Source organism: Mirounga leonina, unplaced genomic scaffold (genome assembly GCF_011800145.1).
Source record: "Mirounga leonina isolate KUSES-001 unplaced genomic scaffold, KU_Mleo_1.0 Mir_174, whole genome shotgun sequence".
NCBI lineage: Eukaryota > Metazoa > Chordata > Mammalia > Carnivora > Phocidae > Mirounga > Mirounga leonina.
In genome coordinates this window covers 62,383,317-62,499,172 of record NW_023270451.1, presented here as the reverse complement: position 1 = coordinate 62,499,172, position 115,856 = coordinate 62,383,317, and the positions used below count along the sequence as shown (strand labels likewise).

General features: G+C 38.9%; 2 protein-coding genes across 4 annotated transcripts in view; one reads left to right on the top strand and one right to left on the bottom strand.

Moving 5' to 3' along the window:
- The first annotated feature begins 12,317 nt into the window (after nt 1-12,317).
- On the top strand, nt 12,318-83,082 carry AASS (aminoadipate-semialdehyde synthase). Of its 3 annotated transcripts, none has more exons than XM_035021006.1 (24): nt 12,319-12,413; nt 32,414-32,638; nt 38,196-38,372; nt 41,051-41,135; nt 44,101-44,168; nt 44,264-44,410; nt 45,336-45,414; nt 45,543-45,670; nt 47,060-47,208; nt 48,877-48,999; nt 49,335-49,446; nt 59,356-59,415; nt 59,562-59,629; nt 62,006-62,127; nt 62,309-62,435; nt 66,278-66,388; nt 66,481-66,589; nt 68,413-68,553; nt 74,075-74,242; nt 77,696-77,791; nt 79,553-79,668; nt 80,346-80,434; nt 81,163-81,339; nt 82,504-83,082. In XM_035021006.1, exons 1-24 carry the CDS (start codon nt 12,390-12,392, stop codon nt 82,620-82,622), a joined length of 2,820 nt encoding a protein of 939 aa, XP_034876897.1. In that variant the 5' UTR covers nt 12,319-12,389; the 3' UTR covers nt 82,623-83,082. The 3 variants fall into 3 exon arrangements, with proteins under 3 accessions (XP_034876899.1, XP_034876897.1, XP_034876898.1); XM_035021007.1 differs by lacking the exon at nt 12,319-12,413 and adding an exon at nt 25,593-25,875; XM_035021008.1 differs by lacking the exons at nt 80,346-80,434; nt 81,163-81,339; nt 82,504-83,082 and adding an exon at nt 79,833-80,334 and having other exon boundaries at nt 12,318-12,413.
- Nucleotides 83,083-92,996: 9,914 nt separating this feature from the next.
- PTPRZ1 (protein tyrosine phosphatase receptor type Z1) overlaps nt 92,997-115,856 on the bottom strand; it is a 168,117-nt gene continuing 145,257 nt past the window's right edge. Inside the window, exons 18-30 of the mRNA XM_035021005.1 lie at nt 114,852-114,934; nt 113,395-113,529; nt 112,267-112,401; nt 110,786-110,949; nt 108,987-109,122; nt 107,308-107,454; nt 100,974-101,067; nt 100,576-100,649; nt 99,113-99,241; nt 98,187-98,333; nt 96,729-96,871; nt 95,827-95,962; nt 92,997-94,152 (exon numbers count right to left, since the gene is read on the bottom strand). Coding sequence (XP_034876896.1) covers nt 94,012-94,152; nt 95,827-95,962; nt 96,729-96,871; nt 98,187-98,333; nt 99,113-99,241; nt 100,576-100,649; nt 100,974-101,067; nt 107,308-107,454; nt 108,987-109,122; nt 110,786-110,949; nt 112,267-112,401; nt 113,395-113,529; nt 114,852-114,934 — 1,664 coding nt within the window. The 3' untranslated portion in view covers nt 92,997-94,011. The remainder of the gene's footprint in view (nt 94,153-95,826; nt 95,963-96,728; nt 96,872-98,186; nt 98,334-99,112; nt 99,242-100,575; nt 100,650-100,973; nt 101,068-107,307; nt 107,455-108,986; nt 109,123-110,785; nt 110,950-112,266; nt 112,402-113,394; nt 113,530-114,851; nt 114,935-115,856) is intronic.

Here is a 115,856-nt window from a genome sequence, read left to right as displayed (position 1 = left end):
TCCCTCTTAACAATAGCTCTCTTCTTTCTTGATCATTCTGTTGTCACCAAACTCCAAAATATTCTGAATAGTCCTGTTACTTTTCTATTCAACAAAACCCTGACTTTGTCTGATGAAACTACATTTATGTCTTACAGTATCTTGAGTACTTTATCAGGTATTTTAGCCCTTCATATCACAGGATGAAGATAAAAGAGCATGAGGTTACTTTTATTATTCCTCTTAACCATTTCCAGCACCAGTTTGTAACCCTTCATTCTAAAATAGCAGTTCTAGTCATCAGTGATTTTCAGAACTGGACAACAGGAAGGGACAGAAAATCATGCATGCAATAAATGGTTAAAAAGATGATATTCTGGTGGTGCCTGGGTGGCTCAGTTAGTTAAGTATCCAACTCATGATTTCGGCTCAGGTCATGATCTCAGGGTTGTGAGATGGAGCTCTACATTGGGCTTCACACTCAGTGTGGAGTCTGCTTGAGATTCCCTCTCCTCTCCCTCTGCCCCTCCCCACCCCTTGCTCTTGCTCTCTCCCAAATAAATAAATAAATATCTTTTTTTAAAAAGGTGATATTCTGTAATGATATGCTAAGCTGGGACAAAAGAGGGACAAGGACTCACAAGTATAAACTGCACCATGTTTAGAGTGAAATTGGTCCATGAACACAAGATGTCATTTCCATTTATGTGTGTCTTTTAAAATTTCTTTCATCAATGCTTTGTAGTTTTTAGTGTACAAATCTTTCACTTCCTTGGTTAAGTTTTTTTCCTAAGTATTTTAGTCTTTTTGGTGCTACTGTAAATGGTATAGTTTTTTTAATTTCCTTTTTGGATTGTTCAATGTTAGTGTATAGAGATGTTAGTGTATACATATTTGTGGTTGATGTTGTATCCTGCAACTTTGCTAAATTTATATATTAGTTCTAGCAATTTTTAAGATGAAATCTTGTTGGTTTTTCTACATATAAGATCATGTCATCTGTGAACAGAGATCATTTTATTTCTTCCTTTTTGATTTGGATGCCTTTTATTTCTTTTTCTTGCCTAACTGCTCTGGCTAGGACTTCCAGTCTATGCTGAATAGAAATGCCAAGACTGGACATCTTTATCTTATTCCTGATCTTAGAGGAAAATCTTTCAATTTTTCACCCTTGAGAATGATGTTAGCTGTGCACTTCTCATATTTGGCCTTTATTGTGTTGAGGTAATTTCCTTCTATTCCCAGTTTTCTGAGTATTTTTATCATGAAAGGGTGTTCAATTCTGTCAACTGCCTTTTCTACATCTATCGAGATGATTGTGTAATTTTTATCCTTTGTTCTATTAATGTGATGTATCAGATTGATTTCCATATGTTAAACCATCTTTGCATTCACCATTTGATCATGGTGTATGTTCCTTTTATTTTTTTAAAGATTTCTTTATTTATTTTAGAAGGGGGAGGGGCAGAGGGAGAGAGAGAAAGTGTCTTAAGCAGACTCTGTGCTGAGCATGGAGCCTGACATGGAGCTTGATCTTACAACCCTGAGATCATGACCTGAGCCATAACCAAGGTGCCCTGGTGTATGTTCCTATTAATGTGCTGTTGGATTCATCTTGCTCCTATTTTGTTGAGAATATTTGCATCTATATTCATAAGAGCTTTGACCTGTAATGTTCTTATAGTATCTGCCTAGCTTTAATATCAAGGTAACGCTGGCCTCACAAAATGAGTTCAGAAGTGTTCTAAGACAAAATATTGTTAAAATTTCCATACTACCCTAAGCAATTTACAGACTCAGTACAATTTGTATCAAAATCCTAATGACATTTTTTATAGAAATAGAAAAAAAATCATAAAATTCATATGGAGTAACAAAAGACTCCAAATAGCCAAAATAATCTTGAGAAAGAAGAATAAAACTAGAGGCCTCACATTTCCTAACTTTTAAACATATTACAAAGCTACAGTAATCAAAAAAGTATGGTACTGGCATAAAGACAGACATATATATCAATGGAACATAATAGAGAGCACAGAAATAAACCCACACTTATGTGGTCAAATGATCTTTGACAGGGGTGCCAAGACTACATAATGGGGAAAGGAAAGTTTCTTCAAATAGTGTTGGGAAAACTGGATACACACATGCAAAAAAATGAAACTGGACCCTTATCTTACACCAAACACAAAAGTCAACTCTAAATTGCTTGAGGACTTAAATGTAAGACCTGAAACTTAAACTTCTAGAAGAAAATACAGAAAAAAAGCTTTATAACACTGGGTTTAGTAGTATTTCTTGGATATGATGTCAAAATCACAGACAACAAAAGAAAAAATAGACATATTGGACTACATCAAACTAAAAAGCTTCTGCACAACAAAGGAAACGGAGTGAAAAGAGAACTATGGAAAGGGAGAAAATATTTCCAAACCATATGTCTGATAAGAGATTGGTATCCAAAATGTAAAGAATTCCTACAACTCAAGAACAAATAAGCAAATAACCCAATTTAAAAATGGTCAAAGTACTTGAAGAGGCATTTCTCCAAAGAAGATATACAGTGGTTAACAGGTATATGGAAAGATCTTCAACATCACTAATCATCAGAGAAATGCAAATAAAAACCATAATGAGATACCACCTCACCTGACCTGTTAGAATGACCATTATTAAAAAAAAAAAACCCTCAAAATAGAAAATAATGTGTTTGAGAGGATGTGAAGAAATTGGAACCCTTGTGCACTGTTGATGGGAATGTAAAATAGTGGATCTTCTATGGAAAACAGTGTGGAGGTTCCTCAAAAAATAATAAGCAGTACTACCATATGATCCAGCAATTCCATTTCTGGGTATTTATCCAAAAAAAACTGAAAAGAGAATCTCAAAGAGATACTCGCAGTGTTGTGTTCATTACAACATTATTCATAATAGCCAACCAGTGGAAATAACCTAAATCTCTATCAATAAATGAATGGATAAAGAAAATGTCACACACACACACGCACCCAAAAATAAGAATATTATTCAGCCTTAAAAGAAGAAGGAAATTCTATCATAAACTATAACATGGATGGACTTTGTAGACATTATGCTAAATGAAATAAGCCAGTCACAGAGTCTACTTACATGAGGTGTCTAGAATAGTCAAACATTCTCAGATAAAGGAACACTAAGAGACTTTGTTGCCAATAGAGCTGCTCTAAAATAATTGCTAAGGTACATTTTTCAGACAGAAAGAAAATGATACAAGAAGGAAACATGGCATATCAGGAATGATGGAACAGCAATAGAAATGGTAAATATCTGGAGGCACGTGGGTGGCTCAGTCAGTTAAGCATCTGCCTTTGGCTCAGGTCGTGATCTTGGGGTCCTGGGATTTAGCCCTGCATCGGGCTCAATAAATAAATTCTTAAAAATAAATAAATAAATAAATAAATAAATAAATTCTTAAAAAAAACTGGTAAATAGCTGAATTAACATAATAGGATGTTCACCTCTTTGAGTTCTGTAAAGTAAGTTTGATGGTTGAAAACTGGATATAAGACCAACAAAAATATTGATTATATTCCACATATTAACAATAATAGTTGAAATTACACTTTATTTATTTTTTAAAAGATTTCATTTATTTATTTGACAGAGAGCACATGCAGGGGAGCAGCAGAAGGAGAGGGAGAAGCAGGCTCCCCACTGAACAGGGAGCCCCATGTGGGTCTCTATCCCAGGACCCAGAGACCATGACCTGAGCTGAAGGCAGACATCCAACCGACTGAGCCACCCAGGCACCCCTGAAGCTGACATTTTAAAAATGCCTTTTAATAACTCCAAAACTTGAAGTACTTTGGTATGAAGTTAACGAAAAAATATACAGGATCTCTATGCTAAAAACTAGAAATTTTGAGGAAGGAACGCAAAGAAGTCCAAATAAATGCTCATGGATTAAAGGACTTAAAAATGAGGATATCAATTCTTCCAAATTGATCTACAGATTTAATGTAATTCAGATGAAAATCACAACAGGATTTTTTTTTTTTATATATAAACATTTGTATGTGAAGGCCAAAGAATTAGGATTGCCAAAACACTTTAAAAAGGAGGAATTAAATCAGAGGAACTATAATACTTGATTTTAAGATTTACTATAAAGCTAGAACAATTAAGGTTGTGTGGTATTGGCAAAGAGACACATACATCGATGGAACAGAATATATAGTCCAGAAATAGAGCTATACAAATGTTGTTGATTCATTTTTGACACAGATGCAAAGGCAATTCAATAGAGAAAGGGTAGTTGTTTAAACAAATCATGCTGGAACAATTAGACAACCACTAGCAAAAAAAAAAAAAAAAGAACCTTGACATAACCTCACATCTTATGCAATAATTAATTTTAAAATGGGTCATAAGTCTAAATGTAAAACTTAAAACCATGATAGAGCCATTCTGGGAAACAGATTGGCAGTTATTTATAAATTTTAGAAGTAAACCTAGGAAAAATCTTTATGGGGTCAAACAAAAAGTTCTTGGATAAGGCAGCAAAAGCACATCCATAAAAGAAAAAAATATTAATAAATTAGACTTAATCAAAATTAAAACTTTTCTTTCTGTGGAAAGCACTGTCCAGGGAGTAAAAAAGAGAAGTTACAGATTGAAAGAAATATTTGCAATTCAGATAGTCTATAAAGATTTTATCTCCATAATATATAAGATCTCTCAAAACTGAAGAGAAAGAAAACAAAGACTCCAATTAAGAACGTACAAAATACTTGAAAAGTCAGATCACCAAAGGGTTATATGGAAGTTCAACAAGCAAATAAGCACATGAAAAGATATTCAACATCAGTAGCCATTAGGAAAACACAAATGAAAAGCACAATTTTGGGGCACCTGGGTGGCTCAGTTGGTAAAGTGGCTGATTCTTGATTTCACCTCAGGTCATGATCTCAGAGTCCTGGGATGGAGCCCCGCATCAACCCCCGTATCTGAGCTTAGCGGGGAGTCTGCTGTAGGATTCTCTCTCTCTCTCTCTCTCTGCCCCTCCTGCTTGCTCTCTCTTTCTCTCTCAAGTAAATAAATAAATCTTAAAAAAAAACCACCACAATTTTAATGCCATCATAATACATGTATTAGACTTTCTAAAATTACGATGACTAAACATACTGAGTACTGGTGAGGATGCAGAATACCTGTAACTCTTCCAGACTCCTGGTGGTAATAAAACATGATAGAGCCATTCTGGAAAACAGATTGGCAGTTATTTATAAAGTTAAGCTTCCCATAAACCTCATAATCCCCCTCCTGAGTAGCAAAATGAAAACACAACATATCAGGAAGAAGGATCTCACCAGGAACCAAATTTGCTTGTGCATTGGTCTTGGACTTCTAGCCTCCAGAGCTATGAGAAATTTCTATTGTTTAGATCACCCAGTCTATGGTATTTTGCTGTAGCACATTTAGCTAAGACAACTGCTATCTCAGGGATATGTTAATACACCAGGAATAATAGATCTTCTAGTCATAGAAGCTTGGGTAATGTGTCATAAATTATTCTCTCAGAGCTTCACAATAAACAATAAGATATTAAAGACTCTAGGAAACACTTTGTCATAATAAAAAAGAAAAGAAACCTGTTTGACTGAGTTGAGAAAGTCTCCCCTCTCCCCCCATTAAAGCTATTAATTTCTCTTGAACCATTTTCCTGAGTAAACCAGTTTGGGAAGTTCTAGTGTTCAATAGTCTTGAGAAGTTTGTCAGCAAGTGAAAGATCAATGGGTCTTTCACCTGATAGGGAAGAAAAAAATCAAAATAAAAACTTGTATAACTGTTAACTTTATTTTAAAAATAAACATACATGGGGCTCCTGGGTGGCTCAGTCAGTTAAGCGTTTGACTCTTGGTTTCAGCTCAGGTCATGATCTCAGGGTCGTGAGATCAAGCCCAGTGTTGGGCTCCCCACTGGTCATGAAGCCTGCTTAAGATTCTCTCTTTCCCTCTCCCTCTGCCCCTCCCCCACTGCACACATGTGCGCACACACTCTCAAAAAATAAAAAAAATAAACATACAGTAAAATTTACTCTTTTTTTGAGAACAAATTTACGAATTTTAGCATATGTATAAATTCTTAAACTCTAACCACCACCACCACCACAGTCAAGATACAGAACAGTTATATCATCCACAAAACTCCCTCCTGTTTTATATCCTGTTTAGTAATATCCTGTTTAGTAGCATCCCGTTCCCATCCTTAACCCCTGGCAACCAATGATTTATCCTCTGTTGCTATAATTTTGTCTTTTCAAGAATGACATATAATTGGAATCATAGTCCAGTCCAGAAGGGTTCCAGAAGAGTTTGGTCCTCAACTCTCTTCTTTTTCTTTGCTTTCAGTATCCTCACCAACTCCTGGTTTGTGTTGTCTGTGCATACACACACCAAATCCTTATCTACAGCCTTAAGTTTTCTAATTCTAGTCTTGAATTTCCCTGTATATGGTCAGGTAGGTATCTTGCTGCAACATTATATTTGGATTTTCTTTTTTTTTTTTAAGATTGATTTATTTATTTTTTTTTGAGAGAGAAAGAGCACGAGTGGGGAGTAGGGCAGAGGGAGAGTAAGAGAATCCTCAAGCAGACTCCTCACTGGGCACAGAGCCTGATGCAGGGCTCCATCCTATGACTCAGATCATGACCTGACCCAAAATCAAGAGTCAGACACTTAACCAACTGAGCCACCCAGGAGCCCCTGCATTTGGATTTTCTAATACAACTTCTCAACTCTGTCTACTGTAGTAGGCATTATCCTCCTACTCAATTGTTTTCAGTTCTGCTGTTTCTTTCCCTGTCTCCCCCTGGTTTCCAGGCATCTTCAAAGTTCTATAGATTCTACCACTGTACTATTTTTCTCATCAATATGAGCCTTGCTTTTCATGCCTATACATTCTTCTGCTTTTGAAGTGCTCCAGGCACACCAATGCTGACAGTCATGAAAATTGAAAAGTCTCTTCAACTGCTTATGTTTTGGTTTGGAAACTTCTTCAGATGCTCGCTTACTCTTCTTACATTAAACTTCCCCTTGTTTGGCCCCTTTTGGTTTCACATCATACTTTCTTAGTACCCTTTTTCTTCTTCACTACTCCAGCATGTGCTCCCCAGGGTTCTCTACTATCTACACAGACTCTAGCCCCATGCCAATATTTTTATAACTAAGTGATTCCTGATAGGTATCAATATATCTCAAGAGACTTCCAAAAAAATTATTACCTGTCACTAGGCTACTTCATCATGTGCTTTCACAATAGGAACCACATGCCAGTCAATGCAAGGGGGAAAAAAAGGAGGTAAACATTAGCCTGGTGTTGACAGAGAAGCAGGAATATGGCTTGTATGCAATGCAAGGCTGATGTTGCAGTATAAACACATCATCCATTATGGGTTGAATTGTGTGTCCCTCAAAATTCATATGTTGAAGCCCTAACATCCAGTACCTCAGACGTGACTGTATTTAGAGACAGAAACCTTTAAGAGGTGATTAAGTTAAAATGAGGCTGTTAAGTTAAAATGAGGGACTTTAACTGGCAGCCTTATAAAAAGAGGAGATTAGTACCTACAACCAGGGATGTACCTGCACGGAAGAAAGGCCATGTGAGGATACAGTGAGCAGCTGGCCGTCTACAAGTTAAGGAGTGAGGCCTCAGAAGAAATCAGATCTGCTGACATTTTGGCCTTGAACTTGTGGCCTCTAGAAATGTAAGAAATAAATTTCTGTTTAAGCCATCCAGTCTATGGTATTTTGTTATGGAAATGCTAGCAAGCAAGCTAACATTATCAATAAAATAACATTACCAATAAAAACAGTAAAATGTATTCATGGCACAAGACGTAAACTGGTGTAAGTATTAATGATCAAGCTTCAGTGAAACAAACACTGGACAAATTTGGCGATCATAATGAGGTAGGGAAAAAAGGAAATTGCATTTCTCCAGTTTCATCCCCTTTCTTCATTTATTGAGATAATAATATACATAATAGTCATTAGGTCATGCTAATGTCATTTTAAATATACATATGTTGAAATAAATTTATCTTTGCAATAACAGCAGCAACCTGAACACAAGCCACCTCTTTCCTGCTTCCTCTCCTTCACCCAAAATGGGAAGTTTATGGGGAGCAATAATAGTAGGTGTTTCTGGTGAGACTCTGAGAGGAGGACATGCAGGAAATGAAGCTTTTGCGTACTCTTCCTCAAATTTGTTTTTGGCTCTGTGAAATGGATATGACTGGGTAGGAATAAAACCATCCTGGCCAGGTGATGAGAAATTTTAAAAAAGGCCACATTTGCTTTGGTAATTTTGTTTGCTCTAAATAGCATTGACAAACATGTACAATATTATTGAAGGAATATTTCTAGTTGTAATTATATCAAATATAATTTGTAATAAAATTATATTCTAAAACTGATAAATTCCATTTTAATGAAATTGCACCAACAAATTACTCAAACTCATTAAACCTCAAAAGGAAAATATAATCAAAGTAAAATAATTATAAGTCATGTTGGCATTTGCCAAGTAATCTTCCCATTAAGAAATGGATTTATTTTTTAAATTTTTTATTTAAATTCAATTTTGTTAACATATAGTGTATTATTAGTTTCAGGGGAAGAATTACGTGATTCATCAGTTGCATAAAACACCCAGTGCTCATTACATCAAGTGCCCTCCTTAATGCCCATCACCCAATTACCTCATTCCCCTGCCAACCTCCCGTCTAGCAACCCTCAGTTTCTTTCCTATAATTAAAGAGTCTCTTATGGTTTGCCAAGAAATAGATTTAGATAGTGGGGTCCCAGGCCTCTAAAACAGAGAGAGTCTTCCATACATATATAGTCTTTTATATTAATTGATTTAAAGAAACAGATATTGATATTTTTATCCAGTAAGGAAGATTTAAAAGTCTCCTGAAGCTTAAATTTTATAATTCAGGAATTATAACCTAAAAAACAACTTACTTTTTCAAAAAATGTCTCATTATTATCTGACTACTCCATCTCACCCATTCTCCAGGTTTCTCTGACTTGTTCTGTGACCTTTATGGATTGCATCCCCAGACTGTGCCCTCAATTTTCTTGTTGAGTTGGGTTGATGAGATACTCTGGCCAAAGTTTGGAGTAGGGAAGAAAAAAATGCCAAGGGACTCTCTGAGTGTACTATCATGTTTCTATGAGACCCTGGCTGATATTGTTCTGAGAAGTGTCCCCAGGAGGCAGATCCTCAAAGTGGCATTCTGGGATTACAATGCTCACATATTTGAGTGTATGGATAACTTCCTTTAGGGGGCAAAATGGGATATAACATATCACGTGATGATATCACATTACTCAAATTATTGTTGAAGGTAGCATGTGATGGAATACAGGGAGAGGACTAAAGAGAGATCAAATAGTTGTGGCATTTAGTTGCCACGGCAACCATGAGATAAATTGTGAAATGGATTGGACACTTCTTGCTGCTCTGGAGAGTGTAAAAAAGGGATAGACGTAAAACCCACAATTCCCAGCTCAAAGCACTAGTCAATGAGAAATTGCAATAGCTTAAAAAAGTCAGAAATACCAAGGACTCAGATTTTGCAGGAAAAAAGGTTTTGTTAATTTAGTAGATAAAGAATTCTGTTCATTCCCATCAGCAGTGTTTGAGGGTTCCTTTTTTTTCCACATCCTCTCCAACACTTGTTATTTCTTGTGTCTTTTATTTCAGTCATTATGACAGGTATGTGTACACACACACACACACACACACACAGACACACACAGGTACACTGGAAGATTACACAGACTTAAAAAAAAGGATGAGATTAGCCATTTGCCACAATGTGGATGGACCTAGAGGGTATTATGCTAAGTGAAATAAGTCAGACAAAGACAAGTACCCTATGATTTCACTCATGTGTAGAATCTAAAAAACCAAATGACAAAACAAACAAAAAGCAGAATCAGACCTATCAATATAGAGAACAAACTGACGGTTGCCAGAGGGGAGGGGCTTGGGGTAATGGGCAAAATGGGGGAAGGGGAGTGGGAGATACAGGCTTCCAGTTAAGGAGTGAATAAGTCATGGGTATAAAAGGCACAGCATAGGGAATATAGTCAATGATATTGTAATAGCTTTGTATGGTAACAGATGGTACCTACACTTGTGGTGAACAATAAGATAACATACAGAGAAGTTGAATCACTATGTTGTACACCTGAAACTAATGTAATATTGTGTGTCAATACAATGAAATTAAAAAAAAAAAAAGAATTCTGTACTGCCAAGTATTGGTAGTGGGTAAGGGAATGAGTGATGAAACAGGGAAGCTATTATCAATTTAAGTCTTGTGACCAGCTTCAGAGCACTGTAGAAGCTAGTTTTAAGTTCATTAACTGTTTTCTTCTTTTTCGTCTTACATTTTAAGAAGAGTGCTAATAGTGGCTAACATTACAGTTTAGTTTCAGTAGCAGGTATGGCAGAACTGACATCACTCAACAATGATACTGTGGCTGATGAGACTGTTTCCCCATGATGGGATCAGAAGTTCTTCAACCAGTTAAAGGTCAAGAGTGGAAACTGAGTAGCAAAAGGGAGATGGACTGTATTGGTTATTCTCAGTTTGCTTCCCCCCACCCACATCTTGATCCATACCATGCCCTTCACCTTGTGTGCCCTAGAACACTGACCTCTATGGATTCCATTACCAGTGTTCCTTTGCCCTTTGGCTTCTAGATCAGTTTGGTCAAAGGAAGACAGCCATGGAGTATTGGAAAGTGTGAAGAGACAGAGGTTAGAGTATTTATTCCCCCTCTCCAACCTTTGCTTGGCCACAGTGTTGGCAGAGGCTGTATTTTATGGTTATATCAGCAGTTCTTCTGTGGCTCCAAACTTTTTCCAGTTTCTGGAAGCAACATTCACCATTCTTGCCTCTTCAGTTCGGATTGACAGTGATTTCCCACTATTGTTCCCTGGTGCTTCTCCAGACCTTTTGCTCTCCCTAGCCTTGTCTCTCTCTCTCTCTCTTTTTATTTAAATTCAATTAGCCAACATATGTAGCATTCAGTAATTCATCAGTTGTGTATAACACCCAGTGCTCATCACATCATGTGCCCTCCTTAATGCCCATCACCCAATTACCCCATCCCCCCAGCCACCTCCCCTCCAGCAACCCTCAGTTTGTTTCCTATAGTTAAGAGTCTCTCATGGTTTTTCTCCCTCTCTGATGACTTCCCATTCAGTTCTCCCTTCCTTCCCCTATGATCCTCTGTGCTGTTTTTTCTATTCCATATATGAGTGAAACCATATGATAATTGTCTTTCTCGTATTGACTTACTTCACTTAGCATAATACCCTCCAGTTCCATCCATGTCGATGTAAATGGTAAGTATTCATCCTTTCTGATGGCTGCATAATATTCCATTGTATATATAGACCACATCTTCTTTATCCATTCTTCTGTCGATGGACATCTTGGCTCTTTCCATAGTTTGGCTATTGTGGACATTGCTGCTAGGAACATTGGGGTGCAGATGCCCCTTTGGATCACTACATTTGTATCTTTCGGGTAAATATCTAGTAGTGCAATTGTTGGATTGTAGGGTAGCTCTATTTTTAACTTCTTGAGGAACCTCCATACTGTTTTCCAGAGTGGCTATACCAGCTTGCATTCCCACCAACAGTGTAAAAGGGTTCCCCTTTCTCCACATCCTTGCCAACATTTGTTATTTCCTGTCTTGTTAATTTAACCACTCTGGTCCATATCTCTTTGAGTAATACTTTCATCAAACCCTTTCAGGTCCAGCCTTTGTGCTTATCATTTCTTTCCTGCTAGTACATGAACTGATACACTATGGAAAGAAGGACAAAGTGGGAGGCATCAGGTGAGGACAGCCATTGGCATTGGGATGCAGTTACAAGTGGTAGGAGACACGCAACTTGGAAAGTAGAACACAGAATATAGAGAATATGGGCAGATAACCAGTTAGTATTCTAGATAAGCAATTGGCATTACAGAGTAATAGCAAGGAGTAGTGGTATGAATTGATGGGCATGTGGAGTAAGGGAGTGAAGAATCTAAGAGAAGGTAGTCTTTGGGAGAATCTGGTGACCAGGTAGACAGAATGAGAGAATCAGGGTTTCCAGACATCGAGACTTCAGGTGCCAGAGTTCTTGTCTCTGTCTGGGGCTTGGCAAGTACATGGAAAAGCTTCAGTCTAGATGATTCAGTCCCTAAACAGATTATCAAACACTGGCTAATTTACTCCATATGTCTGTTTATTTGTTCATCTGTTCATAAAATATTTATTGAGCTCCTTCTGTATTGTAGGCTCTGAGATGGACACCAAGACTGTAAAGGTGAATAAGATACATTATCTGACTTCATGGGGCTCACAATCTACCAGAAGGTAAAGACATGCATGAATGTTCTTGCAGTACACAGTGACTAGATATCTGTATACATATTCTGCAGTATTGCAAATGAAATACACATGAAACTTAACTCTTCTTCTTCTAAAAACTCATCCCCTCCTCTACCACTCCATTTCATAAATAGCACTACTGTGACCTTGTACCAGGGAAACAAGATGTGATTCTTTTTAACGAAGGCACTGGTTTATCCGTTGTTCCAATGGCAATTGATCATTCCTCTTTTTTAAAAATCTATTTTGTATATTGTTATCAGAACATTTTTCTTATTTGTGATTCTGCTGCACAGCCAAGGGCAAGAATCACTGTATTAGATATAAATTCATCCTAAACTGAGATCGTAGTTGGTCTTTAGGGAATGGAGTGAGCTGTATCTTGTGAGGGTGTGTGTGTGTGTGTGTGTGTGTGTGTGTGTGTGTCTGGGAAGGGGAAGAGTCAAGTATTTCTTGCTAAGTGGATATATGGTCTTGGAACTAGGTGGTACTGGTGAAGATGTCAAAAATACAGTGTGGCTGGCTGGTCAACTATGATTCTCAGTATGATGTTCTTTGCTAGGGACCCCAACATTTAACCTCCCTCATTGTTGTCAGCACTTTTTGTTCTTAGGGACTGACTCATGCAAATTGAACTCAAAAGAGATTGAAAGCCAAAATGTCTGTTTATTATTAATTTGCAATTAGAAGTACATGTCACTGCTTGACAGTGCATTCTCTCCTGCTCAGGGAAGTCTGTGTTACAATGCAGTCTGGATGCAACCTTCTCTGCAGAGGTAGATGTAACATAAAGTAAAAAAGCCTTCAGCTTTGGCGCCTCCCGTACTTGAGCCCTGTGAGTGCTGGGAACGGCTGGGAGCTGTAGTGTGTTCTACATAGAGAGGGGAAGTCAGAATTGCAACCAGGAAGACTTTCTATAGACACATTTTTGGAAACTTGCTTAAAGAGATTTCAGAAGAATGGGACTTGAATTTGCAAGCCTCTGATAATTCATTGTGAATTCTTGTCTTTGTATACATAATTATTTACTTTTGTATTTCATTTTGAATTCACAATTTTGCCTTTTATATTAAAAAGGTCCCCCAGGGGTGGCCTGGCCAGCTCAGCGTGTAGAGCATGTGACTCTTGATCTCAGGGTTGTGAGTTCAAGCCCCATGTTGGGTGTAGAGCTCACTTAAAAAAAAAAGAGAGAGAAAGAAAAGAAAAGAAATAAAGAAAGAAAAAGAAGGTCCTTCAGATAGTATTTCCTCAAAGTCTGGATCTACCCCTGTGTCTCTAGTGTAGGGATATAGACACTCTCCTGGCTTGGGTACAGGGCACTCTTTCATTGCACAAGACCCTGTTTACCTTTTTTTAGATTCCATGCATCTCATTACTCTTCTGTTACCATATCATTCCTTTAGGCAGAAAACAAGCAATTAAGTTACAGTTCGTTTATATTATTGTATCTCATAGAGATCTTCATGAGAAGACAACAGGGTCTCCTGAAGAAGAGCTGGGAAATTTCTTAGTCTTTCAGCAATTCATTTAGAAACAATTTCTAAATTTGGCCACTTCCCTCCTTTTTGCTGTTGTTCATCTGTTTCATTTGAGGGTCATACTTTTCTGACTTTTTTTCTCACATTCTGGGGGTTATTGTGCCCAGTGTACCATGTATAATAATAATAATGATGCTGTTTTCAAGATAGTATTCACCATTTCTGTGATAAACTTTTTTTCAGCCTACATAATGAGGGAGCATAAGTTACAGACAACTTGTCAAGAATGAAATGATAAAAACAAGTTTGTTTCCACCACTTTTCTTTTCACAATTTTTTTGTAAGTGAGATACTCTTGCTATATGGGTCTGTAGAAATTGTAGGTATAAGGCTGCTTCTCCAAAATCCCTAGGCAAAGGTCTTTTAAAAATAGGATCAAAGAGCTGCAGTGTACCTGTATTTCAAATTGATTTTAGAGCTCACAGTGAGGCTCTAAGTCAGCTTCAGTTTTTCTAGACATTTAGAGCAAATAATCTTTCAAAGATCAATCTAACAAAGTGATCTTGACTTTACATTCCTGCTTGTGAGGTTATTGTACATTTTAACTTTTTTTGTTCATTGTATGATTTTTTTTTTAATAATGGAATTCCCGTCCATTTTTTAAAAAAAATTTTATTATGTTATGTTAATTACCATACATTACATCATTAGTTTTTTTAAATTTTTTATTGTTATGTTAATCACCATATATTATATCATTAGTTTTTGGTGTAGTGTTCCATGATTCATTGTTTGCGTATAACACCCAGTGCTCGATTCAATATGTGCCCTCTTTAATACCCATCACCAGGCTAACCCATCCTCCCACCCCCTCCCCTCTAGAACCCTCAGTTTGTTTCTCAGAGTCCATCGTCTCTCATGGATCGTCTCCCCCTCCAGTTTCTCCCCCTTCATTTTACCCTTCCTACTATCTTCTTCTCTTTTTTAACATATAATATATTATTTGTTTCAGAGGCACAGGTCTGTGATTCAACAGTCTTACACAATTCACAGTGCTCGCCATAGCACATACCCTCCCCAGTGTCTATCACCCAGCCACCCCATCTCTCCCAACCCCCACCACTCCAGCAACACTCAGTTTCTTTCCTGAGAATAAGAATTCCTCATATCAATTGTGCAAGACTGTTGAATCTCAGATCTGTACCTCTGAAACAAAGAATGCAATATATGTTAAGAAAAAAAAAAAAAGAAGAAGAAGATAGCAGGAGGGGAAGAATGAGGGGGGGAAATCAGAGGGGTAGACAAACCATGAGAGACGATGGACTCTGAAAAACAAACTGAGGGTTCTAGAGGGGAGGGGGGTGGGAGGATGGGTTAGCCTGGTGATGGGTATTAAAGAGGGCACGTTCTGCATGGAGCACTGGGTGTTATGCCCAAACAATGAATCATGGAACACTACATCAAAAACTAATGATGTAATGTATGGTGATTAACATAACAATAAAAAATTAAAAAAAAAAGAATTCCTCATATCAGTGAGATCATATGATACATGTCTTTCTCTGATTGACTTATTTCGCTTAGCATAATACCCTCCAGTTCCATCCACGTCGTTGCGAATGGCAAGATTTCATTCCTTTTGATGGCTGCATAATATTCCATTGTATATATACAACACATCTTCTTTATCCATTCATCTGTCGATGGACATCTTGGCTCTTTCCATAGTTTGGCTATTGTGGACATTGCTGCTATAAACATCGGGGTGCACGTACCCCTTCGGATCACTACATTTGTATCTTTGGGGTAAATACCCAGTAGTGCAATTGCTGGGTCATACTGTTTTCCATACTGTTTTCCAGAGTGGCTGCACCAGCTTGCATTCCCACCAACAGTGTAGGAGGGTTCTCCTTTCTCCACATCCCCACCAACATCTGTTGTTTCCTGACTTGTTAATTTTAACCATTCTGAATGGTATGAGATGGTATCTCATTGAGGTTTTGATTTGGATTTCCCCGATGCCGAGTGATGTTGAGCACTTTTTCATGTGTCTGTTGGCCATTTGGATGTCTTCTTTGGAAAAATGTCTGTTCATGTCTTCTGCCCATTTCTTGATTGGATTCTTTGTTCTTTGGGTGTTGAGTTTGATAAGTTCTTTATAGATTTTGGATACTAGCCCTTTGTCTGATATGTCATTTGCAAATATCTTCTCCCATTCTGTCGGTTATCTTTTGGTTTTGTTGACTGTTTCTTTTGCTGTGCAAAAGCTTTTTATCTTGATGAAGTCCCAATAGTTCATTTTTGCCCTTGCTTCCCTTGCCTTTGGCGATGTTTCTAGGAAGAGGTTGCTGCGGCTGAGGTCAAAGAGGTTGCTGCCTGTGTTCTCCCTTAGGATTTTTTTTTTTTTTTTTTGAGAGAGAGAATGACAGAGAGAGAGAGAAGGAGAAGGGTGAGGGTCAGAGGGAGAAGCAGACTCCCTGCCGAGCAGGGAGCCTGATGCAGGACTCGATCCCGGGACTCCAGGATCATGACCTGAGCCGAAGGCAGTCGCTTAACCAACTGAGCTACCCAGGCGCCCTCCTTTAGGATTTTGATGGACTCCTGTCTCACCTTTAGGTCTTTCAACCATTTTGAATCTATTTTTGTGTGTGGTGTAAGGAAATGGCCCAGTTTCATTCTTCTGCATGTGGCTGTCCAATTTTCCCAACATTGTCTTTGTTGTTGAAGAGACTGTCTTTTTTTCCATTGGACATTCTTTCCTGCTTTGTTGAAGATTAGTTGGCCATAGAGTTGAGGGTCCATTTCTGGGCTCTCTGTTCTGTTCCATTGATCTATGTGTCTGTTTTTGTGCCAGTACCATACTGTCTTGATGACTACAGCTTTGTAATAGAGCTTGAAGTCCAGAATTGTGACGCCACCAGCTTTGCTTTTCTTTTTCAACATTCCTCTGGCAAAGAAACACATCAACAACAATACAATAATAGTAGGGGACTTTAACACCCCCCTCACTGAAATGGACAGATCATCTAAGCAAAAGATCAACAAGGAAATAAAGACTTTAAATGACACACTGGACCAAATGGACTTCACAGATATATTCAGAACATTCCATCCCAAAGCAACAGAATACACATTCTTCTCTAGTGCCCATGGAACATTCTCCAGAATAGATCACATCCTAGGTCACAAATCAGTTCTCAACTGGTACCAGAAGATTGGGATCATTCCCTGCATATATTCGGACGACAATGCTTTGAAACTAGAACTCAATCACAAGAGGAAAGTCAGAAAGAACTCAAATACATGGAGGCTAAAGAGCATCCTACTAAAGAATGAATGGGTCAACCAGGAAATTAAAGAAGAATTAAAAAAATTCATGGAAACAAATGAAAATGAAAACACAACTGTTCAAAATCTTTGAGATGCAGCAGAGGCAGTCCTAAGAGAAAAGCATATAGCAATATAAGACTTTCTCAAGAAACAAGAAAGGTCTCAAGTACACAACCTAACCCTCCACCTAAAGGAGCTGGAGAAAGAACAGCAAATAAAGCCTAAACCCAACAGGGGAAGAGAAATAATAAAGATCAGAGCAGAAATCAATGAAATAGAAACCAAAAGAACAGTAGAAGAGATCAACGAAACTAGGAGCTGGTTCTTTGAAAGAATTAACAAGATTGATAAACCCCTGGCCAGACCTATCAAAAAGAAAAGAGAAATGACCCAAATAAATAAAATCATGAATGAAAGAGGAGAGATCACAACCAACACCAAAGAAATACAGACAATTATAAGAACATATTATGAGCAACTCTATGCCAGCAAATTAGATAATCTGGAAGAAATGGGTGCATTCCTAGAGATGTATCAACTACCAAAACTGAACCAGGAAGAAATAGAAAACCTGAACAGACCTATAACCACTAAGGAAATTGAAGCAGTCATCAAAAATCTCCCAAAAAACAAGAGCCCAGGGCCAGATGGCTTCCCAGGGGAATTCTACCAAACATTTCAAGAAGAATTAATACCTATTCTTCTGAAACTGTTCCAAAAAATAGAAATGGAAGGAAAACTTCCAAACTTGTTTTATGAGGCCACCATTACCTTGATCCCCAAACCAGACAAAGATCCCATCAAAAAGAAGAATTACAGACCAATATCCTTGATGAACATGGATGCAAAAATTCTCACCAAAATACTAGCCAATAGGATCCAACAGTACATTAAAAGGATTATTCTCCACGACCAAGTGGGATTTATTCCTGGGCTGCAAGGTTGGTTCAACATCCGCAAATCAATCAATGTGATACAATACATTAATAAAAGAAAGAACAAGAACCATATGATCCTCTCAATAGATGCAGAAAAAGCATCTGACAAAGTATGGCATCTTTCTTGATCAAAACTCTTCAAAGTATAGGGATAGAGGGTACATACCTCAATATCATAAAAGCCATCTATGAAAAACACAGCGAATATCATTCTCAATGGGGAAAAACTGAGAGCTTTCTCCCTAAGGTCAGGAACACGGCAAGGATGTCCACTATCACCACTGCTATTCAACATAGTACTAGAAGTCCTAGCCACAGCAATCAGACAACAAAAAGAAATAAAAGGCATCCACATTGGCAAAGAAGAAGTCAAACTCTTACTCTTTGCAGATGATATGATCCTTTATGTGGAAAACCCAAAAGACTCCACCCCAAAACTGCTAGAACTCATACAGGAATTCAGTAAAGTCGCAGGATATAAAATCAATGCACAGAAATCAGTGGCATTCCTATACACCAACAAGACAGAAGAAAGAGAAATTAAGGAGTTGATCCCATTTACAATTGCACCCCAAACCATAAGATACTTAGGAATAAATCTTACCAAAGAGGCCAAGGATCTGTACTCAGAAAACTATAAAATACTCATGAAAGAAATTGAGGAAGACACAAAGAAATGGAAAAACGTTCCATGCTCATGGATTGGAAGAACAAATATTTTGAAGATGTCAATGCTACCTAGAGCAATCCACACATTCAGTGCAATCCCTAGCAAAATACCATCCACTTTTTTCAAAGAAATGGAACAAATAATCCTAAAATTTGTATGGAACCAGAAAAGACCCCGAATAGTCATTGTATGATTTTATTTTGTTTTGTGTCTTCAGATAGTGGTACATGAATGATCACCCAAACATTGGATGACAACCTGGCTCTTTGGTGATTTGCAAGTCTATTAGTTTCCTGCTGCTGTAACAAAGTGCCACAAACTGGGTGGGTTAGAACCACAGGCATTTATTGTTTTACAGTTCCGGAGACCAGAGTCTGATATCAAGGTGTCGGCACCATCATGCTCCCTCTGTAGCCTCTAGGGGGAGAAGGAGAGAATTCTTTCTTGCTTCTAGTTCCTGGTGCTTTTGGGGTTCCTTGGCTGTGGCAGCGTAACTCCAATCTTTCCTTCTGTCTTCACATGGCCTTCTTCCTTGTGCCTTTGTGTGTTCTTTTCTGTCTCATATAGTGGCATTTTCACCTGAATCCAGTATGATCATATCTTGATTCTTACCTTAATTTTATCTGCCAAGACTGTATTTCCAAACAAGGTCACATTCTGAGGTTCTGGGTGGACATGAATTTGGGGGAGACATTATTCAACTCAGTACAAAGGCCATGGAACTCCCTTAGGTGCTTAGGGACACAGTACCCTTCCTTTCAGGTGAGAAGGTATTTCAGTGTTGTGGCTCAGCGGGTAGCACAGCCATGCTTCCACAAGTCAAGCCATGGAGCTTTCACGGCCACCAGGAAGAGGCTGAGACTGAGAGAAGAGGCCAAGGATGTCAGCAGGCAAGGGCAGCCTGTGCCTAAGAAAGGGATTAAGGAGCAGAAGGTATTGCTAGCTATGAAAGGTTTCTTGAACTAATTTGCTTCCTTTTTTTTCTTTTTCTTTTTTTAGAGAGAGCGAGCCTATGTGTGAGCAAGTGGCAGGGCAGAGGGAGAGGGAGAGAGAGAACATTAAGCAGGCTCCAGGCTCAGCAGGGAGCCCAATGCGGGGCTCGATCTCACCACCCATGTCCTGAACGGAAACCAAGAGTTGGACGCTTAACTGACTAAGCCGTCCAGGCACCCCGAACTAGTTCCCTTCTTAAAATTAGACAGAGGAATTCTAAGATTTGGGTGTTTTCACAAAATCTTTGACTCTTTTTCCCTTTCTGAAAGGGCAGCTCATTCTTGTTTCCCTTGTACTGGACTTGCACACAGTGAATACATTTTGCTTTAATTCTCCTGTTATAGGCCTGGCCCCCTCCGCTCACTTCATTCTTTCTCCTTGTTTTTTCCACTCTCCCTCATTTTGTTCTTTTCATTTCCCTGTTTTATCCGTGGTTCAAATCTATTTTTCCCACGTTACAGCATGGATCCCTCAGGACTCAGTGTGTGTAGGGTGAACAATAGATTTCAAAAACAGAGTACAGAGTCTCTGACTCCTAGGAGTTTATACATTGGTGTGGTGTTTGTCTTGGCATATCTTTGGCATTGTGGGCATTTGGCTTCTTAGGGTAGGGGAAGTGTTTATTTAAACTATGTTTATAAAATAGCAAACAAACATTTGGAGTTCGCCTATGTATATTGGTCCAGACAGCACTCTGGCAATTTTGTGAATTCTTGTCTTTTGACTTTGTTTTGTTTTAGACGGTGGGGTCCTTCAGTAATAGTTAAGTGATAGTGACACAAAGGCCTGTGCCTGTCATGGGCAATGTCAACATTATACCATCCAACAGGAACTTCCTCCTTTGGTGTTCTTTTTCTGTTCTTTTCAAATTCTGTTATATTTTTCTGAGGAACTATACAAATGGCAATTATCATGAGAGTCAGTTCAATGTCAGGGATACTTTCTCCACCTGATTTTCTGCTTCCTGCTGTGACCTTGCCAATGCTGAGATTATTTCTCTTAGCTGCTACTTCTTATATTGCAAAAACCCCAAATTTTATGTGTTTTTTTTCCCCCTCATTCCTAGCTCTGTAGTGAGATGACAACAGTAAAAGATTGGTTTCATTCAGTACCTGACCCAGACTGGGACTAGAATGAGAAGGTCCTGACTCTCCTACCTCCTAAACCTGATCTGCTAGTTGTTTCTGGCTCAATTACACTTACAGATACGCCAGAAAAATTATACTTGTGTTTTATTTTTACTTTGATAACTTATCCCCTCCTTTCTCCAATCTTTTCTCAGTCCCTCAAGTCACGTTCTCTCTTGAGACTTTCATTCAAACAAGACTGAGAGGAAAAGCACTGGGTTTTCTTCCTTGATTTGAATTTATTAGATCCATCATTAGTCAGGGAGATATACTCCAAAATTTGCATTCCTCAAATTTGCTTATATTATTATAACTTATAATTCTCAACCAATTTATAAAATACAATGATATGTAACTGAAAACGTGCAAGTCCTAGTAGACTTCGAATAACAGTTACTAAGCAGGTGATGATGGGCAGCAAACTCACCCATTGAGGTATACCTACACACACTTAACTCTCACGGGATGCCAAGACCCTTGAGGACTTTGTGAAACATTAGAAACCAGTAAAGGTTGACGCTGGAACTGCAAAGGAGCTTTGAAATTTTCTTGAATTTTATTTTCTTCAGGAATGCTTGTTAAGGACTGCTAATGGTAGAGGAGGTAAACTAGGAATTAGATTTCTCTGCTTTTTTATAAAAGGGTGAGTGGGGAACAGTCCCCCAGGACATCACTATCTCCATTCAGAAACTGTTTGCAGGAATTACGATTTATCTGTGGGTGGTTCCTGCTTTTGCCTTACCAGATCAGTTTAAATTGCTTGAAGATAGGTAGGTATGTTTCATTCCTAAGATAACTGGGGAGGCAACAATAGTAATTGTCATTTAGAAACTTTGCCTTCCTAAACTATTTTTTTTAATTTTGTACATTTGATTTTGCACTTTCTGTCTACAAGAAGCTTGTGTTTATAATAGAATAATTTATTACGGTGGGCAGATTATAGCTGATACAATAAAAATTGCTGTTCATGTAAGAATATAAGGTCTTGAGAAATAAGTAGAACAAACTTAGTAGCATGCTGGATTGCTTCTACCTCCTCCCTCCAAATGTCCATCTCTTTTCTCTTTATGGCAAAATTAACTTAAGATTGAGAGTGGGGGGCGCCTGGGTGGCTCAGTCGTTGAGCGTCTGCCTTTGGCTCAGGTCATGATCCCAAGGTCCTGGGATCGAGTCCCACATCGGGCTCCCTGCTCTGTGGGAAGCCTGCTTCTCCCTCTCCCACTCCCTCTGCTTGTGTTCTGCTCTCGCTATGTCTCTCTGTGTCAAAAAAATAAATAAAATCTTTAAAAAAAAAAAAAAAGATTGAGAGTGGGTTCTGAACACACAAAAAAAAATGGGGGGGGAGGAGAAGATAAGACAGAATAAAATAGTGAGCACCAATAATAGCTCACATATATTGAGAACATGCTTCACTTAATCTTCTTGAGAACTCTATGATTTTTCCCATTGTCCTGACAAGGAAACGAAGAAACAAAATGGCTTGTTAGTGAGTGGAAAAGGAGGATTAAGTCTAGGTCCAGCTCACTGCAGTGTTCAGATGCCTAACTACTACCCTCAGGGTCTTTCAGGAAGGACAGAACCAAAGTGAGGAACAATTAGGGAAGAAAGAAAGCCAAAGAAGGTGGGAGAAAGGTAGCTTGAATGGCCCCAAATCAACTTTCTAATTTAGGAGTGTTAACCTAGCACCCCACATGGGCAGAAGGGGTCTTCCATATTGAGGGTGTCTGAGGGGTTGACTGTGGGAGCTGACTTGGGGTATATCCAAGTCCTGTTTTTAATCTCATCTGTTGCCCCTTTTCATTGTGAAGAAATTTCTGAGAACTGTCACATTTATTAAAACAAATATCACTATGATGAAAAACATTTGAATTCCCCATTTTGAGGAACAGTATTTCTCATTCACATATTTTGCAAAATTCCTGAATACCATAAGCATTTGAGCAGTAGTTTGGAATTTACACAGGAGGAATTTGGGGACAGGTTAGTATTTCTTCAAGGTGAGGGCAGGTCAGAAGTGGATGGGGTTTCAAAGTAAAGCAGGAGAGAAGCTGACTGAGCCTCATGGGCCCTTTGTGGGGTCACCATGGTCCAGGGCCCTTTTCCAAATTTGTCTATTCAGGGAAGTAATTTTGATAGTTTTCCCATGAATGTTCAACCATTTGCAGAGTAATTCACAGTAACCAGTCATATGATTCATTAATTTTGACAAGCATTTGCTGAAAACCTTTTGTGCTGAATATTCTCCTTTGAATCTTCTAGAATTTCTGCCCCCTTCTCTACCTGCTCTGTCCCTGAGGGACTAACATTTATGGACTACACCTACCCTCTGGCTTTTCTTGTGTTCAATTTGTAGATAGCACCAGCAGGAGATGGGAGGGTAGGAGAATGAAGGGAGGTTATTCATTCCTTAGGCCAGAGGTCTATAAACTATGACCCCTGGTCCGTATCTGCCCTGCAATGTTCTTATGAATAAAGTTTTATTGGCACACAGCCACACCTATCCATTTAAGTATTGTCTATGGCTGCTTTTACACTCCAAATGGCAGAGTTGGGTGTTGTGACAGAGACCTTTCTGGCCCTTTACAGAAAGAAGTTTATTGACTTCTGCCTTAGGTAGCTCCCTCTGGGTGGAGTTTTTTGTTCCTTAGGCAGCTCCCTGCCTGCTAAAAGCCACCACTATCAAGTGGCACTCCCCATAGGTTTAGCTACACCACAGCTAGAGCTCTTTCTGAGTTCTGGTAACCATCTCTTACCTGGCCGCATGAAGGCCTGCAGGTACTTCTCACTGTTGCTAGTCCCTGGGGGGTTGGGGGGGAAGGCAGCATCTTTTTGTTGCCTTCCTCTATTGCTGCACATACTTACTCCTTTCACGTCTCCTAACTTACTCAGTTGGATTGTGCCATCTGTTTCCTTCTGAGACTCTGATCTATCACATGCATAGTATTGTGTTAGAAGCAATGGGGAAAAAGTGAGTAAGGATATATATACACACACATAAATACTTGCTTTTATTAAAGGTTTTATGAGCTGATAGTGAGGACAGGTGAAAGATGGAGATAAGCTAGATACAAATGGCTATTGTATAAGGAAGACTGTGGTGAGTACAACAAGAGAGGCAGACGGAGAGAGAAGGGAGAGAGCGGATCTGCTTGGTATTCAGGGACAGCTTCATTGATGAAGTGGCATTTGAGCTGAACCCTAAAGGATGGATTAGTTTTGGAGAGGTGGACGTTTTTGTAAATGAGAATTACAGAAAAGTGGACAGCATGAGATACTGGGGGAGAAATAATAATTGTCAGTTTCTTTAGACACTTGGCAGAACACTTTGGACATCAGCTTATTTTGTTATTGTAATGACCCCGTGAAGTAGTTCCTAGTATTATTCTATCGACAGATAAGGGAACCTAGGCTTTTTTGAAAATGAAGTAACTTCCCCATGATTTACAGCTTGAGGGGGAAAAGTAAGGATTCTGATTCAGGCTCCTAATCCTTAGGGATATAGAAAAGCACAGATTGTGTTTCAGTGTCAGTTTAAGGCTGGTTCTACTATAGAAATAAAGCTGAGATGGCTGATTTGGGCCATATCTTGAAGCAACTCATATGTTGCGTGAAGGACTTGGGGCAATGGTCTACAGATAGTGGATAGTCTCAGGGGATTTTGCTCAGGCTAATGATATGATCAGAGTTGTGTGCTTAAGGGAATATGATCTAGGTAGTGCATAAAAGGGGTTTGGGTGAGAGTGATAGGAGAGGGATTTTAAAGGACAGAGTCAACACCAGGGTTAAGGTTGACAGATGGAAGAAGAACTGAAGCAAATTTGGTGTTTCAGGCCTGGCTCAGTGGTGATTAGGAAGCCGGTGATACCAAGAATGGAGCTGGGAAACCCAGCACAAAAGGAAGACTTTAAGAGAGGAGTGATTAGAGAGGAGTGATTAGGAGTATGATTTTGGGTATGTGAAGCTAGAGATACAGAGGACAGTCTCAGCTTCCAGAAAAGATTTTAATTTTCTCTGCACTTGGAGTACAAGTGGAGTTTATAAGAATGTTCTAGGCTCTGGATTATTGACACAAGAGTTTCATGGTTAAACACATCTGTGGTAGGTATGAGAAAAGTCTGTGTTGGAGAAAGTTACAAGAATAGGAAGGACAGTTACCTTTTGGCCATTGACTCCCTAAAGGACCACAGATGGGCGTCTGGCATTTCTTCAGCCTCTAGTGCTGAGGCTAGTCTTCATGAAGTGCATTTCCCCCTGTCCCTCTAGGGCCACTTAAAGCTTTTTAAGAATATAGACTTTGCCATATACACATAGATTCTTAATATTCATTGGATGTGGATACACTACATTTAATTTCCTAGTCTCAGTTTGTTGGACTCCAAAACTGTTCTAAGAACCGTCATCTGGCTTCACAGGCTTATTATGAAGCTGTGAAACGCTTTGAAAAGTGTGTATCGCTAAACAAACAGACATGCGTTCGCAACTTCTTTCCAGGAGATACACACATCTATCTAGGTATAATGCCCGTACTATTTTCGTCCTCTGCGTCTCCGCCTGTCCTCTGCTACGGACAGTTACAGACTTGGTCAGTAACTGTCCTGGGAGGACGTGATGCCCCCAGCTAAGGACGCACGCAGGTCAGAGATCTAAAGGCAGAAGGATTTTCGGGGAGGAGCAGAGGCAGGGCATGACTTAGCACCTGGCAGCGCCGCCAATTGGCGGAGGAGAAGGTTGTTCCCTCAGGGCGGCCGCTGATTGGCTGCGGGAGGAAGAGGCCTGACGTCCTCAGAAGTTGAGCAAACACCTCCTCCTCCCGGCCCCCATCCCAATTTCTGCTGGGAATTCGGGGCCTTCCATATCCGGACCCAGGAGCTCGGAGGCGGCAGGACCGGTCGGAACCTCAGAGGGGACGAGGTGAGGAGGGCTGCCCGGAGGGGGCTGAGCCGACGGGCGGAGGGCCCAGCCGGCGAGAGGCGCTTGGAGATCGCCGGCGAGGCTCCGACTGTCCTCCGAGAGCGGCGGGCGAGCTCTGCCTCCGACGCCCTGCGTCGCGGGCCACCCGGCGACTCGGCGCAACCCAGCGGTTGCTCGGACGGGCAAGGGAGAGGGTGGCGAGCTTTTGGGCCTCCCTTGCGAGCGTTTCCCTTGGAGCGAGGGAGGGCTGTCGGCGCAGTTCTGGAATTTCTGAATAGCAAAGGAAGGGATGGCAATCAATTTCTTTTTTCTTTTTTCTTTTCTCTTTTTTTTGGCGGGGAAGCGGGAGCGGTTGCTGGGGAGTAAAGGTTAGGTGTGGAAGCTGCAGAACGAACACCCTGTTAATTTTCGGACTGCACGCTTATTTAGGTCGGCTGGCTGCGGGGTGTGGTTGATGGAGATTTTGAGGGGCAGTCCTTTCCCTTAACCCCAACTTTCTCTGTGCGCGGTTGCCGGTCGACCTTTCCCGCTCTGGCCTGCTTAGCCAAACTCTGATCACAAACGCCTAGCCCTGACCATCTCGGGCTGGCCATTCTCTTTGAGATGGGGACAGCCCCCCCCCCCCCCCCCGCAAACTGCTGCTCCTTGGCTACACTGTAACAGACCAAGAAGGTGTAAGAAATTTGGGCACCCTGAATATCAGCGACTCCTGAACTCCTGAGACCCTGCAGGGGCTGCGAGGCCAGTGTGAGCACTTATGCGGGAAAGGGACGCAAGCAGACGCAGTTCGTTGCTACTCTGCCCGATTGAGTTGGGCTAAATGCCCTGACAACTTAGAGAAGTGATGTCCTTTTCAGACACTGATTTTAGGGGAGTGGGAGTGGAGTGGGGCCTGGGGAGAGGAAGGAAGGGACGAAGGGAGAGAGAGCGATCAGTAACCTGAACAAAGGTGAACATTTTTTGATATTGTGGGTCATCAGTTATCAAAACGTGAGGAAGGTGTGCCTGTGATTATGCGGATGTAGCTTTTCATGGGACTGAAGGATCAGTTACTCAGGTGGTAGCTTTCATATACTTTATGGTAAAAACAAAAGTTGCACTTTGCATGGATGTCTATATGTCTCTGCGTGTATATTTTGTCATTTGCACTCCCCCCCACCCCCTTTTCCACATAGATGAGTGAATCTAGGGGTATATGACCTTCTGGCAGTGTAAACTTGTGCCATTCTGCAAAGTGAGTTAGGAGGACAGAGATTTAGGCCAACAACTTTCCCTAGTGACTTTCCCACTCTCCAGAAAATCGTATTTGTTTTCAATCTCATTTGCTACTGGTGACAGCATTATCAGAACTATATTTTGATTTATTTGCAATGGAATCCTCCTACCCACCTCCCTCTCCCCATCCCAAGCTTTTAAGCCTTAACAGACCTTAACAGCTCAGGATTTTGGAAGTGATCTTTGGTATGTATGCAGTGCCCCTTTAACAGAAAAGTTGTCATTTTTCCAAATATTCTTTTATTAATTATCTCATAGAAATAACATTGCAAACTGTGGCAGGTGTTCTTGGTGAGATCACAAAAAAATTCTATGGAATTAAGAAACTATACATTTGGCATGGGGAATAACATTATTACTGTTTTCATTGAATCTAAGATGCCATCGATCGTAAAATACATCCCTGTTTCAGGGATGCTAAAATGTGAAAAAATGTGTCATAAATTTAATGAAATACAGTATTAAAATGGTAAGTTATTTATCTTGAACACCTAGGCCGGAAGGGTGAAGTTGAGGAGAGGGCTTACTGGGCTCCATTTTGTTTTCCTTGACAAATGGAAAGAGGAAGGGGTGGTCAATGTGGAGCCACTGTGGGGCCTTACTACTGTGTAACAAAGAGAAGGAGAAAGTAGTGTTTTCTGTTAGTGGTGTGGTTGTGCTCACCCTTGAGGAGTAGGCAGGCTTGGGGCCTTCTTTGGTTCTTGACATTTATTGAGCATTAATGGCATGCAAGATAGTACTCAGTACTTTATGCATATTAGCTCAGGTAAACTTCACAGTAGCCCTGAGAGGTAGATATTAATATGAATCCATTTTGCAGATGAGGCACAAAAAGGTCAAGTGATGTACCAAGGTCATAGAGTAAGCATTTATAGTTTAGCAAAAGGACAGATAAGCAGATAAACATTTTGGATTAGACTCCAATTTAAAATTAACTTTGCATTCCATCTCAATGATACTAAATTTGTGGGCTAAAGACCAGAAGAGTCATGGGTCTTAGATCTTCGGATGACTTTGAGTAGCTGCTTGAAAACATGAATATTCTTAGACCAGATTAATTAATATTAGTAGATTCCCCCTGCCCCAAGTTTACTGTTTTTGTTTGTTTTTTAACATATGGTTAACTGTTTTATAAGGAGTTTAATGTGGAAGCATTAAAAGAATGTACCTATGCAACAGGAAGTGAAAGTCTGGAGGACGGTGTTGCTGCTTGCCCAAGCCTTGTTCTAGCCAGCCTTGGGGTTGAGAGGCATTTGGATCAGTTCTAGGCTATCACGAGGTGTTCTATTAATTTGGAACCCTTTTGGGCCTCTCCAGGATTATTATGGTCTGGAAACCAAGTATGTAGTGTGGGCCAAGACTCAATGCCATGGAGCTATGGTCCTCTGCTCTTGAAGGTAGCTTTTCCTTAGATGTAATCTTTTATAAATACATCTCACAAAATCTTCTCTGGTTCCTTTATGTGATTTAGGATGGTGATATACTCAGTGATCATGGTTTATTTCATAGTAACTGAAAGAAAATGGGGGATATGTATGGAATTCTAGGCTTGCTTTATCATCTTTATCTCTAATGACCATTTTCCTGTTCACTTCTTTGAAAAGGTTAGAAAATACCAAGAACATTTAAGGGTGTCCTCCCTCTGCCCCATTCTCATGTATACATTGCAAAGATAGGTAATTTGTAAATTAAAAGAAGTTCTTAAGTCTTTTTCCCATTGAAAGATGGAAAGAGAGGTACGGTGGTTATTGTAGAGTATGTTCTATTGCTAAGTCCATCCACTCATTGTCCTCCTATCTCAGTACATGTCTGTGCAATTCACTATAATACTCCTGTGACTTTTTAGAGTTATTTCAAATTCCTGATTAAAAATGTATACGTTAGTGCTGTTCTTGGTTTACAAAAATAGAGAAGAATCTTTTAAATTTCATTTTTATGATACTAGGAACATTGGCATTTTATATGTTGAAGGAAAAAGACTGTTTAGAAATTGTCAGGGGAAGGGTCTTATTTCCCTCCACTGACTATGTTACACTTCTCTTCCTACCCTTTCTCTTCTCCTGTTCCTCCTCCTTATTTTCCCTAATTCTTTCTTTGTCTCTTCATGTCCTTTTCTTGGTTTCCCACCTCCTCCTTGCTCATCCTACAGGCTGTCATTAGCACTGTCAAGTGGTCTCACTAGAGCCAGTAGGTAAGCCAGGGGTCTTCCTGCTTTGTTTCACTGAAAGCGTTGTCAGAAATATACCTCACGTTTACTTCCTGATATTCTTGGAAAAGCCCACAAAATTCAGGACAGGGAAATCCAAAACAGCCCACCTGGGCTTTTCCATGAAATACCAGACACCTGCCATGCCCTATCTAAGAGCAATTAAGAAATTCTCACTACTGCAGATTTCTTGATGACCTTAGAATGGAATGAATTGTGGCCCTGGAAAGTTCCATGTTGAGGCCAGATTATTTTGAAGTTCAAACAATTACTAGCACAGTAATACCTGCTACAATTAAATCTCTTGTTCTAAGCACCCAGAAACCTAGAATTTACCTTGGCAGTGACTCAGGAAGGATTTTCAGTGACACATAGGAAAGGGATTGATAGAAGCACTCCATGCTGGGGAGATAACTGATCACTTACTCTATTAAAGTTGATGCCATATGAATCTAATTTATTTCTAAAATGAGCTGGCAGCAGTAAGATACATCAGATCTACATGGTGTGGATCTGTAGGCTTCGGCAAAGAGAAAAATCCTGAGTGTTAAATATTAACTTAGGAATCCTGCTTCTGCTTAGAAGCAACAGCTCTAGGCAGATTCCAGTTCAGTTTTTTCACCTGTAAAATGAAGATAATAACAGTATCTACTTACTAAGATTTTTGCAAGGAGGAAATGAAATAATGTCTGGAAAGTGTTCAGCATAGTGTTTGGCATATAAGGTTAAATCAATGGTAATTATTGTTATATTTATTTAAAAACAAAGTCAGAATTATGATTTGAGAATTCCCTACAAAAAGTGAAAGTGAAAGCAGCTTCCCAAAGAAACTTCAGAGGATCACTCCCTGTATGCTTCTTTTCTAGTCTACAGGAAGTCTGCCTTTGCAAATACATATGTGTGTATTATATGTGTGTATGTGTCTGTGTCTCCTCCCACACCATATCCCCTACCCCAGACAAGGGAGGTAAGGAAGAAGTGGAGGGATGGTCACTGAATAAGGTGAGGCTGTGATTATAAATCAAGTTTGGGCTGAGGAGAGACACTAAATTATCTGAACGTCTTCCCTCATATTGGCTCCAAGAATTGCTACTAAGAATAGAGGATGCAGGGTCACTTCGTCACCTATGGTATGTGAAATAGGCCCTGTGGGGAAGATGGGGCCCTTTCTAGGCTCATTTGTGTGTTCAAAAAAACTCACTTGTCTTTGGAATTGGTTTTATTTGAGAACCGTAGGGATTTAAGTCCTATGGGATTGTTGCAGTTTTTCCTTTGGTTTGGGGGAGAATAAGTGCTATGGACTTGGGCTTGAGTTTGGGCCTAATATAATCTCTTTTAAAAACAAAACTGTATAGGGGCGCGTGGGTGGCTCGTGTCTAACTCTTGATTTCTGCTTAGGTCATGATCTCAGGGTAGTGAGATAAAGCGCTGTGTTGAGCTCTGTGCTGAGTATGGAGCCTGCTTGGCATTCTCTTTCTCCCTCTGCTCCTCCCCACTGCTCACACATGCTCTTTCTCTTTTTTTCTCTGTCTCTCAAAAAAGAATTTTAAAAACAAAACTGTATAAATAAACCAAAAATTAGATAGAGTATATAGCAGTCTTTTACTAAAATATTGCTCATCAGTATTTTGGCCAAGTGAAAAAGCCTGAGTTGCTTTCATCAGCGTGTTCGCTTGCTGTGTGCATTATTTTTCTTACGTCCCTCTTTCTAAAGGCTTCTTAGCTGATCTCCTTGCTGTTAGCTTTGTTCTTTTAGTCTGTTGTGTTGTGAGTTGACCTATACATTTTCTATTTCAAGTGTTAAGTAGTTGCTCCCTGGAAATGTACTTTTATGTGCCACTGTTGAGACAAAACTTCCCCATCTGTAAAGTGGGTCTGATTTAGAAGATTGCAGTCTGATGTAACAGAAATGTGTTCATAAGAATTTTGATGTATGTTAGCAGTGATTGATAGGAAATTTCTAGAAAGTGTGAAATTCAGTCCCTATATTTTGATGCCAGCCTTAAACATAAAAACTAAGGCTTAGCATTGAAATGATCCATAAATTATCATCTGAAATTGCCAAGTGTATGTAACTATTTGAAGAGGGACAGAGTATTGTTTGATATTTATGCTTTAAAAATCTATATAAAATTTACTCTGTGCTGGCACATAGTAAGCCTCTTGTAAACATTTCTTGATTGAATAAATTAGTGGAATTATGCAATCTGGAATAGCAGCTAGAAAACCGGTTGAGACAGGTCTGGGTTTAATATCATAGCAGGAGGAAGTGGTATGGAGAGGAAACCCTGAAAAGGGGAACAGCATGTTTATATCAACAAAAGGTTCAGGAAGGGTTAGGACAGTGCTTCTTAACCTTTTAACACCTGTCATGGAGAAGCATGTTTGTTTTGTTTTCTTAAATTTCCCATCTGCCAGGACCAATACTTTCATAAAATTCAGTGACAATGAATTACAGAAAAATGGTCATGTGATATAAAGGTTTCCAGGCGCTTACCTTCTATTTCTGTGCATAGCTCATCCAGGACCAGTAAAAAGCAAGTCACCGACTACCAACAGGCTGCCAAACATACTTTGAGTAGCACTAGTTTAGGGAATGGTCAGAGATGAAACTCCAAAGAGATTGGAGCTGGATTGTCAAAAATCTTGCACACGATTAAAGGATTCCAACCTTTATGCCATCAAAATTGGCATAAATTATCTTCCTGTATTTGCATTGTAGGTTAACATGCTTAAAACTTTTGTGCCGAATACGTTTGATGAAACATATATTTAAAAAACTCTTTCGGCTTGGCAAATACTGGCTAGTGTCCTATAATTTGCTCAGTACTTTTTTTTAATTATTATTTTGGAAATAAATAACCTCACTAGTGGAAATTTGGGTTTGTTGGGTAAAGAAGCACCTGATGTCACCCAAGGTTTCCCTCCTCTTTTCTCTATCTTGTATCTGTTACATCTGAGTTGGTTGGATTTTACAGCCGATTTCTCAGGAGACCAGAACTGATCTGTGAGCCCTCCTGCCTTTTGTTGTCCTGTTCTCTTATGATGTCTTTACAGTCACCAGGTTTTAAGATGCTGCGAGTACAAGGGACCAAACTGGGCAGGCTGGGGCTCAGCTTCTCCAAAGGGCTTCATCACAAAGCGGTGGTGGCCCTGAGGCGGGAGGATGTGAATGCCTGGGAGAGAAGAGCACCTCTGGCTCCCCGGCACATCAAAGGCATCGCCAACCTGGGATACAAAGTCCTAATACAGCCTTCCAATCGGCGGGCCATTCACGACAAGGTAAATAGTTCTAATTTTTTTAAATATGTGGGAATAAAATGAAAATGAAGGAGCATCTGAGTAAAAATAAAATGATTGCCAGTGTCATTTAAACGCCACATGAGAATATTCCTTTCTCTTGATTATAACAAGATGTCTAGTTAGAATTTGTACTTGGGTCCAGAATTTAATCAATTAAGTATTATTGTCACTCCATTCCATGCTTTCTGCAGCTGAGGGATGGAGAGATTGCCTTTAGAATGAGGTAATGTCCTTTTGTCATTGTCTCCATGTGCAACCCTGGTTCTGGGACTGGGGAGACTAAGGCCACTAAGACATTATTGCATTTCCTAGGAATAAATCATTCTCCTGCATAACCATCATCCTGAAAAATTAGTAATTCCATAATACCATCTCACATAGCCCGTTTTAAATTCCCCATTCTCTCAAATATCTTTATGGTCTTTTATTTTAATTGAGGCTTACTTAAGGTTTGCTGCATTTATTGTTATGTCTCTAGTTCTTTTAATCTAGAACAGCACACCCTTTTGATTTGTTTGTTCCTAGGACATTGACTCCTTTTTAAGAGTCCAGACTAGTTGACTTGTAGAATGGTCTGCTTCTGGGTGTTATTAGTCTGAGTTTTATCCTGGTGATTAGATTCAGGTTAAAACACTTTTGATATAAATATTATGAATGCTGTATTTTCTTCCCACTCTATCACATCAGAGACACAAAATACCAGGTTGTCCCAAGGTTAGGAATTCGTGGTCACTTGGCTCAGGTAGTTGCCACCAGATCTCTCCATTGTCTAAGTACCTTTTTCCCTTTGTAATTACTGAGTCATCTGTCGGGTGATGTTTTGAGACCTGTGAATCTTCTGTTTGTTTCTCAACTACCTTTTGTTAAAGATATTAGCATATGTTGATAATCTTTGCCTGAATCATTTTTTATACATTTTTATCTTTGCCTGAAGTGATGATTTTTCTGATTTTATCGCTCTTCTAAGTTTACTTGCTGATTTTCTTCTATAGAAAAGAGATTTCCCTTAGTTTCTCTTTTCTCTCTTGCTCTTTTGAGTATCATTAAGGATGCATGGGCCTTTTTCATTTAATGTATGATAATCTATTAACCTTTTTTTTTTTTAAATGTCTCAGTTATCCCAGATTTGAGATAGAGGGTTCCTTTAAGGGTGCTCCTATGTCCTTTGGAGTACTTTTACCTTTCAGCTTTCTTGTTTTCCAAAGCAACAAATGGTCTTAGTCTTACTTGTGCTTTTCTTGCCCCACACCTGGAATTAGCCATCTGTCTCATCAGGGAGCCCTGATTTCTTTCAGTATATAGAAACCAAGATCTGATATCTGGTGTTAGGTGTGCTTATTTTTACTGGGATATTGTGGCTTTTAGCACTTTTAGTGAACAGAGCTAAGAAACACACAGATTACACACACATATATATACGTATATATTATTTAATATTATTCAATCATGAATCAATACTGATATTTCCAATTAAAATTTTTGACATTGCAGGTTTTTCTTACCTCTAAAATTTTATGTTTGCCTCTGTTTTTTACAGCAGTGAAAATTTTAATTCTTTATAATATTAATGCATGTTTTTTGGTTTATCCTATATTATACATAAAATAGCTTTGGAATCATACTATTATTATAACTAATAGTAAACCTATGAATGCTAACTGAGTAGATCTTACAAGTTCTTATGTAACTATCCATGGTGACAGATGTTAACTAGATTTATTGTGGTGATCATTTTGCAGTACAGACAAATGTCAATTATTATGTTGTATACGTGAAACTATATAATGTATGTCAGTTATACCTCAATAAAAAAATAAACCTATTAAATGGAGTTTAAGATTTTTTGAGTAAAAAAAGTCTTTTTGGTTTTAGAATATATCTTAAAGAATATTCAGATTGCTGTATTCAAGTTATTTGAATTATTCTTTCTGTGTAGTTACATTGTCAGTGTGATATACAGTTGGATTTATCTATGTTTTTTCTATACATTTAAAATTTTTAAATCCTTTTTGATTTAATTATATTTTTAAAATAAGTGAAACATAAGTTTCAAAGATTAAAACTATGTAAAATGATACAGTGCAGAGAAGTCTTCCTCTTAGCTTAATCCCTTACATCCTATTCCCACCCACTCCATAGGTTACTATCGTCATTAGTTTCTTTTTTTTAAATTTAATTTTATTATGTTATGTTAGTCACCATACAATACATCATTAGTTTTTGATGTAGTGATCCACGATTCATTGTTTTCATATAACACCAGTGCTCCGTGCAGTACATGCCCTCCTTGATACCCATCACCGGGCTAACCCATCCCCCCACCCCCCCTCCTCTAAAACCCTCAGTTTGTTTCTTGGAGTCCATAGTCTCTCATGGTTCGTCTCCCCCTCCGATTTCCCCCCCTTCATTTTCCCCTTCCTTCTCCTAATGTCCTCCATGCTCTTCCTTATGTTCCACAAATAAGTGAAACCATATGATAATTGACTTTCTCTGCTTGACTTATTTCACTTAGCATAATCTCCTCCAGTCCCATCCATGTTGATGTAAAAGTTGGGTATTCATCCTTTCTGATGGCTGAGTAATATTCCATTGTATATATGGACCACATCTTCTTTATCCATTCATCTGTTGAAGGGCATCTCGGCTCTTTCCACAGTTTGGCTATTGCGGACATTGCTGCTATGAACATTGGGGTGCATATGGCCCTTCTTTTCACTACATCTGTGTCTTTGGGGTAAATACCCAGGAGTGCAATTGCTGGGTCATAAGGTAGCTCTATTTTTAATTTTCTGAGGCACCTCCACACTGTTTTCCAAAGTGGCTGTACCAACTTGCATTCCCACCAACAGTGTAGGAAGGTTCCCCTTTCTCCACAACCCCTCCAACATTTGTTGTTCCTTGCTTTGTCAATTTTTGCCATTCTAACTGGTGTAAGGTGGTATCTCAGTGTGGTTTTGATTTGAATTTCTCTGATGGCTAATGATGAACATTTTTTCATGTGTCTGTTAGCCATTTTTGTATGTCTTCTTTGGAGAAGTGTCTGTTCATGTCTTCTGCCTATTTTTTGACTTGATTATTTGTTTTTTGGGTGTTGAGTTTGAGAAGTTCTTTATAGATCTTGGATACCAGCCCTTTATCTGTAGTGTCATTTGCAAATATCTTCTCCCATTCTGTTGGTTGCCTCTTTGTTTTTTTGACTTTTTCCTTTGCTGTGCAGAAGCTTTTTATCTTGATGAAGTCCCAAAAGTGTCTTTGCTACCCAGAGCGATCTATACCTTCAATGCCATCCCGATCAAAATTCCAATGACATTTTTCAAAGTGCTGGAACAAGCAATCCTAAAATTTGTATGGAATCAGAAAAGACCCCGAATTGCCAAGGAAATGTTGAAAAAGAAAAACAAAGCTGGGGGCATCATGTTGCCTGATTTCAAGCTATATTACAAAGCTGTAATCATCAAAACAGTATGGTACTGCCACAAAAACGGACATACAGACCAATGGAACAGAATAGAGAGCCCAGATATGGACCCTCAACTCTATCATCAAATAATCTTCGACAAAGCAGGAAAAAATATGCAATGGAAGAAAGTGTCTTCAATAAATGGTGCTGGGAAAATTGGACAGCCACATGCAGAAGAATGAATATGTGACCATTCTCTAACACCATACACAAAGATAAGCTCAAAATGGATGAAAGACCTCAATGTGAGACAGGAATCCATCAAAATCCTAGAGGAGAACATAGGCAGTAACCTCTTTGACATCGGCCACACAACTTCTTTCAAGATACATCTTGTCATTAGTTTCTGATCGATTATTCCTATGTTTCTTTATGTAAAAATGAGTGTGTGTGTGTGTGTGTGTGTGTATCCTTAGTTCCCCCTTAGTCTTACATAAAAGGTTGTAAACTATACATACTCTATTGTACCTTGTTTGTTTAGTCAACAACATACCCTGGAACTCACTCCTTGTCTGTTCATGGAGATCTGCTTCATTCTATTTAATGGCTGTGTTTTAATTACTCTGTCATCATTACTCCATCATTTGTGATTTATTTAACTAGTCTACTATAAATGGACAAATAGATTACTTTCAAAGAAACCAGGTATGAATCACATTTTCATCCTTGTAGTGTCTATCCATCTATAGTTTCCTTTAAAGTAGATTCCTAACTGGATTCGTCTTATTTTATTCAACTGCTACTTTTGATGCTCCTTTAATTCTGCCTGGATCATGCTAACCCTTTATTTAGAAATCTGAAATGACTTTCTATTGCCTCCATGTACTAGGTATTCAATCTCAGTTAAATGTGTAAACCTCAGGTTTCCCATTGATAAAATGGCCATAATAATAATACCTACTTCATGGGAGTTTTAAGAAAATTAAATGAGATAATTCCTGAAAAGAGCTCAGTAAAGCAAGTACTAATTTATTAATAAATGTTGATTTTTATTTTTTATCCAATAAAGATCATATTCACCATGATAATATTTAGTCTACTTTTCCAAATTGATTTATCCATTATGCCCTAAACATCTTCTTACTTTCCTGCCTCCATATTTGTATATATTTCTTCAGTACTTTCTACTGATATTACCACCTTGCATTTCACATCTCCATCTCTTCAAATCCTACCTAGCACTCTGAGAAACGAACTGAGGGTTTTAGAGGAGAGGGGGGTGGGGGGAATGGGTTAGCCCAGTGATGGGTATTAAGGAGAGCACGTATTGAATGGAGCACTGGGTGTTATATGCAAACAATGAATCATGGAACACTACATCAAAAACTAATAATGTAATGAATGGTGACTAACATAACATAATAAAATAAAATTTAAAAAAATCCTACCTAGCCTATTAGATTACTTTAAAGTTTCATATTTCCTTGATAATCTCACCCAGGAATTATCTCAATATCCATTAAACTAATGTATCACTTAGCTTCTGCTGTTCATAATTCTTTTGAATTCAGCCTCACTTACTATGTTCCTGACTTCTTTTTACTGTATCTTGTGAGCTTCTTTATAGGAGGGATGTTGTCTGCCTTTTTAGTGTCTTATCATTTCATCTCTAGCACAGTCCACTGGACAGAATGGGGCAGTAATAAATACTAATTGAACCAAAAAAAAAAAAAAAGCAAAGTAAATATTGCAGATATATGCCTTTTTTTTAAAAATACACGTGAGTAATAAATTACTATTTTGCATTTAGCATTTCAGTACATTGTTGATACAAAATACACATTTCACAAATATTTTTAAATCATATGTGCTAGTGGTTATGATCAAACTATTAACTGCTCTTAAATAGGAGTAGGTGGTGAATTTTCTAACTTTTTTTTTTTGCTATAAAGTCAAACTTGTTAAATTGATCTTTAGCCAGAAAGTAAAAATATTAGAAGTAATTATTATTTGTTCTAATCCATACAGATTTTATGCCGCTGAAAGATTATGCCTTTAATTGCTATACTTACTTATTAAAGAAAATAAGAATCAACAAATTAGGGAAATAACTTTTAACCCCAATTGCATTCCCAGGAATATGTCAAAGCTGGTGGCATTCTTCAGGAGGATATTTCTGAAGCTTGTCTAATTTTGGGAGTTAAAAGACCCCCAGAGGAAAAATTAATGTCTAAGAAGACTTACGCATTCTTCTCCCACACAATAAAGGCTCAGGAGGCCAATATGGGTTTGCTGGATGAGATTCTGAGACAGGTAATTAGTGACCAGTAATCATAAATGTTAACATAGAAACAATTTTTCTTTCAACTTTTAAATGTCAAGCGGAGTTTTAGTTTTCTTTCAGCGTCTAGGAAATACATCATGTTATTCACCTCAATAGGAAAGATGATCTGTGAGTTAGTGCTTGAATAGTTCTGCAGCTCTTCGGGCTCCTCTGCTGTGCTAGTTTGGAATTTGTAATGAGAAGCCAAACATTTCATTCCTTTTGTACTGAAATGGACAAAAATGGTAGAAGTATTTCTCCCCAAACGATTAGCACTTTATGAGGCCAATTGCTCAGATATTCCCAAGTAGAATTGAGAGCTAAAAAGAGCCTCAGGGATCATATAATCCACTTCCCTCATTTTTCAGATGGAGCCCAGAGAGGTGAAGTGACTCGACCAAGGTTGCCCAGCTCTGTAGTGCCAGAACTGGACTGGAGATTATTTTTACATTTATTAACATTCATGAGGGAAGAAATCATTTTTTGAGTTATAAATACTATACAAAAACTATCAGCTGTTTAAAATACAGAGTATTCATTCAACAAATATTTACTGAGTGTCTGCAATGTGTCTGACCCTCTTCACTGCAATGGCAATAAAGTAACTGTCTTCACAGAGCTTACATTCTAGTGGGAGGAGACAGATGATAAATATATAAATAAGATATCTGTCACTTAGAGATATGTGTGATGGACATAAATATGATACAGAAGGGAAAAAAGGGGTTCTGGGCACTGTGGGAGGTGACAGTAGTTTAAATAGGATGATCAGGGAGAGCCTCATTGCAGATTGGGCATTGAGCAAAAATTTGAAGTAATGTGAAGGATCAAGTCATATCCATCGAGGAGGAGTCTTCCAAGCAGAGAGCATAGTAGCACAAAGTCCCGTGGGTCTGGCTGAGTGGAGGGTTAGTGTCAGTCATGTTCTGAAGTGCTTCTTCAGCCTGCTGTGTGGATAATATTGGAGATGGGAGGAGAAAATTGGTAAGATTGTTGGTTTAGACTAGTATGGACCCCAGGTTCCAAATGACAGTGGCTCGCACGAGGCCGGTGGAAGCAGAGGTGGTGATGCATAGACCCAATATTGGGTGGATTTTAGAGGTCTAATCCTGCAGAAGTTACTCGTGAGACGAATGTGGAATATGAGAGAAAGAGTGGAATGAGAGGAATCCAAGGTTTTGGCCTGAGCAATTTGAAGGAGTTGCCGCAAACTGAGATGATGGTACTGCAAGAGGGAGCAGGCTTGGATGGGAGGATCAGGAGTTGAGTTTGGGGCCTGTTGAGTTTAACTTGTCAATTAGACATTTAAGCAGATTGCAGACTTTAGACATTAGATTTTAAGGAGGGAGCCATTGACAATGAGTTCAAGGCTCAGGGCGGCTCCTCCTGATACGTATTTGTAGTTGTTAGAGACTTGATGGCATCTACGACCATGAAACTGGATGAGGGTAGGCAGTGAGTATAGATAGAGAAGTCCAAGGTCCAAGCCCTGGGGTACGGATGCTAGATAAGAGCATTAGGAACTAGACTAGAATCTGAGAATAGGCAGAGAACCGGAGACTTCACAAACAGTAAAAGCACTGGAAGAAAATGTGTTCTGTACAGGCCTATAGAATACATTCCTACTCATTTCAAATATGCTAGACCTGGCCTAGTGAATTCCCAGTGGTTTTGAAAAGCAAATTCAAAAAGTAACTAATGGAAATAATGTAAGAAAAAGATTGCACCTTAAGCAGATAAATTCCTTTAAAAGTACTTTAGAAGCATTTTCTTTGTTACGGATTTTTGTTCATTACAAGAGAATTAACAAAAACAGAATGGGCATGGCTGCTTTTTGGCAGTATTTTGTAACCAGTTAGAGTTGGATGACTATTAAACATTCTTAAATTCAGGCACATGGTAAAAACCATGATCTTTGAGGAAATAAAATGACTTTAAAACATTCTATAATTACAGTGTATCAATAGCTTTTAAGCATGAGTTAATAAGACTTATTCCTGAGAGGGAAGATTCCCAAAGATAGAGGAAGAATGTGGTTTCAGTGAAGGTGAGAAAGTGAAAAGCAGGCAGCATGTGTTACTTTGTAAATGAAGCTTACTTGTAAAGGGATGGAGAGAAAAAGGAAAGGAGGAAGGGAGAGAGAGAAAATGAGATAGATTTGTGTGTATGGACTTGAGAGGGGGTGTTGTCATTTTTAAGGTAGGAAGGAGCAGTGTACAAAGGGATAATGCAGGAAAGAAAAAGTTCAAGAGTGGTCTTGGAAGACATGGGAAAAAGCTGGGATCCAGCTCACAGGGATTAGCCTTGGCAGGGACTTGTTTTCTTTGAGACTAGAAGGAAGGATGTGGGGGTGAGTGGGACTATAGATATGTATGTAGGTGGTGCTGGCCTAAAAGTTAAAGGAGATCATGTCTTTGCTATTTTATTGACTACCATCAAGGGGCATTTGTCACCCTGCTAGGACCATCTCTAATCAAAACCTATCATTGGTTTGTGACCCAACATTTTCTAAATATTTCATGGTGCACCTGATGGTAACTTACAAAGTCAGGTCAAGATATATTTTATAAGAGGAAGAAATGTGAAATATTTATTTGCTCATATATGTGGTCTACTCATTGAAATTAAGCTTAATGGGTCTGGGTGGAAATTTTTATCCTTTCTTCAGGAAATCCGACTTATTGATTACGAGAAAATGGTGGATCATAGAGGAACACGGGTAGTGGCGTTTGGACAGTGGGCAGGTGTGGCAGGTAGGTATGCCAGGGTTTTTACATCACCCACTTTCTAAATTTGCCTGGGAAGTAACTGTGTTTTCTTTTTTTCTGTGGCAAGGGCATGGAAGTGTTCATTTCCACTAAAAAAATAAACATGGGGGTACAGCTAAGGGTGATGAATATTAGGGGAATAAAATAAGGTAAATCATTACACATCTTTATTACAAAAGTTAAAAAGAAAAAGAAAGCAGGAAAAAGGAGAACAACTATGAGTAGGTTCTGACTTTTTAGGGAGTTCTGTCTGGAAGACTAGGAGAGGTCAGTTTGGTGATGAGAAATTGTGGAGAAGAATAAAGGGGGAAAGAGAGGGAAAAGATACAGGGTTGGGAACCAAGAGAGGAGCAGTCTAGAAAGGATAAGAGCTGGAATTGGGGGAAAACTCCACTTGATTTTTGTCCCAGTTAGTACTTTGAAAACTTCTTTGGTTGAAGAAGCACCACTTTTATATTAGAGCTCTGCATCAGATTAGAGTACTTAAAGGTCTGTAATTGTTGGGACAAGTAGAAAATTTGTGGGGATATAGAACAGTAAGACACCATCGGCCACCCTGATGCAATTGATGGTTATTGAGCACTCGCCCAGATGGCCCACAAGAACAAAACAGTTCTTAATAAACATAAAATGTTTGAAATCATAGAGTATGTGCTCTAACTATAATAAAGTTGATGTTGAAATAATAATAGAAAGATATCTAGAAAATGTCCAGATATTTGGAAGATAATGTATTTTTGAAAAACCCATGAGTCAAGAGGGAATCACAGGAAAAATTAGTAAATACTTCGAATTGAATGAAAATTTAAAACAGCATACCAGAATTTATGGGGTGCAGATAAGGTGGTTACTTAGAAGGAAATTTATAGCATTTAATGCTTTTATGAGAAAAGAAGAAAGTCTAAATTAGTGATCTAAACTTCTATCTTACAAAGCAAGAAAATGAAGAAGTAATTAAATGCAAAGCAAATACAAGGAAAAGAGTAATAAAGAGGGAAAATCAATGAACTCAGAAGCTAGTTTTTAAGCAAATCAATAAAATCGATAGGCCTCCAGTTAGACTGATTAGAAAAAGAGAGAAGCCACAATTTACCAGTATTAGGAATACATGAGGGGTCATGACTGTATTTCATATAGACATTAAAAGGGAAAGAAAGTATTATGAATAGGCCAATAAATTTGACAATGTTGATCAAATAGACAAATCCTTAAAAGACAAAAATTACCACAACCAACTCAAGAAATAAAAAACTTGAATATCAATGTACATAAGAAATTCTACTCATGGGGCACCTGGGTGGCTTAGTCGTTAAGCGTCTGCCTTCGGCTCAGGTCATGATCCCAGGGTCCTGGGATCGAGCCCCGCATAGGGCTCCCTGCTCTGCGGGAGGCCTGCTTCTCCGTCTCCCACTCCCCCTGCTTGCGTTCCCTCTCTCGCTGTCTCTCTCTCTGTGTCAAATAAAAAAATAAAATCTTAAAAAAAAAAAAAAAGAAATTCCACTCATAGGCATTTATCAAGAGAAATGAATTATTTTTTATAAAGACTTATTTCTAGTAGCTTCATTCATAATAGCGTAGAAACAGTCCAAATGTCCATTAGCCGAAGAATGGATAAATAAGTTGCGATATACCCATAAAATGGAAACTCCTTGTCAATAAAAAGAAGTAAACTACTGAAACTACACTGAATTATGTATGAATCTCAAAAACATGCTGAGTGAAAGCAGACACACAAGAGAGTATATACTTACAATTTCATTTATATGAAACTGTAGAATTAACTACTCTATACAGAGAAAAATAAGACCAGTAGTTAGTTCTGGGGCAAAGGAGTGGGGAGGATTGACTGGGGTGATGGAAATACTCTGTATCTCGATTATGTTGGTGGTAATATGGGTGCATACATATGTTCAGTTATCAAACGGTACACTTTAAATTGGTGCATTTTATTGAATATAAATTACACTTTTAAAAGTTGACTTCAGAAAAAAGATCAAAGAATGTTTGGAAGGGATACAGAGAAGGAAAAAGGAAGAGGAGAATGGATGCTGAGGTCTTTGCTATGGGTATGCTGAGTTTTCGCTATTTGAGTCCAAATTGGGAAATCCATAAGGTAGTTGGTCAGGTCTTGAAATAAAATATCTGTGTTAGAGATACAGACTTAGGGGCATCAGCATATACAGAATACTTGAAATTTAGGACTGGATAAAATTAGCTAAGGAAAAAAAAATGTAGAGATCAAAGAGACTAGGGCCCTGGACAGAATCCTGATGCTAATTAATTTAAAAGAAGACCTTAAGGGAAGGGGAGAGGACACTAATTTAAAAGAAATGGGCATGGGAAGAGGCACCTAGAGAAATGTGGGATGAAAATTTTTAAGTCAGGGATGCTGAGGGAAGAGGGTTCCAGTAGAGAGAGAGTCCATGTTGCCAAATACCTCTGACAGGTAAGATCTGACAGTTGTTCACTGAGTTCAGCTATTTAGGTCACTAAAATTGCTGATGGCACTCATAAGGTCAATGCTGACCTTGTATTTGTTTGTTCATTAGTTTTGGTTTGAGAGGAATGTAAGTGTCTTTAAATGTTGGTAAGAGTGAGCCAATAGGGAGGGATAGTGAAAGGAATAATTTCAAAAGTGAATTCCTTAGAGAAGGAATGGGAAGGGATGGGATTTGGAGCAAAGATAGAATAACCTCAGAAAAGAAGAGGGACACTCTTTTCATTTTGGCAGGATTGAAAGTGGAAGGGAATAGGTAGGGATGCCAGCTGGGTTAGTGCTTTTGATGGCAGAAAATTGAGGGGATGGATAAGGCGACCCCTGGGGCCCCTTCCAAATCTGAGATGCTGTGATCTGTGCTTCGTCAGAGCACGGAGCCGGTTGGAGAATGGTCAGAGAGAACAGCTTCAACTCCTGACTAATGGCTTTTCTGTTGGTCTGATTCTGCAATAGGGATGATCAACATTTTGCATGGAATGGGGTTAAGGCTCCTTGCTTTGGGACATCACACACCTTTTATGGTGAGATGTGTATTTTGTTTATTTTTTTGAAAATACGTATCAGGAAAGTGTCTCAGGTGGTCAACTAACTTGAATTCCTGTATGCTTGCTTTCAGCACATTGGCATGGCTCATAACTACAGGAACAGTGGCCAGGCTGTGCAAGCTGTCCGCGATGCTGGCTATGAAGTATCTCTGGGATTGATGCCAAAGTCGATAGGGCCTTTAACATTTGTGTTCACAGGGACTGGTAATGTATCTAAGGTAACTTCTTAGATACTTCCAAGAAAGTCCACTTTCTGTAAAGCAATCAAAACCCTGAAACTAACCCAAGGAATGCGAACATTTTGTGGTCATTTCTGAGCCTTGCTTCTGGATGAGTGGGCGTTCAAAACTTTTGGTACTTTTCTTACCTATGTAACTTGCCCCACAGTATAGAGCAGTAATGATCCAGACTTATTTTCTTTGCTTTCAGTTGACTCCAAGCTGTCAGAGTCTTTGAACACTTTTTCTTTTTAAAGGGATAAATCATTGTTAATGGTATAAAGGTCTGTTCTTAGGGTGATCTGTTTTACCTTCATCACTGAGATGTCCAAAAGTTTGGAATTGAGCACAGGATGTAAATTTTTTAAAATGATTTGAAGTTTTGCCAATAAGATTTTAGGAAGCTTAATTCAGGACTGGAATTCTTACTTTCTTTCTTCTGGGATGGTTTTGAGAAGGCATTTGTGATCCCCCAGAGAAATTTATAATTGTAAAATAGATCTTCACTCAATGAAAATACTTTACAAACAGGACCTCACTATTTGTATTATACTGTGAGATAGGCATCTAATTTTTTTTCATGGGAAATACAATTTCCCCACTTGAAATAATTCTGCAACGGAGCAAAAAGTAAATAGAAATATTTTATTGTGCTCTCATTTTTAAACACCCTTGTGTCTACTCTGAGTAATTTAAGTAAAAAAAATTAAAGCTCCTTCCAACGAATGCTGTTCATACAAGAATAAAAGCTGATTTGTAGACTGTGTGCAAGAAGTGTATCTATACTTCTGTGTTGCAGGCCTCGTCGCTGGGCCGGATAAGTGGAGCTAATAATTGTGGGGAAAGTGAATTGGAATTGTTGCAGAAAACCTTGTTGGCTTTTTTCCTATTGATTTTTAGATTTTTACTCATGCATTATTTACAGGGAGCCCAAGAAATCTTCAATGAGTTACCTTGTGAATATGTGGAACCACATGAATTAAAAGAAGTTTCCCAAAATGGAGGTAAGGGGGAGGGGGATGACTGTATGTATCCTTTAACTATTTTTAACAGTTTCTGTGTTATAATATTTTATCACCATAAATCTTTATCATTTGTCACCTACTTTACTAATTTCTTTCTCCTCTGCAAGACCTGAGAAAAGTGTATGGGACGGTGTTAAGTCGCCATCATCATCTTGTCAGGAAAACAGATGGTGTGTATGATCCTGTAGAGTATGACAAATATCCTGAGCGCTACATAAGTCGTTTTAATACTGATGTGAGTATCACACTCAGCTTCTGAGCTGGTTGCTCCTAATACCCTATAGTTAGGCTGTTTTCAAGGAGAGAGGTTATAAATGTATACATTGGTTTTCAGTTCCCCATATTGACTTGTGAATCCTTTGGGTTGGCCTTAGGAGTTGTTGGCTTTTACTGATGTTTGGAGTGGCCTTTGCTTAGTGGTTTTGGTGGATATGCCCTTTGCTTCATTGCCTCTGTTTCTGCTTCGGGTCTGCATGTGCCCAATAACTCTAAACAATGTCCTGTGGAGTACTTTTTTCTGTATTTATCCTGGACCAATTAGTACTATTAGCAAAGCCCAGTGTCTATGAGGTTTCATCTCAACCTAGGGTTCTATGGCCACAAATTGCAGTCATAACCTCAGCCAGCTGTCTTGGAATGCATGACATTGATGATGGGGGACTAGGGTGAAACACACAACTATGTAAGCACAGACCCATCCCCACTGTACAGAAAGTTACCTATAATTCAGAACCTTCTGATGGGGACACACTGGCCTTACCTTTTAAGAAGAACAATGTATTTATGTGTTCTGTAGGAGTCACTGCAAAGTTCTCCTCAAAATACACCAACAAACCAAAAAATAAACACAAAGTGCATGCATTTATTATGAAAAGGAATGTTTTAAATTTTAAATATGTTTGAACAATAAGATTGAAATATAGCTGGTATGAAATATAGCTGTTATGGCATGTAGAGCATGTTGTAGAGAAGGACTTTTACCTGTAGCTTGAGAATGCTTGAGTTGCTTGTGAAACAAAAATTATGAAACTAGTTTCAGACTGAAAAAAATCTAGTAAATTTCCATCCCTTCTCTTTCCCCCAATCACAGAAATATTGGTGATTGGATGCATCCTAAAATTTATAATGACCTAGTTACCACGTGTGCATGTATGTAGCGCATTTGTCCGTGGAGCTTACAGATGTTATCTGATTTAATCTTCACAGCATTCCTTTGAGGAATGGGGTACATATTATCCCCATCTGGCAGGTAAGGAAAATAGAGCCCAGAGAAGTTGAGGTAGCATGATGTAGATCACCCTACTGGCGGTTGAGCTGGAAATAGAGTGGTAGGTCACTTGATTCTGTCCTTTCCCTTTTCTTGGCCATGCAGTACATTAGAAAACAGAAATATTAATGTATTTATGTTCATATACTTCTCTATCATGGAGCAATTCTGCACTGAAATCTGGGTGAGTATTTATTGTCTTCACCTCACAAAATGACCACTGACATGGCAAATAATAAAGTCCATTCGAAGTAACATTAAATTATTTCTTACGAACTTTACTGATAGCTCTCTTTCAGCCTACTGCATTGAAATTTGCTATTGCCTATCTTGTTGAACTGGGCACTTGCTTTACAGATTGCACCCTATACAACTTGTTTAATTAATGGAATCTACTGGGAACAAAACACCCCTCGTCTACTAACTCGCCAAGATGTCCAGAGTCTCTTGGTCCCAGGCAGGTCCTCTGTTGCTGGTGTGGAAGGCTGCCCTGCATTACCACACAAGTAAGGACTTTACTTCAGTAATGATGGCAGTTTTCAGCAACAGGGCCCACTCTTAGGGTATCAGCTATAGGGGATTCACATATCATGGGACTTGACTGCTAATGACTGGTGGTCTGCTTTATCTCACTTGATCTTTTGGCAGCATTTGACAGTTAACCTTCCTTCCTTCTTGAAACTCTTCTATTAACTCTACATGAAGCTCAAAGGTGACCTCCTCAGAAAGATCTTCTGTGTTCCCATCCCCATCTCTCTCTAGTCTGTTAACTTTTTTTTCCTCCTGAAATTCATGATCATTTATTTTCCTGTGTTTATGATTTTTCTCCCTCCCATTAAAATTTAATCTCCTTAAGGATAGGGGTCCTATTTGTCTTGGCGACAAGTACCCAGTACATTGCCTGACCTACAATTTGTATTAAATAATTATTAAATGTTGAATTACATAATCAATAAATATTTGTTAACACCTCCTCTGCCTGGCACTCTGCTAAGCTGAAGCATAGAGAAAAAATATGATTGCTACCCTCAGGCATGTAGCTGGCATGAAGTAAATGCCAAAGGAATGCTAGGAGCAATAAATAGCACAAGAATTTAAAAGAAAGCAGGAACATTGGGCTCAGCAACGCCTTGAAAAGGAAGACTGAGGAGAAAGAGAATTTCAAGTGGTGGGACTGGTACTTGATAAATATGGAGCCACCAAGACACGATTTAACAACGCAGCGAGTGAGTAGTCTAGCTCTAGTGCAGGGTTGACAAAGTCAAATGGTAGTTGGAGGTTGGGCAGGAAAGTTTTGGTCAACCCCTAGAGGATTTCAAAAGCTGGGCTGAGATTTCTGTTCATAATTCTAGAGATTTCCCTGTATTCCTAAGATCCCTCCCCAGTTCTATTTAAAGCCACAGATTTATTGTGGATGCTACCGGTCAGCTTACCATTTCTTCAACATAAGGGTAAAGCATGTCTCCAAAGTATTCTGTAGCTTCAATTGGAAGCTGTGCTGGCAAATTGTCAATGGAACACATCAGAATCCCAGAGCCTCAACACTAGGAGAAGCAATATGCTTTATTCAGCTGTATAAAATGCTATTCGTAAGCTCTAACTTTCCCAGGCATCTACTCCATGTGAAATTATGTAGTGGCTAGGTAAGCACAGACCTGTCCCCACTGGACAACAAGCTACCTACAATTCCAAACCTCCTGATGGGACACACTGGCCTCACTTTGTATGAAGAATGATGTCTTTGTGTGTTCTGTAGTCATCAGTCATACAGAGTCCCTCTCAGAATAAACCTGGTGCCACTCAGCAGGGTGGAGGTAGTGCAGTCAAATCTTCGTAAGTTATTGAGAGTTGGCTAAATAGGTTAACTTTAACTAGGCTGTTTCTTATGATTTCTCTAGGGAAGGGGTTCTCCACTTTGATTTCCTTTTCTCTCCTCCTCCTCTTCTTTTTCTTCTTACTTTTGTGTGTGGAGACTAAAGCTTGTAGTGGGAAGATTGTCTATGTCCTAGAAGAACACAGTGTCCTGAACAGTGAACTGTAGGAAAAAGAGCTGAAGAGCCCAGGAGATAATTGGCACCCACACTGAAAGTTGTTCAAGTACCTTTCATTTTTATTCATTTTTAATCTTGTTTGGAAGTTCCATGCTCTCATCTGAGTATCGATGTTATTTTCAGGCTTGTGGCAATATGTGACATTTCAGCTGACACAGGAGGATCAATAGAGTTTATGACCGAGTGTACGACAATAGAACATCCCTTTTGTATGTATGATGCAGACCAGCATATTATTCATGACAGGTGAGTTTGCTTGATATACTAGTGTAAAATATTCACTGTTTCACATTTTTATGAAGGATATGCAAAGATCCAGAGATATGCTCAACCATATTTAAAAATTTGGTAGAAAAACGACATGCAAATTCAAACACTTAAATACATGATTATTATATTTAAATGGGAGATGGGTTGCTAAAGAAGGGAAGTTTTGTTTGAAGTCTTGTTTATTTTCTTTTATACTTTGGTACACAATTATAAATTATTTTGGAACAGGTATAATGGAGTAGATGCCTGGGAAAGTTAGAGCTTACAAATAGCATTTTATACAGCTGAATAAAGCATATTGCTTCTCCTAGTGTTGAAGGCTCTGGGATTCTGATGTGTTCCATTGACAATTTGCCAGCACAGCTTCCAATTGAAGCTACAGAATACTTTGGAGACATGCTTTACCCTTATGTTGAAGAAATGGTAAGCTGACCGGTAGCATCCACAATAAATCTGTGGCTTTAAATAGAACTGTGGAGGGATCTTAGGAATGTTCTGGTCTTCTATACCTAAGAAATCGGTTGTAAAATGAAATGCCAGCCCTCCCTCAAAAGTATTTATAGATGCTCTTTTATATATTCTGCTTACTTGTCTTATGGGGAATATAATTATATAACTGCCTTCATGATTAACTACAATTAGATTTATCTCTCATTATGCATATTTTATTAAGAATGTTCATGACATGTGAAGTAAGATTTCCTTTTTTTTACTCTTCCTGCTGTCTAGGTCAATTCATGTTAGAACATTCTTACTGTGCTGTGATGAACAGATTTGAAAAATGAGAAATGCAGAAAATTTTATTGGCTGCTTGTCACTAATGCTTAGTGAAGTGACAGCTTTTGTTGTGGTCATGTATTTTTCATTGTAATCAGTGATTGACTACTGAAATACTGTGTTATCTAAATTCCATTCATTTGCCAAAGATAAGCATTCTTACTTCAGTGTTTATCTTAAGCATACTCTTCTGTTTCTGTGCTGAGAATTTCTGTCTTTTCATACATTATGAGTATACTGTTTTTTATCATATAGACAGAGTTAGAAAAGCTACTTATAGTCTTTGCATCATATTTCCAAAATTCTATGTCAGCTTGTGGTTGAACTTTATTGTCTTTTCCCTTGAAAATGGGTCAGGTCATAGTTTTCTGGTTTTCCAGTTGAGTAATTTGGGGTTGTATCCTGGATGATGTGAATAGTTATGCTGTGGAGATTCTGGATTGTTACATTTTCCTGAAAAGTACTGATTTTTTGTTTGTTTGTTTGTTTGTTTAGCAGAGAATTCATTGGTTAGACTTAAATTGAAAACTTTGTCTCACCTGAGGTGGGGGTCGCTCAAATAAAAGTTCAGCTCTTTCATCTTTACCTGGGTTGCTTACCTACACACACTCAGTTTGGGGCTTATCCAGAGACTTGAACAGAGTTCACATGAAAGTTGGGCTTCACTTTTTCTGAATCTGCCATTTCTGGCATTTTCCACTCATATTTTGGAGGCTGTGGTTACTCTGGGTTCTATTCCTGCTACACCCACGAAAAGTCATGCCAAATGCCAGACTCATCTCTTTGGGCTTTCTTCCCCAGAATTATGGTGCAGCAAGTCTTATCTGCCTTAAAAAATTTTTTTTAAATTTTAATTCCAGTATAGTTAACATATGATGTTATAGTAGTTTCAGGTATACAATATCACTATATTGTATATATTGTTCAACAGTCCTATACATTTGCAAAGTGTACCCTTAATCCCCATCACCTATTTCACACATCCCCCACTTCCCCTCTGGTAACCATCTGTTTTTCTCTATAGTTAAGAGTCTGTTTTTTGGTTTGTCTCTTTTTTTCCTTTGTTCCTTTGTTTTGTTTCTTTAATTCCACATAGGAAAATCATATGGTATTTGTCTTTCTCTGACTTATTTTGCTTAGCAGTATATACTCGGTAGCTCCATTCATGTTGTTGCAAATGACAAGATTCCATTCTTTTTTATGGCTGAGTAATATTCCATAGTGTGTGTGGGTGTATGTGTGTGTATGTATGTATTACACCACATCCTTATCCACTCATCTATTGCTGAACACTTGGGCTGCTTCCATGATTTGGCTACTGTAAATAATGCTGCAATAAACATTTTGTTGAGGATTTTTGCATCTATTGTCATTAGAGATATTGGCCTGTAGTTCTCTCTCTCTCTCTCTCTTTTTTTTTTTTGTAGTGTCTTTATCTGGTTTTGTTATCAGTGTAATGCTGGCCTCACAGGATCAATTTAGAAGCTATCCTTCCTCTTTTATTTTTTGGAATAATTTGAGAGAAGTAGGTATTAACTCTTCTTTAAATGTTTGGTAGAATTCACCTGTGAAGCTATCTTGTCCTGGACTTTAGTTTGTTGGGAGTTTTTTGATTACTTACTTAATTTCATTGCTGGCAATTGGTCTGTTCAAATTTTCTGTTGCTTCCTGATTCAGTATTGAGAGGTTACATGTTCCTAGGAATTCATCCATTTCTTCTAGGTTGTCCAATTTGTTGGCATATAATTTTTCATTATATTCTTTTACAATTATTTGTATTTTTGTGGTGTTGGTTGTTATTTCTCCTCTTTCTTTTCTGATTTTGTTTGAGTCCTCTCTGTTTCTCTCTCTCTCTCTTTCTGGATAAGTCTGGTTAAAGGTTTATCAATTTTGTTGATGTTTTCAAAGAACCAGCTCCTAGTTTCATTGCTCTGTTTTATTGTTTTGTTTTATTTCTATTTTGTTTATATCTGCTCTAATATTTATTATTTCCTTCCTTCTACTGGTTTTGGGTCTTATTTATTTTTCTTTTTCTATGTTTGAGATTTTTTTTTTAATATTTTATTTATTTATTTGACAGAGAGAGAGAGATAGCGAGAGCAGGAGCACAAGCAGGGGGAGTGGGAGAGGGAGAAGCAGGCTTCTCGCCGAGCAGGGAGCCCGATGCGGGGCTCGATCCCAGGACCCTGGGATCATGACCTGAGCCGAAGGCAGACACTTAATGACTGAGCCACCCAGGCGCCCCTATGTTTGAGATTTTTTTTGATTCTCGAAGTAGGCCTGTATTGCTATATACTCCCCTCTTAAAACAGCTTTTGTTGCATCCCAAAGATTTTGGACCATTGTGTTGCATTTTCATTTGTCTCCATGTATTTTTTGATTTTCTCTTTGATTTCTTGATTGCACCATTCATCATTTAGTAGCTCATTATTTAATCTCCATGTATTTGTGGTCTTTCTAGATGTTTTCTTGTGGTTGATTTCTAGTTTCATGGTGTTGTGCTCAGAAAAGATACATAGTATGACTTCAGTCTTTTTGAATTTATTGAGACTTGTTTTGTGGCCTAATATGTGATCTGTTCTGGAGAATGTTCCATGTGCACTTGAAAAGAATGTGTATTCTGTCTTTTAAGGATGGAATGTTCTGAATATATCTGTTAGATCCGTCTGGTCCAATGTGTCATTCAAAGACAACTGTTTCCTTGTTGATTTTCTGTTTGGATGATCTACCCATTGATGTAATTGGGGTATTGAAGTCCCCTATTATTACTGTATTACTATCAATTACTTCCTTTATGTTTGTTATTAACTGCTCTATGTATTTAGGTATTCCCATGTTGGGTGCATGAATATTTACAATTGTTATATTTTCTAGTATATAATATATATATATTATTCTTTATATTAATATATATATTCTAATATTAGGGTGTATATATATTTCTTTGTCTCTTGTTAACAGTCTTTGTTTTAATGTCTATGTTGTCTGATACAAGTATTGCTACCCTGGCTTTATTTTCACATCTATTTGCATGATAAATTCTCCATTTCTTCACTTTGAATCTGCATGTGTCTTTAGGTCTAAAATGGGTTTCTTGTAGGTGGTATATAGATGGGTCTTGCTTTTTTATCCATTCTGTCACCCTATGTCTTTTGATTGGAGCATGTAGTTCATTTACATTCAAAGTATTATTGATAGGTATGCAACTATTGCCATTTTGTTACTTGTTTTATGGCTGTTTTTGTGGATCTTCTCTTTTTCCTTTCTTCTCTTGCTCTTGTCTTTCACGGTTAGTTGACTTTCTTTGGTGATGATCTTGGATCCTTTCTCTTTTATTTTTTTGCATATATATTACTGATTTTTGATTTGTGGTTCCTATTCAGTTTGTATATAACATCTGCATATAGCAGTCTATATATAAAGATGAGGGCCATTTAAGTTTGAACCCATTCTTTACTCCTTTCCCTCCCACATTTTAGGTATATGGTGTCATTTTTTTTTTTTTTAAGATTTTATTTATTTATTTGACAGAGAGAGAGACAGCGAGAGCAGGAACACAAGCAGGGGGAGTGGGAGAGGGGGAAGCAGGCTTCCCGCAGAGCAGAGAGCCCGATGTGGGGCTCGATCCCAGGACACTGGGACCAGGACCTGAGACGAAGGCAGACGCTTAACGACTGAGCCACCCAGGTGCCCCTATGGTGTCATACTTTACATCCTTTTATTTTGAGTCCCTTGACTGATTTTTATAGGTATACTTAATTTCACTGCTTTTGTGCTTCCTACTTTTCTTGCTCCTACTTATGGTTGTTCCTACCCACTCAGAGTCTCCTTTAACATTTCCTGTAGGGCTGGTTTAGTGGTCATGAATTCCTTTACCTTTAGTTTTTCTGGAAAACTTTATTTCTCTTTCTATTCTGAATTATAGCCTTGCTGGATAGAGAATTCTTGGCTGCAGGTTTTTTCTTTCAGCACTCTGAATAGATCATGCCACTCTCTTCCGTCCTGCTAAAAGTTTCTGATGAAAAATCCACTGATAGCTTTATGGGGTTACCCTAGTATGTAACTGTTCTCTTTTCTCTTGCTGCTTCTAAAATTTTCTCTTTATCACTAGTTTTTGCCATTTATTTATTATGTGGTTTTGTAGGGATCTCCTTGGGTCAATTTTGTTGGGGGCTCTCTGTGCCTCTTGGATCTGGATTTCTGTTTCCTTGTCCAGTCTGAAGAAGTTTTCAGCTCTTCTTCAAATACATTTTCTGCCCCCTTTTCTCTTTCTTCCCCTGGGATCCCTATAATAATGTAAATGTATTATACTTGGTTGTGTAGATGAGTTCCCTAAGTCTGTTTTCATTTTGTATTATTATTTTTTCTCTCACATGTTCAGATTGATTTTTTCCATTACTCTGTTCTCCAGGTCCCTGATCTTTTTTTCTGCTTTCTCTAGCCAACTATTTATTCCATCTAGTGTATTTTTAATTTCATTTATTGAATTCTTCATTTCTGGTTGGTTCTTTTTTATGTTTTCTATCTCTTTGTTAAGGTTCTTACCGAGCCCTCCACTCTTACCTCAAGAGCATTTTACTTATCTCCATTTCACTTAGGTATCTTGCTGTGATTTTGTCCTGTTCTTTCATCTGGGACATATTCCTCTGTCTCATTTTGTCTAACTCTTTGTGTCTGTTTCCATGTGTAAGGAAAGTCAGCTACATCTCCTGCTCTTGAAAGTAGTGGCCTTATGAAGAAGAGGTCCTATAGTGCCCTGTAGTGCAATGTTCCTTATTCACCAGAACTGGATGTCTCCTATGTGTGCTGTGTGCACTCTGTTGTTGTGGCTGAGCCACTTTTTTCTTCCGTTGTCATCTGCAATGGCCCTCTTAGCCTATTATGGGTAGGGTTTGGTCCCTGTGATGTTAGTAGGTTGGTCTGGGGCTGCCTTGGGCTTGAGTTGTGTCAGACCTGGCATTTGCCGTGGATGCAGTAGCACTGAGGTGCAGGTTGCTTTCCCTGTTTTGTCTTCTGAAAAGCTTTTGTGGGTGGGTGGGACCTGCCGTCAGATCAGCTATCTGTCCCCAGCCCACTGCTGGGGTTCAGTCTGACTGGTGTGTGTGGTTCTCTTTCCCTCTCCCTGGAGCAGGCATCGCTTTGGAGTGGTGCTGGTCCATCAGGGCTGCCTGCATACTGTCAGCCTTGTGGCACACTTTGGATGGGCTCAGACCAAGAGTATATTGGAGGGGCTTGATCTGCAGAAGCCTGTGGTGTCAGATGTGGGGTGTTAGCAAGGCTTGCACGGTTCTTCAGTGGGAGGAGACATTGAGCTGAGGCCTGGCTTGAGGGGGTGTGTCTACAGGGGAACACACAGGTAGGGCACACTGTTATCAAGTTAGGTAGAAGTGTAGGTGGTATGCTGCTTTCAGCTGGTGGCATGTGTTTACGCTGGGGGGTGGGGCAGGGAAATAGTGTAGGCCAGCTCCTTGATTCCTAGACAAGTCTCTCATGGATTCTTGCCCCCAATCCCCGGCACATGCTCTGAGATTAGTAAACAAATCTTCCTCCCATATACCCCAGGCATTTTTCAAACTGCTACTTCTATGCTGTATCTCAGTGGAGCTTTTTCTTGTGCTGTCTCTTTAAGGGTAGAAACTCAGTTTCATCTTGCCCTCCTGGGTCTCCCAGAGCCAAGCCCGCAGATTTTTAAAGTTACGTGTTTTAAGTACCGGTGCCTGTAAAAACCTGTGAAATTCAGCCCTTCTGGTTTTCAAAACCAAATATTATGGGGATTCATCTTTCCTGTGTGGGTTCCCCAGTGTGAGAGTCTGGTTCTCTCCCCTCCCTGTGCCAGTATTGTCTCTCCTCCTGTGGGAAGTCCTGAGGATCCCTGCATCTCAGCCCTTCCTACCCTCTTCATTGTGGCCTCTTCTCTTCATTTAGCTGTGGAGTGTTTGTTCTGCCAGTCTTCAAGTCATTTTCTGGCTTATATAAACTGATGTGGTTGTTATATAGTTGTGTCTGTGGGAAGAGGTGAGCTTAGGGTCCTCCTATTCCACTGTTTTCCCCAGACAAAAAAAAAGTTTTATGTACTTTTTTGAAGCTAAGAACTGAGGCTTTTCATGTTTTACGTGGTTTTACTCAGTGGGAAGATTGGTCTGAAAAGATCTAATTCACCATTGCTGGAAAGAAAATGTATATTTAAATAGGCGATATGTTTTTGCTTACATAAACCGGCAGTTAATAGACTCACATAGGCAATGTGACAAGGTTAAAATTACCTGACAGTGAGGTGTTGGAGATTTTTGGTCAGACTGAGGCAGATGATATTGCACAGATGTCTGACTAAGCTGGCTTCTCTAAATTGTCACACCTTTTTCCTTTTATGTATCATGATAGTCCTCCAAACAGTGTGGTAGGATTGTCTTGGGGACATCTATCTCAGCACTGTCTTTAAGCACTGGACATTTGTGAAAATTTATGGCTTTATATTGTAGTCTTGATATGTGTGTATCTGCTTACCACTAAAAAAATTAAGTATGTTGTTTGTGTTCTCTTCTGATAACTGTATGGGAACTGTATTTAAAGTATATGCACTGTCAGGGTGCCTGGGTAGCTCATCGCGGTTAAGCATCTGACTCTTGGTTTTGGCTCAAGTCATGATCTCAGGGTCGTGAGATAGAGTCCTTCATGGGGCTCTGCTTGTCTCCCTCTCCCTCTGCCCCTCCCCCTGCTCTCTCTCTCAAATAAATAAAATCTTTTAAAAAAAAGTATATGCGGGGCGCCTGGGTGGCTCAGATGGTTAAGCGCCTGCCTTTGGCTCAGGTCATGGTCCCAGGGTCCTGGGATTGAGCCCCGCATCGGGCTCCCTGCTCCTTGGGAGCCTGCTTCTCCCTCTGCCTCTCTCTCTCTGTGTGTCTCATGAATAAATAAATAAAATCTTTAAAAAAAAAATATATGCATTCTCTTTTACCCCTAGATTTTCCTTTTGAACATAAGGTTCAGACCTTGTGGCATTAAAGGTTATCATTCTGAACCAATAGAGAAGTTTGTTTCACTCGAATTAATTACATATTTATTGTCTGCTGGAACAAGGCACATATATGGATGAAGAAAATTAAAATACACCTTCTGACCTATAGAAGCATGAGGTCCAGGAAGTGGATGGAGACAAGTGACAGCCATTAGGAAAATGCTAATGAAGTTGTGGAGGGTGAGGCTCTGTCTTGTTGGGTAAAGTCAGAAAGGTTTTTTGAAAGAGGTGACATTTGAGGCAGCTCTTGATAGATGTATAGGATCTGTTCATTTGCATGGGAATGGGAGGCACACTATCTGATGGAGAGAGGAGAGCAAAGGTGGGAGTTAACAGGGTTTCTGTGAGCTGTCAAATCCAATACAGTAAAGGGAAGTATGTTGGTTCCATATTGGAAATGGTCTTGATACCAGAATAATAGCTTGAAATTAATTTAGGAAAGAGTGATGAGCTCTCAAAGGTGGTATATGTGAAAGTGACATGGCATGCCATATACTTTAGGACCCTTGTGCTTATACTTTTGTCATGGTTGAATTCCAGCAAGGAAGACAGTTAAATGCAATCATTCAGCAGCCTTTTGTTGTCTTTCATGTTTGCCTTTCTTTAGGTGGACTCAAGATAGTTACTTCATTTTCCTTGGAAAAATCCATATGATTATTGCATATATCCATTTATCTATTTATTGAGTATTTACCATTTTATTGCACAGGCAAGATGCCAAGTGCAGTTCTTAGCTTCAGTCTGCTTGGGGGCAGATTTTGAGAAAGGCTTCACAGAGGAGGCAGTTCTTCAGCTGTATCTTGGAGGATGAAGAGTGGGAATTCCATGTAGAGGAATAATAGCATGTGAGGCATCCACATGGTATAGCACAGAGGCATAGGAACGCTAATGCAGATGAGCATCTTCACAGTGTTGATAGGACTAGAGTTTTGGGTATGAGATGAAGGGAGAATTGAGGTTGGAGGGGCAGAGACAGACTATAGAGAGTCTTGGGGACCACATAAGGAACTAGAGACTTTTATCTTGAGGGTTTTGGAAAGCTACTGGATTATTTTAAATAGACACAGAAGAAACAGTCAGGTTTGTGTTTTAGATTGAAGATAAATGGAAGGAGAGAGGTGGGAGGTAGTTCCCCTGGTCTCAGAAAGGCCTGAGTAAGGCTGCAGAATTAGGTATAACAGTCGAGAAAATGGAAGGATACACGAGTTTGGTGGCTTAGGCATATGCCAAGTGAAATTCGAATCCCATGTTGTTATTCACCTACGGCTTCTGGCAGGAGACAGGGTTGGTAGGTGGAGGAGTCAGCTTGAGGAAGGAATAGTCACAGGTGCCTGGGTAAAAGAAGCAATGGAGGACACCAGGTGTGCCAATTCCATGAGTTTCCCCAAAGATGCCCTACCTGCCTTATAGATAAATATCTTTTTTTTAAATGTCCATATCCCAGGAATAGATAGCATAAGTGTTGTATAATTTAGACACATGAAAGTAGTTTTGATATTTATTTTATTTTTTTAAAGATTTATTTATTTATTTTAGAGAGAGAGCACAAGTGGGAGGGGCAGAGGGAGAGGGAGAGAATCTCAAGCAGACTACACACTGAGCACAGAACCCAACATGGGGCTCGGTCCCACAACCCTGAGATCACGACCTGAGCTGAAACCAAGAGTTGGACGCTTAACTGACTGTGCCACCCAGATGCCCCTCATATTTATTTTAATACAGTAAGTAAATATTTCTCTGCCAGTATCTGGTAGGTACATTTTGCTCTTTCTCAGCTGGGTGAGTGCTCTAGACTTCAACCTACAAGGATAAGGAGGGAATGGTTGTCTCATTGACCCTAAGGTCCTGACCATCAGAAGCAATACTACTAATGTATGTGACCTTTACTCTTGGCAGCCTATTCAGGAATTGGATACTTTGTAAGAAAAGAGGAGGATTAGAAGGATGGTGGGACATTAATCTGAGAGATGTGGCTTTTGTTATTGGCCATCTGACTCATTCTTGTAAGATAAAGGGAAGACTGGGTGAATCTTTGAGGTCTACTTTTTTCTTGATACTTTCGAAATGCTGATGTGCCTGTACATTGAATAATGTGGGCCTGAGGGAGACTCCCTATTGCAGGCTTGATGGCTTTTTGTCTGAAAGGCCCATTCTCTTTTCGGATAGAACAGTGTGAACCTTTGGGGTGGGATTCGGGCCCTCAGAGTGGGAACTATGGCTGTAAAGCTTGTGGTGATGTTTGCCAGCATGTTCAATATGACACATCGAACTGGTGGGGAAGGATAAACCATTTTGTGTTTTTAACAAGCAAAGATGATCAAATTTTAGTTTTAAAATTGGAACTTGTGCTGAAATAGGTTCTTAGGGGACAAAATTCGTTGCTTGTGGACTTCTATTACCAATTATTTATATTCAGTGATCTTCAGAAAACTTTTATAAATTCTTTTTTTTCCTTTGACTAATATTTTAATATGGAAACAAACACCAGGAATTCTTCTCTACAATCATTTATCTCTTAACCAATCTCATTTTCTTTTCAGATATTATCAGATGCGACACAGCCTCTTGAAAGTCAGAATTTTTCTCCTGTGGTGCGAGACGTAAGTTACAAAAATAGTTTTTTTCCACTACCATCCTCTCTCCCTCTCTCCCTTTCCCTTTCTCTCTCCATCTTTGTTATATGAGCCCCTGTTTGTGGGTCTAATATATGGACACTAAAGAAATGTCTTGTGTCATACACATTTAGGCAGTAATTACATCCAACGGTGTATTGACTGATAAGTATAAATATATCCAGAAACTCCGAGAGAGCAGGTAAGCATTTTTCTTATCTTGGTTTTGTTGAGTATTTTTAAATGCTTCTTTTTGAGTTAATGATACTAGGTTTATACAATTTGGAAAATGTACATATAGGAAATCCAAACTATGTGACTGGGTGAAACCAGTGGGAATTATTTTCCTCTGAACATCATTTTGGCTTTCTAATCTCCTATTGTAGACTTGTGTGTAAGCAAGCAAAAGTCTAAAAAGTTGTCCTTTGAGGAGCCCCTTTTTCTTTCTCTAGCATTTTGCATATTGACATGTCTCGGCTATTTTCTCACAGAAAATAAGCACACTAACCCTTTCTGTGGTGCTTTCAGTCTGATTTTTAGTTGAGGGTTTGGACTCTATTTTGTTTAGTAAAATGTTTAGGCAAGTGGGCTCTTATTTAGAAAGTAAGAGAAGTCATGAAGAAAGAAAATGGTGAGAGGTCAGTTTTCCCTGGGAATTCTTCTTAGGATGAAGGTGCCAAACAGTAATGTGGTAAATGTATCCAAGAGAATAGTTCTCTTAGAAAGGTACTTAGCTAAGGGCCTTGTTTCCTTAATTGATTTTACTGCTCAGAGTTTGAAAACATTGACATTTCTTTGGAATGTTCTGGTCCTCTTCAGCTGATTGCACTTGATTTGTGTTTATATCTACTCCACTAGTCTATTCACATTTAACAAAATAATCCATGCACTGAATTCTCAGGAGAGACCAGAGTGGAAAAATTAAAAAGAAGCAAACAAACTGCCTTATCTTCCTTCTCAATTCTTCTGTCTCTAAGAAGTAAAGAGATTTGCTTGGATCAAGTATACTACTGCTGTGCTTGTCCATCCATGATGTGTCGGTGAAATATTCTGGCATAAGAGACCAAGAGAGATTTGTTTTTGTTTTTGTTTTTAAACTGGCTAGCACTATAGTCCTGTAAGAGAGTTTCTTATAGGGGAAACTTCACATATGTTCATTTTTCATAACTCTCTATTGTTTGATTCTTACTATCTGATGATCTCTATATTACTAATCCTAATAACATGTCTAACATGACTGGTCACGATGATGTTTTCACTCTTACACACCATATTTCTTGTAGCAGCAAGTCTGCTAGGACTTCCTACCCCCCTTCATAGTGGAACTTCTGATAATGAAGATTGTATTTTGAAAGGAAATTTAAGTTGTCTTAAATACCTGCCTTACTCGAATAGCCTCTTCATCACGTAGCACAGTGATTATTAACTTCAAGTGTTTGAGGTAGCTGATGGGGTGGACAGTATTAAAATTTAGGAGCGAGTTTTTAAAAATGTATTTTGAATATTGTATTTTTGGACATCAAAACAATGAAATTTAATTACTTAAACTATAGAAAATGTTGTTAGAAAGGATACACAATAACCAAATAATTGTGTTCTTTTCTGGGGGGTGAAATGGATGGGAGTGGAGGTTAAAGGACACTCACCTCATCAGTAACATGAGTGTTGGGGGTGAAGAGGGGCAGGGACATTTTGTATTTAAATTTATTTTTATTCACTTAGAATTAATCGAAAGGTTAAAGTTTGAGAGACATCTTGGCCTAAAAGATTCCAACAACAGAGCCTTCTGTTCATGTCCCTGGCACCAAGCCATTCCCATGGTCTTACACTGATATTTGTGAATTTGAATCAACAGAGTTTTAATGAGTATCTTCCATACTTAAGACAAAATTTGTTGAGCACTAATGGGTTTATAAAGATGAACAAGACAGTCACGGTGTGGGAGGTCATAGTTTGTAGGAAAGACAGAGAGTTAATCTGCCAGGAAGGAACAAAATAGAATAAACTGTTCAAGCATTAAAATCCTGCTTAGTAATTCATCTTAGGTTTTTATATTTAACCCGTGGCATTTGTGATTTCAGAAGTCTGGTTTTAATTGTTTTCAAGTGACCCTAATGATAAATGACAAAACAATGCCTAATATGGCTAATAGCAATCTCCTCAGATTGTTGTCTCCTCAGATTGTTGCGAAGGGTAAGGTTTCTGAAGTATAGCCCCTGGCATGATTTTGAATCATGTCCCTTGGAAGGATAAAGTGTGAAACCAAGTTACTCAATTGTGAGCAAGCCAGGCAATGGTCCAGCATCTGCACCTCATCAGTGGTTGGGAATTCATGAAAGTATGGACATACACCTCAGAGAAGTCAGGGTCTGTTATTTATCATGCAAAATCTCAAATAATTAATGAAAAATGTTGGTCTAGGGAACTCCTGTTGAGGTTCTTATTATAAGAAATGTGGGAAAAATTATTGCTTCATAGTCTAAGGTTTGGTTTGTTTGGGGGACAGCAAGATTTTGTTATTTAAATATTTTTGTTGTTGTTGTTAAATTTTTCTCCCCTTCCCCTCTTTTATTGATAGGGAACTTGCTCAGTCACTTTCAATGGACACCAAGAAAAAGGTCTTGGTTCTTGGATCTGGTTATGTATCTGAACCTGTATTGGAATACCTGTCAAGAGATAACAAGATAGAAATAACAGTAGGTAAATAAGCCCTAATTTTTAAAGAAGGAAAACCGATTTCAAAGCATGCTTACTCTGTGAATTTTAGATGACTATCTTGTTTCTAAACTCTGAGAAATTATTTTTGGAGATGTTAAAATGTGTTTTACTCTCTGACTAGTGAAGGTAATCTAAAAATTGGACTTTTGTATTCTTGAAATAGGCTCTGACATGAAGAACCAAATCAAACAGTTAGGTAAGAAATATAATATTAATCCTGTTAGCATGGACATTAGTAAACAAGAAGAGAAGTTGAGCTCCTTGGTGGCAAAACAGGATCTTGTCATCAGGTTAGTATCTAGGAAGAGATGATTGTCATATATTTGTTTGTGTAGGAAACACAAAATATATGATCACTGTTGTTATGTCTCTTTCCTTATTTTCTCTTTCTCCTAAGTAAATTTTCTTTTTATTTATTTATTTATTTATTTATTTTAAAGATTTTATTTATTTATTTGACAGAGAGAGACACAGCGAGAGAGGGAACACAAGCAGGGGGTGTGGGAGAGGGAGAAGCAGGCTCCCCGCCAAGCAGGGAGCCCGATGTGGGACTCGATCCCAGGACCCTGGGATCATGACCTGAGCTGAAGGCAGTCGCTTAACCAACTGAGCCACCCAGGCGCCCCTCTTTTTTTTTTTTTTAAAGATTTTATTTATTTGACAGAGAGAGACAAGAGTAAGAGAGGGAACACAAGCAGGGGGAGTGGGAGAGGGAGAAGCAGGCTTCCCGTGGAACAGGGAGCCCCATGCGGGGCTCGATCGCAGGACCCTGGGACCATGACCTGAGCCGAAGGCAGACGCTTTTAACGACTGAGCTACCCAGCTGCCCCCTAAGTAAATTTTCAATTGAAGTGTGCACCCAGAAATACCCAAATCATAAGTGTATATAGTTCAGTGAGTTTTCACAGTGAACACATTTCATAACCATCATCTACATCCAGAAACAGAATAACAGTACCCCAGAAGCCCACCATGTGTCCGTTTCCATTATTAGCCCTATCCCTCAAGGGTAAGCACTATCCTGGCCTCTCATGTATACATTAATTCTTGCTAGTTTTCAACTTTGTACATTTGGAGCTACTCAGTGTGTCCTCATTTATGGCTGCCTTCTTTCTGCAACACTGTGATTGTGAGAGTTGTTTGTGTTGTTGCCTGTAATTATAGTTTATTCATTCTCATTGCTATGTAACATTCCATTGTGTGAATATACCCCTATTATCCATTTGACTGTTGATGGATGTTTAGTATATGTGCTGCCGAAGCGAGCACGACTGTTGATGGATGTTTAGATTGTTTCTGGAATTTGGCTATTATGAATTGTGTTGCTATGAACATTTTAGTATTTGTCTTTTGGTTGCCATATATATGCATTTCTGTTGGATATCTATCTAGAAGTGGAATTGCTATGTCAGAAGTATTAATGTTTCATATATTTTGGTGGCTGTTTTATCACTTGGACTTAATAAAGCTTAAGGGAAAATGAGTAGATTTTGTAGCCTTTTAACCATTTTTAGTCTTATTGGCGGAACAGATCTTGAACTATAGTGTTTACTACTGATAAAAATGCAGATCTAACTTCTAGGTACAGAGCTACATGAGGGTACTCTATAATTAAACTGGGTTTTAAAATACCAAAGTGATGAGAAGAGTCATTTATTCTTAGAATATAATTTTTCCAAGCTGGAAGAAAGCTACCTGCTCATCCATAATGAGGTGACTTTCATAGTTAGATCAGATTGAAATGATATCTTTGGAGGAAGTTCTGTGATGTCCTACTTCAAAAAACAACAACAACAACAACAAAAGGGTTTAGAAAACATACAATAGGAAAGGTAATCCTGTGTGGGAACTTGTGTATTATCTCTTGATGTATTTAAATTATAGGCTCACTTTAGGCACTTAAAATGTTATTCTATTTATATAAATGTAATGTGCAATAATTTTTATTCAGCAAAAATTTACCAATGACCCATAGACCTTGTTTGTCATTGATATGATTATGATTCATAATGGAATGTTCTAGCCTCCTGAATAAAACAAAGGGAATTTGTTTCGCCACACATAGGTACCTAAATAAAACATTGCTTTTCTTTTCCATAAAAAAAGAAAACATTATAATACACATTTAGAACTAAATCTGAAGCAAAATATGACTAAATAATAATGCATATTTAAAAATTTAGCAAACTGATGGCCTCGAAAAAATTTAACATTAACAAAATCTGTTTTATATTTAATTTTTCTCAGTCCGTTGAGTTTCCATGCTGAATAGTGGTAATGTTGTTAAACACTGTTATCCTGTAGCATTCTTTACATTTTTTATTTTTTAAGTTGGAGAAAGTGTTTTGATGAAAACACAGTAATAGTGACCACCAAAATAAAATGAAGAATATGTTTCACAAAAAAATTTATAATAATATGTGAAATCCTCATGGTTTTAATTTGGCGATTCTAGTTCTTAATGCAAAGTAGTAATTGAGTTCGGTAAGTTACTTTGAAAATTCCATTTGTATTTTGTGTGTTTTAACAAGTGGCATTTCTCATTATTTGGATTAATTGGGTTGGAGTCAACTCAAATCATTCAAAAGTTTTGTCCCTTTAGTAGGTATTATATTACATATGCAATGAGTTATAAATGCTAATCCTTTTGTCTAAAATAGGCACCATTAATCAAAGTTCTGGCATTCTAGTTCTTAGCATATTATTTGGTTAGTGCAGATTATGCCAGAGTTTTAAAATGTTATTAGATCTTAATAAACTTTTTATTAAGAAAGTTTTTAATGTGGGGAATGTGACCAAAAAAACTCTACTTAATCTTTAAGATGATGTCATTGTACATTTTCTATTAATATTTTTCCAACAAAGAGTTTTGCATGTATTTTTTCATTGGCTTTTAAGGGGTTACCATGTTTGGTAATAATTCTTTTAATTAAAAAAGTCAAAAAATAGAGATTGAGAGTTTTCATACTGATACTGGCAAAATATGAACACAATTTTATTCCACAGGATAATAAATCTAAGTAGCAATACTTTACTAACCTGAGGAGGCGTAAGTATCTCAGAGGTGGTTTTATTTTTTTGTTTTTAGAGAAAATCTGAAATTTGCAGGATGAATTTGACAAATACAGTGATAATAGTGTGATCATGTTTACAAGTTTGTATTTGTATTTTCATTGTACTATGTAGCTTGCTTCACCAGGTAGTCAATAAGCTAGTAGAACTTGAATATTGTTATGCAATTGACATGATGTTTTATTAGTCCTTGGATAGAACATGAATATATTCATTTATATTAACAATTACTTAAATTCATTTTTTTGTGATTGTGTAGTCCTACTGCCAAATTAAAACACCAAAGCCAGATTTTTAGAAAACTGAGTTGGAGTTAAGTTTTGAACACAGTTTCATTTTTTTTGCTTAGCATATAGATTTCTAACCATTTTGAAAAGTTTTGCACCAATCAGTACCATTAAAGCTTATTTCTCCCTTTGGACCTTCTTAGATTCTACTCTGTAATGTAACATCTGGGTCACTTTGACTTAGTTTAACCCAACTGATAGCCATTTGGGAAATATGGCAGAAAAAGAAAAAGAACCTTATCTTTTAGTAGAGGAGCCAAGATAGAAAATCATAGAAATATAAGGATGAATGGAATAAATCCCATTAAATGTTGCAAAGAAATAGCTGAATGAATGCAGAAGAAGATCTGGCTTTGGGGGAATCTGGGAGAGCTTCTTAGAGGAGGTGACTCTCCAGACATTTCTTCAAGTAGGGGGTATGGCCTGGATGGGGGTGAGTGGGTGGACATAATATTCCAAGTAGAAGGTACAGTCAGAGTAAAGTTCCAGAGCTGGAAAAGTACAGGCTGTGAGTGGAGAATTATAATAACTTCTTTGGTTCCCATTTTGGTTTATGAAGAAGATAGAGGGAGAATAATGGAAAGATTAGGTAAAAGTCAAATTGTGGAGGGTTTTAAATGTGATAACAGGATGAATTTATTCTGTAGTTCTCCAAGAGTCATTGGTCACCTTGGAGAGAATAATCAGAGTGATGTCTTAGCTTTAGTGCAGTTTAAGGTATATTCAAAGGTAGGGTTGGGAAAGTTTTTGATTAGTTTCACTCTCTTTTTAAGCTTATTGCCTTATGCATTGCATCCTCTTGTGGTGAAGGCATGCATCACAAGCAAAGTTAACATGATCACTGCAAGCTACATCACACCGGCGCTAAAAGAATTAGAAAAAAGGTAAGTTTCAGTCATTTTCAACTAAGTAGCTCCATGGCATTATTTTTATTTTATATCCAACTTTTTCTTCCTCCCCTTCCCACCTGTTGTAGTGTGGAAGATGCCGGCATCACAGTCATTGGTGAACTGGGGTTGGACCCTGGTCTTGATCATATGTTGGCAATGGAAACCATAGATAAGGCCAAGGAAGTGGGAGCCACGGTGAGTCTAATTTACACCCAAAGGTCCATTTAGGAAAATATTAAAACGTCCAGATTTTGGTGTACAGAAATAATCTTTTTATAATTTTGATTAAGGAAGCTGCTATATTCTAACTCATACGTTGACTAGAAATTTCTAGTAAAATCCTTCAACTGCAGATACATCTGTATAGTAAAACAATGTCCAAGGCTTAATAATAGATTTTTAGAGAAATAGATGCTACTGTAATATTTTGTTTTAATGAAAGATTTTAGACTGCCTTTGGAGATGGTAAGGTTTGACTTTTATTTTTTAATTTTTTTAAAATAGCCTTAAGAACAGTCATTTTTATTTTTTCCCCACTTGATTTGTTTTTTATTATTTTTAATTATTTTTTAAATTTAAATTCAATTAACATATAGTGTATTATTTGTTTCAGAGGTAGAGTTCAGTGATTCATCAGTCTTACATAATACCCAGTGTTCATTACAGCACGTGCCCTCCTTAATGTCTATCACCCAGTTACCCCATCTCCCCACACCCCTCCCCTCCAGCAACCCTCAATTTGTTTCCTATAGTTAAGAGTCTCTTATGGTTTATCTCCCTCTCTGATTTTGGCTTTTTTTATTTTTTCCTCCCTTTCCCTATAATCCCCTGTTTTGTTTCTTAAATTCCCCATATGATTGAGATCATATGGTAATTGTCTTTCTCTGGTTGACTTATTTTGCTTAGCATAATACCCTCTAGTTTCATCCACATCATTGCAAATGGCAAGATTTCTTTTCTTTTTTTTTTTTTTTTTGATGGCTGAGTGGTAATCCATTGTATATATACATATACTATATTTTCTTTATCTGTAAATGGATAAAGGCTTGACTTTTTTTTTTTAAGATTTTATTTATTTATTTGACAGACAGAGACAGCGAGAGAGGGAACACAAGCAGGGGGGAGTGGGAGAGGGAGAAGCAGGCTTACCGCTGAGCAGAGAGCCCGATGCGGGGCTCGATCCCAGGACTCTGGGATCATGACCTGAGCCGAAGGCGGACACTTAACAATTGAGCCACCCAGGTGCCCCAAAGCTTGACTTTTAAAAGTGGGGAAAATTCGGGGCACCTGGGTGGCTCAGTTGGTTGAGCGACTGCCTTCGGCTCAGGTCATGATCCTGGAGTCCCTGGATCGAGTCCCGCATCGGGCTCCCTGCTCGGCGGGGAGTCTGCTTCTCCCTCTGACCCTCCCCCCTCTCATGTGCTCTCTCTCTCATTCTCTCTCTCTCAAATAAATAAATAAAATCTTTAAAATAAAATAAAAGTGGGGAAAATTCTTTAGAATAGTCAATCTTTTGGTATATAAAGTATCTTTTGCACATGAGAAGGAACTATTGGATATGAAAATGTGATAGAATCAGATTAAGTGCTTTAGGTTATATATATGTAACAGTTATGTAATCAAATATGGAATCAAATTAATTAGAATTATATTTTATATAAATATTAATTATATATTAATTCTATTTTAATAGTAATTATTTATACTTCTGTATTACAAAATATATAATCAAATGTATCATTTGAGCACAAAAGTCAGGAGGAACTGACCAAGCAGAATTGAACTAATAGTTGGATTTTTAGCTAGCAAAATACTAGTCACAATCTCCAGTGGATTTTAAAAATGTATATATATATATAATATAACTGACTTAATCAAATAGCATTTGGCTTTAAGGAAGGCTTAAAGGCTTTAAGGAAGGCTTTTGAAAGCCTTTATAAGTTTAAGGAAAAAAAAACATAGCGAGTTTACATCATTTACTCCATTTCTGTCATTGTCCTTCATCCCTTATTTTACAGATTGAATCTTATATTTCCTACTGTGGTGGGCTTCCAGCCCCTGAACATTCAGACAATCCTTTGAGATACAAATTTAGCTGGAATCCAGTGGGAGTTTTGATGAACATAATGCAGCCAGCTACCTACCTGCTCAATGGAAAGGTGAAGGATTATCAGCAAAGCTTTAGAGATACAAACCTGAAGTAACTGTCTCAGAAGGTCCACACTCTTCCTCCCTGATACCAAGACCTTTGATATTGGCTGTTCTGTGTGTCCTCCATTCTCTCCTCCACCAGTGTTTCCCAGTGGGTATTTTCTATTCCACTTAGTGTGGTCTACATGCTGTTTCCAGCAATGCCTGTGCTCATTCTTTCTTCTTCACCTTCTTGCAAGTTGTTTCTGCAGTTTAAAAATTTATTTTTCAACTTGTATATATATAAATACAGTTCATCTTGTGATTTATTTCAGCAGGACAAACGTTTACTGTGTCCTAAATATGTGCTGAGTCCCTGCTCAAGGTTGTCACACTGAATGAAGTTCCTGACCTCGGAGAACTCATAGCTGGAATGGGGGTGGCTCTTGGAATGGAGGGTTTAGTGGGTCAGTGAAAGAAGCTAACTTTCTTTCCCAGCTGCTGTGTGTCAGAATTAATTCAGTGTTATTTTCATCATCTTGTGGTAAGGAAACTGTGGCTCAAAGAGAATGTTCACGATTTTTCAGCTGGGATTCAAACCCACGTCTAACTAATCCCAAAGCGTTTTCTCTTCTCTTTTACCAGATTGCCTCATGGGAGGTAAGACAGACACTGGGATAAGTGGCTAAGATCCAGCAGGAGAAGTTCTAGAGTGTGCTACAGTGCCACAGAACGCAGATGAGAGGGCAGTTGATTTGACCTTGGCGAGGATGGGGGAGAAGAAAGCAGAAAAGAGATGTGCTTAGCCTGGGAGGATAAGCAGGTGCCAACTGGGCAGGGATGCTGCCACCTTAACTGCTGAGCACCAACCTCATTTGATTCTTGCGACCACCCTAGTAGGTGGCTTAGTGACCTCAGTAGGAAGCGTAGGAAGTGTAGCTAACTCAGCCACAGTCCAAGAGACCACACGTGGCACAGCCGGGGCCCACAGCACGCTCGTTTGCCTTCCTAGTTCATGCCTGTGGCCATAAGGAAAGATTCTTGTGAGGAACATATGTGACGGGACTAAGGGCTTCTCTTGAAATTTTGTGCTCTGGACACCTCACCTCTCCCTAGCCCTATAGGGAGTGGTGAATGATGTGATCAGCTGCGTGTCTTACAAAGATCATTCAAGCAGCAGTATTAAATTCCCAGTGTATCTGAATTTAAACGTATTTTGTGTACAGAGGAGTAAGTTGAAAGACACAAAGTGAACGTTCTTATCAGGCATTGTCTTCTGTGCTTACGATGCGTAGAGTGTATACATCGTGGCCTTAGGTGCACATTGGAATCATCAGGCAGTTTAGAAAATAGAACATAATGATGACTGGGCCCATCCCCAGAGATGCTGATTTGCCTGGGTTTGGGGATCTTCAAAAACTCCCCAAGTGATTCTAATGTGCAGCTGAACTTGAGAAGAGCTGACTTAGTGACCGGAGGACCATATGTGGCTACACTTAAAACACTAGCAAACAAGCAGGACACTTTGATGCTACACATGCATGTGTTTCCGGATATGAACCAGGACCCCTGAGTTCTGGTCCAAGTGCTAACATCCTTCACCGCACCACCAAAGTCCAGGCAATGGTAAAGACCCACTGGGCATCAGCCTCCTGATGGTAATGTGGCTACTGATGTCCCACCCAGTTCTCCAGTTCTGAGAATCATGAAGGCTTGGGCCCGAAACAGTCTGACGTTCTGCAAAGCACATCCTTATGTGCCACTGCCTGCCTCCTGTCACGTGTAGAATCTCCTTCCACCTCCTGCCGTCCTGATAAAGAGACTGGCCCATGTTTGGTGTACACTAATATGTGAATGCAGGGAAAATTTCTTGCTTCCATTGGGCAAATGCTTATTTTCGGGAGGCCATATAAGTGAAAAGGTGATAACCATGGAAGGGTCAGCAGAGTGCAGCCTGTGTGTGAGAAAGAGCAGGCTTTGATGTTAGTGGGCCTGGCTTTGCCATGGCCAGCTGGGTGGTACTAGAACTTGGTGAATCTCTCTGAGCTTTGGGCTCCTGGTCTGAAGATAAGTACTTGCAGTGGGGCTCCCTGGGGTCTAATAGCTGGTAATCTGCTTAACAGCAGGTTCTCAGGCAGGGCGTAAGTCCCCCGCAAAAATTAGCTATGTAAAGAAATTGAGGGTGGTGAGTGCTCAGGAAAAGCAAGAGGTTATTTTCAGGCAGCAGAAGTTGTATATATTGAATTTGAAGTTTTCCCCTTTCATCCTAAACTCCTTTTGTAAAAAAGGAATGCTTTTTGCATCTTTCTGACACTGTGGGGGAGGCTGAGAGAAAACACGATGCCTTTCTTTTCTTTGCTAAAATGATACTTTTTTCAAGGTCCCACTCAAGTTCCCTCTTGTGGATGCAGCTTTTCCTGACGACTTCAGCCCCCATTCACTATTCTTTTGTCCAGACTCCCACACTTTGTCTGTAAGAAGCTTCCGGATGCTGTATTATTTGCTCAGTAATTCAAGTGCATCTGTGTGTCTCCCAGCCCAGATCGTTAAACTTCTTAAAGCTTCTCTTGTATTCTTGTCCCTCCATCCCCTCTGCCGCTATCACCCCCACCACGAAGCATATAATTCAGGGAATCACGATGGAGAGTCAGGTGACCTCTCTGGCTTCTGCTTAAGGTTGAAACCTTAAACTTTTCCAGCATCTCAGGCAGTGGCCTATGAACTAGGATGTATCTTACTGTCCTACATCCTTGCAGGAATTTCCAGCCACTGGCACCATTTTTAACTTCTAACTTCTAATAGTATTCCTAGCAAATATGATTCCCTTCCACATATTTGGAAGACAGTGGCTGTGTCTTCTTTTAGTTCGAGGGTGGTGGGACATTGGTGGCTCTGGGGAGTGACGTGGTAGAGCACCATCATCTCCTTTGGCCCCCTCTCCTAAGCGACTCCCGGTGAAACAAATACTCTTGGGATCATGCTTGCTCTGAAAACACAGCTCTGAGATAGGTTTTGTAGCTTTCTTCCCATTGCCTGCCCCTAGCTGGACTGCAGCACCCAGCCCTCCTTTGTAGGAAGAGCTACTACTCTCCATTGCCCGCAACCATTTTGAATGCAGTTAGCAAGTGCCATGATTGGAATGCTGCACCTTGTCAATCAGTAGCCTTCTCAAAATACTGATCCACAAATAAGCACAATTAGGGGGACAGTATGGTGTAGTAGAAAGAACGTGGACATTGGAGTCAGACAGATCCGGGTTCAAATCTGCCTCTGGGTGACTCTCAGTTTTGTGTGTATAAGGCACCTAGCTCAGAACAAGTCCTATATTTCCTGTATTTAAATGTTTTGTCACTTTGGCGATCAAGCTTATTGTCAGTCAGTGGTTGGGGAAAGACGTGTGGGTGTGGGAAGAGCTGGATTTAGAGCAGCCTGTGGCCATAGTGGATCATGAGCCACTATTTCTGCTCCCAGTGGGTGTTGGGAGTGAGCACTGTCGAGTCAGAAAAAATGCATATTCTCTGCCAAATAAATAAATATGTCTTTCTTCATCTAAGCCATTAATAAAATATTAAACAGGATAGGGCTTATTCATGAACCCCACGATATAGCCCTAGAAATACAACTCTGCATTGAGGTCAAGTGACAGTGATTACCCAGGAATTTGGGGGACAAGTTGTTTTGGCAGCTGTCAGTCTCTAAGTGAATCATGACTATTCAGTTGCTATTTCCCTAGTTTCTTCCAAGGATCTGATGATAAACTTTTATGAACCAGCTGATTTCTTTCTGATTGGTAAAGTGCTGGAATATAAGTAGTCTCTACAGAATTTTTCTTTAAAACAATTTCCTCACCTTCAAATAAGTAAAAAACAAACAAACTTTAGAATTGCCATGAGTTCTAGAAGTGAGATGTGTGTGTGGGGACCCTAAAGGTTAACATTTGCTTGCTTATTAGATTTTTTTTCTAATTTTACTATTCTGATAGAAGAGATTAGTGTGAAAGCCATAGGGCAGAAATGGTCCCTCTGGAAATGCTCACTGTGTAGTCCAGGGGAGTTTCCTAAGGAAGTTAAATGAGAAGTCCTCCTTGAGTCCTTCAGCTCTCACTCCTGGAATTTTAGTGGTGCTTGGTGCTCTGCACACCTAAGCCTTTAACTGCAGAGATGTCACCAGGCCTGACTCCAGTCAGCAATGCCCATTTCCTTCTGGGCCTTCAGCGACCTACACAGACATTTCCTTTTTCTCTCTCAGACCAAGGCACAGGCAGAACCTATCTACAAATAAACTCTAGGGCTCATTAAGTTTAGCAGAAGACTCCTTTGGGTGGTTTTTGCAGCTGCAGACGTGTGGTCAGAAGCTGTTTCCAGTGGTGCAGGAGGGACAAACCCAGTTCTACCAGCAGCCCCCAGACTCTCAGCCCTGATTTGATCACGCCAGAATGTTTTTCATCATCTCATAAACTTCACACACCAAAAGAACAATTTAGTCCTTTCATCAAAATCAAAGGGAAAAATACGCTTTGGTGCCTTTTGACTGTGATCGGGGAGGGAGCAGGTAGGAGGATTACAGAGAAATCAGAAGAGCTTGGGAATTGACTTTAATTCTCACCAGCAGTAAGACTAGCACTAGCACTAAGGGGTAGCACTTCTTTGCGTTTCGCTGTATGTTCACACGTTGTCTTTCTTGTAAGGGGACATCTCTCCCATTCCCTGTCCCCAGCGTACACCCGTAGGGTGACTAGTCCAGGCTGTGAGGTCCTTGTACTTGCTCCAGCACAGCTCCTCGTACTTGGCGGACATTCAGTAAATGTTTGTTCAGTGAATGAAGGAGGGAATGAAGACAGAGATTGCAACTTCTTCATCTTCATCACTCTCCTTCCCTCCACAATGAGTGTGGTCCTGGCACGTACATGGTAGGTGCCCCGTTAATGCTAGCTGTGACAGAAATGTACAAGACTGGTGCCTGATATGCAACATTCAGAGGCATGTGTAAGTGAAGAGTGAAGTGAGGATCTTGCCACTGTTATCTGAGCATAGCCATTGAAATGAGGGTCTGTTGCTTTTTGCTTATTATTTATTTAAAAACAAACCCCTAATGGGACATAATTCAGTGCCATCTTATCTAGATTTAAGTCAGATTTTAAAGCTTGGGAGAATCATGGCCTTCTGAATTGTTAGTGGAATCGCTTGAGTATGGGATGTCAGTTATGGTAGTTTCATTAAAATGTTTTTTCTCAATTCCTCTATTGCTTTCTTTTAAAATGTTGATTTCTTTTTTTTTCCTAAACATTTTATTTATTTATTTGACAGAGAGAGATAGCGAGAGCAGGAACACAAGCAGAGGGAGTGGGAGAGGGAGAAGCAGGCTTCCCGCCGAGCAGGGAGCCTGATGCGGGGCTCAATCCCAGGACCCTGGGATCATGACCTGAGCCGAACGCTTAATGACTGAGCCACCCAGGCACCCTGTTGATTTCTTTTTTATGCAAATAATGCAGATAAGTCCACAGGGGAGTACAATGTTGTAACCCCATTGTGCGTTTTCAATGTTCTTCAGGTTGTGAATGTTGCAGGGGGCATCTCCTTTCTTGATGCAGTTACTCCCATGGATTATTTCCCTGGCTTAAATTTGGAAGGCTATCCTAACAGAGACAGTACAAAATATGCTGAGATTTATGGCATTCCATCTGCGCACACTTTGCTGCGGGGGACACTGAGATATAAGGTAAGCAGCTGTATTTGAGATGAAACATATTTCCTGTTTTGATGTAAGTGATGTGTACGCTTAATTTTTCTTAGTAATCAAAATAATTAGGATAATAAACCAGGTTGGAGTCTGTTTTCTCAGCACTCTTTGAGTGAATGTTTTAAGAGACAACTCAAGATGGCCTGAGCAAAAAGGGAACTTCTGACTCATGAGGACTTGGGGGGGGAGGGGAAGGGTCACTTTCAGATATAGTGAGTTTTGGGGTCAAGTGACCTCAGGGGCGCTTGGTTTCTCTTTGCCTCTCGTCTCTTCCTTGGAGTGCTGGCTGCAGGTCCCAGGCTGTACATGGTGGCACGGTGGTGACAGCATCCCCAGCCTCTTTGGTTCAAATCCAGTGAGAATGAAAAAGTATAGCTAAAAATATCAGTGGGGTCAGTGGGATAAAATATGCCAATCAGCTTTTGCCTTTTGTTTCATGTCCTGAAAGCTGAAGATATAGTCAGCATCATTTTCCCCAAAGCAAATCTAAAATGTTTTTACCACAAAGTGGGGTGTAGATTCTAGGGGTATAAATGCAAATGTCCACCACATATTTAAGTATTAATCACAAAAGAGTAGTGACAAGAATGACCAGATTAAGACAATCAGTGTAGTTTCCTAGGGCTGTTCTAACAAATTGCTGCAAACCATGTAGCTTACAACAACAGAAATTTAGTCTCTCACTATTCTTGAGGTCAGAAGTCTGAAATCAAAGTGTGGGCAGAGTTGTTTTTTTTTTCTGGAAGTTTGGAGGGAGAAACTGTTCCATGTCTCTCTCTACTTCTGATGACTGCTTGCAATTCTTGGTGTTCTTTAACTTGGCACACTGGTCCAATCTCTGCCTCTATCTTCATATCACCACCTTCTGTGTGTGTCCCTCTGTCCTCTTCTCTTCTTGTAAGGACACCAGTCATTGGATTTAGGGTCTACCTTAAATATAGATTGGTTTCATATTGAGATCCTTAACTAATTATATCTGCAAATATCCCAATGAGGTCATAGTCTGAGGTTCTGGGTAGATGTGAATTATGAGGGAGACACTTCTCAACCCACCCCAAGCAGCATCTCTAACATACCACCTCTCTGAAAATCAAAGATCTGGTTTTAGATCTCGATGCCCCATGAGATTTCCTGGTGAGGGCAGAAAGGGGGTTTGTCATGTGGTGTTATCCACCATTCACTAATGATCTTTTTCTCTGGAAGATGGAAGACACATAGGCCCATCGGTGATAACCCTTCCATTCTGTGCATACTTTCCCCTTGCTCTTTTCTCTTCACTAGCTGCTGCTTTTGCCCGGAACTTTTTCTCTCAGATATCTTCACACTCTCGTTTGGCTCCTTCAGGACTTGGCTGTCATGAAGCTTTCCATACCATGTTATTTAAGATCACAGGTCCCTCATCCAGATCTTTTCCTGTCCCCCTTCCTTACATGGGGTGGGCCTCAGGAGTCAGTGAACACTGGTGGTGTTTTTCCTGTGTGCACAAAAGTCACGTAAAAGCAGAGGTTATTTCCACAGTGTTGGCACATGAAGTCTGGCTTCTGGTTTGCTTTGCTTCTCCACATCAACTCCTGTTTATTTATTTATTTGTTAGATTGATTTGTATTTATTTTAGAGAGAGAGAGAGCGAGAGCAGAGAGGCCAAAGGAGAGGGAGAGAGAGAATCCTCAAGCAGACTCCCTGCCAAACATGGAGCCCCACCCTGAGATCATGACCTGAGCCAAAATCAAGAGTCAGCTGCTCAATGGACTGAGCCACCCAAGCACCCCAACTTCTGTTTATTCTTTTTTTTATTATGTTATGTTAATTACCATACATTACTCCTGTTTATTCTTAAAGAGAGAAAGCCACTATAGTTCTTACTCTTTAAAGCTTTTATTACATTTATTGGCACTGAGCAGCACTTTTAGTTAGGTTTTTATGTATATTTTTGTTGTCTCCTGAAAATGATTGTAAGCTCCTAGAGGGCAGGTACCTGTACTCCTGTGAATGTGATGTCCTCATGATCCAGGAATCAAACAAGATGTCAGTGAAGACAACCAAAGGCGATCTAGGAACCATGGATGTTCCACAAGCCTCTAAGCACAGCAGAAACTCTAGTCTGAACTGAAGCCGTAACATCCTCAGTGCTGGCAGATTTCTTGATTCTGTTTTCTTCATTTTGTTCTAAGAATATAGTAGTTGCATTTTTGGAAGGGTTTAGGAATTAGGATTTTCTTTAGTCTTTTTTTTTTTTTTTTTTTAAATAGGCCCTATGCCCAGTGTGGAGCCCAACATGGAGCTTGAACTCAAAACCCTGAGATCCAAGAGCTGAGCTGAGATCAAGGGTCAGATGCTCAACCAACTGAGCCACCCAGGCACCCCAGGAGTTAAGATTTTCTGATAGCTTTAGATACAGTCTCTTGCCAAACATGTAGACCCAGGAATAGAACATTTTAAGAGCTTTAAGAATTGGGGCACCTGGGTGGCTCAGTCGTTAAGCGTCTGCCTTCGGCTCAGGTCATGATCCCAGGGTCCTGGGATTGAGCCCCGCATTGGGCTCCCTGCTCAGTGGGAAGCCTGCTTCTCCCTCTCCCACTCCCCTTGCTTGTGTTCCCTCTCTCGCTGTGTCTTTCTCTTTCAAATAAATAAATAAAATCTTTTTTTTAAAAAAAGAGCTTTAAGAATTAAATAAAGCTCTCAAGGATGTGTATGGATGACAGCCATTCCCACAGAACCCCAGAAGGTGGAAGATGTTGCAGTGTTCATATCCATGAGGGCCACCATTCTGGGCAATGCCTTCAGTTACCCCTCAGTAACCCAAATATTCTTTCCAACATTAAAGATGAGACACTATCATCTGAGTATGACAGAGAGGCCTTGGTTACTCTCCTGCGCCTGCCTATCACCTGCGTGTCCTTGCAGACCCAGCTTGCTGTCACCTTCCCATGGGATCCTTCCCAACTCCTTCTCCTTGACTCCCCTCCCCCACATTCGTGTGATTTCAGAAGAAGCTCTCTGATTCCTACCTCTCTTCCTGCTCCCTATGTGCATTAGGATAGTGGCTCCTAATCAGCAGAATGGATTATCTCTTTTGTGGGGTATAAGAGAGGGAACTGTTCTGCTAAATACTATTCTGCTGAGCTGGAAGGGCATAACACATGAGGACATTTGCCCTTCTCCTGCCAGAAATACCCCTCCCATGTTACTCAGAAACAGAAGTAAAGACCCAAGTCTTTGAAGGTCTTTTAGGTAAGCCAGCAGAATTGCTGTGACACTCTTGATTCCAGTCTGAACCTGAAGGTGTTTGCATCCATACAGGCAAGTCAGATGACTACTTTCAGCCTGTCTTCTACATGAATTACAAAGACAGATCCCTCTTTTCAAAAAAGCATTTAAAATTTTTTCTTTGAAGGGAAAAATGTCATACACTACTTAATAATTCTTTTATAGGGGTATGCCAAAGCTTTGAATGGATTTGTAAAACTGGGTCTTATAAACAGAGATGCATTCCCTGCCCTTCGACCTGAGGCCAACCCTCTCACCTGGGTGAGTGACTCCAGAATTACGTGTTGTTTGCTGTTCTTCAAAAATGGTCAGGTTTGAACTTTGGTTTGGACCAGCAAGGTACCTATCCTGTGGCTTAGATAAACCTAACCCTCCAGACCCCTTATTTTTCCTTGTTTGTGGAAGGTTGGAGAGATCATGGGCCTGACCCACTGGGCTTATTTCCTGTAGCAGCTTGTACTATTTATTTGCTCCCTCAGCCCTGAGAAGAGATGGATTTGGGCTCTGAGCTCTACCACTTGTCTAAGTGGTGACCCAGTGACAGTAGATAAACTTGGGCCTCCTGCAATTGATAACCCAGGAGAGCTATTGGTGATATCACAGAACTGGACTTCCTACCCCCAAATCCCATCAGTTCTCTCATTTGATCATTTTTAACCATGAGTAATTTGAGTTTTCAGTTACTGAATTTATGCCCATATTTGTGTTGCATTAAAATCTTAGAGTCTCCAGGTTGGAAGGGACTTTGAAGGCTTAGAATTGAATGTAAAGCAGAGCTTCCCCTAACTATCAGCTGTTACTTGTTCATCCGACATGAACCAGTGTGCCCATATTCCAGTAGAAATGCCAGCAATTTATCACAAGGAGAAAAAGATCAGTATTGCTAACTTTGATATTCTTGCTAGCTATTGCTTTGGATTCCATTTTCCATGTATCTGAGAGTCTTCCAAATCTGTTTTACCTTTGATAAATGTACATGTTAGACAGGAGTGAATGTACATTTATAGAGTGAATTCTGAGGTTGACGCAGCTGGATTGGGAGGGCTGGTACAGGTATTCTTAGGGGTAGTCTTGGTATTTTGGTAGCTACAGTTTAGAATAGGGGCTGGCAAAATTTTTTTTGATAAAGGACCAGATTGTAAATATATTAGGCCTTATGGGCCATACGTACTCAATTCTGCCATAGACAAATACATAAACAAATAAGCATGGATATCTTCTAATAAAAATTTTCTTTACAAAACCAGGCATTGAGCCAAATTTGGCCTGTGAACCAGTTTGTTTTTCCTTAATTGAGAGCTTAACTTTTTCCCTTGAAATCCTGGAAAAAAGCCTTATTTAAGAAAGTACAAAAAGCTATGACCATTGCTTAAGTGTTACTGCTTTGAGATTTTATTATCTGCAAGGTCTTTGTCATCTCTTGAACCTATGAAAGAACTCTGGTTGCTACTGGCAACCATAGCAATGAGCCCCTTCCACTTGATCCTGGCCAAAATGGGCTACTGGAGGGTGAGGGAGAATGGATGAAAAAGTAATGGAGAGGATGTGATGGTAAATATGATGCCATCTGTTTAGTATTGATTTTGTGTTATGACCCATTTTTATTGCTGAAATATTGTTTTGGAATATAATTTATTGATGGGTAAGTGTGTAGACATGTGTGGATGTATGTGTAAGCATTACCATTTACTATTTCTAGTCATTTCTAATTTAAAATTTGAGGTGCATTTGTGATCAAATGTCTTTTTTTTTTTTTAAAGATTTTTATTTATTTGAGAGAGAGAGAATGAGAGACAGAGAGCACGAGAGGGAAGAGGGCAGAGGGAGAAGCAGACCCCCTGCTGAGTAGGGAGCCCGATGTGGGACTCGATCCCGGGACTCCAGGATCATGACTTGAGCCGAAGGCAGTCGCTTAACCAACTGAGCCACCCAGGCGCCCTGTGATCAAATGTCTTAATAGGATAATTTCTCAACTGATTATTTATTAGGAACTTAGAATTTTATCTTTATTTTTATGACCAGAAAGAGCTCCTTTGTGATCTGGTTGGGATTTCACCCTCCTCCAAGCATGATGTGCTCAAGGAAGCGGTCTTTCAGAAACTAGGAAGAGACAATACCCAGCTGGAGGCTGCTGAACGGTAGGCACCCACCAGTCAACTCAGCAAAATACTGGATTCCTTCAATATCAATAAAAATATCAATGATTTTTTTAGTCCTTTCTAGTCAAAAAGGAGTCAAGATAGAACCAGGCATTTTACATTGTCTTTGATTAATTTACTGTTCTAATGTTGGCCTATTGTAGAGAGATTGCCAAGTACTGTGTTCACGTGTGGATAAGAAAGTAGATAAAGAGAGAAATTTAATGGCAATTATAACTTGGGAAATACTTAACTTGAGACACTTCAACTACTCAGTTTCCAAGCAAGGTGGGATATTTTTTTCTTTCCTGGAAGAGATTCTCCTAGTCTTTTGCAACTACTTTAAAATGTTCATTCACACAGCCTGTGGTACATTATGCCGGTCTCCCTAATGTGGGAGAACTAACCTGTAAATTAATCTCATGTGAAGCTTTGCAACAGCGTGGAATTACAGTGTGTCAGTTCAGCTCCAGGGAGCACTGCCTTGGGGAGTCTGATGATTCTAAAGATTAAAACATTACTATTTTATTGTTATTTACAATGTAGGAGAGTCCTGTAACTTGGACTGTCATCTTGCGATTCTTCCCTTTCAAGATAAAACCCAAAGAGCTCCCTTCTTCCCAAGTGAGATTCTGTGTAGGACTTGACGTAACACAGCCACTTCTTGTGCTTCTCAGGTTGGGCTTACTTGGGGATGAACAAGTCCCTCAAGCAGAGTCTGTGGTGGATGCACTCTCCAAGCATTTGGCCAGGAAACTCTCCTATGGTAGGCCATGGGGTATTAGCTACACGTCCCAGAAACAGCACCGTAAGATGCAGTCAGCACAACTAGTGAATAGTTGGGAGGGCTGGAACCAAGCAGTAGGGATGGGGAAGTATGCTAGGAGGGAAAGAGCACTTGGGCTATTTGTCCAGAGGGAAGAATAAGAGAACTATCAAATAGGAATGAACTTGGGGAATATAAGAAAGGAACAAATTATTAGTTTTTTTTTTTTTTAAAGATTTTATTTATTTATTTGAAGAGAGAGAGACAGTGAGAGCAGGAACACAAGCAGGGGGAGTGGGAGAGGGAGAAGCAGGCTTCCCGCTGAGCAGGGAGCCTGATGTGGGACTCGATCCCAGGACCCTGGGATCATGACCTGAGCCGAAGGCAGACGCTTAACGACTGAGCCACCCAGGCGCCCTACAAATTATTAGTTTTACTTTTAATGCATTAGGGAAATGCTGAAGGAGCTTTTGGGGGCAGAGTGGGTGCCTTCAGGTCTGTAGCCAGGCGACAGTGATACCAACCTGGACAAAGGAACGTGGCCAGAGTGATCACTTCTTGAGTTTTTCTCTTGGCCTTTGGGATAAAGAGTAGTATAGGTAATTGTCTAGGGACCACATATGATGGGAGGAGAAACTTATGAGAGCAAAAGGGTAGGAGCAGATGAATTGCAATATTGGAGTTGTGATGATAATGACATTGAAGAATGTCTGTTTATTTATCTTAAGGCCCTGGAGAGAAAGATATGATTGTGATGAGAGACAGTTTTGGAATCAGACATCCTTCTGGACATTTGGAAAATAAAACTATTGATCTTGTGGTTTATGGGGACATCAATGGCTTTTCAGCCATGGCTAAAACTGTGGGGTTACCCACTGCTATGGCAGCCAAGATGTTGCTTGATGGTAAGTTCTTTCATTGGAGATCTGAACCTGTCACCATGTCATCTCCAAGTCATTGAGTGCCTGGATGCCAAATAATTACTCTTGAATATGACACTGGTGTTCACTAAAAGTGAGCTGTCTCAGAAGTTCTAAATACTGACTGACTGGGAGATCACCTTATGGTGAGTAAAAGCCATGAGTTTTAGACTTACACATTTTTGGCCCAGTTCAATGACAAGAAGGCAGAGTGATGGGGTGCAAGTTACTCAGCATATCTGAGCTAGAGCTCCCTCATCTTAAAGTGGGGATTGTTATCCTCATTCATAGTTTCGTGGGGTTTTTAAATTTTTTTTGTGATGCTGAAGTGAAATAATACATGAAGTTCCTAAGTTCCTACCACATACATCACCGCCCAGGCAATGTTAACTCTTCCTTTCTTTCCTTCATTTTTCATATTTTAGGGGTGTTAACACTGAAAGAGCAGAGGGTATTCACTTCCAGATCCCCAAAAATACAGACCATGTTTTATTAATCTTCATTTCTCAGTATATTGTTAGCACTCAATAAATATTTTAAACTAAGTTCAAATTTCAACTCTTCTCTCTCCCCTTAAGATCAGCTATACATTCAGTAAGCATTACCTCTGAGTATAATCATCATTTGGCCCTTGTGAGTGTGCAAGGGGAGTAACAAACATCAAGTGTCTAAATGTGAAATACTGAAACAATGTATCCACAGTAGCATATTAGCTAATATCAAATTAAGCGACCTATGGAGTTACCAAGGAACCAGAGTGAAGAGGTGATGAGGGGTGAGGTCATCATGGACTTTAAGGAAAGAACTCAGACTTGCTGTTTCAATCATCCTAACACAATTATTATTGTGCCCAAATAATCAGATTGGTTTTAATTCATTCTGTTGGTGTTATGCTTTTTTAAAAAAAGCATCAGCAAATAAAGCAGACAAGTTAGGTTTACTTTACTTTCTTACTACACTTTATTCTCTGATCATTTTGGCGATAGTTAATGCAGTTAAATGTGTAAATTCTGATACTGTCCCTAAGTCCAGCTCTGCTTTCGATCTGTAGTTAACGCCTTTCCCTGTTTATGGTATGGAGGCTCTTGCTGTGGAAATTAACCATAATAATAACTTTAAAATGGTAACTACAAATTTATTTTCTTCTAGGTGAAATTAAAGGTAAAGGCCTGATGGGGCCCTTTTCAAAGGACATCTATGGACCAGTATTGGAGCGAATTAAAGCAGAAGGCATTATATATACAACACAGAGCATAATCAAACCATAATTGAGAATTATATCTTGGTTTTATCTTCCCAGGCACCGTAGCTCTGAACATTTGTGCAACAAACCTGCTTGCTAATGTGCTGCTTTGAAATATAAAGCATGATATTTTTTGAGTCAGTCAATACAATGATGTTTTTAAAATACAAATCTCTATTTTAATATGAAAACATTTGGAACAGGAGATGCCAGTAATTACCAGAGAATTTCAATAATTCTACATTCATTTTTTTCATGTGTATGCGAAAGTGATGATTGTGCTATATGTTAATTTATTGTGCAACTTTTTTCTTATAAGAGTATATTTTCCTATGATCAGCAGATAAACTTTTTAGTAAGAAAAAAATTTTTCACACAGCTATATTTTTGTATTTTTCAAATTGATTCACTTAGATACTCTTATATTACCTATCTATAAACCTTTGCAATAATTATATTTTATGGCTTTTTTGGTAAAATTATGATTTACCGAGTAAATCTCATTTTTTACAGTTTTCTCTTGAGTGTTTGGAAAAGGAAATAGGTAAGAGCAAATCAAAATCCACATGATCACCTCATTAGGGACAGAAAAAGCATTTAACAAAATTTAACACCCTGGCGTAATAAAAAGATTCAACAAACTAGGAGTTGAAACCTGATAAAGAACATCTGTGAAAAACCTATAGGTAGCATCATACTTAATGATGAAAGACTGAAAGATTTCCCCTTGAAATCAGAAACAAGAAAATGATGCTTTTGGCACTTATACTCAACTTGTACTGGAGGGTCTATCCAGGGCAGTTAGGCAAGAAAATGAAATACAACACATCCAGATTTGGAAGGAAGAAGTAAAACTACCTCTATTTGCAGGTGGTATCGATCTTATACATAGAAAATTCAAAAGAATACTTTAAAAAACATTAGACCTAATACATGAGTTCAGCAAAGTTGCAGGACACAGGTAATAATACAAAATTGATTGTATGTCTATACAATATCAATAAATGAAACAAAAATGATACTGAAAAAAACCAATTCAATTTACAGTAGCATGAAAAAGAATAAAATAGGAATAGAGTGTGAGTCTGGAAATAATCCTCATATTTATGGTCAATTGATTTTTGAAAAGGGTGCTAAGACAATTCAGTAGAGGAAAATAATATTTCATCAAATGGTGCTGAAACAACTGGATATCCACATGCAAAAGAATGAAGCTGGACCCCATCCTCACAGCATATATAAAAATGAACTCAAAATGGACCAAAGATCTAAATATAAGAGCAAACACTATAGAACTTGTAGAAGAAATCATAGATGTAAATCTTCATGCCCTTGGATTAGGCAGCGGTTTCTTAAATAATTGAAACCAAAAAGCACAAGCAACAAAAGGAAAAAAAATAGATAAATTGGCATCATCATCAGAATTAAAAACTTCTGTGCTTCCAAGGATACCCTCAAGAAAGCAAAAAGATGACCCATAGAATGACAGAAAATTTTTGCAAGTCATATATCAGGTAAGGGAGGAAACTATATTTAGAATATATAAAGGACTACTATAGCTCAGTAAGTAGACAAAGAGCCCAATTTAAAAAATAAGGTTGTGAATTGACGGTTCTCCAAAGAAGATAAACAAAACCAATAAGCACATGAAAAGATGTTCAACACCATTAGCTACCAGGGAAATGCAAATCAAACCTATAATGAGATACCACTTCATACAGGATAGTTAAAATGAAAAAGATAATAAGTGTTTGTGGGGATGTGGAGAAACTGGAATCCTTGTAAACTGCTGGTGGAAGTGTAAAATTATGCAGCCACTTGAGAAAACAGTTTGGAAGTTCCTCAGAAGGTTAAGCATAGAGTTACCATATGAGCCAGCAACTCCACTCTTAGGTACATACCCAAGAGAAACTAAAACATATGTCCACACAAAAACTTGTAAGCAAATGTTTATGGCAGCATTATTCACAATAGCAAATATCAAAATAAGCCAAATGTTCATAAACAAATAAATGAATAAACAAAATGTGGCATATCCATACAATGGAATATCATTTGGCAATAAAAGAGAAATGAAGTTCTGATACATGCTACCACATGGATGAACCTTGAAAAGATTATGCTAAGTGAAAGAAGCCAGACACAGAAGTCCACATTATGGTATGATCTCATTTGTATGAAATTGTCCAGAGTAGTCAAATCTATATATAGAGAAAATAGATTAGTGGCTGCCTAAGGCTGGGGGTTTGGGGGAGAGTTGGGAGTGACTCCTAATGAGTTTGGGTTTCTTCTTAGGGTGATAAAAATGTTGTAGAGTTGATTGAGGTAATGGTGTCACAACTTTGTGAATAGACTAAAAATCACTAAACTGTATATTTTGAATTATATAGGATATGAATTACATCTCAAGTTGCTATAAAATGATTATAATTTTTTTTCCTTGGGGGAAAATATAAACTACTCTTTTTGAAATACAGAGTAAACCCTTGTTTGACATTCTAGGACTATACACATACTCTGGTATGGAACGGATTCTGCCCATGAAATAAGCAACTATTGTGTGTGGGGTATATGGAAGTTGAGAAAACATCTATGCTATTTGAAAAGGGTCAAAGTTGATTAAGGCCTGGTCCTACCTGTCAAAAATAATATGTGGAGATCAATATTAATAAGTAAAGACATTTGTGTTAATGGCACTTTTTTTTTTTTTTACCACAACATTGAGTTCAACAAAGTCAATCAGGAATTATGAGTGTCACATTGATTCTACCTCCAATCTGGAATAATGCCTAGAGACAGTGGGAACTAGGGAAGTAACATCTTAGGTGGGTGAGGGAAAAGTTTAAATATCTCTAAGCTAAGATCTCATTAGCTTTAACATAAATGTCAGGCAAATGTTATTGCAAAAGAGGGAAGCCCAAACGAGTTTAACTGGTTTGGGCTTCATAATACCAATGAATGATAAAGGGGATATGATTGAAGAGCTAGTCTATTGTCAGTGCTAGAAAAGAATTGTCAGTAAGCTTGAGTAAAGGTGGATGTAATCACACACTGCATTGTCTCTCAAGTTTTCCAGCAGAAATGAAGGTGATGGTAAGATAGAATGGGAGCTTATAATTACAAGCATATGGCTTGCTCAGGGGTCAGCAGCCTTTTTACTACAAAGGGCTAGATACTACATATTTTAGACTTTGTAGGCCAAAAGGGGCCATAATTGTTCATTTCTGCCTTTGTAGTGTGAAATCAACCATAGACAGTACATAAATGAATGGACATGACTGTGTTCCAATAAAACTTCATTTACAAAAAACAAGTGATGGGCAGACTTGGCCCTTGAGCCATAGTTTGTTAACCTCTGGTCCTACCATTAGAGTAGACTGAATGCTCACATCTTCCAGATCTCTCTTGGCCTCTTTCATATAAAATCCATATTTATGTTGTCCAGTTTTCCTTTACCTAGACAAAATAGATACTAGAAGCTCCTAAAGAGCAGTTTGGTTGGTTCAACAATACACGAGCTCTTTCCTTCTCCATAAAATAAGTATAATAATAACTTGCAGGATGGTTATAAAGATGAATGAGCAAATGTAAGGGAAAGCCTGGCACCTCGTAGATGTTCAAAGCTAGTATTCTTCTCTCTTTTGCAATAACATTTTGCCTGACATTTATGTTTAAGTTAATGAGAGCTTAGAGATGTTTTTTCAGTCATTTGGATATCTTTGGAAGAATCCTCAAAGATCCATGCTGCTCAAACAAGCTATAGATATTTCTGCTCCATAATGAGAATCTTAAAACAATAGAATGGAAAGGAACAGAATAATCACCTGGTTGGGCCATTGATTTTACAGAAGAGAAAATGTGTCTCACAAAGTTAAATGATTTGCCTAAGGTGACAAGACTTAATATTGAAATTTGATCATTTGAGGTCATTCAAAATACTTGATGAAATTTGGGAAGCACTTTGATTTATAAAACCTCTTTGATGGTGGGTTATTAGGACCACCACTGGCCCATATGGTGCCTTCTTGAGAATTAGAGAAAGATACTGCTTCTTCAAGACACTTCTGTCAAAAACTTACTGTCAAACATGTAATTTATCACAACACTTTACTACCCTCGTGGGTATTAATCATTTAAGTACATGTCATAATATTGGATGCCTATGATGTCATTAGCTCCCCTGTAGATGCAGTGCACAACTCTCACAGCCATGCAGGTAACCACTATTATCCTTACGTGCTGTCTAGATCACCTTTACAAGGCTTTACATTTGTTTTGTTTTTTGTTTTGTTTTTTAAGATTTTATTTGACAGAGAGAGAGAGATCACAAGTGTGGGGAGAGGGAGAGAGGGAGAGGGAGAAGCAGGCTCTCTGCCAAGCAGGGAGCCCGATGCGGGGCTCGATCCCAGGACCCCGGGATCATGACCTGAGCCGAAGGCAGACGCCTAACCAACTGAGCCACCAGGTGCCCCAAGGTTTTACATTTGTTGATTGTCTGCAGTGAAACTACATTTACCAGACTTGAATTCCACTGGAAAGGATCCAGTGAGAAAAGCTTCCTGTTTTAGGGCAATGCTTTAGTCACTGACAGCTAATCTATTAGCTTCCTTTTTCCAATTTTGTTATAGTCCTAACACTCATTTTTAATTTTTATTGATTAGCAAGAATTACGAAACAGTGTTGAGTCCTAACTTTCAAGGTTAACACATCCTGACCCTCTAAGTTACTGGTTTAGTAGAATAGAAGGTTTCTGGTGTCTTCCAGTGTTCTGCTGATTGATACGTATACTACATCACTGCATAAACCCTGAGAATCCCACTGCCAGCCTCAGAGCCTGGTGAAACTTCATTGCGATTTCTCCCCTTTTTGTTCGATTAAAGATGACTCTGGGCTGTTGCCAGGCACAACTAAAGCAGCAGCCCAGCACTTGGCTTCAGTTCATTCTGAAGTTCATTTCTTCCAAGCCAGGTTCTTGGTGAAGCTGGCACAGGGTGAAGCGGGCCCCCATACTTGGTCAGAACGCAGTTAACTCCAATAAAGAAAAACCATGCTTGTCTTACTAGCCAACTGTTGATAAAAGGAGTTTTTTCTTTCTTAAGTTGAAGGAGATACTTAAAAGGAGGTAGAAATTAAAAGGGAACTGATAGAGGAAAGAAACTGGAATAGACTGTAAAACAGAAGACCAGGAGAAAAGATGAGGGGCGTGGATTATTAAAATACTGTAATAATGTTTAAAAAAAAAAAACTTAAAAACTTTGGCTGGCACAAGGTGGTTCTATTTAGTTTCTGGTCTATGAGATTTGAAATTTAATATTGGCTGAATTATGCAACCATTATTCAAACAGTTCAATATGTAAGATGCTCAATGAAGACAGTGGTCCTTTTTAGGGTCCTACTCATCTGCCCTTATGTTAAAGGAAGACATTCTTCAGAGTTCTTTCCCAGCCTCTATTTTCTTTCTATATGTTCTCTCTGGGTGTGTGCATCCCACCCTTTGGCTTCAAATATCACCTATATCTCTAAGGAATCCCTAACTTTCTCATTTGAGCTTCTGAGTATGTATATAACTACCTACTAATATCTCTTGGGATATCTCCCCAACTTCTTAAACTCAATGTTGATTTGAGTTTGTAGTATAAACCTGTATTTTTCAGTGGGGCCACTCTAGGAATTTCCCCCAAAAGTAGCTCTTCCACCTGATTGCCCATCTCAGGAAATGGCAACCACTATCTTCTCCCTGCTCTGGATGTAATCCTTGATGCCAGCAAATCAGGACTTCTTCCTCTTCTCCACCGAATCCATCCTTGTCCATCCTCGGACTCCATCCTTGTCTTTCTACCCATGCATAGCTAGCCTCATACAGAATTACTTTCTCGATGTCCATTCTCCTCACAGCAGACACATTAGTCTTTCAATATGATCTTTCTCTGACTCATTTTCCTAATTACAAGTATTTTCTGGGATTCCTCACCATTTAAACTACTTGTACTTAAAGCATTGTCTCAGGGTCTGCTTCTGTGGGAACTCAAACTAAGATTCCAGTGTATTTTTAGCACCCATCATGAGGCCTGACATACAGTAATGTGTGTATATATATATATATATATATATACACACATATATATAGTACTGACATACTTACACAAGCCTGGTGGTAAGGTGTGGTAGAGGTGGAAGTGTAGATAAGGGAAGGTTGTTATAGGCTCTGCTTGTATATAAAGCAGTTTTAGGTTATTTTTTAGCATTAGCCAATAATGCTGAAGAAGCATATTTTTCTCTTCCATTTGTTGCCTCTTAGAGTGCTTGTTGAAATTCCCCCAAAGCATAAGGATGGGTAAAGGGCATTCTTTTGTGATATTTGAATCAGCCCCAACTATCACAATTACTGTGTCACAATAGATTGAGATTATGTTAATCATAATCCAGGGGGCTGGTAAGATCAGATTTGTGCTTCTAAAAGATTGCTTTGGCTCCACTGTTAAGAGGCATTCAGGACAGGGTGAGAGGGGGAGATGTCCAGAGGCCATTGCAGTAGTTGAAGAAAGAAGTTACACCCCATCCCCCAACCAAAAGTGAGAACATCATGTAGACACTTCTCCAGGCTACTGAATCAGTGCTTTAGAAGAGGAAACAGAAACCACCCTAGGCATTTTAAAGAGAAAGGCATACAAGACAGTAGGAGCCTTACACTCATAGCTGGGGCCCATGTATTGGGAAGCTTGAATCAGAAGTACTGGGTTGAGGGGCACCTGAGTGACTCAGATGAGCATGTGACTCTTGATTTTGGCTCAGGTCATGATCTCAGGGTTGTGAGATGGAGCCCCACATCAGGCTCACGCTCATCATGGTGTCTGCTTGGGATTCTCTCCCTCTCCCTCTGGCCCTACCCACTCCCACTCCCCTCGTTCATACTCTCTCTGTCTCTGTCTCTTAAAAAAAAAGTACTTGGTCTTCCTGCCATGGCTGCTACTGGTTCCCAACCCAATACACTGGAACTCGGCTGCAAAGAGCCACATCTGTCTCTACAACCTTGCTTCCTTTTACCAGCAGGGTCAAAGAGGACAGGAGGATGGCCTTTGCCTTATTTCTGTCTTCTAGTCTTGTGTGATAGTATTTTCAGAGTGGCCAGAAAGAAAGTCAAGAAGTATAGGCAAATATATAATAAATGGGTTAAAATTATATTACAATGTATGGTAAAACGATATTGTCTATGTTTCCAGACTTTACGGTTCCCTGTATTTGGTGGAATGTAATTCATACCCACAACCCTAGCTGCAAAGGAGTCAGGGGACTATAGTTTATAGCCTTTTTGTCTTTGAAGTGTAAGAAGTGTTCTAACTACTATCACCATGTAACAAACTACCCCAAAATGTAGTGGCTTAAAATAGCAGTCATTCATTTTGTTCATCAATTTGCGACTTGGGCATGACTCAGGGGCAACAGTTCTCTCTGCTCAACAGAGTCCCACTTGTGGTGTGTTGACTGGGAGCTGGGGGATCCATTGCGAGACAGCTTGTTCCCATAGCTGCCCAGGTGGTTCTGCTGTCAGCTGGAAGCTCAGCTGGGGCATAGGGCCAGGACCTCTAGGCAGAGCTGCATTGCCTTTTATGACTTAGCCTCTGAAGTCACATAGCATCACCTTCCCCAGAATCGCAAGTCCATCCAGATTCAAGGGGAGGAACCACAGACCCCACTGCCGAATGGGATGAGTTTCAAAAAGTCATGTGGGATGGAAGATACTGTTGAGCTATTTTTGGAAAAGGCCATCTGTCACAGGAAAGCACCCTAGAAGGAGAGTGGCATGTGGGTGGATTCTGCGAATACACAGTGATGACCCCAATTATCAATCTTTCCTCATTGGCCTTAATTATTTTCTAACCATTTCATGTTTCCTCTAACTGGTTCTTTGAATCTTTTTTTTTTTTTTTAAGATTTTATTTATTTGACAGAGAGAGACACAGCGAGAGAGGGAACACAAGCAGAGGGAGTGGGAGAGGGAGAGGCAGGTTTCCCGCTGAGCAGGGAGCCCGATGTGGGGCTCAATCCCAGGACCCTGGGATCATGACCTGAGCCGAAGGCAGACGCTTAATGACTGAGCCACCCAGGCACCCCGGTTCTTTGAATCTTTTTATGTATCCCCATGAGCTTAGAACTGGACATACTCTAATGACAAAAGGTGGAAGTGTTCTCATTTACTCTAAAAAGTACAAGGAAGGTAGGTTTAACTTCTTGAGCCCATTAAAACTCTTACTTGAAGTAAATGTGCCATGAAAGACTTTTCTAATATTCTTCATTAGGAACCCTAATGCTGTAGTTTTTGGTACATGGCTTCATTAAACAAGTGAGCAGCAAGGAAGAAATGTCTTGCATCTGTTCCTTTCTCTCTGTTTAATTTGGAACTGAGGTGACTCCTCTAGGGCTGAAGCAAGATCATAAGAATCAGAGATAAGCTGAATGGCACATCCAGAGTTGCAGAGGAAAGTATTGCAAATTAGCGTATTTGAAAAGTTTTTCAAAGGTCAGTCTGTGTCGTTTCTTGTGGCCTGCTTAGAATGTGCCACCACGGATGGACTGAGCAGAACTTATTGTTGTGTAAGCAATGAGAAGTTTCCAATTCACACCCACAGCCTTTCTTACTCCCACTTTCATATCTTGTTTTTCATTTAAAAAATGATTACTGTAAAGAAAACCTTACTATAATTTAATGCCAAGGATGTCTAATTTCTTCAAATTGGCGTAATATGCGTCATTTATATGCCTTACGATTTAATACCACCTACTCTAACACACTAAAATTGTACTAATGAAAAGGAGACCTCTAATGCACCAGAATATTTTGTATTAGCAAGTTAGTGGGTGATACTCAATCACGGTTTATAATAATAATAATAATAAATGTGTTTTATTTTGACAAATATGTAGATTTTCCAATTTTCCCTAAAAAGTTCACTTTAATCCAACAAATGATTAGTACTTCTGATTCTATGTGCTATTTGCAAGTGGAATCCAATGCTAATAAAATATTTAAAAATAGATCTGCTTATAAAGAGATCTTATTTTCCAAGTTCTGAGTATTAGAGAAATGGTCTAAGGCATTTTATATGCTAACAAATTAGGGAGTTTTAGATCAGAAATAAGAAAATTAAGATTACTATGCTGGAAAAATGAGTAGAATATGTATGTATGAAATGTTTGTATTAATTATATGTGAAGAAGGAGCTGCCGTAAATTCTCAGGGAGTATCACACTGCAACTATGATGGACCTTACAGTTCTGGTATATTTATTAGAATTTGTCTATAAAATGTTGACTTACCATACATGTTACTTGCATAATTACTTTCCTTTGGAAGAGATTCTGTAAGGCACCTCACTGATAAATAATCATGAAGGCAAGAGAAATTCCATATCCCCCCAAAGGGTGTTTGTTCTTGGGACAAAGGCCAAGGGAAAAACAGACAAAATAATTAAGGTGACATGTACTCCTGGTTCAGATCAGCTTGTGATTAAATATTGTGGGTTATGAGGGAAAGAATATGAAACAAGAGGACTAGGAGATAAGATTAGAAAAGTAACCAAGAAATCAAAATTAACTTTGTGGCTTTCCTCCCAGGGAAGGTGGGAAAGCTGCACATTTGTTTTTCTTGTGCCTGGTAAAGCGGTGCTTACCAACATTGTGTGATTTGTGACACTCTACTATTTGTTGAACTTTTTCCTATTTCACCTCTCTTCATGACTACTGCTTTAAAAGGAAAGCGAATTAATTTCGGTTCTATTTGAAGGATTTGGTGAACATTTCCTGATAGTGCTTAAGGAACCTGGAGACTCCCTGAATTGTTGTATAGAGCATTGGTTCTCAAACTTCAGCATGCTTTAGATTGCTGACCTTCAACCTCAGAGTTGCTGATATGGTAGGTCTGGGATGGGAATCTAGGATTTGTATTTCGCACAAGTTCCCAGGTTTTGCCGCTACTGCTGGTCTGGGAACCATACTCTGAGAGCCATGAGTTTAAAGGAAACTTTTCCTGGCCTCTTGCTCTGGGCGTTCTTGGGGATGAGTGCCCTCCTCATCAGGCAGTGCTATAAAACACTCCCAGCTGAGCCAGGGGACTGCCTCCAGTCTCCGAGTCAGCCTGTCACCAAGGCTGATTCCGTTTTCCTGCACTTCAGCTCCACACAGCTCTTGGATCCTGACAATTTCCCTTAATTTAGGGTGTCTTACCTTCTTTCCACTCTGGGATTTAAGAGCTCCTGGTCTTTGTCAATTCATCTGGCTTCCAAACCAGCTTAGCTTGTCCCTGACGAGCAAATCTGCCTAATTCTAAGTCCCAGCTTGGTTCTAAACCAAAGTTTCCCAACATTTTTTGGTACGTGGTAAGTAGTTAGGTCCAAATAAGTTAATCATAGTAGTTGTGTAGTGTCAGTGAGTTCCCTGTGTACCTCAGTGCACAGATTGGGATTCACAGCTCTCTCTGCTGCTCCATCCCATCCACCTTTTTTCATTTCCACCATCCCAGGGGACCCGTTTCTACAATTTTCTGCTACGCATGCCCCAGCACAAGACTCCCCAAACAAATGCAAATCGATAGCAATATTTATATTTATTTTTGCAATGCCTTGGATAAAAACCATTTAAACAATGTTGGGTAAGGTGTTATTCTCATAAAAACATCTTCTTTCAAAACAAATGTATCTCTATTTTCCATAAAAGTTAGAGTTACATGCTAAAACAGATTTAATTACTGAGATAACATGAAAGGATATCAGGAGACTTGTAGAGTAAGACCAGATAATGAATTACATCATTATACTAAACAATTACACAGAACTAGAAAACTGACTCAGTAGTAAAATATAAAAAATCTACAATTATAAATATAAATTTGGTCCATGGAGACACTAGAGCAGTATTTACAGTAAGTATCAGATTATTTCTACTTTAGGTGAATACTGCAGTTGTAAAATACTGAATATCAGAGGGAACAAGAGTGTTTTATTTACAAGCTACTGTATTAAAAGTTTTATTTCTAGCAAATCCGATGATTGCTACAAATACAGCTAAAATTTGACACTAAAAACAAACATGTTTTATGTAGTTGGGAATTCCTAATAGCTATAAATTGAAATTTTCTGTTAAAATCAATACCAAAAAAACCCCACAATTCCATTCTTAGAAATACCGTAAAATTCAACCATTTTAGTTTAAACACAATAAGTGAATTACAAGAAGTTTTGCAGAAAGGCACACGTTGTTAATGATGTAAATTTGGCAGCAGAATCCTATGTCATGAAAATTACTGTCAAGTGATGGAATGTAAGCAAAAAGGTAACAGAAGAACTGAAGTGATTTTCCTGTCTAGTTTCAGAAAGAGGAAAACAATGCTCAGGTATGGATTCCCCTCACCCCTCTCTGTGCTAAACTAAAGACTCTAAGCTCTCGGCTATATTTCCATCGGGCAATGCTGCACCATTACTGTCCAGAGAGGTGGATGGATTCTCTTCCTGCCTCGTGCTCACAAGACTGAGGACCGCTTTGTAGAGAAACTGATACTGCTCCTGGAGGACAGAGAATGTGAGGTCATAAACAAGAAGCTCAGTGAAGATGGACACTTGTAAAAAGAAGTAATATTTTCAGTCATGCTTTGGCACTGGTCAGAGAAGGGCATTGTGTTAAGGGGTCTGTTATAGGCTGCGGAGGTACACAATCTATATTACTATCTCTTTCTGATGAAATTTAAAGTAGCTTTTCTAGTAGCCAACATTCATTGACCTAGAAAATTGACCAACATACTTTTGCCAATGGTAAGTGCTCCATTCTTACTCGTTTATGTCATGGAATCAGAAGGTGATGTGACAGATTACTGTTACTGATTTATCAACTTGCATGTAATCCTTTCGTAGGAGGCAACCTATAAGCCACTCATGAATAATTACTCATTCTCCTTTCTCCAGCTGTGATGAAATCCATTGGGTTTCTCTGTTTATGGAGAGGTCCCAGAAAGGACAGAACTGTCAGCTCAGGGGCTCATGCAGAATCTTTTTTTACCAGATCCACTTTTTACCAAGTGTTCTTCACACCCTACCAGCCTGACTGGTCCTATGCCCTGCTTTGAGCAAAGGTGAGCATGGGCCCTGCTATGGTCTCAGAGTAGAGACACAGAAGAATAAAGAGTTCTCTTACAGGTGCCAATTTGGGTGGTAGTGGGGGGGTGGGGGTGGGGGACAAAGGCAGTTTCAGAGAATGTGAGCCAGTGACTGACATCACAGTGGAAAATCATTAGGCCCACACGTGAATCGGTGCATCATTCAATGCATCCATGAATCAGGTGAAAGTTCAATTTCTGGAAAACAATTTCACATAGGAGCAGCTTAATGTAACTCAACTGGCCTGAATGACTTTTAATAAGTGCTTCTCTGAAGTGCACATTTGCAAGGGTTACCTTACTTTCTGGACAACGGGTCTGGACTGAATGAAGCCTTAAAGATGGGCCCTTACACATCCACAGACCAGGGAGCTGGAGGTGAGTCTATAACTACTATATCCACCTACAGGTCTCCCACTGGGGCATTTGCATGAAGATCCCTACTGTCTTTCCAGCCCTTGTTTCTATGATATTAAAAACTTCCAAATTATTTTTAGAGTTGAGACTTATCTCTCCAAAATGCTGTGCCTCTTTCTTGATTGTACAAGTTTCTCTTTTTAAAAGTACCCAGTTGGCTAATTGAACATAGAAAAAAAAAGATTCAGTAAAAATAAAAAAAAAAAAAGTACCCAGGAATTACCCATTTGTTAAGTACCAAAATTGAATTCGGCTTCAGAAAAAAGTGAACAGTTCCAACGTTGAAGTCTTCAAAATCTGTCTTCTGACTGTTCTCAGGCTATGCAGAACTTGAACCCCACCCCAAGATAACTATTTTGTGGGGTAAGTCGAATTAGTTGGTGCTTCTACTGAGGGTATTTTTCAGAATTGCAAAAAGAGACATGTGAAATTTAAAAAATTTTATCCATCAATTTTCTGGAAGATAAACTTTAAATATGTATTGTTTATTATTCCAGTTCCATAGATTGTGGACTGATTAACTTGTAATTCAGCTCGAATACTACATGGTAGTAATCTGTTATGAGTCAATGTGATTTTTTTTTGATACATGATAAAATGATTTTGGCAGCCTTTAGGAAGTAAGCAGCACTCTAACAGTGAAAGTTTGGTTCGCTGTTCTTATACTTACAATGTCAGCAAAGACTCCTGGCCTCATCAAATTGATCATCTTGGCTACCTGGTAAACATCCATGGAATTTTCTTTTTCTAGTTGGTGCATAAGGGTTGTCAGAGCACAGAAAGTTCCTGCCGTCACTCCTCCATGCCTTGAAGCAAAGGGAAGGGACAAAGACTCCATTCAGATGCATCAAACATTCACATTTGGAACTCACAAAGCCTTGACAACTTTGTAGTGGGAACACAGAAATTTTTAATGAAATGTCTCTCTTTATGGTGTAGAGAACTATGGTTTAATTTGAAATATTAGCAAGTGTTCATGATATTAGTAATGGGATACTTTATAGAAGTTTAATGTTTGTTCATACATTTGTTATTTTTATACTCTGGAAGGGGCTGGTAATAAATCACAAAGATCTGACAAGTTATATCTCATATATAATGTATACATAACACACAATTCCAGCATATGCTTTTTTATTTGTTCATACAGGAGCCTGGAAAGATCTATTGGATAGATTCCTGTTCCTGGTAAAATAAAAACTATATCAATTTTAATCCTATCCAGTACATCAATAACTTAGAAATGTCTCTCTGGTTAGCACCTGTAAAAATTCAAGTGCCAAAACACTGACTCATCACACGAAGTGTTCTCAGCATACAATGCAAGAGCACATTCTTGTGATCAGGTACCCATCTTCCGCCTTCAACAGGAACTCCAAGAGAAATGAAAACAACAACAACAACAACAACAAAAATGAATTCTGTATTAACCTTGTTTATAAAAAGCTGATGATCTCTCCTGGCTGAGTCACCACAACTGGTCCAAATCATGAGGTTAGTACAAAGAAAACAGAAATATCTGACCACCTGGAGAGTGCTCAGGCATGAAAGAATTTAAAGAGAGGAACTTACTCATCATGGACAATCACAGGCCCATCCCTGTTGGCAGCTTCCTCTTTGATAATACTTATAAGTTCAAAAGTTTTACTAATGGGGCTATCTGGATTTGGCCATTTGGGGCACTGAAAATGCCTCACTTCAAGTACATAATCATCCTGTAAGAAGAAAGAAAAATTAGTATTTTTAGAAGAGTCATATTGGTGAGTGACAGCTTATTACGAGTGGAGTAACTGGAAATCAGGAATTACAGGAAGGTAATAAAAACCAATCACATGCACGAGGGAACAGCGGCGGATGCAGTCCGTCCTCCTCTCGGAGGGAAGAAACTGCTGTGATGCCTCATTTCCCATGTGTAGATGTAATCTCCTTTTCACTCTAAAAATAAGTCTTATTTGTGGGTTCATTATGGCAATCAAACTCTGAAACCATGTACCAAAGATGTCTCTGTGCCACTATTTAGTACAAAAAGACATCTTCAGTGTTAACATTTGTTTTTAAAAATAACAGACTTCTTCAAATACGAGCATTAATTGAGGGGGGAGTGGAATTACATGACAGGGCGGGGAAATGCTGGCAAAGGGAATGGACATTCAGTCTACTTCTGATTCTTGTGTAAGTGACCAGCCAGGCTGTGTGACTTTATATCCCTTAAACCTCTGACCCTCAGCTTCCTAAAGTGTCCTCAATCAAATGCTACATTGAAAAATAAGCAGCAGAACCTAAATTTTATATGGTTTATCCACTCTCAGAATTAGAGTATAGTAAAGTGCAACATTTAAATCATCTAAAACATGATTTAACCTTTCTCCGATTGGGGACGTACTCTGCATCTCACAAGCCTTACTCCCTATTATTAGTATCTGTTAGCATCTTACTGTAGCTGTATAACAAATTATGTACTGTACTGTAATTCTATAAATAATTCTTGACAAGGAATTCGGATTGCTGCCTTATAGATAACCAAGAATTAGCAAAACAATCCTAGTTCATTGTACTGCACATTTTCAAAGCACTTCTTCACTTATAACACATTGTCTCTTGGTAGTGTGGTAAGCTCATTTTGGTAGATAATATTTTTCCTATTTTACCTAGAAGAATTCAAGGTAAAAATTTCCCTTAAAACATGAGAATTAGGATTAATGAAATTATTATTATTATTATTATTATTATTATTTTACTGAGTTTATTCTCAATTTAAGTTCTGTCAGAACTACTCTGGAGTAAAAGAGAAATCGTTGATTTCCTGTGTGTGAATGGTGTAGTTTAGTGGCGATTAAGGTTTAATGATTCTATAGGATTTTGAAAATGAAAGTGACTAGTAAGGTAAAACTGATTATTTGGGTAATCAGTCTTAATTTGTAAGAAATTAGGTTCCTTCTTTTTATTTCTAGGGAAGATCCTTAAATCAGCATATATTTAACATAACTTGTGCTTAAGATGAAAAGTTTGTTATTTCAATTATGTCCATACCTGTGTAGCTTCTAAGATAAAATCTTGAATTATAAGTTTTTCTTCATTAGACAGACATTTGTGTTCTTCAGCCATAAGAGTGACCTTAAAACTCTCACAGTTTATAGGCTCATCTTTATTTGGCCAGTAAACAAACTCATCTTCTGCCTGGAGGATTAAATACCAAAGAAGAATGATTTTCATCAAATGCTTAATAAGTCAGACCGTGAAATGAAGTTAACTGGTTGACACAGAAAATTCAACTCAAATTTTTCTTTGGATCTCAAAACTTACTCTTAAAATATTGAGCCTTACACAAGTTTGATGTGTAGAATAAAGTATTACATTTAAGAAGCCAAACTACTGCTTTGTTGTTTTGCTCTTAGCTCATCAGTAACAATGGTAAGTTGTTACTTCTGTAAATGATAACTGAGTAGAGAAGATTCAAGTGATTTTAAGAGCTCAGCAATTTCCAGTGTCATCTGGAATGGTCAGTCTAACTTTATAGCTAAGAAATAAATCTCCAAGTAAGTATATGTGCAAAGCCTAAACAAAATAGGCCTTTTTTTTTTTTTGTACTTCTATAGATCTCTTTAAACTGAGGGACTCTCCAAATATCCTAACAAGTTTTTTTTTTTTTAATGTAAATAGAAGCATATGGACTGACTTCATGGTTGAAATTCTGTTTTTCTTAAGCAGTATCACAGAATACTTAAATTTAAGTTCATTTTAACTTACTTTTATTTAAAACTGTCATTCAACAATGTCAGACCTGGGAGATGACATAACCAAATGAGGCCCAATAGTAGACAAGGTGCAACTCCCGTGACATTAGTTTATTAGTTGAAAAATAAATTATTTGTTGGTATGCTTGGACTTCTGGCTGTTGTGACTTGTTATCTCCTATAACCCAAGTACCAAAAGTGACCGGGGATGGAGGGGCTTACCATGTTTTGACCATCAGGAAGCATAACTACCAGCTGGGCATTATGGTCCCATATCATCCTCCAGAAATCCTTGATGGTATGGAGAAGAGGATGCTGGGTAATGATGAATTCATTACTCTGATAGTAACCCTATGAAACCAAAGAGAAGATAGAAAGAGCCCCAACATATGACTTTAAATATTCCAAATACATGTCTAAGCTAATGGACCTTAAGTCAAGGCAGTCTTTTTATTTTTAGATTGTGTCTGTAAATAATAATGTGATCATTATAGCTGATGTTTACAAGGCACTCTCCATACACCAGACATAGGACTAGCGTTTTCTTCCCCCTAAGTCCCTTATGTCTCACAGAAGCACTCTGCAACAGGAACTGTGATCCCCCTTTTTCAGATGATTAAACTGAGGCTTAAGAAGTTAAGTGTTGTGCCCAAGTCTACCTAGCTATCACGTCTAGGAGCAGACTTACCAAAATGGCACATGGACCACGTCTCCTACACTAGATAGAATGGAAATCCAGAGGGGAATTTATATTTCTCACTTTCCACAAGTCCCAATGCAAAGTGCCACATTTTACACCTACTGACAACAGAACACCCTTGGTGTCCAGACACCCTGGCTTCCTCCTTTGGAGAGGAATCAGGAGGCACTTTGCAGATTTTGAGGCAGAAACCTGGAACCTGCAGCCATTGGATTGGTCACGATTTCCATGTTGCTGCTCACTAAAATCATGGCTTATTTATCCTCTTCTGCTCTGGGTCTCTCAGGTCCTGTTCCTATTCCCCATGGGCTCATTTGATTCGGCATGTAATAAGATGCCACCACCACATATCTCCCTGTTTCCTGCATGAATAGTCCTAAATATTTTCTTTGCTGGATAAATGAAAAGTGGTTTTGGCATGGGAATTACAACCTTTTCATCTGAAGCCAAGCTCTCTATGATTGATAGACCTGAAATGGAAACGAGGGGCATAAAACAGCCAACTGTTTCTCATACAAAATCTAAACACAGAAGGAAAGGATTATGTCTTTAGAAATCCAGGTCTCCAAATGAGCCCAGTTCACTGGGTCAACACTGCTGCAGACCTGGACTGGTAAACTCAGGGAGACGGGCTTTCCTGAAGCCACTGTGTCCTCGGCCTGTTCAGGGCAAATGAAATGGAGCCTCTTAGATGGCTGAGTGTACGCTTTCTATCCTCTCATCAGTCCTCAACGGTGAGTTCAGTTCCTGCATTTACTGATTTGTCTTGCTTGAGGGTTCTCCAGTCCCAGCACACATAAAGACATCAAGGAATGCTGCTATTCTCTTTGCCCCAATGGGCCGCAGTCTGTGGTCATTAGATTTGGCTTCTACCCACCAGTGGTGCTAACCTATGTCTGCAGCCACTGCTTCAGGAAGCCCATGCTGGTTTTGGTTCTGGTAGCACAAGCTGGTAGGCAACTTTCCAGTGATTTCTCTGACTTACCATGATATAGGAGGCATTGATGTAGTCTGGGCCTTCCCCACTCAGAGATGAAATGCCAACCCTTGATCTTTCCACTGCAACATAGAACATTCATCATGAACCACCACGTTCATAGCTCTATACCCCTTCCTGCCCACCCCCACATTGCAAAGCATAGCTGCATGTCTCAAGTTGAGTGTCTTTGATCTGTAAGCTAGCTTTTCTATGTGTTTTGCATTTTTTAGATGGACTTCAGGATTTAAGAGTCCTTTTTAACAGGTACATTATCAGGCATAATTAGAAAAATACTGAGGGAATCAATTCATTCCAAGATGTAAAAATATCGTCATATTGCCTTCAAGGTTTCTATTATAAAAGAGGGTTTTTGTTTTTTTTTTTCATGATTCAGTGTAACCTACCAGGGATGATGGAAGAAGTTCTGTTCTTTTCCCTGTTGCATTGTTTTAGGGCTGTAGAATAGTCACTCTGTTGTATATTTGATTGACTCAGGAGCTGAGAAAGAGAGTCAAGGAAAAATATAGATTATGTAAGTCACCCAAACACACACACACACACACACACACACACACGACCCGACCAAGAAACCAAGATAAGATACTGAATATACATATATCTGGTTTTCCAAGAATTACTTGAACTAACTCCCTGGCACATCTATGTTCTCTACACCAGGGGAGCTGGAAGAAGCACAGAATGTCTGTAGTTTGATGTTCAGCCCTGGGAGGATCTTCCCCATGGCTTCCTGTGTAGGTGTGCGCTCTCTATGTCTTCCACTTACATCTCACTCTGCAGCTGGGGGTAAATTGCATGGAATGCGTGTGTATACATATATATGTATATGGTTGGATTTCATTCATTATTTTAGTACTCCATTTCACGAATAATCTACTTGCTATTTATTCCCTAGCTAGCGAATGTTAGGATTATTTCCAGTATTTTCCTTTTCTAAACTTTGTAGCAATGAATATCTCTTGTATGTTTCTTAATACCCACACATGGAATTAGGAGTCATCAGCATTTAATTTTTGACAGTCTGATAGATGATAAGTGGTAGACCATGGTTTTGACTTGCATTTCCTTAGTTACTGTGAGATTGTGAATTGTAGCATTCATTAGCCATTTAGATTTCTTCTTTGATGATTGCCTTTTTATATTTCTACTTCACTACCATTTATTAATATGTAGAGGGTTTTGACATCTTGAATGTAAATCTATAATCTGTTTAAAAAGTTGCTAAGGTCTTTGTTCTCTTTAATCACACAGACGCTCACGGCCAACTAATTTTTTAAGATTTCTGCAAATTATGTCCTTTTCTATCCTGATGTCTTCAAAATATATATTGCTAATATTCTTATAATAGTTATAAAATCTTTTTGTCACCTTTAGGTACCTAATTCATCTTGAATAATTTTAGTGTTTGAGGTGTGGTAAGAATCCAATTTTACTTGTTTCCACATGGAAATTGTCCCAATTTCCTTTATTGGTTAGTCGGTCCTTTCCTCATTGATTTGTGGTGTCCTATCTGCCTAATAACGCTTTCCACATATGCATGGTTCCTCTGGCTGATTTGTCTGTTTTTTAGTGTTAATGATAATATCTGCATAATAAATCTTCCATATACTGTACAACACATTTCTATTTTATTTTTTATTGTTAGTATTGCTTTGGATGACTTCGCTCTTTACTTTTCTAAATGTTAATTTTAAAATCAGTTCTTGATTTCCTATGACAAATCCTGGCAGAATGTGATTGGTACCACACTGATACTTAATTTAGGAGAACCAACATCTTCACAAATTTCCATTCAGGAAAATTGTATCTATATTTATTTGTCTAATTCTATGCTCTTCAATTCAGTTTTATAATTTTTTTCCTACACATTCATTGCACCATTTGTTAAGTTTATTTTTGAGACCATAGAGTTTTTGTTTCTGTTTGCTGTGGTTGTTGAATTGGCTGTTTTTGCTCTAATATCTTTTCTAACAATTGATAGCTAATGAGTTACAATGCTATTGATTTTCATATATACTTGTTGAACTGTAATAAGAGTTGAGTTCTAATAATAAATATTAGAACTTTTGTTTCTCTTGATGTTCTATATAGACAAGTGTATCATCTGCAAATTCTTTTCTACTTTTATACATTTTTTTGGTTTAACCTGATTTCCAGTAGAATGTTGACTAATAGTGTCAGCAGTTGACATTTCTTGTTTTTTCTTAAACCTATGAAAATTTCCAACTTTAAATTTTGTGTGTTACATTTATATTATATCCTCTGTAAGATGAAGAAAGCTTCCTTCTATTTCTAACTTACTAAGAGTTTTTGTTCTGAATAGTACTTAATTTTGTTTACGGATTTTTCTACATCTTTTGAGAGGGCCATACAATTCTCATAACTAAATTTGTTCATATTTTCTAATGTTAAATCATCACTTCATTCTTGAAACAAACTCTACAAACCCTAATTGGTCATAATATTTAAAAAGAAAAACACACTGCTGGATTTGAGTTGCTGATATATTTTTTAAAGATTTTATTTATTTTTTGAGAGAGAGAGAGCATGAGAGAGAGCATGAGCAGGGGAGGGGGAGGGACCAGGGAGAAGCTGACTCCCCTCTGAGCAGGGAGCCCAATCTCAGGACCCTGGGATCATGACCTGAGCCAAAGGCAGACGCCTAACCAATTGAGCCACCCAGGCACCCCAATATTTTTAAATAGGATTTTAGCATTTAAGTTCATAAATGAAACTAACCTATACATTTCTTTATTTATACTATCTTTGTACAGTTTTGGTATCAAAGTTACACTTGTCCAGTAAAATAGTTGGGTTTGTTTCCTACCTAGATATTTTATCCTAGAGTTTGGAATTTTCTGTCCCTTAAAAGTTTGGTAATTCTTTCAGTTCTAATTTTATTTTGGAGGTGAGATTTTTGGTAACTGATAAAATTTATTTAATGGTTATTGGTCTAGCTGGATTTTTCATTTCTTTATAAGTGTATCTTGCTTACTTTTTCTTAAAAAAATTTCATTCATGTAGGTTTTCAAATGTATTGTCACAAATATGTTCATACTATGCTTTTTAAGTTAGAAAAAAAATTTCTAAAATATTTATAATTATATCCCTGTTTTTTATCTTAATATTTATTTCTGTATACTCTCTCTCTTCCCTTTTCTCACAATCTGGGCACAGGTTTGTTTGTTTTATAGTCTTTGACAGAACCTGCATTTGGTTTTGTTTCATCTCCTTTTCTATTTAATTACTTTAACTTTCTATTTAATTTAAGAAAGCTTTAACTTGCTTAAAAATTTTCTGTCTCCCTCTTTGGGTGTACCATGCTTCTCTTCTAATTTTTACATGATGTGCCTATTTCGTTTGCTTTTATTTTTTTTATTCTCAAATGAATATATTTAAGGCTATAACTTTCTTTCTAGATACAACTTCAATTGTATCAGACAAGTTATGCTATGTAATGCTTCTGTTGACCTTTAATTCTAAAGATTTTATAATTTCCTCTTTAATAGGTCAATTATTTAAAAGAACATTTTTATTGTCCAATGTCTGGATTTTTTTCAGGGCAAGTTTTCATGGTCAATTTCTAATTTTACTGGATTAGGTTCTGAGAATATGGTCAGTATGGTATAGATTCCTTGAAATCAACTCTTCCCCTCCAGCAGCTATTTAACATCTTTATTTTAGAATATGTGTACAAACATACATGTATACCCCATGCCTGTGCACACACACATACACATTCACCTCCTGTGTCACACAGGGAATAGAAGCCACAGAATATTCCCTCAGTCTCCAGCATTGGAGCCCATACACTTCCTGCTACCACACCCATTTACGTGTCCCAGCATTTTGCCCCAATCCCTCCTAGTCTTGAATCCTTCCCCTTTGCCCCTTCTCAGGATTTCCTCTCCCTCTAATAATCTCTTCTCCCCCATGTGCCCACTGCCATGGATCTCTTTCCATTAGTTTTTTTTTTTTTTTAAGTAATCTCTCTTTATTTTATTTTTTTAAAGTCAACTCTGTTCCCAACGTGGGGCTCAAAGTCATGACCCTAAGATCAAGAATCACACGCTCTACCGACTGAGCCAGCCAGGTACCATCCTTCAGCAACCCTCAGTTTGTTTCCTATGGTTAAGAATCTCTTATGGTTTGTCTTCCTCTCTGATTTCGTCAGAACAATAGAATAAGACAAAAACAGAGAGGGAGGCAAACCATAAGAGATGCTGAACTCCAGGAAACAAACTGGGGGATGCTGGAGGGCAGGGGGGTAACTGGGAGATGGGCATTAAGGAGGCACGTGGTGTAATGAGCACTGGGTGTTATATACAACTGATCAATCATTGTACTCTACATTTGAGACTAAAAATACACTATATGTTAATTAATTGAATTTAAATTTAAGAAAATTTTAAAAAATTGAAAAATAAAATGAGGTATAACTGATATATGACATTACATTAATTTCAGGTGTATATCATAATGCATTGCAAAATAATCACAATAAGTCTAATTACATCCCTTACGATATATAGTTACAAAATATTTTTTAAAATATTTTATTTATTTATTTGACAGAGAGAGAGACACAGCGAGAGAGGGAACATAAGCAGGGGGAGTGGGAGAGGGAGAAGCAGTTTTCCTGCGGAGCAGGGAGCCCGATGTGAGACTCGAGCCCAGGACCCTGGGATCACGACCTGAGCCGAAGGCAGACACTTAATGGCTGAGCCACCCAGGTGCCCCTACAAAATCTTTTTTTTAATGATGAGAACTTTTAAGAGCTACACTCTTAGCAACTTTCAAATATGCAATACAGTATTATTAACTATAGTCACTATGCTGTACATTATATCCCTATACCTTCTTTATTTTATAATTGGAAGTTTGTACATTTTGACCCTCTTCACCCATTTGGCCGAACCCCTACCATCTGCCTCTGGCAACCATCAATCTGTTCTCTGCATCTATGAACTTGTGTTTTTTTTTTTTTTTTTTTTTAAATTCCACATGTAAGTGGTATCATATGGTGTTTATCTTTCTCTGTCTGACTTATTTCACTGAGTTATTTCTGACTTACTTCACTTGCCATAATGCCCTCAGGGTCTTTCCATCTTGTTGCAAATGGCAAGATTTCATTCTATTTTATGGCTGAATAATATACTACATTTTCTTTACCTATTCATCCATCAATGGGCACTTAGATTGCTCCCCTATCTTAGCTGTTGTAAATAATTCCGCAATGAACATAAGAGTGCAGATATCTTTTTGAGTTAGTGTTTTTGTTTTCTGCAGATAAATACCCAGAAATAAACAGACAGGTAACTTACTTTAAGGGCTTGTATCTATAGAAAAACTTGAATGACTAATGTCTTATAGTGTGCACGCACGCACACACACACACACACACACACACTTCTGTATCTCCCTAGTTAGGTGTTAACAGGAAACCGAGTCAAATGTCCCTCCCTTAATTAAGATTCTGGCCTCACAGTTGATATTTCCATTTTGATCCTGGGTTATCTAATATAAGCCATATCAATTCTTTCTTGCAGTTTTGTAGGGGTAAGTCATGCTAAAATGAGAATTCTGTTGAAAATGAGTAATACCTATATATTTTTTAATTTAGAAGAAAGCTATCCTAACAACCTAATGTTGATGTTCTATACTCGTTTATTATCTATTTCTGGAAGTCAAACTTCATACTCTCTCTTTCTTTAGTGTTCTGTTATCACTCAAACTTTGTTGAACAAGAACATTTCTGTCCTCCTGGCAGGTTCAAAACGCAGCATTCACCCCTAATCCTTCTCTTACTCCTCCAAAGGCACAAAAGGCGCTGACTGAGAAGGCAAAAAAACAGAAGGAATCTGTGGTGACTAACATCTTTTATGTTGTAGCCTGGAGAGAAGATGAAAAAAAACACCCTGCGATCTCAAGGTTTGTTAACTCTCCTGGGTTTTTCCAGGGTCTTTCAAATTTTTTGTAGATATTCCTTCTTCAGAAATTGGCCCTGTTTCTCTAGGAATCCTGGGAAGTAAGAGGTTAGTATAGGAATAAGGTAGAGCAAATAACACAGCCTCCATTCCTTGGGAAAACCACAACTGTGCAAATCCCCCTAGCACAGCTAGAAGGTCCCGTAAGTTCTACTTTCTGAATTCTTTGCTGATTGATTTCTGGAAGCCAGAGAACTAGGATTGTAGAAAGTATGATATTGAACAAAACATACTCTCTTCTCTAGCTCACTGCCTTGTGACAAGGTGGGTGGGAGAAATTGGGGTTGAAGAGCTATTGTTCTGGGGTGGCCTCTTCTCTAGTCTAGGGCCTTCAAGTGAGACAGATTTTTCCAACGAGTGGCATGAACAGCCTGAGCCGGATCATTCATTGTGAAGTGGTCTGGTTTTTTCAAAGGAAAAAAGAGCACTTATGCAGTCTGTACTGGAGGTCTGCCCATCCCTTCTGTTATGTTCTGTGCCCTCCATTCTTGGACCAAGTTTGCATTTGTAAACATTAACCTAGAGTTCTTGAGACCTCTTCCTCTTGCTAGTCAAAATCAAGATTCTCCTTGAAGTTGACCACGTGGTTTTGTTGCCCACTGTAAAGAGCAATACAAAGCCACTGTACCAACTGTGATCTGAACCCGTGCACATGGCCTTGTCGACTCAAATGAGAAGCTGCAGGAACACTCAATTGTGTGGTAACATCCAAGAGGCTTCTAAGAGAACTCACCTTGAATTGTTTCTCTAGCTTCGTTTTGCCTGTTGGTCCAGGAATGAGGAGCGTGTTGACATAGGCATGAATATGGCCGTCTGGCACCTCAGTCTCCTTACTAAGTATGGCCTCAACCAGAGCATCGTGAATGAAAACATACTGTTCCTGGCGAAACAATGACAATAGGGAACATTATTTCATGTTTTCTTTATATATATCTAAGTACAAAAGTTCTTAATCTATTTTTCACTGACAGACAAAGAGAGTCTTACATAATGGCGGGGGTGGACCCACAGAAGATTGCTTACTAGACCTGGCAGGAAATCAGATGTAGAAAAGGAGGCAGTCAGGAGACAATGCAACTCTTCTTGTCCCTCACCTCTCTACTTCTGTGTTGACATTGGTGGGGAAGAGGCAAGGCAATGCTCTCTGCCCAGCCTCCAAACCTGCTACCTGCTCTCATATTTTGCATGAGGACTTTCCTAACTCTGTATTTCTCATGGGTCTTCTTCTTCTGTCCATTCCAATTCTTCTTTTAGTCAGTCCTATATAACTTAGTGCATTTTTATGTACAGTTTTTAATAGTTGTCTTCTAGTTCCTGTATGTGACTCTTCCCTGTTTTAATCTGACTAGAGTGTCATTTCCTCCATGGAATGAAGTTTATTTGGTTAGATACCTTTTCACCCACATGGGCCATATGTCTCTGATTGCTCTCAAGCTGCCATCCATAATTTCCACTTAAATTCATTTTTGTTTAGAAATAGGAGAAAAAATACAGATATACAGACTTTGTCCTGTGTCATGTAAAACCATATGGGCTTAAAAAGGGATATAATCTGAGCATAATTCACTTTTAAAATATGAAAATGAATGCATTTATTCACTATATGCAGGAAAAACCTTAAGTTTTGCTAGCAGGGAGGGGTGCTGCCTAATCTACTGACTCTTTTTTTGAATCTTCTCTGTCATCAGTGTCATTTCAAAGATATTCCCCATTTGGTCACAAAATAGACATAATATAGCTGGTTCACCTAGAATATATGATATATATTCTATATTATATTCACCTAGAATATATAATTCTAATATATATATATATATATATATATATATATATATATATTCACCTAGAATATATAATGCAATTACCTGGTGTTATGGGTCGAATCGTGTCCCCCCAAAATATGTTGAAACCCTAACCACCCCTGACCAGTACCTCAGAATGTGACGGTGTTTGTAAATAAGGTCGTTGCAGATGTAATTAGTTAAGATGAGGTGGTGACTGTTGTTCTTCTAAGAAAAAGGAATTTGGACACACAGAGAAGACCCTGTGAAGATGGAGGCAGAGACTGAATGAAGTAAGGCTGCTACAGCCAAGAATTATGCAGGGCTACTAGAAACTCAGACAAGGGAGGATCCTCCTGTAGAGGTTCCAGACGCAGCACGGCTCTGCCAACACCTTGATTTTGGACTCTTATCCTCCAGAACCATAAGGCAGGAAGTTTCTGTTGTTGTAAGCCACCCAGTTGGTAGTACTTTAATACGGAAGCCCTATGAGACGAATCAACCTGGTAAAACAAAGTCTGGTCCATGCAACGTTAACATTCTAGTGACATCTCCAGCCCTTAGGTAGTGACCTCGGTGGTGGGGGTAGGGGAGAAAACAACAACAACAAAAAGTATCCTTTTTCTCATACCTCAGTTTGCACCAAATAATTTCTTTGTGACCGAATGTGTTTTAAGAAGCCAAATACGTTGACAGTTCCTTCCTGTTGAATTTGCTGCAACATACTGTCTAGCACAATGTACGTGCCTGTTCTTCCCACCCCGGCGCTGAAGAGAACACAAAGAAAGAGCCATTTCAATGTCAAGCATAAGATAAATTTGAAGATAGGTCACTCCTGGCTATCTTGGAAATTAAAATAATTTTCTTCCCCAAGCAACTGAGCCACATAATAAATAACTTAGCAATCCCAAACCAAACAGTTTAGTTGTTAAGCATAATACTTCAAATAAATTGTTTACTTTCTAATTTTTGGCAGTAGGTCAAACTGTAAAACAGCCTATTTCTGTTGGAGATTTTGAATTCATTCATTCATTCGAGATTCTTAAATTTTCAATAATTGTATTTATTATTCATCATATATGGTACAGAATGAAAACATTCCACATCAGAGCGTAGCAACTAGACATTTAATCTGAGAAAAGTGAAAGCATCAGCTTCACCCAACTCTGAAAAGAAAAGGTCCTGGGTCTGTATTGCCAGGTAGACATGTTTGTGTAAAGGTTTTCACATTAATTGGAAAAAGAATTTGATGAGGCTTTCAGCTGAAAATATCGTTTCAGTGAGATCGTGAGGAATAAAGCATAACTTCAGTCATTTCTAAAGGGCCATTATCTATTGACTTCCTCAAAGCCTCTACTGGAGGGACAGAATTCATAAGCAGGGAGTCTTTTCAAATGCTTCGACAAGTAGGAAGTGCTAGAGTGGAAAATGAGCACCTGCTCCTCACAATACCCTGGTCCTCCTCCATTTGCTAAGAAACAATCCCTGACCTTCAGAGATCTGTTTCTTGCATTTTCCTGCTTCTCTCAGCTTATCATCCGGCTAACAGATGAAAAAACTCAAGATCGAGCTCTCAAATTTTGTCTGAGGATAACTCCTGAGATAGATAATTAGAATGTGTCAGATAAGCTGTATATGAAAGGAAAGCATTTACTTCTGTAGAAACACAGACACCGCTTTGACAAAAATACCGTACACAGAAATCAACTTGATTTGTGTGGTCATAAAGCTTGGCACACAATCAGCGCTCGGTAAATGTTAACTGTTATTTTTATTTCAACTGAAAAATACTAGATTAAAACCTCTTACACATTTTTTTTCTCTTTCTTTGAAATATCCTTACTTCTCTTCATCAAATTAGTCTTGGAAATAAAGTAATTGGGTAACGATGAGTTGATAACACCTTAATATATTAGATAGAACTCCGAAAATGAGAAAAGAATTTTGATCCCAAACTGTTTAAAAACAACCTAAAAGTATTTTGCCAAATTCTTCACCCTCTGTGCACTTTGGTTTCTCTCATATGACCCTGATATAATAACTCTACAAGAGACCACTAACTCCTAGGGACAGGGGTTATGTCCCAAGCACTTTTATCCCATGATATTATGTTATAATAAATGTCTGTTTAATGACAAAACACGGTTCCTCCTGCCTCACCCATTTAATAAGTTAAAATCCAATTCAACAGTTCAATAGAATAATAAACATCATAAAAAAATCTCTGGTGCTTTGAAATGTTTAGCAATCAAATTCTGAGGCCGGCATACTCATTTTCCAGTGGTCAGTGTTTTTGAAAATGGGCATGTAATCTCAGCCCCCCTCACTTCACGAAATCATCCTGATCTTGGCAAAACCTTTGCTCCTTGGATTCCCTTTTTGCTATCAGCAGGCATTCTGTGGGCTGAGAAACCTGCCTCTGAGACTCACCTGCAATGGACGACAACAGGCCCCACGGCGTGGCGCTTGGCGTGGGACGCCTTTCGCACAAAGGTGAGCAGTGGCAGCGGGTACTCTGGCGTTCCCATGTCGGGCCATTGAGTGTAGTGGTAGTGTATGACCACACGCCCACTGGGTCTTCCCTTCTGGGAGCCCTGCAACAGTTCAGAGAGTCGTCACGGGAATACCCACAGACGTGCGTGCATGCAAACACACTCATACACACACACAGGTCCTTAAACATTAACTGGACTTTGGTGGTACATAATGATGGTGGCGAATTTTATGTGTTAATTTGACTAAGCTATGGTGGTTAGCAGTTGGGTCAAATACCAGTCATACCAGATGTTCCTGTCAAGATTTTTTTTTTTAAGATTTAATTTTTGTTTTTTTGTTTTTTGTTATTTATTTATTTATTGTTTACTTACCTTTTGATGTAGTGTTCCATGATTCATTGTTTGTGTATAACACCCAGTGCCCCATTCAATACGTGCCCTCTTTAATACCCAATTAGGATTTTATTTTTATTTTTTATTTTTTCCAATTAATGTGAAAGCCTTTACACAAACATGTCTACACCCAACGTGGGGTTCAAACTCACAACCCTTGAGATCAAGAGTCGCGTACTCTACTGACTGAGCCAGCCATGTGCCCGTCCTTGTCAAGGTATTTTTTAGTGTGATTAACACTTAAATTAATAGATTTCAAGTAAAGCAGATCATACTCTGTGATGTGGGTAAACCTTATCCAATTAACTGAAGCCCTTAAGAATAAAGACTGAGGTTTCTTGAAAAAGAAGGAATTCTCCTTGTGATTAAAACATAAAAACCTTGCCTGTATTTCTGGCATGAAGTCAATTCCTTAAAAATCTCTCTCTCTCGGGGTACTGGGTGGCTCAGTCAGTTGAGTGTCCAACTCTTGGTTTTGGCTCAGGTCATGATCTGAGGGTCATGGGATCGAGCCCCAAGTCGAGCCCAGCTCCACACTCAGCAGAGTCTGCTTGGGATTTTCTCCCTCTTCCGCTCCTGCCACTCACACACACACTCTCTCTCCCTCTCAAATAAAATAAATAAATAAAATAAAAAAAAAATCTCCCTCTCGCTCTCAATCTCAATCACACACACAATGTTTCTCTGGAGAACCCTGATTTTATACATCATTGGTTTTTTTTCCTTCCTTATTTCAATCTCCACTATTTTTAGTTGGACACTCAGTTATCACATGGGGCAGGAACTTTCATTTGAGCATCACATCCACCATGTGGATGACACCAAGACCAATCTGGCTCCTAAGCCAGCGCTGACAGTCAGAGACTTAGCAGAAGCATTTGGGAATGAGGCATGGTTGTCGTAAGAACTCTCAATGCCTTTAATTCTGTATCTTTTCAGCCTGCTTTGGTTCTATCACCCACTCACTTAAAAAAAGACCAGATGTATTACTCAATTGATGATGTCCTTCATTTGTGGACTCACCTTTTTCATCTTTGTGTTTCTTAAAGTAAAACTCCTCACAGTATAATAGGCAAGCATTTGAACACTCTTCTGAGTGACCAGGAAGTTCCCGTACTCTTCACTACCATCAGCAGGCCAGTACTGGTCACATTTTCTCTGCAAAAGAGAAAGTAAAGATGCTATTTCCATATTTCAAAGGCTCGATATAAGAGTTCTCCCTGAAATCAGCAGAGGTCTAACACCGGGGCAGGAATGAACTCCCTCATTCTTCCAAACATTTTCTTTCTTTCTATGTGATTGTGAGTAGTTTTTAGAGGAGACCAGGGATAGAATTACAGAGCTGAAAGACTTGAAAGGATCTGGTCCAAACTTCCCCTTTCAGATGAGGAAAGGGAGGCCAGATGTACTGAGTCACTACAAAGCAGGACTAGAATCCAGCTCCAGTGAATTAAAATCTATTTCACTCTGGACTGCTTTGCAATGAGCCCCATTGCAAAGGGGCTCATTACTTTTTCTCACTGTATGAAGAATGCATTTAAATAGCAGACAGCTTGGGGAGGCCTGGGTGGCTCAGTCAGTTAATTGTTCAACTCTGGATTTTGGCTCAGGTGATGATGGCAGGGTCCTGAGATCAGGCCCTGCATCTGGGTCCACGGTCAGTGGGGAGTCTGCTTGAGGATTCTCTCTCTCTCCCCCTCTCCCTTTGACCCTCCCCCTGCACACTCTGTCTCTTTTTCTCTCTAAGAATAAATAAATATTTAAAAAAATAAATAGCAGATAGCTTGATTTATTTATTTGACAGAGAGAGACATAGCGAGAGCAGGAACACAAGCAGGGGCAGTGGGAGAGGGAGAAGCAGGCTTCCCGCGGAGCAGGGAGCCCGATGCGGGGCTCGAACCCAGGACCCTGGGATCATGACCTGAGCCGAAGGCAGACGCTTAACAACTGAGCCACCCAGGCGCCTGATAGCTTGATTTATAGTGAAACTCTGACCTACAATGCTAGGTTTCCTTTTAGCTGTCATACTTACTAGAAAGGAATCCTGATTAATCTTAACTTCTGCTGCTTCCTAATGTTGACTCCATTAAAAGCAACTTAAAGCACTTCTGATTACTAGTTGGGGGATGAGATAATGGATTACCTACATACCCTTCCTTTCTCCACGAGGTTTGTTATCATGACGATAACTTCTACGTTATGCTCCCATATCATTCTCCAGAAATCTTCGGCTGTGGATTTCAGTGGGCCTTGGGCAGCAATGTAAGCTTTTGGTCTGTTGTAGCCCTAAAAAAACAAATGACAAATATTTTTTCCTACATTACTGATTCTATGCCATTTTTACTGTTCAATATGTAAGTTTTTAAGGTCAGTGCATTTTTTTCTGTAAAAGAAAAACCATAAAAAATAATCCTGCAATGGTGGACAAACTTGATAGTACTAGCAAAGACAGCAATTCTTTAGCTATGATCTTTGTAAAAAAAAAAAAAAAGTTCTCTTTGCTTTGGTACAGACACTATTTCCTGCACCCTTAGTCCAAGTACATTTAATCTAAGTCTATTTACTCTGCTGGTCTTTAATTGTGCTGCTCTGAAATGTCTTTGAGGCATTGGGGCTCAGCTGTCTACAACAGTTGGGAAATCCCCTCTCCTTGGTGATACGGAGCAGTGTTAATCACTACTAGCTCTCCTTCCCTGAGCACCCACTCTTACCCAGGATGCTTTGTGAACATTTGCCCGAATCCTGGCAAAATGGAAGCATCATCCTTGATCTGGAGATGGGGAGAAGCTCAGGGGAGTTAAGTGGCCTTCCAAGCTTTCCTGGCCACCCAGGGACAGAGCTGGGATTCAAAACCAGTTCTAACTCCAAAGCCCGTGAAAAAAGCCTATGTTGGATGTGACATACACTTTGCTTCCTCTGGAAGCATGAAGTGGCTGCCTATACCAAATTCACTGTATCTTTATATGTGATGCTCACTTCTCAGAATTAACTGTTCCACACGGCCTAAACCTGAAGGCAGCTAGACTGCAAGGTCAGTGTCAGGAAAAGAACTGAGCTCCACTGACATTCAACTGACCACAGTGAAAAACCAATTAGTCAGTGGTCTGTGGTCCCTGGAGATCTCTAATAGTCCCACATGGCTGGGTATCCTGAGAAGTGCCAAGATTATAAGGCCAATAACTGGTTTAGTAATCATGTGTTTGCCTTTTAGCCACAGGACTGCCTTGGGAATCTCTCCGTCAGGATTTATTGATCATGTGCTATCCATACAATATTGGGCTGGGAACTGTGGGACATTCAAAATAAGCAGGAGTCCTGTCCTTCACATTTAAAGAGTTATAAACCTATCCAAATGTATATAAACATTCTACCTTGAACATTCATTTTCAACCTGAATCACGTCTCTCACCCAGGAGAGAAACCAAGTACAAGGACTTGAGTGTTTTTCAATATGAAATCCTTTAGCCATGGGATGTCCTACTGCTGATTTGTACTTTTTATTATCTATCATATAACATGTATTAAGCACTAGATAAGTACAGCACAGTGGTATAATAAATTCATAGTCTAATATAATTTCATAAATGTTTCAGTTGAAGCATGCTTACATCAACATAATTGGCATTGATGTAATCAGTCAGTTTGCCATCTTTCTCAGCAAGTTGTGCAAGCTTAACCCTACTATGATCATCTGTAATAAAAAAAAGAAAATATTTCACTATAGCATGGACTACTTTTCAACATAAAGGTCATTTATATTTACATAATGATACATCAAATACAATTAAAATAAGTGCAAATATAATTTACTTTTAGTAAGCTTTATGGGGATACAGAGATGACAAAGATAAATATAACAAGAGCTCCTGCCTTCAGCAAGTTGTCTGATGCAGATGATGAGCACGGACTTATATATACAGAAAGGAATGCTCAGGTGTCAAGGGAGGTGCAGAGTATGAGGGGGGACTTGAAGGCAGAGATTGTGTTGGTTTGGGATGATAATAAGAATCTTCATAAAGATTGGAAGGTGACATTGGTGTCTTAGATGGGTTTCTAAGGATGGATCTTGGGACTGTGAACAGTGGAGAGCCACTGAAAGGGAGAGGAGGGGGTTGGAGGGGGGTGTCTCAGAAAGCTAAAGAAGGATGGCAGAGTATGCACTCTTGAATAAGGGGTTGGTGGAGGAAGAGAAAGTAGAGAGGGAAGTAGAAGGGACCTAGGAAGTTTCTGTGAATGGTTCCAGCCAACAGCTTGTTCAAGGGGACAACCTCAAGGAGCACAGCGAGGCAGGAGGACGGCTGCCTGAGAACAGGGCGGGGGTCTGGCACTGTCTATTTAAAGGGGGTGAAAACGATGCTAACTCAGACATGGTGTACTGCGGCAATGAAAACACTCTGAAATGGGGACTTTGAGATCAATTTCAGTTCTACAGAGAAATTATATGTATTTGGAAGAACGACACATTAAGAAAGGGAAATGTTACTGGTAGGAAAATTGGTAGTATCATGGGGCAGGATTTATTTATTCTTTTCAAGGATGAAAAAGTGAATACAAAGAAGAAGAAGAAAGAAGAAGAAGAAGAAGAAGAAGAAGAAGAAGAAGAAGAAGAAGAA

Excerpts from the sequence above, each read along its gene's own strand:
- AASS (XM_035021006.1), top strand. The coding sequence starts at position 12,390 with ATGGGGCTCACAATCTACCAGAAG. Across the intron at positions 62,436-66,277 it reads AAACAGGATCTTGTCATCAG|CTTATTGCCTTATGCATTGC; the intron begins GTTAGTATCTAG and ends TCTCTTTTTAAG. Across the intron at positions 79,669-80,345 it reads CAGCTGGAGGCTGCTGAACG|GTTGGGCTTACTTGGGGATG; the intron begins GTAGGCACCCAC and ends TGTGCTTCTCAG.